Source organism: Staurois parvus, unplaced genomic scaffold (assembly GCF_062004578.1).
Source record: "Staurois parvus isolate SC_StPar_1 unplaced genomic scaffold, SC_StPar_1.0 ptg000548l, whole genome shotgun sequence".
NCBI lineage: Eukaryota > Metazoa > Chordata > Amphibia > Anura > Ranidae > Staurois > Staurois parvus.
This window is the reverse complement of record NW_028318344.1, coordinates 3210312-3354490: the sequence shown is the minus strand read 5'-3', so window position 1 is coordinate 3354490 and position 144179 is coordinate 3210312. Positions and strand designations below refer to the sequence as shown.

General features: G+C 43.8%; 1 protein-coding gene across 1 annotated transcript; it reads left to right on the top strand.

Annotated features, from left to right (window-relative positions):
- Nucleotides 1-53258: 53258 nt before the first annotated feature.
- SACK1E (scaffolding CK1 anchoring protein E) lies at nt 53259-143965 on the top strand. Its single transcript, XM_089690968.1, has 6 exons — nt 53259-53619; nt 73391-73974; nt 106806-106973; nt 117368-117492; nt 124542-125304; nt 143232-143965. Exons 2-6 carry the CDS (start codon nt 73525-73527, stop codon nt 143460-143462), a joined length of 1737 nt encoding a protein of 578 aa, XP_089547094.1. The 5' UTR covers nt 53259-53619; nt 73391-73524; the 3' UTR covers nt 143463-143965.
- The last annotated feature ends 214 nt before the right edge of the window (nt 143966-144179 follow it).

The window sequence follows — 144179 nt, the reverse complement described above, 5'->3', positions numbered from 1 at the left end:
TGAGGAGGCGGTACAGGGGCCCATGACAGATTACGTGCCTGGCAGCAGCATGAGGAGTCGGTACGGGGGCCCATGGCAGATTATGGGCCTGGCAGCAGCAATGGGAGGCCCGTAATCTGCCAGCACCCTATGACAAAATGGAACCCACCAGCAGTGTGAGGAGACCTGAAAGTGGCACATGGCAGAGTGTGGCGATGGAGACAGCAGCAATGGGAGGCCGTACAGGGACCCATGAGACACTCTGGACCTGGCAGCAGCATGAGGAGGCGGTACAGGGGCCCATGGCAGATTACGGGCCTGGCAGCAGCAATGGGAGGCCCGTAATCTGCCAGCACCCTATGACAAAATGGAACACACCAGCAGTGTGAGGAGACCTGAAAGTGGCACATGGCAGAGTGTGGCAATGGAGACAGCAGCAATGGGAGGCCGTACAGGGACCCATGAGACACTGTGGACCTGGCAGCAGCATGAGGAGGCGGTACAGGGGCCCATGGCAGATTACGGGCCTGGCAGCAGCAATGGGAGGCCCGTAATCTGCCAGCACCCTATGACAAAATGGAACACACCAGCAGTGTGAGGAGACCTGAAAGTGGCACATGGCAGAGTGTGGCGATGGAGACAGCAGCAATGGGAGGCCGTACAGGGACCCATGAGACACTCTGGACCTGGCAGCAGCATGAGGAGGCGGTACAGGGGCCCATGGCAGATTACAGGCCTGGCAGCAGCAATGGGAGGCCCGTAATCTGCCAGCACCCTATGACAAAATGGAACACACCAGCAGTGTGAGGAGTCCTGAAAGTGGCACATGTTTGGGGCATGATTCATGGCGGATTTAGTCAGTTGTGTCAGGAACTGGTGGTTTGAAATCCAGACTAATCCACGCCTGATTCATTTTCACAAACGTGAGTCTCTCCACACTTTGGGTGGACAGTCGTGTCCTCCGCGGAGTTACAATACCTCTTGCCGCACTAAACACGCGCTCCGATGCCACGCTACTGGCCGGGCATGACAGCCTTTCAAGGGCAAATTCAGCTAGTTGGGGCCAAAGGTCAAGTTTCGTTGCCCAGTAGTCAAGGGGATTGTCTACCTCGGTTGGCAGGGTGCTGTCCAAGTAGGCCCAAGCCTGTTGTTTGAGGTCCTGCTCCAGGTCCACCTGATGCTGCTGCGGCTGGTTAGTAGTTTCCTCACTGCGCTGGTGAAGAAAGCTACTCATCATCGACTGCAGACTGAGGCAGCCGCTGCTGGTGGAGCTGCCACTGCTCCTACCACCCCACCCCTCCCCTGCTGCCATGGCAGCGGAACGCGAGCGCACAGGGCCCACAGTGTCTGAGGATGGACGTTGGCGCAGAAAGGCAGAGACCAACTGACTACATAGGTGGTTTTTATAGTACGTTATTTTGGCCTCCCTCTCAGCAGGTGTGAAAAAGGCCACCATTTTTGAACGGTAGCGAGGGTCCAACAAGGTGGACAGCCAAAAGTCATCCCTCTGTCTGATGGTTATTATTCGGCTGTCGCTACGCAAGCAACCGAGCATGCTATGGGCCATTTGTGCCAAGGAATGCGAGGGACTCCCTGCCTCCATCTCCACAGCATACTGCCACGGTGCGTCTGGGTCCTCTGTCTCCTCCTCCTCCTCCTCTACCAGATGCTCCTGCTCCTCCACTCCTGTCCGCTGAGTGGAAAAACCACCCATTTCACTCAATAATTCCTGAGCACCAATGTCCTCCTCTACCTCCTCCTCTTCTTCCTGTCCTGCCCCCACAGGGGTCATGTGGCGTTGAGATCTGTGCGCCACGTCTACCGCATCCTGACCAGCCATTGTTAACAGCATTTGTTCCAGGACGTGCAACAGAGGAATGACGTCGTTCATCCCATAGTCCTGCCGACTCACGAATAGCGTGGCCTCCTCAAAGGGCCTGAGCAAGCGGCAGGTGTCACGCATGAGCTGCCAATGGCTGACATCTAAGTTACACAGGGGAGTACCTTTACCACATGTAACATCAGGAAATCAGTGATGGACTTTCGCTGTTCGTAAAGGCGGTCTAACATATGTAGGGTTGAATTCCACCTTGTTGCAACATCGCAGATCAGGCGATGCTGTGGAATTCCGTTCTGCCGCTGCAGCTCAAGGAGGGTGTGCTTTGCGGTGTAGGAATGGCTGAAATGCATGCAAAGTTTACGTGACATTTTAAGGATGTCTTGCAGTGGGATGGTGGATTTTAGGAACCACTTGACAACCAGATTGAACACGTGAGCCATGCATGGGGCATGGCACAACCTTCCTTGACGCAGAGCAGACACCATGTTCTTTCCGTTGTCGGTCAAGATGGTTCCGATTTTCAGTTTGCGCGGAGACAGCCATCTGTCGATTTCTCTGTTCATTACACTCAGAAGTTCCTCCCCTGTGTGACTACGTTCGCCAAGGCATACCAGGTGCAGCACAGCGTGACACCGTTGCGCCCTGCACATGTGATATGCTGGTCGGGTAATGGGACTTGGCACGGTGGTGGCGGCTGAGGACACGGCGGAAGAAGAGGTGGCAGAGGCGGACATCTTTGCTGGACCAAGGACGTGCAAACGTGGAGGCAAAAGCGGCGTGACCTGTCCAAGTTGCTGGTGCGGCTGTGCCGGCACCACGTTCACCCAGTGGGCCGTAAATGACATGTACTGTCCCTGACCGTAGTTACAGCTCCACACGTCGGCGCTGCCGTGCACTTTGGCAGAGACCGACATGCTCAAAGACTGGCCCACCATCTCTTCTACATGTGAATGCAGGGCTGGCACTGCCTTTTTGGCGAAGAAATGCCGGCTTGGCACTCTCCACCGCGGCGCGGCACAAGCCATCATTTCTCGGAAAGGTGCTGAGTCCACCACTTGGAAAGGGAGGGACTGCAGCACCAGCAACTTGGACAGGAGGACGTTCAGCTCCTGCACCGTCGGGTGCGTGCTCGCAAACTGTTGTCTCTTGGAAACGGATTCCAAGAAAGACTACTGACGGAATCCGTGAAGAGGAGTAGCAGGAGAAGGAGCATCTGAACGAGTGGAAGATTCCAACGAGCGACAACTCCCCTCAGCAGAGGTGTTGGAGCCTTGACTGGCTGATAGAGGGCGATTGACGTCGGGTGACGGAGCAAGTAACAGAGCGGGTGATGGAGCGGGGGCTGGGGCAGGCAGAACCGCCGTATCTTTATCACAGTTTTCCCAGGCCACCGAATGGCGACGCTGCATATGCTGACGCAACGCTGTAGTCCCAACATGGGCCCCCTGGCCACGCTTGACTTTCTGGCCACATAGTCGACATACGGCTACGTTTACTTTCTCGGGCGGCGTGACGAAAAATTGCCACACCGCCGAGTAGGAAACTTTGCCCCCGCTACTCCTCACTGGCTGACTGCTACTTCCTCCGTGCACACCGGCACCACTACTGGCCGTGGTGGTAGGCTGCAGTGGAGCTGGTGCTCTACTCCGTGGCCGTTTGCCTCTACTGACACTGCTGCGACCCTGCTGCCTCCTGGGCAACCCACCGACTGTTTTGCTCGCTGCCAAGCTGGCACCCTCTTCTCCTGATGATGCGGAAGCAATAGCCTGATGACGACGAGGCTGCCAAGTGCGATCAGCCTCATCATCATCAATTAGGGTCTCCGCCTCACTACTAGCCCCCTCGGCTGCGTGTGGGTCAGGAGACAGACCTGTCTCTAGACCGGCTACCGAGCCACTCTCCTCGCCAGTACTTCTTCGCCTGGCTGCTGAAGAGGCGGATGTCTCCCCCCGTTCCTGACCGCCCTCTGTTAGCTCTTCCTCACTGTACAGTGGGGCTGAGCCCACAGCATGCGATACTTCGCTTGGTGAGGGAACACCAAAGGACAGGGGCAGGTAGAGGACACGTGATTTCAGTGGGCTTGCTCCCGGGCCATGCCAACTAACGGTTGTGTCTGACGTACCCACCGACCGTTGGCTGTAGGTGTCAGAGGTGACCTGGGAAGAGGAAGACGACCGAGCCAACCAATCGATGACGGCAGGGTTGTCGGTGGAGACACGACCGCTGGATGACACCGGGAGCACTGGCCTCTGGCTGCGACTAGTGCTGCCTCGACCCCTTTCTCTGCTGCCACGTCTGCTCGCTCCTGAAACATTGCCTCCTCTGCCACTCCTCTGCGTGTTGTCTGACATACTCTTTAATTCTATAAGCACCCCAAAAATAACGTAACGATTCTGTGTCCCTCAGTAACAATTCTGTGTCTGTCCCTGAGTAACAATTCTGTGTCCCTGAGTAACAATTCTGTGTCCCTGAGTAACAATTCTGTGTCTGTCCCTGAGTAACAATTCTGTGTCCCTCAGTAACAATTCTGTGTCCCTGAGTAACAATTCTGTGTCTGTCCCTGAGTAACAATTCTGTGTCTGTCCCTGAGTAACAATTCTGTGTCCCTGAGTAACAATTCTGTGTCTGTCCCTGAGTAACAATTCTGTGTCCCTGAGTAACAATTCTGTGTCTGTCCCTGAGTAACAATTCTGTGTCTGTCCCTGAGTAACAATTCTGTGTCTGTCCCTGAGTAACAATTCTGTGTCCCTGAGTAACAATTCTGTGTCTGTCCCTGAGTAACAATTCTGTGTCTGTCCCTGAGTAACAATTCTGTGTCCCTGAGTAACAATTCTGTGTCTGTCCCTGAGTAACAATTCTGTGTCCCTGAGTAACAATTCTGTGTCTGTCCCTGAGTAACAATTCTGTGTCCCTGAGTAACAATTCTGTGTCCCTGAGTAACAATTCTGTGTCCCTGAGTAACAATTCTGTGTCTGTCCCTGAGTAACAATTCTGTGTCTGTCCCTGAGTAACAATTCTTTGTCTGTCCCTGAGTAACAATTCTGTGTCCCTCAGTAACAATTCTGTGTCCCTCAGTAACAATTCTGTGTCCCTCAGTAACAATTCTGTGTCTGTCCCTCAGTAACAATTCTGTGTCTGTCCCTGAGTAACAATTCTGTGTCCCTCAGTAACAATTCTGTGTCCCTGAGTAACAATTCTGTGTCTGTCCCTGAGTAACAATTATGTGTCCCTGAGTAACAATTATGTGTCCCTGAGTAACAATTCTGTGTCCCTGAGTAACAATTCTGTGTCTGTCCCTGAGTAACAATTCTGTGTCTGTCCCTGAGTAACAATTCTGTGTCCCTGAGTAACAATTCTGTGTCTGTCCCTGAGTAACAATTCTGTGTCCCTGAGTAACAATTCTGTGTCCCTGAGTAACAATTCTGTGTCTGTCCCTGAGTAACAATTCTGTGTCCCTGAGTAACAATTCTGTGACCCTGAGTAACAATTCTGTGTCTGTCCCTGAGTAACAATTCTGTGTCCCTGAGTAACAATTCTGTGTCCCTGAGTAACAATTCTGTGTCTGTCCCTGAGTAACAATTCTGTGTCCCTGAGTAACAATTCTGTGTCCCTGAGTAACAATTCTGTGACCCTGAGTAACAATTCTGTGTCTGTCCCTGAGTAACAATTCTGTGTCCCTGAGTAACAATTCTGTGTCCCTGAGTAACAATTCTGTGGCCCTAAAGTCTCTGTGGCCCTAACTCTGTCCCTAATACAGAGAGGTCTGTCTCTCTTGAATGACCGGAGGCTAATGGAGAATTCTAAGATGGCCGCAATTTATAGCTCCACCATTACACAGTGCTGGCTGGCTGGCTGCTGATTGGCTAATGCGATCACATGTCATGAATGAATGCATTATGGGTCAGCGCGCCTTGTCTGCGCGCCTTCCCAGAGATCCCCGCTCCGTCGCCACACATGTCGCCGCCATTTTTGGAAAAATTCGATTCGTGCATCCGAAGTCTGCTAATTTTCAGCTTCGGCGCGAATCGAATTTTTCCTAATCTTCGAAACGAATTCCACTTCGCCAAGTTCGATTCGCTCATCTCTACTAGTAATGGCAGTGATCAGCAACTTATAGCAGGACTGCGGCGGGCATTCTGACACTGGGTGGGAACTGACTAAATGCCACTGACATCCCAATGACACTAATACAGAGATCAGTGCTAATAAAAAGCACTGACACTGTACTAATGGCACTGGGCAGGAAGGGGTTAACATCTAGGGCGATCGATCAAAGGGTTAAGTGTGTGTTAGGGAGTGATTTTATTGTGTACTGTGTGCTGTTTTACTAAGCAGACCCGCTGCTTTCTATCTCTATATTGCGTTCAGTACCCGGTACAACAACAAAGTCTTTGCCATCAAGCGGATTATAGGCAAATATTTGAACATTTTATGTCCTTATTCCAATTTACAAAGTGCCATTCCTGAGCATCCCAACATCATTTTTCAGAAGCCCAAAGATTTGAGGGGATATATTGCCCCCAGTAGGGTCCGACCTTTGAAAGGCGTGACTAGAACCACCTAGAACAGCCTCTTTGTTTTTATATTACATTTTTATATCTAATTGTCCTTTTTACACATATTATCATTTTTACATTTATGCTGGTCTCATGTAGATTCAAGCCCCCGGTCATACCAATCAAACCTCCCTTTTTTTTTTCAATTATTCACTATCAGTGATACTATCACCTTTTTTTTATTAATTAACCAATTATTTTTCATTATGTTCCTTATTTTTCCTTATTTTTCTTTTTTTCTCTTTATTTTATTTTTAAATTTTTTTTTGTAAAATCTCATTTCTTTTTTTGATCACCATGACCATATACACTATACCATGGACCATATGGTCTCTGTTATGTTGGTCGGATGATACACACATCTTTGCAAAAATTATTTTCTTTGTTTTGTTTTTATATTAAATTTTTATATCTTGTCCTTTTTACACATATTATATATTATTGTTTTTACATTTATGCCGGCCTCATGTAGATTCAAGCTCTCGGTCATAGATACATCAACCAAACCTCTCTTTTTTTATTCACTATCAATGATATTATCATAATTTGTTATAAATTAACCAATTATTTTTCAATATTTTCCCATCTTACATTACAGTTCCCATCAGAGTCCCCCTTACATCAGAGCCCCTGTCACTCTTACATCAGAGCATCCTTACATCTTAGTCCCCCTTACATTAGAGTGCCCGTTAAAGTCTCTCCTTCTTCAGGGTCCCATTTAGAGTCCTCCCTTACATGAGAAACCCCATCATAGTCCTCCCTTACATAACCATTTCCATCAAAGTCCACTCTTATCTCACACATCTTACACAGAGTGGCTAGGAGCCTAGTAACAAGGTTGAAGCAGCAGGCAGAGGCGGAGTGGGTATGGGCAGAGGAAGTGCCATCCACATGTGAATGCTGTGGCAAGCACTGATTGGTTGCTAGGATGTCTGCGGCCCCAGCAACCAGAGATGGTACAATGACAACGCAGCTGGCGAATCCTGCAGTAGAGTGGGGTTATGGATGTTTGGGAGAAACAGAGTTTTGGCTCCATTTAAAACAATAAATGCTGATTATATATTTTGACAATGTGAGTGGTTTGGTATTTGGAAATGCTCCTGTCTGAGTTTTGCAGTATTACACTACAGTTGCAAGAAAAAGTATGTGAACCCCTTGGGATTACGTGGAGTTTTGCATGAATTGGGCATAAAATGTGCTCTGAATGTCATCTAAGTCACAACAATAGAAGAACACAGTCTGCTGAACATAATACTACACAAAAATTAGATGTTGCCATGGTTTAATTGCACATAACATGTAAACATTCACAGTGCAGGGAGGAAAAAGTATGTGAAGCCCTAGCTTAATGACTTCTCCCAGAGCTAATTGGAGCCAGGAGTGAGCCAACCTTGACTGCAATCAGTTTGATGATATTGGATGTGTTGCTGACAGCTGTCCTGCCCTTAAAAAACACACACCTGTTTTGGGTTTACTGGTTTCAAGAAGCACTGTCTGATGTGAACCATGCCTTGCAGAAAAGAGCTCTCAGAAGACCTACGATCAAGAATTGTTGACTTGCATGAAGCTGGAAAGGGTTACAAAAGTATCTCCAAAAGCCTTGATGTTCATGTGTCCACGGTAAGACAGACTGTCTACAAATGGAGAAAGTTTAGCAGTGTTGCTACTTTCCCTAGGCGTGGTCGTCCTGTAAAAATGACTGCAAGAGCACAGTGCAGAATGCTGCATGAGGTAAAGAAGAATCCCAGAGTGTCAGCTAAAGACCTACAGAAATCTCTGGCACATGCTAACATTTTTGTTGACACATCTACAATAAGGAAAACATTAAACAAGAATGGAGTACATGGGAGGACACCACGGAGGAAGCCATTGCTGTCCAAAAAGAATATTGCAGCACGTTTGAAGTTTGCAAAAGAGCACCTGGATGTTCCACAGCACTACTGGCAAAATGTACTGTGGACAGATGAAACCAAGATTGAGTTGTTTGGGAAGAACACACAACACTATGTGTGGAGAAAAAAAGGCACAGCACACCAACATCAAACCTCATCCCCACTGTAAAACATGGCGGAGGGAGCATCATGGTTTGGGGCTGCTTTGCTGCCTCAGGGCCTGGACGGATTGTTGTCATTGATGGGAAAATGAATTCCAGAGTTTATCAAGACATTTTGCAGGAAAACGTACGACCATCTGTCCGCCAACTGAAGCTCCGCAGAGGATGGGTGATGCAACAGGACAATGACCCAAAGCATACAAGTAATTCAACAAAACAATGGCTGCAACAGCAGAGAATACGCCTTCTGGAGTGGCCCAGTCAGAGTCCTGACCTCAACCCGATTGAAATGCTGTGGCATTACCTTAAGAGAGTGATTCACACCAGACATCCCAAGAATATTGCTACACTGAAACAGTTTTGTGAAGAGGAGTGGTCCAAAATGACTCCAGATCATTGTGCCGGTCTGATCTGCAACTACAGGAAACGTTTGGTTGAGGTTATTGCTGCCAAAGGAGGGTCAACCAGTTATTAAGTCCAAAGGTTCACATACTTTTTCCTCCCTGCACTGTGAATGTTTACATGTTATGTGCAATTAAACCATGGCAACATCTAATGTTTGTGTAGTATTATGTTCAGCAGACTGTGTTCTTCTATTGTTGTGACTTAGATGACGTTCAGAGCACATTTTATGCCCAATTCATGCAAAACTCCACGTAATCCCAAAGGGTTCACATACTTTTTCTTGCAACTGTATATATAGATTTTTTTCTCTGCATCAATCATATCCTTTTTTGCGAGTGATTTCTGTTGATCCTGGAGGTTGGTTTATATCACATTTTGGAGATCTAATGCTTATATCCTACCTGGAGTGGCGGAAGTCCATGTTAAACCCAGTGACTGGAGGCTGTATTGATTGGGTCTAGGATCCCACAAAAAAAAAAGCCCTAAAAAGGCGTTTTTTTCACCAATATCTGGTGAGTGCAGTATGTTATCTGAGCATTAACACAGTGTCAACGCAGGTCAAAGGCTTTTGGAGAAGGACTTTTCAATTATATTTTATTCATCTTATTCCTTTTAATAATTTGGACTATTCTATTTAATTTATATAATTTTTTTTTATTTTAAATTTTTATCCAATATAATTTTTTTATTTCTTTCATTTAATATTTATTGTATTTTATTTGCGCTGTTTGATGTTGTATATACATACTGAACATAGCACTCCTTGATGCCAGGGCTAGCAACTAAGCTCCTGAGACTTTCTGTAAAGTTATAAGTTGAGTAGTTGTACTAGAACTGTTAGAAGATCATTTTGTGGGATATTTTTTTTTTCTTTGCTAAGTGCAGGGAACAATTTCATTCATAGGAAAAAAGGAACTGTTAAATGAATGAATAAATAAATAAATAAATAAAGGAAGCAAATTCCTTACTACCAATAGCATAAATGGAATGCATTTGGGCGGTACCCATCTGGTGACTTGCAATGTGTGTGTCAGCATTTACCTGAGTTATTTGTACATGGTATAGGATAATATTTGCCTTTTTCTGTTGTATAACGCTAACTCCTCAGATAAACAGAGTCCTCCCATCCCATGAATGAGCACTTTGCTTTTTTCTATGTGAGACTAATCAGGGCAGGGCTAAGATTTGATATCTGTGTTGTACAGTTGGATACATATTTACACAGTGCACAGCCCATGTTAAACTTATAGCCTGAGCAGCTCAACAACATATTTAGAAATAACTTACTATTATTCTTTATAAGAAGCATATTCTATGGCTATGAACTTGTCTGACAATTGAGATGGTGTGTAAAGATACTCAGCAGTTCTCTCCATATCACCTGAAAACTGAAATGTATGCTTGGACGTCTACTCTACAGCAGATAAACCAAGTACAGCAGTAATCTCCAATTGTTAACACATGCCAAAGCCAAAAGCCATGCCAAAACCAGTGTGTGTGTATGACAGAGCTGGACCGGTGTACTCAGGTAACACATTAAGGAGATTCAGGCTACCTTTTCCTTCAGGGGGTCTTCTAGATGATGTAACTGATGAATGTGTGGTGTTGGTGAGACTTGTTGAGGTCTCAGGCTGCTGCCTCTCTAAAAGTGACCGATGCTCAGTGGGATGAACTAGAACAAGTGTAGAGGCATGCCTGATATAGAAGTACATCACACTTGTGGTTGAACTTTAAGGAGCTTATGACATGTAATATGCTTTGGCTTTTTGTATTGCCTATGAACTAAAATCTCCAATAAACTTCAGCCACAAGTGTGACATGCTACTATATTGGACACTCCTCTACACTTGTTCCAGTTCTTTACCCCTGTTACTATTATTGTGTGCAAAGCACCCAACAAGATACAGTGCCTTGAAAAAGTATTCATACCCCTTGAAATTTTCCACATTTTGTCATGTTACAACCAAAACCATAAATGTATTTTATTGGGATTTTAGGTGATAGACATAAAAATGATCAAAGGTTTTGAAAACCATTTATCACTTTCCTTCCACTTCACAATTATGTGCTATTTTGTGTTGGTCTATCACATAAAATTGCAATAAAATACATTTACGTTTTGGTTACAACATGACAAAATTTGGAAAATTTCAAGGGGTATGAATACTTTTCCAAGGTACTGTAAATGCAAGATAGTTTCCTGTGTTCTGAGCTACACCTGGTCCCTCAACAGACACCAAACTATTTTAATCTCTTACAGGTCTCCTGCTGGTGTTACCCAGAGTTGAAAAGGAAATAGGAAAATGTTTCATTTTTTTTTGCAACATAATGGAAATGTATGCAGACTAAGTTCTCATTTCCAGGGGAGCAGTGTTCCTCTACAAGCATGGCGGATGGAACATTTGCTGAACATGTTTCTGGAAAATTGTTATGTTTAATTAATGATGCTGTTTATGATAATTATTAGAGATGAGCGAAGTATTCAAAAATTCGATTCGGCTGATTCGGCGAATTCGAGGAAAAAATTTGATTCGATGCGAATATATTCGCTGCGAATTTAACTTATAAAAGGGTGTTTCTAGGCTTCAGAGAGCCTTTATATTAGTGCAGACTCTGGACCTGGCAGCAGCATGAGGAGGCGGTACAGGGGCCCATGGCAGATTACGGGCCTGGCAGCAGCAATGGGAGGCCCGTAATCTGCCAGCACCCTATGACAAAATGGAACCCACCAGCAGTGTGAGGAGACCTGAAAGTGGCACATGTTTGGGGCATGATTCATGGCGGATTTAGTCAGTTGTGTCAGGAACTGGTGGTTTGAAATCCAGACTAATCCACGCCTGATTCATTTTCACAAACGTGAGTCTCTCCACACTTTGGGTGGACAGTCGTGTCCTCCGCGGAGTTACAATACCTCCTGCCGCACTAAACACGCGCTCCGATGCCACGCTACTGGCTGGGCATGACAGCCTTTCAAGGGCAAATTCAGCTAGTTGGGGCCAAAGGTCAAGTTTCGTTGCCCAGTAGTCAAGGGGATTGTCTACCTCGGTTGGCAGGGTGCTGTCCAAGTAGGCCCAAGCCTGTTGTTTGAGGTCCTGCTCCAGGTCCACCTGATGCTGCTGCTGCTGTGGCTGGTTAGTAGTTTCCTCACTGCGCTGGTGAAGAAAGCTACTCATCATCGACTGCAGACTGAGGCAGCTGCTGCTGGTGGAGCTGCCACTGCTCCTACCACCCCACCCCTCCCCTGCTGCCATGGCAGTGGAACGCGAGCACACAGAGCCCACAGTGTCTGAGGATGGACGTTGGCGCAGAAAGGCAGAGACCAACTGACTACATAGGTGGTTTTTATAGTACGTTATTTTGGCCTCCCTCTCAGCAGGTGTGAAAAAGGCCACCATTTTTGAACGGTAGCGAGGGTCCAACAAGGTGGACAGCCAAAAGTCATCCCTCTGTCTGATGGTTATTATTCGGCTGTGCAAGCAACCGAGCATGCTATGGGCCATTTGTGCCAAGGAATGCGAGGGACTCCCTGCCTCCATCTCCACAGCATACTGCCACGGTGCGTCTGGGTCCTCTGTCTCCTCCTCCTCCTCCTCTACCAGATGCTCCTGCTCCTCCACTCCTGTCCGCTGAGTGGAAAAACCACCCATTTCACTCAATAATTCCTGAGCACCAATGTCCTCCTCTACCTCCTCCTCTTCTTCTGTCCTGCCCCCACAGGGGTCATGTGGCGTTGAGATCTGTGCGCCACGTCTACCGCACCCTGACCAGCCATTGTTAACAGCATTTCTTCCAGGACGTGCAACAGAGGAATGACGTCGTTCATCCCATAGTCCTGCCGACTCACGAATAGCGTGGCCTCCTCAAAAGGCCTCAGCAAACGGCAGGTGTCACGCATGAGCTGCCAATGGCTGACATCGAAGTTACACAGGGGAGTACCTTTATCCGCTTGTAACATCAGGAAATCTGTGATGGCCTTTCGCTGTTCGTAAAGGCGGTCTAACATATGTAGGGTTGAATTCCACCTTGTTGTAACGTCACAGCATGAGGAGTCGGTACGGGGGCCCATGGCAGATTACGGGCCTGGCAGCAGCAATGGGAGGCCCGTAATCTGCCAGCACCCTATGAAAAAATGGAACACACCAGCAGTGTGAGGAGACCTGAAAGTGGCACATGGCAGAGTGTGGCGATGGAGACAGCAGCAATGGGAGGCCGTACAGGGACCCATGAGAGACTCTGGACCTGGCAGCAGCATGAGGAGGCGGTACTGGGGCCCATGGCAGATTACGGGCCTGGCAGCAGTAATGGGAGGCCCGTAATCTGCCAGCACCCTATGACAAAATGGAACACACCAGCAGTGTGAGGAGACCTGAAAGTGGCACATGGCAGAGTGTGGCCATGGAGACAGCAGCAATGGGAGGCCGTACAGGGACCCATGAGAGACTCTGGACCTGGCAGCAGCATGAGGAGGCGGTACTGGGGCCCATGGCAGATTACGGGCCTGGCAGCAGCAATGGGAGGCCCGTAATCTGCCAGCACCCTATGACAAAATGGAACACACCAGCAGTGTGAGGAGACCTGAAAGTGGCACATAGCAGAGTGTGGCGATGGAGACAGCAGCAATGGGAGGCTGTACAGGGACCCATGAGACACTGTGGACCTGGCAGCAGCATGAGGAGGCGGTACAGGGGCCCATGGCAGATTACGGGCCTGGCAGCAGCAATGGGAGGCCCGTAATCTGCCAGCACCCTATGACAAAATGGAACCCACCAGCAGTGTGAGGAGACCTGAAAGTGGCACATGGCAGAGTGTGGCGATGGAGACAGCAGCAATGGGAGGCCGTACAGGGACCCATGAGACACTGTGGACCTGGCAGCAGCATGAGGAGGCGGTACAGGGGCCCATGGCTGATTACAGGCCTGGCAGCAGCAATGGGAGGCCCGTAATCTGCCAGCACCCTATGACAAAATGGAACACACCAGCAGTGTGAGGAGACCTGAAAGTGGCACATGGCAGAGTGTGGCGATGGAGACAGCAGCAATGGGAGGCCGTACAGGGACCCATGAGACACTGTGGACCTGGCAGCAGCATGAGGAGGCGGTACAGGGGCCCATGGCAGATTACGGGCCTGGCAGCAGCAATGGGAGGCCCGTAATCTGCCAGCACCCTGTGACAAAATGGAACACACCAGCAGTGTGAGGAGACCTGAAAGTGGCACATGGCAGAGTGTGGCGATGGAGACAGCAGCAATGGGAGGCCGTACAGGGACCCATGAGAGACTCTGGACCTGGCAGCAGCATGAGGAGGCGGTACTGGGGCCCATGGCAGATTACGGGCCTGTCAGCAGCAATGGGAGGCCCGTAATCTGCCAGCACCCTATGACAAAATGGAACACACCAGCAGTGTGAGGAGACCTGAAAGTGGCACATGGCAGAGTGTGGCGATGGAGACAGCAGCAATGGGAGGCCGTACAGGGACCCATGAGAGACTCTGGACCTGGCAGCAGCATGAGGAGGCAGTACAGGGGCCCATGGCAGATTACGGGCCTGGCAGCAGCAATGGGAGGCCCGTAATCTGCCACCACCCTATGACAAAATGGAACACACCAGCAGTGTGAGGAGACCTGAAAGTGGCACATGGCAGAGTGTGGCGATGGAGACAGCAGCAATGGGAGGCCGTACAGGGACCCATGAGAGACTCTGGACCTGGCAGCAGCATGAGGAGGCGGTACTGGGGCCCATGGCAGATTACGGGCCTGGCAGCAGCAATGGGAGGCCCGTAATCTGCCAGCACCCTGTGACAAAATGGAACACACCAGCAGTGTGAGGAGACCTGAAAGTGGCACATGGCAGAGTGTGGCGATGGAGACAGCAGCAATGGGAGGCCGTACAGGGACCCATGAGACACTGTGGACCTGGCAGCAGCATGAGGAGGCGGTACAGGGGCCCATGGCAGATTACGGGCCTGGCAGCAGCAATGGGAGGCCCGTAATCTGCCAGCACCCTATGACAAAATGGAACACACCAGCAGTGTGAGGAGACCTGAAAGTGGCACATGGCAGAGTGTGGCGATGGAGACAGCAGCAATGGGAGGCCGTACAGGGACCCATGAGACACTCTGGACCTGGCAGCAGCATGAGGAGGCGGTACAGGGGCCCATGGCAGATTACGGGCCTGGCAGCAGCAATGGGAGGCCCGTAATCTGCCAGCACCCTATGACAAAATGGAACCCACCAGCAGTGTGAGGAGACCTGAAAGTGGCACATGGCAGAGTGTGGCCATGGAGACAGCAGCAATGGGAGGCCGTACAGGGACCCATGAGACACTGTGGACCTGGCAGCAGCATGAGGAGGCGGTACAGGGGCCCATGGCAGATTACGGGCCTGGCAGCAGCAATGGGAGGCCCGTAATCTGCCAGCACCCTATGACAAAATGGAACCCACCAGCAGTGTGAGGAGACCTGAAAGTGGCACATGGCAGAGTGTGGCGATGGAGACAGCAGCAATGGGAGGCCGTACAGGGACCCATGAGACACTGTGGACCTGGCAGCAGCATGAGGAGGCGGTACAGGGGCCCATGGCAGATTACGGGCCTGGCAGCAGCAATGGGAGGCCCGTAATCTGCCAGCACCCTATGACAAAATGGAACACACCAGCAGTGTGAGGAGACCTGAAAGTGGCACATGGCAGAGTGTGGCGATGGAGACAGCAGCAATGGGAGGCCGTACAGGGACCCATGAGAGACTCTGGACCTGGCAGCAGCATGAGGAGGCGGTACTGGGGCCCATGGCAGATTACGGGCCTGTCAGCAGCAATGGGAGGCCCGTAATCTGCCAGCACCCTATGACAAAATGGAACACACCAGCAGTGTGAGGAGACCTGAAAGTGGCACATGGCAGAGTGTGGCGATGGAGACAGCAGCAATGGGAGGCCGTACAGGGACCCATGAGAGACTCTGGACCTGGCAGCAGCATGAGGAGGCGGTACAGGGGCCCATGGCAGATTACGGGCCTGGCAGCAGCAATGGGAGGCCCGTAATCTGCCACCACCCTGTGACAAAATGGAACACACCAGCAGTGTGAGGAGACCTGAAAGTGGCACATGGCAGAGTGTGGCGATGGAGACAGCAGCAATGGGAGGCCGTACAGGGACCCATGAGAGACTCTGGACCTGGCAGCAGCATGAGGAGGCGGTACTGGGGCCCATGGCAGATTACGGGCCTGGCAGCAGCAATGGGAGGCCCGTAATCTGCCAGCACCCTGTGACAAAATGGAACACACCAGCAGTGTGAGGAGACCTGAAAGTGGCACATGGCAGAGTGTGGCGATGGAGACAGCAGCAATGGGAGGCCGTACAGGGACCCATGAGACACTGTGGACCTGGCAGCAGCATGAGGAGGCGGTACAGGGGCCCATGGCAGATTACGGGCCTGGCAGCAGCAATGGGAGGCCCGTAATCTGCCAGCACCCTATGACAAAATGGAACACACCAGCAGTGTGAGGAGACCTGAAAGTGGCACATGGCAGAGTGTGGCGATGGAGACAGCAGCAATGGGAGGCCGTACAGGGACCCATGAGACACTCTGGACCTGGCAGCAGCATGAGGAGGCGGTACAGGGGCCCATGGCAGATTACGGGCCTGGCAGCAGCAATGGGAGGCCCGTAATCTGCCAGCACCCTATGACAAAATGGAACCCACCAGCAGTGTGAGGAGACCTGAAAGTGGCACATGGCAGAGTGTGGCGATGGAGACAGCAGCAATGGGAGGCCGTACAGGGACCCATGAGACACTCTGGACCTGGCAGCAGCATGAGGAGGCGGTACAGGGGCCCATGGCAGATTACGGGCCTGGCAGCAGCAATGGGAGGCCCGTAATCTGCCAGCACCCTATGACAAAATGGAACCCACCAGCAGTGTGAGGAGACCTGAAAGTGGCACATGGCAGAGTGTGGCGATGGAGACAGCAGCAATGGGAGGCCGTACAGGGACCCATGAGACACTCTGGACCTGGCAGCAGCATGAGGAGGCGGTACAGGGGCCCATGGCAGATTACGGGCCTGGCAGCAGCAATGGGAGGCCCGTAATCTGCCAGCACCCTATGACAAAATGGAACCCACCAGCAGTGTGAGGAGACCTGAAAGTGGCACATGGCAGAGTGTGGCGATGGAGACAGCAGCAATGGGAGGCCGTACAGGGACCCATGAGACACTGTGGACCTGGCAGCAGCATGAGGAGGCGGTACAGGGGCCCATGGCAGATTACGGGCCTGGCAGCAGCAATGGGAGGCCCGTAATCTGCCAGCACCCTATGACAAAATGGAACACACCAGCAGTGTGAGGAGACCTGAAAGTGGCACATGGCAGAGTGTGGCGATGGAGACAGCAGCAATGGGAGGCCGTACAGGGACCCATGAGACACTGTGGACCTGGCAGCAGCATGAGGAGGCGGTACAGGGGCCCATGGCAGATTACGGGCCTGGCAGCAGCAATGGGAGGCCCGTAATCTGCCAGCACCCTATGACAAAATGGAACACACCAGCAGTGTGAGGAGACCTGAAAGTGGCACATGGCAGAGTGTGGCGATGGAGACAGCAGCAATGGGAGGCCGTACAGGGACCCATGAGACACTCTGGACCTGGCAGCAGCATGAGGAGGCAGTACAGGGGCCCATGGCAGATTACAGGCCTGTCAGCAGCAATGGGAGGCCCGTAATCTGCCAGCACCCTATGACAAAATGGAACACACCAGCAGTGTGAGGAGACCTGAAAGTGGCACATGTTTGGGGCATGATTCATGGCGGATTTAGTCAGTTGTGTCAGGAACTGGTGGTTTGAAATCCAGACTAATCCACGCCTGATTCATTTTCACAAACGTGAGTCTCTCCACACTTTGGGTGGACAGTCGTGTCCTCCGCGGAGTTACAATACCTCCTGCCGCACTAAACACGCGCTCCGATGCCACGCTACTGGCCGGGCATGACAGCCTTTCAAGGGCAAATTCAGCTAGTTGGGGCCAAAGGTCAAGTTTCGTTGCCCAGTAGTCAAGGGGATTGTCTACCTCGGTTGGCAGGGTGCTGTCCAAGTAGGCCCAAGCCTGTTGTTTGAGGTCCTGCTCCAGGTCCACCTGATGCTGCTGCTGCGGCTGGTTAGTAGTTTCCTCACTGCGCTGGTGAAGAAAGCTACTCATCATCGACTGCAGACTGAGGCAGCCGCTGCTGGTGGAGCTGCCACTGCTCCTACCACCCCACCCCTCCCCTGCTGCCATGGCAGCGGAACGCGAGCACACAGGGCCCACAGTGTCTGAGGATGGACGTTGGCGCAGAAAGGCAGAGACCAACTGACTACATAGGTGGTTTTTATAGTACGTTATTTTGGCCTCCCTCTCAGCAGGTGTGAAAAAGGCCACCATTTTTGAACGGTAGCGAGGGTCCAACAAGGTGGACAGCCAAAAGTCATCCCTCTGTCTGATGGTTATTATTCGGCTGTCGCTACGCAAGCAACCGAGCATGCTATGGGCCATTTGTGCCAAGGAATGCGAGGGACTCCCTGCCTCCATCTCCACAGCATACTGCCACGGTGCGTCTGGGTCCTCTGTCTCCTCCTCCTCCTCTACCAGATGCTCCTGCTCCTCCACTCCTGTCCGCTGAGTGGAAAAACCACCCATTTCACTCAATAATTCCTGAGCACCAATGTCCTCCTCTACCTCCTCCTCTTCTTCTGTCCTGCCCCCACAGGGGTCATGTGGCGTTGAGATCTGTGCGCCACGTCTACCGCACCCTGACCAGCCATTGTTAACAGCATTTCTTCCAGGACGTGCAACAGAGGAATGACGTCGTTCATCCCATAGTCCTGCCGACTCACGAATAGCGCGGCCTCCTCAAAGGGCCTGAGCAAGCGGCAGGTGTCACGCATGAGCTGCCAATGGCTGACATCGAAGTTACACAGGGGAGTACCTTTATCCGCTTGTAACATCAGGAAATCGGTGATAGCCTTTCGCTGTTCGTAAAGGCGGTCTAACATGTGTAGGGTTGAATTCCACCTTGTTGCAACGTCGCAGATCAGGCGATGCTGTGGAATTCCGTTCTGCCGCTGCAGCTCAAGGAGGGTGTGCTTTGCGGTGTAGGAATGGCTGAAATGCATGCAAAGTTTACGTGACATTTTAAGGATGTCTTGCAGTGGGATGGTGGATTTTAGGAACCGCTTGACAACCAGATTGAACACGTGAGCCATGCATGGCGCATGGCACAACCTTCCTTGACGCAGAGCAGACACCATGTTCTTTCCGTTGTCGGTCAACATGGTTCCGATTTTCAGTTTGCGCGGAGACAGCCATCTGTCGATTTCTCTGTTCATTACACTCAGAAGTTCCTCCCCTGTGTGTCTACGTTCGCCAAGGCATACCAGGTGCAGCACAGCGTGACACCGTTGCGCCCTGCACATGTGATATGCCGGTCGGGTAATGGGACTTGGCACGGGGGTGGCGGCTGAGGACACGGCGGAAGAAGAGGTGGTAGAGGCGGACATCTTTTGTGGACCAAGGACGTGCAAACGTGGAGGCAAAAGCGGCGTGACCTGTCCAAGTTGCTGGTGCGGCTGTGCCGGCACCACGTTCACCCAGTGGGCCGTAAATGACATGTACTGTCCCTGACTGTAGTTACAGCTCCACACGTCGGCGCTGCCGTGCACTTTGGCAGAGACCGACATGCTCAAAGACTGGCCCACCATCTCTTCTACATGTGAATGCAGGGCTGGCACTGCCTTTTTGGCGAAGAAATGCCGGCTTGGCACTCTCCACCGCGGCTCTGCACAAGCCATCATTTCTCGAAAAGGTGCTGAGTCCACCACTTGGAAAGGGAGGGACTGCAGCACCAGCAACTTGGACAGGAGGACGTTCAGCTTTTGCACCGTCGGGTGCGTGCTCGCAAACTGTTGTCTCTTGGAAATGGATTCCAAGAAAGACTGCTGACGGAATCCGTGAAGAGGAGTAGCAGGAGAAGGAGCATCTGAACGAGCGAAAGATGCCAACGAGCGACAACTCCCCTCAGCAGAGGTGTTGGAGCCTTGACTGGCTGATAGAGGGCGATTGACGTCGGGTGACGGAGCAAGTAACAGAGCGGGTGATGGAGCGGGGGCTGGGGCAGGCAGAACCGCCGTATCTTTATCACGGTTTTCCCAGGCCACCAAATGGCGACGCTGCATATGCTAACGCAACGCTGTAGTCCCAACATGGGCCCCCTGGCCACGCTTGACTTTCTGGCCACATAGTCGACATACGGCTACGTTTACTTCCTCGGGCGGCTTGACGAAAAATTGCCACACCGCCGAGTAGGAAACTTTGCCCCCACTACTCCTCACTGGCTGACTGCTACTTCTTCCGTGCACACCGGCACCACTACTGGCCGTGGTGGTAGGCTGCAGTGGAGCTGGTGCTCTACTCCGTGGCCGTTTGCCTCCACTGACACTGCTGCGACCCTGCTGCCTCCTGGGCAACCCACCGACTGTTTTGCTCGCTGCCAAGCTGGCACCCTCTTCTCCTGATGATGCGGAAGCAATAGCCTGATGACGACGAGGCTGCCAAGTGCGATCAGCCTCATCATCATCAATTAGGGTCTCCGCCTCACTACTAGCCCCCTCGGCTGCGTGTGGGTCAGGAGACAGACCTGTCTCTAGACCGGCTACCGAGCCACTCTCCTCGCCAGTACTTCTTCGCCTGGCTGCTGAAGAGGCGGATGTCTCCCCCCGTTCCTGACCGCCCTCTGTTAGCTCTTCCTCACTGTACAGTGGGGCTGAGCCCACAGCATGCGATACTTCGCTTGGTGAGGGAACACCAAAGGACAGGGGCAGGTAGAGGACACGTGATTTCAGTGGGCTTGCTCCCGGGCCATGCCAACTAACGGTTGTGTCTGACGTACCCACCGACCGTTGGCTGTAGGTGTCAGAGGTGACCTGGGAAGAGGAAGACGACCGAGCCAACCAATCGATGACGGCAGGGTTGTCGGTGGAGACACGACCGCTGGATGACACCGGGAGCACTGGCCTCTGGCTGCGACTAGTACTGCCTCGACCCCTTCCTCTGCTGCCACGTCTGCTCGCTCCTAAAACATTGCCTCCTCTGCCACTCCTCTGCGTGTTGTCTGACATACTCTTTAATTAAACGATTCTGTGTCCCTGAGTAACAATTCTGTGTCCCTCAGTAACAATTCTGTGTCTGTCCCTGAGTAACAATTCTGTGTCCCTGAGTAACAATTCTGTGTCCCTGAGTAACAATTCTGTGTCCCTCAGTAACAATTCTGTGTCCCTCAGTAACAATTCTGTGTCTGTCCCTGTGTAACAATTCTGTGTCCCTCAGTAACAATTCTGTGTCCCTCAGTAACAATTCTGTGTCTGTCCCTGAGTAACAATTCTGTGTCCCTGAGTAACAATTCTGTGTCCCTGAGTAACAATTCTGTGTCCCTGAGTAACAATTCTGTGTCTGTCCCTGAGTAACAATTCTGTGTCCCTCAGTAACAATTCTGTGTCTGTCCCTCAGTAACAATTCTGTGTCTGTCCCTGAGTAACAATTCTGTGTCCCTGAGTAACAATTCTGTGTCTGTCCCTGAGTAACAATTCTGTGTCCCTGAGTAACAATTCTGTGTCCCTCAGTAACAATTCTGTGTCCCTGAGTAACAATTCTGTGTCCCTGAGTAACAATTCTGTGTCCCTGAGTAACAATTCTGTGTCTGTCCCTGTGTAACAATTCTGTGTCCCTCGGTAACAATTCTGTGTCCCTCAGTAACAATTCTGTGTCTGTCCCTCAGTAACAATTCTGTGTCCCTGAGTAACAATTCTGTGTCCCTGAGTAACAATTCTGTGTCCCTCAGTAACAATTCTGTGTCCCTCAGTAACAATTCTGTGTCCCTCAGTAACAATTCTGTGTCTGTCCCTGAGTAACAATTCTGTGTCTGTCCCTGAGTAACAATTCTGTGTCCCTCAGTAACAATTCTGTGTCCCTGAGTAACAGTTCTGTGTCCCTCAGTAACAATTCTGTGTCCCTGAGTAACAATTCTGTGTCCCTCCGTAACAATTCTGTGTCCCTCCGTAACAATTCTGTGTCCCTCAGTAACAATTCTGTGTCCCTCAGTAACAATTCTGTGTCTGTCCCTGAGTAACAATTCTGTGTCCCTGAGTAACAATTCTGTGTCCCTGAGTAACAATTCTGTGTCCCTCAGTAACAATTCTGTGTCCCTGAGTAACAATTCTGTGTCCCTCAGTAACAATTCTGTGTCCCTCAGTAACAATTCTGTGTCTGTCCCTGAGTAACAATTCTGTGTCCCTGAGTAACAATTCTGTGTCCCTCAGTAACAATTCTGTGTCTGTCCCTGAGTAACAATTCTGTGTCTGTCCCTGAGTAACAATTCTGTGTCTGTCCCTGAGTAACAATTCTGTGTCTGTCCCTGAGTAACAATTCTGTGTCTGTCCCTGAGTAACAATTCTGTGTCCCTCAGTAACAATTCTGTGTCTGTCCCTGAGTAACAATTCTGTGTCCCTGAGTAACAATTCTGTGTCCCTGAGTAACAATTCTGTGTCCCTCAGTAACAATTCTGTGTCTGTCCCTGAGTAACAATTCTGTGTCCCTCAGTAACAATTCTGTGTCCCTCAGTAACAATTCTGTGTCCCTCAGTAACAATTCTGTGTCCCTCAGTAACAATTCTGTGTCTGCCCCTGAGTAACAATTCTGTGTCTGTCCCTCAGTAACAATTCTGTGTCCCTCAGTAACAATTCTGTGTCCCTCAGTAACAATTCTGTGTCCCTGAGTAACAATTCTGTGTCCCTGAGTAACAATTCTGTGTCCCTGAGTAACAATTCTGTGTCCCTGAGTAACAATTCTGTGTCCCTCAGTAACAATTCTGTGTCCCTCAGTAACAATTCTGTGTCCCTCAATAACAATTCTGTGTCTGTCCCTGAGTAACAATTCTGTGTCCCAGAGTAACAATTCTGTGTCCCTCAGTAACAATTCTGTGTCCCTCAGTAACAATTCTGTGTCCCTCAGTAACAATTCTGTGTCTTTCCCTGAGTAACAATTCTGTGTCCCTAAGTAACAATTCTGTGTCCCTAAGTAACGGTTCTGTGGCCCTAAGTAACGGTTCTGTGTCCCTAAGTAACAATTCTGTGTCCCTGAGTAACGATTCTGTGTCCCTGAGTAACGGTTCTGTGGCCCTAAGTAACGGTTCTGTGGCCCTAAGTAACGGTTCTGTGTCCCTAAGTAACGATTCTGTGTCCCTGAGTAACGATTCTGTGTCCCTGAGTAACGGTTCTGTGGCCCTAAGTAACGGTTCTGTGGCCCTAAGTAACGGTTCTGTGGCCCTAAGTAACGGTTCTGTGGCCCTAAGTAACGGTTCTGTGTCCCTAACTCTCTCCCTCAATACAGACAGCTCTGCCTCTCTTGAATGACTGGAGGCTAATGCAGAATTCTAAAATGGCCGCAATTTATAGCTCGACCATTACACAGTGCTGGCTGGCTGGCTGCTGATTGGCTAATGCGATCACATGTCATGAATGAATGCATAATGGGTCAGCGCGCCTTGTCTGCGCGCCTTCCCAGAGATCCCCGCTCCGTCGCCGCACATGTCGCCGCCATTTTAGGAAAAATTTCGATTCGCGCATCCGAAGTCTGCTAATTTTCGGATTCGTCGCGAATCGAATTTTTCCTAATATTCGAAACGAATTCCACTTCACCAAGTTCGATTCGCTCATCTCTAATAATTATCTGTCAAAGAATTTATGAACTTATGTCAGGTGGTTGTGTATGAAAATTCTGTACTATTTTTATTTCCTCTGCAGTGGTGGTTACCAACAGAGCCCCGCCACACATAAAGTTTGAGCCCCCTATAATACCAATGAATGTATATCCAATTAATTTAGACCTTTCAGACAGATGGCCAGTATGACCCAAAGACTTTGGTAGGTGTCCATCAACTTTGTTTTAGTTCCTGCCATTATTACTCTTTGTCCATACAGTAAGTGAAAGGCACAGTTTTTCTGACATAATTTAAGCCAGCTGCATCACTTCTTGTGACATTATCAATGTGCTGTTAAAATGTGTCTATAAGATTTGGATTTCTGGTTTGTCCTGTATTGTCCTGGTAAATAGGAGTGAGGAAAAGGCCAGCATGGAAGCTTATATGATGTTATATCACAGGTAGCAGAATCAATATTTCCACCCCATATATTGTAGATGTGCACCCTAAACTGCTGTTCTTCTGAAAACCACAAATAGTTTAGTATACTTTTACAGTATTTGTATTATATACAATATTATTATATTATATTATATAAGGATCTAGAGCTTGCAATACACAGAGGAACTGATTATTTTTTATTTACTAGACACATGAATAGTTCCTTTTTCAACATGCTTTTCTACTACACATGGGGTAAGCTGAGTATATTTGTCTATGGACCAGTATAACACCATACTAGCATATCTGTGAGGTGAGGTCAAGGCAAGTGAGGCAACAGTTTGACCCAGTGGATATCATATCGATATACCTGTCTAACCTGCTTTGGTCCTTCTTAGCAATTTTGGGAAATAACCTAGATGTTGTAGGTAATTTTTTTAAAGCAGTGTTCCAGTTGAAAAAAAAAATAAAATAAAAGTCAGCAGCTACAAAACCTGTAGCTGCTGACTTTTAAAATACAAACACTCACTTGTCCCTTGGTCCAGCAGTGTCACCACCATGGCTGGTTTCTCCGGCCGTCTTCTCTCCCTGGCGCTGGCATCTTCAGTGTGGGCATCCGGCTGTGACAGCTTGTGGCTTCACAGTCGGGTGCCCACTGAGCATGCGGAAGTAGCACTGTGCTTTGTGAATAGCCTCGTAGTCTTCTGGGACCTGTCACGTGTCCCAGAAGACTACGGCAAGGGAGGACAACTTACACTTCTGATCGCCTTAGGCGATCACAATGGAAGTGGGAGCGGGTACCTGTGAAATTCAGGTACCTGCTCCCCAAAGGTGCCAATCCTTAACGGGGAACAGCAGAGGAAGCCTTAAAGTGGAACTTTCCCTTTTGTGTGGAGCTCCGCTTTAAGCTTCATTCTTTTGTACAATGCAAAAGCCTGGACAAGAACACTCCATATTTTTTATATAGGTCTATGTACTAATACAACAAACAGAACAGGGCTAATCACTATTTAACTACATATGTGAGCAAAATGTATTAACTATTAAAAACTAAGCATTGTTCTGTATCCCCCCCAAGTGATATTCCATGTAAGTCACAGGCAAGTGCACTAAAGATTACAACACACACAGCATATAACATCAAGCACCTAGGCATGCAGACTGCTTTTACAAACGTTTGTGAAAGAATGGGTAGCTCTTAAGAGCTCAGTGATTTCAAGCATGGAACCGGGATAGGTTGCCACCTGTGCAATAAGTCCATCCATGAAATTTCCTTGCTACTAAATATTCCACAGTCAAATGTTAGTGGTGTTATAACAAAGTGGAAGCAACTGGGAACAACAGTAACTCGTAAAATGACAGAGCGGGGTCAGTGCATGCTGAAGTGCCCAGTGCACAGAAGTAGCCAACTGTCTGCAGAGTCAATAGCTAGAGACCTCCAAACTTCGTGTCTGGCAATATGATGGACGTGTCTGGGTTTGGCAGTTGCCAGAATGGTACTTGCCTGACTGCTTTGTGTCAAGTGTAATGTTTGGTGGAGTGGGAATTATGGTGTGGGGTTGTCTTTCAGGGGTTGGCCCCTTAGTTCCAATGAAGGCAAATCTTAAGGCGTCAGCATACCAAGACATTTTGTGCAATTTCATGCTCCCTACTTTGTGGGAACAGTTTGGGGATGGCCACTTCCTGTTCCAACATGACTGTATACCAGTGCACAAAGCAAGGTCCATAAAGACATGGGGTGAGTGAGTTTGCGGTGGATGAACTTGACTGACCTGCACAGGGTCCTGATCTTAACCCTAAATAACACCTTTGGGATGAATTAGAGCAGAGACTGCGAGCCAGGCCTTCTCATCCGACATCAGTGCCTGACCTCACAAATGCGCTTCTGAAAGAATGGTCAAACGTTCCCGTAGACACACTCCTAAACCTTGTGGACAGCCTTCCCAGAAGAGTTCAAGCTGTTATAGCTGCAAAGGGTAGGCCAACTCAATATTGAACCCTACGGACTAAGAATGGGATTCCATTAAAGTTCATTTGCGTGTAAAGGCAGGCGTCCCAATACTTTTGGCAGTATAGTGTATATGTATATATACTGTATATATCCCTGTTTGCCTTTCAGCATCTATTTTGCAATTTGCAAATGCTGCTCCTAGTCTGAAATTGGTAATTGCCCTGTGTACCTGTGCTTGGCTTAGTCTCAGGGGTGTAAATTCAATGGTGAGGAGAGATGAAAAATGGTACTCACAGAGCAAAATACTACAGTATATAATCATGCAATAATTCACTTCTTCAATCATCCTGATGTTACTGTTACTTCCATTATATGGTACAAATAGTGATGCTTCACATCCCCTGAATGTTTTTTTTTATTAATGCCTTTTCATTGTATTTTCTTATTGAATTTTAGTACATAAGAAAGGAAGACATCAACGAGGTACATCTTGTACTGGTCACAGCTGATGTCTTAGTGAAAAACCTGAATTAAAAAAGGGCTTTTGGAGCATGATAGGAATCAACGTTACAACACAACATAAAGAACTGTTATACCTACAGATGGTCAAGTTCTTATTGACTGGGCCATGGATGCAATACTACATTCGAACCAAGTGTCTCAGGGACAGGGGGGGTGGGGGTGGGTGTGGAGAGGACGATGGTAGAATGGATGGTTGGGTAATGGTGAGTTTGCATCACTATGAGGAAGTCAAGAAATAATGAGATATGGTGTAAAGCAAGCACAGTGCCTCTGGTAATCCAGGGAAAGGGCAAAAGAGGACCGAGGAGGCCCAGGGGGAGAAAAACAGGAAGGGGTGGAGAAGAGGCACAGGCATGGGGGGGGGGAGATAAGGAAAGGAAGGGAAAGGAGAAATATGATGGGTTTGGAAAGGTGATGAATAGGTAGTAAAGGATGGGGGAATGGTGGAGGGAGGGGCAGGTCACAGTCATGTGAACACTAGAGATTTTGGAAGACCATGCATAGAAGGATTTTCAGACTTTTCACAAGTTCCAGTATAATCTCTTTTCTTCCATAGTGGCAAAATCTAGCCAGGAAAATCAGGTGGTACAAAACCTTTTGTCAGTGTCTTTAAGGGAATCAGTGAGCTCCCCATGTGTTTACTGCCATTTATTCTGCTAAACCATTGCTACATGATAAATTGGGTGGGCTGGTTTCATAGTGCAAGGATTCAGGCTCAGGTTGTGTTCACCAGTTGGAATCATAACCAAGTTCCATGATAAAATGGATTTTGACAGTTTTGTGGGTTTTTAGGGGGAAGGTATTGTGGTGTAATTAAAAGAAGACAGGTCCTTTAGGAAATGTGCAACCTATAGGGTTGATTCACTAAAACTGGAGAGTGCAGTATCTGGTGCAGCTCTGCATAGAAACCAGCTTCCAGGTTTTTCAGTCAACACTTAATGAACAAACTAAAGTTAAAAGCTGATAGACTACTATGTACAGCTGCACCATATTTTGCACTCTCCAGTTTTAGTAAATTAACTCAATTGTATTTCTGCATGTTTGGGACCTGGCCCCAAAAGTGTGTAAGCTTGGAGCATGGCCAAAAGGTGAGTAATATATCTGTGGGTGATGAGCTGAACCACCAACACAGGTCTGGGAAAACTGGGAAAATAGTGTAGAGGATGTGGGGGATCTTTTACCATAAATGAGTACATCTACCAAAAACCTCAAGGACCCTAAAAAATATTAGTATTTCAGGAGTCCCTAATCATAATAGGTGTCAGAGCTTTATAAATATATATATAAATGCTTTAATTATACATACAAAGATACTAGACATACATGTACACTAATATAAAACCAACTCAATGAACCTCAAGCAATTCACAAAAGGAGAATTTATGACAAGATGCCATGTATTCCATAAATGAATAAAAAATTGTGTAGTCATTAACCACTAGTGAGCCTATCCAAATTATATGTTTTTGGTGTATCAATAGAACAATGAAGCTTGTCTAAGTAGATCTGTTAGGAAAGTCTAATGCCCCTTGGAAAATACAACTTGATGCATAACAAAGGATATGGGTCTCCATATGGGATAGCAATGTGTAAGATATGCACTTCTGTGCTGAACCTCCCTCATACACTATATACAAATGTAGACAGTATCCCCATGGGAAATATATTCCTTGGGTGTCCCAAAAAGAAGGCACCAAAGCCTTTCCAAGTAGATGTGATCCAGAGGAGGAAACCAAAGATGACACAAGTGTCTTTTGACTCCCTTTGATGTCTAATATAAACATCATCCAGGGGAGGATTGAGGTAGTATATGAAAAACCTCCTTCACACATCACAATGCATCCAAGACTGTAATCCAGGTGAAACGTTTCCAAGTTATTCAAGGACTCAATAGTGAGGAAATACTCCATATACAGTAGCCACAGTCCCTCCACAGCAATGGGGATATAGGTCATGGTTAAATTAATACTTATCATCCCTTGGCATCCATACATGAAAGGCGATGCTGTGAGGTCAAAAAGAGATAGAAAGCCATCCTGACTGGTTTTGCTGGGAGACCCAGCTGACTCAGAGGTAGGCTTGTGTTTGTCTGGCATGCTCTGAGAAAGGACCCCTAAAGTGGCCACCTCCTGCCCATTGCATATGTGCGTGTGTCATGACATCACGCACAGTGCGTCATGATGTCATACGCATGCTAGACATCATCAGGCATGCGCAGTACATTAAGTATGCAGGGATCACACAGTAAGGGCATCAATTCATCTCAGAACCTAAACAGAAAGAGAAAAAGTGTGCAAAGGACTGTGTCAGGGCTATCCTGTGGACAAAGTCCATTATATACCAGAAAAAATCAGATGTCCAAAATAGGTAAAAATAAACTCAAAAACAGCCTTTCATATTTGATCAATGGTATTGTGCTACTACTTTATTTTTAATTATTTTCAAAGGTAAATTTACCAAACCCTGACTCATGCCAAGGGTAATCCACATGTAAAATTAAAAACAAAAGGGGGGGGGAGGGGAATGGAGATACCTTACATCATTTTTTTTTTCTGTAGGAATGGAACAAAGCTTAGGCTTTCATTGAGGCCTGGGGGTCTGGTAGCATCTAAGTCCCAGATCCATCTCGCTTCCCGTTGGAGTACCTGTCTATAAAAGTCCCCTCTCTACTAATATGGGGAACTACTTCCAGTACCCAACATTTCAGACATCTGGGGTCACTATTATGTTCTAAACAGACATGTCTGGCCAGTGGGAATTTCAAGTGATATGTGTAAATTTTATATAAATGATCATGAAATCTTTTTCAGACTGTTCGGATGGTTTTGCCGATGTAAAAGGACCCACAGGCACAGAGAATAATATACTCAACCCCTGTTGTGTTACAACTAGCCATTTGTATGCATCTGAGAGTCCTTCCCATCAGCAAGGTGAGTGTTTTCCCTTCTATTATAAAGAAACAGATGTCACAGGTAACACACCTGTGCATCCCAGGTCATGTATGTAATTTTGGGAGAATCCAGTTTATGTCACTGTGTACCAAACGGTCCCCTAGAGAGTTGGTCTTCCTATAAATCAAATTAGGGTAGTTCTTTACATATTTCTCCATTAGCATGTCTTCTTTTAATAAATTCCAATGCTTATCACAAATACTTCTTACATTTTCTGATAGTTCAGTATATTGGATACTTAGCCTAGTTACTTCTTGAGATTTTTTTCTATGTCCAAAGATCAATTCCTCATGATTGGAATCTCTTCCTCTCTCATAGGTTTTTGCAAGCCATTTCTTCTTATATCCCCTTTGTGAAAACCTTTCATGCAAAGAGGAGGCCTACTTTTCAAAGTTTGGCCATTCAGAACAATTTCTCTGTGCCCTCAGATACTGACCCACTGCAATACGCTGAACCAATGGGGAAGGATGGAAGCTTCCAGCGTCCAATAAACTATTGGTTGCTGTGGCCTTCCTAAAAAGTTCTGTTTTCACACCCCCTTCTCCATCTAACTCAATTGTAAGATCCAAAAAAGTCACCATTTTAGTACTGCATTCACTGGTAAATTTTAAGTTGTATGGATTGTAAGACCATTCACAAAATCCTGCGCCTGTTCAATTGTGCCTGTCCAGAGGATGAGGATGTCATCAAAGTACCTCTATCAGGACAAAATCCTGGACAGGCACAACAATGACGTCCCCGCCCCACCAAAGAACCACAATTCCCAATTCCCTAAGTATATATTGGCATATGCTGGGGCACACTGTGCACCCATCGCCATGCCTTGAGCCTGACAAAAAGTCTTGTTGCTAAATTGGAACTTGTTGTGTGTAAAAAACAATTTCGATAGGTCGACAATAAACTGATTATGTTTTTGTTTATCTATTGCTCTACTGCGCAGTGTCTTCTTAATGACCTGAAGGCCCTTGGAATGTAGGATAGAAGAATAGAGCGCCTCAAAGTCAAGGGTAAGAAGGATGGTGCCAGGAAGGATAGTCAAGATCTTATACCATTGTATTACTATCATGTAGCTAGATATGGAATTTAGCCCTATCTTCTGGGGAAAGGTATAGGTTAAGATCTTGTTTCCACTTCTCAAGAAAGGGGAATGGGGAGTAAAAATCTACATGGAGTTGTAGTTTGTAGCATGGGGAGAGAACGCTGTTGGCAGGGCCAGCTATTGTATACTCTTATTCAAAGGTAGATGCAAAATACGTGTGCAAAATGTGACAATGTATTAAAATGTTTTTTCACCAATGCCAGAAGTCTGCCAAGTAAAATAGGTGAGTTAGAAGGTTTGGTGCACAAAGAGAACTATGAATTAATTGGTATTGGTGAATCTTGGCTTCATTCCACACATGACTGGGTTATTAATATTCCTGGCTATGCTCTCTTTTGGAGAGACAGAGTAAAATAGAAAGGTGGTGGTATCTGTCTCCATGTGAGAAGTGATCTCAAAGCAAGTGTGAAAGAGGACCTAGTTGATGGAGAGTGTTATGAGGCAGAAGCATTATGGATGGAACTACACAGTGATGTGCATACTACAAAGTTAATCATTGGATTTTTTTTTAAAAGGCCATCCAGTTTTAACGTGGAGACTCAGCTGTTTGCACAGCTAGAAAGGGCTGCAAGGGCTGGGACAGTGATAATAATGGGGGATTTTAACTTCCCAGAAAGTGACTGGAGTAACAGCACTGTAGGAACAGTTAAAGTACAGTGCACAGAGGTTCTGACTAGGAATGATGCTCTGCTGGACCTGGTAATCCCAAACTATGCTGAGCTTATTACTAATGTTCAAATAAAAAACATCTGGGTAGCAGTGACTATAACATGATTTCATTTAACGTTAGATGTAAACAGAAGGCACATACTGGACAGATAAAAAAAACTTAACTTTAAGCACTAGCCCTCTGCAGAAGTACTGCTGCAGGGTGGCAAAAAATAACGTGTATATACGTGATTTGCATTTCCGAGTAGGGGGCCGCTATTGGCTGCTGGGGATGTCAATCATCGATTCCTGGCCAGGCTTGGTGATCATCAGCAGGGCCGGGAGGGGAGAGATCTGTGTGTAAACAACACAGATCTCACTCCTGTCAGCATGGTCATGCTGCTTTGTATCTCTCTCTGCACAGCAAAAATCACACGCACATAAAAATACCCTTCTTCCACCAATAAAAATACAATGTTGTAGTCAATATTTGACTTTTAAAAGGTATTTTGTATTTACTTAAAGTATAAGAAAAGGAAAAAAATTTTTTTTTATATTTTGGATAGGATAGAGAATTATTAGAACACCTATTTGTCCTGTTTACCATTATCATTAAACGTGAAATGAAAATGAAATCCCTTATTTTGGGTTTCCCCAGAAAAGTAATAGAGGGGGCATCTTCCAATGGGGACACAGATGGCAAAAAAATAAAAACTGACGGGTTAAAGCCTGTCATTTAGTTACACTTTTGCCTTTTAGTTACATTTTCAAGCAGCCTATTTTTCCAATTTCTGAGAACCCTGGCTAAAAATTACTATATCTTCAAGTATTAGAACACCTATTTGTCCTGTTTACCATTATCATTAAAAGTGAAATGAAAATTAAATCCCTTATTTTGAGTTTCCCCTAAAAAGTAATAGAGGGGGCATCTTCCAATGGGGACGCAGATGGCAAAAAAATAAAAACTGACAGGTTAAAGCCTGTCATTTAGTTACACTTTTGCCTTTAGTTACATTTTCAAGCAGCCTATTTTTCCAATCTCTGAGAACCCTGGCTACAAATTACTATATCTACAACTCATGATACATTAGTGTGAAAGATCGCTAAAAAGAGCAATGATGTCATTGGGAACTTGTCAGTAAACAGTTTCTAAAATAATTGTGAAAAAGTACAACAGACATATGTTCCAACAAGGGAATAGACCATTGTGATATGCATGTACATTGTAATATGTTTGGAGTGATTGGGAGATTGTATTGCAGCAAATGATGTATATGATTGTATATACACAAAAAACTGGTAAAATGACAGGAGAAAATAAATATGTTTTACATGTAATGGGGTGGATTTACTAAATGTAATGGGGTTGATTTACTAAAGGCACATAGACTGAGCACTTTGCAAGTGCAGTTACTCCAGAGCCATGTAAGTGAGGGAGAGCTCTGCTGACTTCCATCATCCAATCATGTGCAAGCAAAAAATGCTGTCTTTTTTTCCTTGCATGTGATTGGGTATGTTTTGTAATGTGAAGCTTTACGACATGTACTAATCTCTGGAGCAACTTGCAAATTGCATCATTTGCCCTGTCAGTTTTTCTTTTTTTCCATCTCTGTCCCCATTGGAAGATGTCTCCTTTATTACTTTTTATGGGGACAACCCAAAATTTTGGATTTCATTTTATTTTCACTTTCAATAATAATGGTAAACAGGACAAATAGAGAGGGTGAATCTAATGGGGGCAAGGACAATAATAAAAACCTATATGTGTAAAAAAGTGCAGCGATTAACAGCGTAAATAATAATTCCATCTGTGTAAATCAACAAACATAAAAAAACATATAAATGGTCATTTCAGGTGCAGAAAAGCATAGTGAACAGTCATTGAATGTGAAAAGAGATCTTCAATCACAAGGAATATTTTTGTATATCTAAGTGCAGCCTTATTCACCCCACTCAATGTGAATTGTCCTAGGGTAAAATCAGAGATGATCAAAAACATAAACATGACCAAACACAATCTAGTGCAGTGCGTGTCACCCCACTCAGTGCTCAAGGGAAGCTTACCGGAAAAATTTGACGATCATGTTATAGAATGGTCAAACAAGGCATGTAAATGATCAAATGGCAATCACTTCACTCAAACTTCCTCCACAGCCTCCAAGTAGGTATAAGAAGAGATTCCCAAACTCCACATAGATCATCGACATCAAAGGTATAATCGGCTTGTATGTGAGACAAAAAGGCTTCCGATAGTGTAAAATCCTTTAATCATTTATTAAAACCAAAGTAGTGCACTTACATATATAGAGATACAAGACAGCGTTGTTAGAATGGCAAAAAACTGCGTGTGCCCAATTCCAAGATGGCCACGAGCATGCGCGTATGCATGGTGACGCCCATCCTAGCTCCACCCAGGGGCGAACTGACAACTCATGGGGCCCCCTGGGCAATAGGGGATCATGGGGCCCCTGTGTCCTTGCTCAAACTCAAAAAAGCCTATGAAAAAGGTACCAGGGGCATCTCATGGGGCCACCTACTGACCGCGGGCCCTCGGGCAGTGCCCGAGTTTCCAAATGGTCAGTCCGCCCCCTGGCTTCACCCAAAACGTTTCGTCAGAAATGACGTTATCAATAATAAAAACCTGACAGGTGTTCTAATCCAACTCCACTCTATCCAAAACAAAAAAAAGGTTTTTCCTTTAGTAAATCAATCCAAATGATGTATTACTTATTTCCATATTTAGATTTCTATGCATTACTGTCGAGAGAACTGATCCAAAAAGGCAGAGGCTACTCAAAAATGACTATTGTACGAGGGGTGTATATAATAAAAGAAAAATTTTCAAGGAGTGGAAACTGCATTTATTTTTCAACGTACTCTCCTGCTACATTTCTACACTTATCCCAGCATTTAAGTAATGCCTGCAAAGCTTCAGCATATAAAAATTTGTCAGTACGCCCAAACCATCCTTGGACAGCCTACTTCATTTTGTCATCAGGGCTGAAATGCTGACCTCCGAGGAACTCTATTAGGGATCCAAACAGGTGGAAATCCCTTGGAGCAATGCCAGGGATGTGGCAATACCTCCCAGCCGAGTTTCAGTAATGTTCATATAATGCAGGTGAGCAGTGTGAGCTTGTGCGATCAAACCAGACTGTTTTTTCCAAAGACATATATGCACATGACTCAGAACACAACAGTAATATTCACTATTGATAGTGGCACGACGGGGAAGAGAATCCACATGAATAATGACACATTTGTCCAATAAAACACTTGCCATCACTTTACCTGCAGAGGCAATTCTTCAAAATTTTTTAGGTGGTGGTGAGTTTGCATGCTTCCATTACTTTGATGACGATTTTAAATCCGGAGTGTAATGATGTGCCTGGGTTTCGTAATGATGCGATCCAGAAAACCCTGGCCTTCCCTGTCAAAACACTCCAACACAGTTCAGAGTGCAACTCTTCTGTGCTGGTCAAAAGGGGAAAGCTGTCTTGGTACCCAGTGTGCACTAGATATCTGCAGGTTTTAAGCCTTCGTTCACAAGAAACTTCATCATCACACACTGTTCCATGCACGCATTATCACCGTTGTCTGCCATCTTGATTTACAGTTTCTGGACTGGCCCACAGCATGTTTGCCTCCTATCAGTAATAGGATACACTCACCACTTACTACTATGTGTAGTACCGCCATGCTAGCATCCCTTTTTATACCTGTAAAATTAAAAGTCCTGGTTTGACCTGAACGCCCCTCGTATTTCTACATTCCTTGAGTACCGCATACCTGGACCACTTCTTAATTATCACATGCATTTAATTTTTTATTTCTTTCTGTGAATTGAGTTTAACGCCTTTTCATGCGGTATCTACCAAGTGTTTTCAGCGTTTTGCGGTAGATACCGTGTTTGTACCATGCAATAGTACACGTGAGATGTGCTGCAGCATGCTACAATTTGCTGTGGGGAAAGGCCAAGCCCTCGTTACTTTGGGGTAATGTGGTGTATTTAAAAGGTAACTCCGCTTTTGTGGGGTGCTAGGCTGTTCTGAACCTGAACTCCAGTAGCACAGCTGATTACACATCTAAAATTCAAAAAGGGATCTGGCAAGGGTTGTGCATTTTTGTCTATCTAGTCCTAAAATTTATACAGCTCTGCCAAATAGCACAGCCCTGTCTATTAGTTCTTTTTTTTGCAGCAGCAGGTAAGTAACATTTAAAGGTCTTTTCCCTACCCCAGCATGTGACTTTACAGCACAAAAACAGCAGGCTGATTAGCTCATCTCTCTGTTCCTGAACTCCCTCCCCTTATCAACATGTTTCTGGAAAGCACATGTGCACTACAACACAGTTACCTGGTGCCTTGAGTCGCTTCTCCCTCTCTCTGTCTGAGTTCTGCTGTACAGTGGCATGTCAGAGGTTGTTAAGTATTTACACAGCTTGCATTAAAGAAACATTTAGGGATGTATTCATGAATACAGTGCCACATTAATGTGTGCCATTTATGTAGCACCACCCCCTTGAGAGCCGCTGGTTGTGGTTCCACTTTTGCTTTTTGCACTTCCAGGCAACACACATTTTCTACAGTCCATGGGCCTTTTTTTGTGTATTTATTAGGGAATGTCCAACTTGATTGCAGAATAACAATTGAGGACAATTTCCTTCTCTAAGATACTAAAAAAATGGCAGATGAATGACTGTGTTCCAGCCGGAACCATGACAATCTTTAGCAAAGCGGTAGCTTGCCGGAGCTCTGAGTCCCCTTGAGTGGATTTTTAACAAAGTCCCAATTTGTAGGAGCTCTTAGTCCCCTAAGTGAACAAAATACCAGTCTACCTGGCTACGGTATCTGATCCCAGGATAGGGGATTGGGTAAGCTATGAACTGTCAATACAAAAAGGATAACAGGCACATGGTGTGGCAGTCCATGGATATATTGATGAGTTCCAAGTGGGCAGGGGAGAAGGTAGTCCAGTAGGCACTAAGGGCAAGCTGTGAAAGAGCAAAGCATAACTCTGCAGAAGGGAAACAAAGAAACACAGCACTTCTAAGTGTGTAAGTAGTAACTCATATTTTAGAATTTAAAAGCAGGCTCATTGGTAAAAGAGTGAGACATCTATAGCCAGATGTTGTGTGACTGATCCAGAGAGGAGATCAATTGCGTCCGCCAGCAGATGGCGCTGTGCATGTGCAACCTGGATGGTGAAGCCTGGCAGAGTCTCCAAGATGTCCGGGGATTTACACGTTTGGCGTCTGACGTCATCAAAGTGCAACGCGTTTCTGAGCATGCGTGGGACGAGCGGAGTCCGGCGCACTCTTTCATCAGACGCCAAACGTGCCAGACTCTGCCAGGCTTCATCATCCATGCTGCACATGCACAGCACCATCTGCTGGTGGACACCAGACAGTCATTCATAAAGTAAATCATTTCATTTCATCATAATTGTTATGTTAGAATGATTCATTTTCGGAATGATCCGTTATTTCGGCAGAGTATACATTGTTCAGTTGTTCTGAGTTGAACTGTATTTTCACAAGTTTTTCTTTCTTTTGTTATTTCAGAAGATTGGCTACATTCGTTTTAACATAATTAAGTATTACATATTCATTTGTTATGTTATTAAGTTGAATTAATTTCCCCATTCCTACCTGACTTTGTTTGTTGGACCATGCACATACAAAATAAATGAATGATCACTCACAAGTTTAACCCCAATACAAAAAGAATCTTATTAGAATATTCACACTACGCTCACTATAATAAGAATGAATGGATCCCAATCAATTTGGATCATTCGTTATGCAGTTACGTTCTTTCGAAGCTTCAAACATTGGCAAAAGGCCCTAATTATTGCATCATGTCATCCAAAGGAAACAAATTAATGCAAATTAATACCTTGTTTTTGTTATAATTTATTTCGGATTTTGCAGGCCAGAACAGGCAGAGTAAAGTCAGAAGTCCTCATTTGCATACAATGGCTCTTGTTAAAGCAGGCCATAGACTTGGAGAAAACCGACCATTTTTTTTTAGAAAATCGTAAAATCGGTCGTTCAGTCGGCCGACATTACTACCATTGTAAAAAAAAGTCAGCTGGTTTTCGTCCCGTCTACGGCCGGCAATTAATATAATAGCGGTGTCCTTGCATAGAGCCCCGCTATTATATTTGACAGTAGAAATTGATTATGCATAAGAAGAAGAAGAAACAACATTGTATTTATTTGTACTTGAATAGAAACATCTGTATCCGAAATGCATACAAATAGATACAATAGATACAATGTTGCAACTTTTTCTTCTTCTGCTTCTTCTTCTGCAAAATCTATTTCTTCTTCTGCAAAATCTATTTCTTCTTCTCCTGCAAAATCTATTTCTTCTGCAAAATCTATTTTTCTTCTTCTTGATATTCTATTTCTTCATATTTAATTTATTTGAAAATCTGCAAAAAGAACGGCCGATTTAACCATAATTACCGCGCAAATCGGCCAAACGACCAAATCGTCCAACGATTTTCCAGCAGGGCCGATTTTCTAAATGTCTTAAAATTACGAAAAACGGCCGACCGATTTCCCCACTAACAATCCAAATATCGGCCGATTTTTTTTTTTATCGGTCGATAATTCGTCAACTTTATCGGAAGTCTATGGCCTGCTTAAGTAACTTAATGGGGTTGATTTACTAAAACTGGAGAGTGTAAAATCTGGTATAGCTCTGCATAAATACCAATCAGCTTCCAGGTTGTTTTGTCAAAGCATAATTGAACAAGTTGAAGTTAGAATCTGATTGGCTACCATGCACAACTGCACCAGATTTTAAACGATCCAGTTTTAATAAATTAACACCATTGCATTAAAGCCAGAGGGCCAGCATGCCAGCCAAACAACTAACATGAAATGACAGCCTCCATGTTTCATTTAGGAACCATTTCCATTAATTCCTTAGAACAATTATGTGGCCTCTTGGCAGCTGGGCCTTGGTGCCGAGGGGCCGCATATCTGCGTACCAACTGTAAACAAAAGGTGTGCCGAGAGCACTCACCCTGCGTGGTCCCGGCACATTTACTGCTGCCTCACAGAAAGGTCCCAATCACTACTTGCAGTCGGGAGCTTTCCAATCATGTGATCGTCGTGACAGCCAATCATGGCAGTCACATGACCCTAAACCCCGCCCCACCTCCCAGTATCACAAACCCCTAAAAGGGGTTAAAATGCATGTATGTACATCTAGTGTTGTCCCATACTGAAAATGCCTGGCTGTCATGCTGATGCTTTGGCTTCAATGATTTCTGACCTCAGTTCCATCTTTTCTTCTGCACTCAATTGATGATTGCTTCTTCCAGGTCAGTAGCATAGAAGCTGCACACAGCCAGGCAGGTAGCATTTTCAGAAGGAGGCTAGAAATGCCAACCTACATTATTTCTAATGATACATGTGCTTTAATTATTGGAAAGCTTAGGGACAGGTTACAGTGCTGGGTTGCTGAGCTAATACCAGAACTATTGAACTGAACTGACAGGTTTAACATCATTTTCTTTACCTCCTCACCTGAGTCACCTGAAATGCAGGTGGAAAGGGATTCATTTAAAGCATACAACATTTCTTTGGCATTTATGAGGAAAAGAAATGTATACTTAGACAAAGCTTGTACTGCAAAGGCATGACAGGTCCCTGCTCCAGGATACATTGCTCTGTTGCTTTTCGGCATTATAAAAAATGAAGCATAAAATACCAAAGATACCATCAGTTTTTTGCCTTGAGGTTCAGAAAAATGTATTAGAAATTGTTCTTTTAGTCATTTCCAGAGAACTTTGACATTAGCAAAATAACTTACTTTGAGGAAGACATGATCTGTGCAGAAAGCAATAACGACTTACCTTGCAAGTTACAATCTGATCATACAATCTCTGTACAATCAACTTTAAATCTGTCAAAACCCCTCTAGATAGTTAGGGGGAGCTAGAATTTAATTTTTAGTAAGGAGGGCTGAGTAGCAACTCGGGTGTAATAGTTAGTTGGGTTAAATTGAGGTCAGGACTGAGAGGCTCTGCAAGTCAGTTCCCTGATACTTCCCCCTACTCTAGAGATATTGGACAAGATTCTGGAAGCAATAGGCAGTGGTGAAGAGGGGCTGGCCTGCACACTTAGAGGACCTTTGCCAATCCCCAAGCAGGAGGCTTGGCAAAGGGCCAGGGAAGCTTTCAAATGTGAGAGAGCCTGCTCAGCAGCAGGAGAGTTCGGATGGAAGATGAGCCTGGGAGGAGGCCCAGATGGGAATGGGCTCACCTACAGGCAGAAGAGTTGGAAAGGAGGACAGCTCAGGACCTCATCAGCCCTCAGAGCGAGGACCATCTGTGCAGCAGGAAAGGAGCAGCTCAGCAGAAGGCCTATGAGCAGCCACCGACCCATCAGTTTGCAAACAGAGGACTGAGTGAGTAGACCTACACCCCCTGGGTCAGAAAGGGGAAAGAGCACTCTAGTGGGAAACTGGATTAGGTTGCTACTCGGGACTGTCTTATATTTAAAGTGACAGGCACTGGATCCCCTGCCCAGGGATTCCTTCAGACAGCTGGATAGAGGAATATCTGGGGCCTGGGGTGGTATACCAGGAGATGCTGGTTAGCTCTCCAAGAAGATAATTTTTGTTGTTAAAGAGACTTCCAGGAAGATTGTCCTCAGTTGCCATTCCCTTGGGCATCCCATACACGCCTTACACCATCCAAGTTCAATTCCCCTAATAAAATCCAAAAAATCAAGCTCAAGGGCTAGTTACTGTCTCCTGGATGCAAGTCAGTATGGAAAATGCGTGTTGCCTGGCTGTGCAGGACTACAGGGTAACCCAAAACTTCAGCGACTCATAAGGGGGTAATGTATACATGTCATATAAACATCCAATTAATTTCTACCCAACCAGGCATGACCTTCTGCTACATACTTGTAGATAGATCTAAAAACTGTGCAATTGTATTGTAGAGTGTGCTTTTGCAATAAAGCATGCCTGCAACGCACCTTATGTGAGTTGGTGCGATACAGAACCATTCACTCGGTTGGAACCACAACACACCTTGCAAACAGACATGTATTGGTGCATTTAACTTGGGTTGTGGTAAAGTGTGCACATATTACAACACAGGACTGTATGGGTCCCTACGTCTATTTAAGTCCAGCCACTCTAAAGCTGGGTACATACACACAAACAGTCGGTTCAGCAGGAACTAGCTGACTTTCAGCCCATGTGTACAGCTTTCTATCCAACAGAAGCTGGCCTCACAGCCTTCTATCAAAGGGGCATGATGGAAAAACAGCATCAAACTGGCATTCGAACAGTGCTCACAGCCATCAGTATGTTCTGGTGGGGTCAGAACACAATGGCTAAGTGGGGCAGATCGCCGCACTAACATTGCTTGTGATAGTACGACGATCTGTACGTTTTTTTGTTTAGCTTGCTGGGTTGAATGAAAAATAATGTATAGTGTGTACCCCGCATTACTCATACAACCTATAACATGTTAATGTCATCTCAAAAGTCATTTTCAATATTTGAAAATCTGTAGCTCTCACTTAGAGTGGTTCTAAAGCCTCAAACTTTTTTACCTTAATGCATTGTATACATGAAGGTGAAAAACCTGTGTCATAGACTCGCCCCCTCACCCCCCCTTATACTTACCTGAGCCCCATCACAATCCAGCACTCTGCATGAGAGCTGTGGCTCTCCTGGCTTTGTCCCTCCTCACTGGGCAGATCAATAGCAGCGGGACTCCTGCTTCCTGCCAATCAACTCCAGTAACAAAGGAGTGGGTGGCAGGGCCATGTCCCGTTGTCTGCGTCAGTGGACACATCAGCGGGACTCAGGAGTGAGCCCACATGAGTGCCTCAGTGAAAATTGGCATGGGGGCACCAGCAAGAGAGGAGGAGCCAGGAGTGCCGGGGGAGGAACTGAGAAGAGGAGGACTGGGGCTGCTCTGTGTAATTCTCTTGCACAGAACAGGTAAGTATAGACATGTCTATTTTTTAATTCCTTTACAACCACTTTGATTCAGATTTAAACCTAGTGTTCCTGTCTGGAAGATCCTTGTTCAGGGACTGACTGTTATAGCCTGACAAAACTCTGTCCCTGTCTCCCACTTCAGTTCATGTGTAGTCACTTTGTCACATAGGCTTTTACTGGAGACTACAATTGGACATATTAGTACACGTTATGCAGGTATAGTTCATTGTTTTAACATAATCGGAGAGATTCACTAAAACCAAAACATACAGAATCTGGAGCAGCTGTACATGGTAGCCTATCAGCTTCCACCTTCAGTTTGTTCAATTAAGCTTTGACAATAAAACCTGGAAGCTGATTGGTTTCTATGCAGAACTGCACCAGCTTTGCACGCTCCAGTTTTAGTAAATCCCCCCCCCCCAATGTGATCATTTGATAATCTGATCAGAGATAAAAAAAAATAAACCATTTAGATGAATCAATGTAAGAAAAAAAAATCACATACAGTACTTTCAATAATTTTCTTTGCAGACATAGAATGCATGTTTCAAATCAATGACTTAGAGAATAAAAATAATTACATGAAATTTATTAGAAATCGGTTGTAATTTTGAAACATTTTGGATGAAATTAGGGCAGAAGTCTAGTTCTCCCTATACTGAAGCTACCAGTTTTTTTTTTTTTAATGAAATCTGACCAAACCCCAGTTTAACTACACCCCCATGCTCCATTTGTAGTCACACCCAGGGGCGGACTGAAAACTCATGGGGCCCCCGGGCAATAGGGGATCATGGGGCTCCTGTGTCCTTGCCCAAAATCAAAAAGGTCTATGAAAAAGGTACCAGGGGCATCTCATGGGGCCCCCTACTGACCCCGGGCCCTCGGGCAGTGCCCGAGTTTCCAAATGGTCAGTCCGCCCCTGGCCCACAAAAACATGCCCAGGTATTACCCCGCCCTGAAACAACTGGGCACAGATTTTATTTTAATAAGAGGCAGACATTCAAAATATAAAAACAAACAGTGTGTAGCACCATTGGTAAGGAAACAATTCTGCATGCTTAGCATGCAGCAGTGAATTGTGGGTGTGGTGAAATTGCAATAACAGTGAGAGAGGCTTCAAGGGGTATAGATAAATAAAACCTGAGCCTACTCTGCTATAGGTCAAGATTATGTGATGCAGAGTGCAGCGGTGGTTAGGTGTCATGTACCTGGTCAGAGACCGGAGTGCTGAGAGTGCTCCCCTTGTGGCTGAATGCAGAATACTCCTGAGGGTAGGGACAGGAGGTGCTGGGCCCAAAGAAGCATGGGTTGCCAGCTGTAAGAGCCCGACTAGCATGTGATGACAGTCACCTGAAGATATAAGACTGGTAGGACATGGCAGGCGGGACTTGGCAGCAGGCAGATGACAGGGTCAGGAATCAGGCTGAAGGTCATGCACAAAGAATCAGGCTGAAGGTCATGCACAGAGAATCAGGCTGAAGGTCATGCACAGAGAATCAGGCTGAAGGTCATGCACAGAGAATCGGGCAGGAGCAAGAGGCAAGATCAGGAAGAGGCTGAGGTCAATCACGGGTGGTCAGGCAGAGGCAGGGTCAAAAGCAAGCTGAGGTCCTACACTGGTAATCGGGCAGCAGCGAAGTCAGTGAAGCCAGGAGATGAGACAAGACAGGTCAAAGGCAATTTGGAGTCAGCAACAGGAAATCCACTAATAATAAGACAGGGCCAGGGCGGACTGACAACTCATGGGGCCCCCGGGCAATAGGGGATAACGGGGCCCCTGTGTCCTTGCCCAAACTCAAAAAAGCCTATGAAAAAAGGTACCAGGGGCATCTCATGGGGCCCCCTACTGACCCCGGGCCCTCGGGCAGTGCCCAAGTTTCCAAATGGTCAGTCCACCCCTGGACAGGGTGCAGGAACACAGCGGGGTTGATGATCATCTGGCAACTAGTGGTCAGAGCTGCTGTCCATATAAAGGAGAATAGACGCCAGAATCTATCATGCTCTATCACCCGCTGATTCACGCACTTGCACACCCAGGTGCGCCATAGTGCCCTACATGCGCCAATGCAAATGGCACTGCGCAACCCACAGCCATGTTGAACATTGGTGATAATGTCAGTCTTACTTTGACTAGTCCCCTGACATTAGGAGTGCACTATGTACAGTGTGCAAGGGTCAGGAGTGTGTAACACATAAAATTCAGGGGTCAGGAGTGCATAATGCACATAGTACAGATGTCAGGAATGCATAATGCACAGGGTGCAAAGGTCAGAAGTAAGTATTGTATAGAGAGCAGAGGTCAGGATAAAATGACACAGGGAGATTAGAGGTCGGAGTAAATGACAAACGGAGATCTGAGGTTAGGAGTAAGTGATGCACAGTCAGCAGAGGTCAGAAGTAACTGATGCACAGAGTTTAGGAGTAAGTGGTGCACAGAGTGCAGGGGTCAGGAGTAAGTCATGCACAGAGAGCAGTGGTCAGGAGTAATTGATGCAATGGAGAGCAGAACTTGAGAGCAGGGAGTATGTGAAACACAGGCTGAAAAGGTCAGGAGTAGCTGATTTACAGAGTGCAGAGGTCAGGAGTAGGTGATGCAAAGAATGCAAACGTCAAGACTAAGTGATGCAGAGATTCTCAGCTCAGGAACTCATGAACTTTGGGCCCCAGCGATTGAAAGTATGCTGGCCAGTGGTAAAGGTTTTGAGAGACTGAAGGGCCTTTTAGATTTTAGTACCACCCCTTTAGTTAGGAACTCACTAGATCCAGGGTTCAAGTTCAAAGATACTTAAAGAGGTCCTCTCATTGTCTGAAGTGTTGTACAAAATTGTTATCTGTTGTTTCTTGTGGCTATTGCCATTTTGTGGGATGTATTTCCAAAATAAAACCTCTTTCTTTAGGTTTGTTGAGTCAGCAGGTGTCACCTTGCAAGAAGGAGTCATCCTGGAGGTCATTTTCATCCAGAATCAGGGGAACCATCCCTCAGCAGCTTCTTATGGGGTAAGCACTACACTGGTTTAATTTAACCCAATACAGTTTTCTCAACCTACTCTACTATTCTTACTGTTTTCACTAAATGCTCTCTGTCTCCAAGCCCTTGACTTTGGTACTTAAACAAAAGCCAACGTTGTTGTTTGTAATTTGATACAGAAATAGTATTGCAGAACGCAAATCTTAATTGCTATTATATAAGAATAGAACACAAATTCAATGAATATGTAATGTAATTACTAGACTACAGTAATACTTAACAACAAGTGTAAACACCAAACTGATATTCTAGTGATTAATGAAGTAAGGTATGAAGCCGTAATGGCACAGTTTCGCAGTAGTCCATGCTCTTCAGCTTTCTTCAGCTCTTCACCCAGGTAAAACCACTAGTGTGGATCTTTTACAATCTTACTAATGAATACAGCTATAAAAAATTGCAGTAGTTTGAAGTAATTTTCTTGCACACAATGTATTAGTGGTAAAGTAATGCTATGTACTGCCGACTCCAGAGCAGAATCATCCACTAGACAACTTAAGCAGCCCAGCTAGAACCTTCATGCTCCTGTGGTATAAAACCAGGAAGACAACACAACTGCTCAACCATGCACCTATCTGAAACATTCCAAGGTAAGATGCAACTGCGGGCAGTTGGTGTTTGAAGGGACCATTGAGCCACAGGCAATGCCGATGGGACCGTGTGCCTACTGCAGTCTTTATCAATGTCAATCAAAAACAGGAGAGCAAAACAGCTATCTTTCCTTGGACCCTATTATGACTTATTTTGGTACCACACTAATAGATTTTGTTTGTTCAGCTTGCAGGCTGAGCAAAAAAAAAAAATCTAACTGATTTCTTTATCTTTGCTAAACAGCATGGATGGATGAATCTCCTCTGCTGCTTTTGCTGTCAGAATATTTGAGCAGTTCCAAGGTTTATCTTCTCTGAAATGTTCAAACTCACAAGGTGCTGCTTCCTGTCATAGGACACTGAAAGATTGGACCACAGGTTCATGGGGATGTTCAAATAATGCAGAAAATATATATGTGCAATAAACACCCACAACTGCCAGAGGATTGTTAGCACCCCACAGGAAGGTTAGAAATAGTCCATCAGTGCATGCCATGCTCTGGTTAGACTGGGTGTTCTAAGGTTGGCCATAGACTGGTTGAGTTTGGGGTAGATTTTCTAAGCATAGTTTGAATGTTCAATGTCTATTTTCAAGTTGTTTGAAAGGTAGAAGATGTATTTTAGGCCACTTTCAAATGGGCGATCTGATCAAGCCCACTTGTCTAGTTTTTTTTTAGACAGACCTGATCGGATGGTCCATGCATCCCTATGGACTGGCGGATGTTAAAGGTCTTGTGTCCAGACCTGCCTACCTCCAGGTCTGATCTAGTCCACTAAAAAAAGATGGAGATCTATCTGTAGGGGTAGGGGGTAGTAGGTTTGTGGTAATTCCTCTATGTTCTCCTCCTCATTTGGCACCAAGTATGGATAACATAAGAGGCCTACCCCAGGGTGGGTTCTTCTAGGCCCTTGTTGGCGAACCTATGGCACATGTGTCGCAGTGGGCACGCAGAGCTCTCACTGCCGGCATGTGAGCCAAGTTGGCCCACTACTGCCCTGCAGCTAAGCATCCAGTCCCACGCATGCATGGTCATGGCGCCGGCCGATGATGTCACGAGCCGCAACTACCTCCCTAGCCACTCGTCGAGGCTTTCAGTGTGACTTCAGCCAACATGGTCAGCCAGCAGTGGATCAGCTACAGCAGCTAGCTGCTACAAACAAAAATGCAGATTTGCTGCACTGGATATGAGTTTTTATACATATTTAACTGAGACTGACATTCTTTTAATGTTGTGCTGTCCCCTTGGCATTTAAATCTGCAGCATTAGGAACATTGCCCTCTGTGCCCATGGTCCAGTGTAACATTGCCTGTCTGTTCTGGTGGTCAGTGTAACATTGCCCCTCTGTGCTGCTGGTCAGTGTAACATTGCCCCTCTGTGCTGGTGGTCAGTGTAACATTGCCCCTCTGTGCTGGTGATCAGTGTAACATTGCCCCTCTGTGTTGGTGGTCAGTGGAACTTTGCCCATCTGTGTTGGTGGTCAGTGAAACATTGCCCCTCTGTGCTGGTGGTCAGTGGAACATTGCCCCTCTGTGCTGCTGGTCAGTGGAACATTGCCCCTCTGTGTTGGTGGTTAGTGGAACATTGCCCCTCTGTGCTGCTGGTCAGTGGAACATTGCCCCTCTGTGCTGCTGGTCAGTGGAACATTGCCCCTCTGTGTTGGTGGTTAGTGGAACATTGCCCCTCTGAGCTGCTGGTCAGTGGAACATTGCCCCTCTGTGCTGGTGGTCAGTGGAACATTGCCCCTCTGTGCTGGTGGTCAGTGGAACATTGCCCCATTGTGCAGGTGGTCAGTGGAACATTGCACCTCTGTGCTGGTGGTCAGTGGAACATTGCCCCTCTGTGCTGGTGGTCAACATTGCCCCTCTGAGCTAGTGGTCAGTGTAACATTGCCCCTCTGTGCTAGTGGTCAGTGTAACATTGCCCCTCTGTGCTAGTGGTCAGTGTAACATTGCCCCTCTGTGCTGGTGGTTAGTGGAACATTGCCCCTCTGTGCTAGTGGTCAGTGGAACTTTTCCCCTCTGTGTTGGTGGTTAGTGGAACATTGCCCCTCTGAGCTGGTGGTCAGTGGAACATTGCCCCTCTGTGCTGGTGGTCACTGGAACATTGCCCCTCTGTGCTGGTGGTCAGTGGAACATTGCCCCATTGTGCAGGTGGTCAGTGTAACATTGCCCCTCTGTGCTGGTGGTCAGTGGAACATTGCCCCTCTGTGCTGGTGGTCAACATTGCCCCTCTGAGCTAGTGGTCAGTGTAACATTGCCCCTCTGTGCTAGTGGTCAGTGTAACATTGCCCCTCTGTGCTAGTGGTCAGTGTAACATTGCCCCTCTGTGCTAGTGGTCAGTGTAACATTGCCCCTCTGTGCTAGTGGTCAGTGTAACATTTCCCCTCTGTGCTAGTGGTCAGTGTAACATTGCCCCTCTGTGCTGGTGGTTAGTGGAACATTGCCCCTCTGTGCTGGTGGTCAGTGGAACATTGCCCCTCTGTGCTGGTGGTCAGTGTAACATTGCCCCTCTGTGTTGGTGGTCAGTGGAACTTTGCCCATCTGTGTTGGTGGTCAGTGAAACATTGCCCCTCTGTGCTGGTGGTCAGTGGAACATTGCCCCTCTGTGCTGCTGGTCAGTGGAACATTGCCCCTCTGTGTTGGTGGTTAGTGGAACATTGCCCCTCTGTGCTGCTGGTCAGTGGAACATTGCCCCTCTGTGCTGCTGGTCAGTGGAACATTGTCCCTCTGTGTTGGTGGTTAGTGGAACATTGCCCCTCTGAGCTGCTGGTCAGTGGAACATTGCCCCTCTGTGCTGGTGGTCAGTGGAACATTGCCCCTCTGTGCTGGTGGTCAGTGGAACATTGCCCCATTGTGCAGGTGGTCAGTGTAACATTGCCCCTCTGTGCTGGTGGTCAGTGGAACATTGCCCTTCTGTGCTGGTGGTCAACATTGCCCCTCTGAGCTAGTGGTCAGTGTAACATTGCCCCTCTGTGCTAGTGGTCAGTGTAACATTGCCCCTCTGTGCTAGTGGTCAGTGTAACATTGCCCCTCTGTGCTGGTGGTTAGTGGAACATTGCCCCTCTGTGCTGGTGGTCAGTGGAACTTTTCCCCTCTGTGTTGGTGGTTAGTGGAACATTGCCCCTCTGAGCTGGTGGTCAGTGGAACATTGCCCCTCTGTGCTGGTGGTCAGTGGAACATTGCCCCATTGTGCAGGTGGTCAGTGGAACATTGCCCCTCTGTGCTGGTGGTCAACATTGCCCCTCTGTGCTAGTGGTCAGTGTAACATTGCCCCTCTGTGCTAGTGGTCAGTGTAACATTGCCCCTCTGTGCTAGTGGTCAGTGTAACATTGCCCCTCTGTGCTAGTGGTCAGTGTAACATTGCCCCTCTGTGCTAGTGGTCAGTGTAACATTGCCCCTCTGTGCTAGTGGTCAGTGTAACATTGCCCCTCTGTGCTAGTGGTCAGTGTAACATTGCCCCTCTGTGCTAGTGGTCAGTGTAACATTGCCCCTCTGTGCTGGTGGTTAGTGGAACATTGCCCCTCTGTGCTGGTGGTCAGTGTAACATTGCCCCTCTGTGCTGGTGTTCAGTGTAACATTGCCCCTCTGTGTTAGTGGTCAGTGTAACATTGCCCCTCTGTGCTGGTGGTCAGTGGAACATTGCCCCTCTGTGCTGGTGGTCAGTGGAACATTGCCCCTCTGTGCTGGTGGTCAACATTGCCCCTCTGTGCTGGTGGTCAGTGTAACATTGCCCCTCTGTGTTGGTGGTCAGTGTAACATTGCCCCTCTGTGTTGGTGGTCAGTGGAACATTGCCCCTCTGTGTTGGTGGTCAGTGGAACATTGCCCCTCTGTGCTGGTGGTCAGTGGAACATTGCCCCTCTGTGCTGCTGGTCAACATTGCCCCTCTGTGCTAGTGGTCAGTGTAACATTGCCCCTCTGTGCTAGTGGTCAGTGGAACATTGCCCCTCTGTGCTGCTGGTCAGTGGAACATTGCCCCTCTGTGCTAATGGTCAGTGTAACATTGCCCCTCTGTGCTAGTAGTCAGTGTAACATTGCCCCTCTGTGCTAGTAGTCAGTGTAACATTGCCCCTCTGTGCTAGTAGTCAGTGTAACATTGCCCCTCTGTGCTGGTGGTCAGTGTAAGATTGCCCCTCTGTGCTGGTGGTCAGTGTAACATTGCCCATCTGTGCTGGTGGTCAACATTGCCCCTCTGTGCTGGTGGTCATTGTGACATTCCCCCTCTGTGCTGGTGGTCATTGTGACATTGCCCCTCTGTCCTGGTGGTCAGTGGAACATTGCCCCTCTGTGCTGGTGGTCAGTGGAACATTGCCCTTCTGTGCTGGTGGTCAACATTGCCCCTCTGTGCTGGTGGTCAACATTGCCCCACTGTGCTGGTGGTCGGTGGAACATTGCCCCTCTATGCTGGTGGTCAACATTGCCCCTCTGTGTTGGTGGTCAGTGGAACATTGCCCGTCTGTACTGGTGGTCAGTGGAACATTGCCCGTCTGTGCTGGTGGTCAGTGGAACAGTGCCCGTCTGTGCTGGTGGTCATTGTAACATTGCCCCTCTGTGCTTGTGGTCAGTTGGACATTGTCCCTCTGTGCTGGTGATCAGTTGTTAGCAGGGATGGACTGACCATTTGGAAACTCGGGCACTGCCCAAGGGCCCGGGGTCAGTAGGGAGCCCCATGAGATGCCCCTGGTACCTGTTTCACAGGCTTTTTTGAGTTTGGGCAAGGACACAGGGGCCCCATGATCCCCTATTGCCCGGGGGCCCCATGAGTTGTCAGTCCGCCCCTGGTTGTTAGTTCTGAAAATGAAATCCTTAAAGTGTGGAATTCTCTGCCAAATAATTTTAGGTCAATGAAAGCAATTGGGATTGCTTTTCTTACTTTGTTTGGATCATCTTATGCTTGTGAGCAGCTGTTTTCAGCTTTGAATGATATCAAATCTGATACAAGAAATAGACTAACAGATGACCTGAGTGCTGCATGTGTTGCTCTTAAAATAATGAAGTATGAGCCACAATTTGACAAATTATCAGCATGCATACAACAGCAAAGATCACGTTAATTGTACAGAAGTACACCAAATGCAAACTTTTACTTTTCAATAAAAAGCTGTTTGTACCTTTGAAAGTTCTGTTATTGTGTTTTTCTTTTAAAACAAAAGCTGTTAATGTACGAGTTTTTCTTTCTAAACTAAAACCTCAATATTTAGGTTTAATTGCAGTTTTGGCACTTTGCGATAAATAAGTGGCTTTTGGGTCGCAGTTTGGACACTCGGGCTCCAAAAGGTTCGCCATCACTGTTCTAGGCTATGCTGGGCACCTAGGATGGATCACTGCCTTACACATAGGGCACCTTTACTAGTGCCATGCTCATCAATACCCTGGAACAGGGCAAAGGTCGCTTTCAGGGATAAATCAACCTTAAGGCGGACCTCTAACTCAAAGTTGGCCGTGCACTGTATACACTTGGACAGATGACTGAACTTTCTTGAGCCTCATGTCAATGTTCACCACTACTGTCATTTGTTGCATTTAGGAGGGACACACTGAGCTGATGCCCACTCCACCTGTCCAGCTTATCTCCACTACCTCCACTTACGTTAACATAAAGGATCCCCGCCATGCACCTGGCACTGATTCTATGCATGCCCTCACTTAACTCTTTCCCTTCTATACCTGTGCCCAGGCCGGGGACCTCTGAGCGCTGATCTGCTCCCATAGCTATGGGAGACAGACAGCTAGGGAAGATAATGTCGATAACTCCCTTGCTGTGAGAGGTTGTGCCATCTTTCACAGATACACAAATCATGACATGGTACATGCTAGACCTTCATTACCCTGGGTAACCACTTGCTGTACTCCACACTGCATTACCTCTTTGTCAGGGAGCGAGGAGCCAGACACACAAGGAGGTGCAATTAAAGGTAGGTTTATTATACAAAAACAAGACAGAGTCTATGCAAGTCCAACAGCAACAGCGGGTGACTTGGTAGAACAGTAGCCAGGAAGGATGGTCGCCAGAGACGGGGTCAGAAGCCAGGAAGGATGATTGCCAGAGCCGGGGTCAGAAGCCAGGAAGGATGGTCGCCAGAGCTGGGGTCAGAAGCCAGGAAGGATGGTCACCAGAGCCGGGGTCAGAAGCCAGGAAGGAGTCTTGCCAAAGCCGAGTCGGTATCCAGGAGAGCAATGAGAAACTAAACAGGAGCTTGCTGCTGTGCAACAGACAGGACATGAATGCAATGGACAGCTACAACCAGCAGACTTATATGTGATAAGCCGCCACCTCCTGGGGGAGGAGCCGCAGTGGGCTGAAAGCATAAAGGATTCCACAATGCTTTGCAGACACCTAAGATGGATGCCAGCATATGGAGCAGCACAAGCCCTGAGGAAAGGTATGACCTTGACACTCTTGCAGAGCTGTCTTCATACTCCAATGTGCTTACTGACCAAGCCTGGAAACCACATGTGTGCCAATTACTTACATACACATCTTTTGAATAACTTAAGACCAGGCAAAGGCAAATTTTGGACACTTTATTGAAGAACTTAATTATGGCAGATGAAAATGATAACAGTCTTTCCCTATACTAATTCCTAACTTGTTTGCTGCCCCAGCACACCTGCTCAGGTGAAGTCCATAGCCCGTGATGGCACTTGCCAAGCTGCTGGCAAGTAGCTGGACACAGGCACAGGACTGTACAGTTACCCAACAGGCTCTCTGACGGCTCCATCTCACACGTGCCCATGTCCTTTTTATAGCCACACAGGACCAGTGGATCGGGCCAAGAAAAACCTGCAAAAGCCAGCCTGGGAAATGACAACACAGTATTAACTCCATCAGGGTCGAGCTGGGGCAACAGGCAAGTTGCCTACATGTCCTCTTCCATTTAGGCAGATCAGATTGGAGGATAGTCAAGTGTAAACGGACAGCCGAGCCCAATTACACCCGGGCCCCCCTAGAGCAGAGCTGGTTCTGTCTATGTCTGCTCTGCAGGACCTGAGTGGACATGGATTTGTCATCTGCCCACTCTGCTCAGCTCAGCTCAGCTCAGCTCAGCAGGGGATCTGTGAGAGGATCCTCTGCTAATTGGAACAGAAACCACCCCATGTGAAAAGGGTCAAAGACTGTATTTATCCAGTATGCTACAGGGTTGTTTAAATGAAACCATTTCTCGAAATGATCACCTTCAGAGTTCCAAAAAGTTGGAAAACCACTTTCATAGATATCCCCTATTTTAAGTGTCATCAGTATTTTTGTTTGCATGTATGATGCTCCTATGCTGTTCGTTTTCATTGAATTTGCTTTGAATAATTAAAAAATATTTGTCAAAATTAGCCAAATTATCTATTTATGGCCAACTTAACTATAGGCTGTGATACATTTACAGTTAGAGAAATTGCCCCAAATCACTGGTGTAACCAAACCTGCACTGCTTTATCTCAGATGTGTTCAGCTGCGAACACTATTAATACCACTTTTATATAATCTGCACGTTCCTAACCCCAGAAACCACTAAACAGCTCATTCACTCCCTCATCATATCACGACTCGATTACTGCAACTCCCTCCTCACTGGCCTGCCTCACCGCTGGCTATCCCCGCTTCAGTCGATCCTGAATACAGCAGCCAGACTCATTCACCTTTCCAACCGCTCCATCTCCGCCACCCCCCTCTGCCAATCGCTCCACTGGCTTCCGATTGCGCAACGGATCAAATTCAAAATCCTAACACTGACATACAAAGCTGTCCACCACACTGCCCCGAACTACATCACTGACCTAATATCCAAGTACCGCCCAGCATGCACACTCTGCTCCTCACAAGACCTCCTTCTCTCTAGGCCCTGGTCTCCTCCTCCCATGCCCGCCTCCAGGACTTCTCCAGGGTGTCACCCATCCTCTGGAACTCCCTGCCCCAACCCATCAGATTATCACCTACTCTCCTCTCCTTGATGCTCACCCTGAAACCCATCTCTTAAGGGAAGCCTACCCCACCCCCTGCTAACTTGCCGACCTCCTCCACTCTTCCTACCACTCCATCCCCCACAGCTATGTCCTCCTGTGCCACCATCCCCTCCCTCCTAGATTGTAAACTCCAAAGAGCAGGTCCCTCAATCCCCTCATGTTTTGCATTGTATTGTTATTGTTCTGTCACATGTTCTGTCCCCCTTTGTAATGTACAGCGCTGAGCGAACTATCGGCGCTTTATAAATACTGTATAATAATAATAAGCTAGCTCATATTTTGGTGTTATGGGTCCTGTAAATTCTGTAGACGAGAAAAAGCACCAAGTAAATTCTCTCCAAAAATAAACTGAAAAAGAATTTTAAAATCAAGAGTTTCGGCTAGCTTCTTTTCCAGTTAAGGTCCATCTCGTCTAGTTCCGGCTGCGTTATCATCTTTATCTTGCAAATAAGTCAACTGATCTGTTTAAGGTGAGAATGCTTCCTGGTTGCTACAGGTACGCCGCATGACCTGCTGGTGAGTCTTATGTGTCTGGCATTATGACAGGAAGAACAAAGGCAGGGAGAGAGCAGGTGGAGAGCGACAAAGGGAAAGCCTGTTACTGGGAACTATGCTTCTACCTTTCTCACAGACTCTCCCAGAAAAATCATTAGAGGAGCCATCCAAAACATTTCATGTACCTGGATTCAGTCACACAATCTAGGTCTGAAAAAGACTCTTCTTTGCTTGTGAATTTCTGTTGCTTAAGAATCTTCAGAAGACAGCAGCAGACAGTAACTTGTATTGTACTATGATGAAAGCCATGGCAAAAGATCAACATGAAAAGGAAAAAGCCTTGAAGATTTATGGCCAAGAACTGAGCATGAAAGTGCTTCTAAACTGTTAGCGAAATAATGACGAGGACTCCATACAGGTACATTGTTTGATAGTGCACTGGTAATGTAACCGATGTGTTTTATTTGCCTTATGTAATCCCTTATTAATTGTTACAGTATGTATAGAAGGATATATCAACTTTAAGTGGTTACCTTTTGGTTCCTTTTTTGGGGAATGCAGACAAGCAGCTTTTTACATCTTTCAGGGACTCCAAGCTTGGTGCACCTGAAAGCCTAGATTGCCCCTTCTGCCTGGCCATTATAAGAAGGTCTTTATGAATAGATCTTACTCTTGCTGCTTTTCATTTATTTTACAAAGCTGATAATACCGCAGGAGGAATATATAAGGCATCCTCATATGGCCTTTAATAGCCATGGCAGGGCTGGGGGAACAGAGCTGGATGCTCTGAAGAGCAGATCCCACTGCTGAAGACCCCAAGAGATGTAAGAGGTCAGTGAAGATTTCAATCCAACTATAAGAGAAATATAGGTTTTGGGTGGACTTGGAAAGTTAAGGATTTTGCTACTTATGTCTCCTGATTGTGACAAAAATGTTTTTTGGCATATGACATTTGTGTGTATAAAGTGCAGCGCTAAAGAAATATGGTGAATAATATAGATATCAAAGGAATCATACTAAAACACCAAGTGTAAAATAAACACACTAGTACAAAATGAATTACATATAGCCCAGTGAAACAATGAACAAATGAAGTCCATCCAGTGTATATCAGTGTTAATGTGCAGCACAATAACAACGTGACAAAGTACAGTCCAAATGGTGAACAAATATGTGTCAGTGACACTGCAAGACACAGCAGCAGTGTCCAATTCCAAACGGTGCTAGAGGATCCAGTGAACATTCTGCCACCACTATGCACTCACCAGAATGCTACTGGTATAGTAGCAGTAATTGATGATCACTCAGATACAATGCTCAGAATCTTTGGCCAAAAAGATTTGTCCTAGGACAAAAGCTCATCATACGGAGCCCAGAAAGAGATATATAGTGCAGTAGTTTTATTAAAATGGATAAAAAACAAGTGGAGACGTAAACAAGCATGGGTGAATTCACATACCAAGATGGCCGCTGCTCCGAGTCATGGACACGGTGGCGTGACGTCAGCATGTTGCTGACGTCACGCCGCCGTGTCCATGACTCGGAGCGGCGTCCATCTTGGTATGTGAATTCCCAAGGGTGGAGGCTCCCAAGGGTGGAGCCTATGTACTGACATCAGACCGCCATGTTCCTTTTGATATCTATATTATTCATCATATTTTTTTAGCACTGCACTTTATACACATATGGTACTGTGAGATTGGCTGTCACTATCTCTTGTGCTAGCTGCTTTGTTGCTTCTTACAGCGCTCGCCCTATATTGTTTAGGCATATGACATTTGTGGACAAGCATGGGTGGACAAGCATGGGTGAATTCACATACCAAGATGGCCGCCGCTCCGAGTCACAGACACGGTGGTGTGACATCAGCATGTAGGCTCCACCCAAGGGTGGAGCCTATGTGCTGATGTCACGCTGCCATGTCTGTGACTCGGAGCGGCGGCCATCTTGGTATGTGAATTCCCAAGGGTGGAGCTTCCCAAGGGTGGAGCCTACGTACTGACCTCACACCACCATGTCCGTGACTCGGAGTGATGGCCATCTTGGTATGTGAATTCACCCATGCTTGTTTATTTTTCCACGTGGATTGTTTTTTATCCATTTTAATAAAACTACTACACTATATATCGCTTTCTGGGCTCCGTGTGGTGAGCTTTTCTCCTAGGACAAGTCTTTTTGGCCAAAGATTCTGAGCATTGTATCTGAATGCTCAACAATTACTGCTACTATACCAGTAGCATTCTGGTGAGTGCATAGTGGTGGTGGAATGTCCGCTGGATCCTTTAGCACCGTTTGGAATTGGACACTTTGCTGCTGTCTCTTTCAGTGTCACTGACACATATTTGTTCACCATTTGGACTGAACTTTGTCACGTTGTTATTGTGCTGCACATTAGCACTAATATACACTGGATGGACTTCATTTGTTTATTGTTTCACTGGGCTATATGTAATTCATTTTGTACTAGTGTGTTTATTTTACACTAGGCGTTTTAGTATGATTCCTTCGATATCTATATTATTCATCATATTTTTTTAGCGCTGCACTTTATATACAGTACATGTGGTACTGTGACATTGGCAGTCACTATCTCTTGTGCAAGCTGCTTTGTTGCTTCTTACAGCCCTTGCCCTATACTATTTTGGCATATGACATTTGTGGACTGCCATGAAAACATGTGAATGGCATACCAACGACTACAGCAGGCCATATTGGAAGATCTTTGCAGAGATAAAAGATATTCACCCAAGCACAAAAGTTTTTAACCGATGTGTGCTATTCACATAGCTGTGTATATGCTACCAGCATGCATGTTTTATGTGCAAACCAGCTGGTTAAATTATCTTCCAATAATCAGATCATCTTTCAGTAGTCAGGTAATCATCTGATATCTATTTTCTATCTCGTGTTTATGGACTGTTTTAGTGCTTTGGCACTGTCAGTTATTTCAGGTCTTGCAATGGGCTTCTGAGCTGATGTTTAGTGTAAACTTCCCCTGCTTGAACACACAAGTGAGATAAGATGACGCAAAATAAAGTTCCTTATATACAGAACAGCCATTCATGATAAACGAGAAGTAGAACCCTACTCTAGATCCCTCCATATAACAGCAAAGAATGGTTTACAGCTTTCATACAAGAGCCATTGTTCTGGGTAATAAAAAAGGTGTTGTTTTTCAGGTTTTAGCAGTTCAAATAATGTTTATTTTAAACGTTATTTACTAAAACGTGGCAAAGAGCTTTACTGGTGAGAAAAGGAACCAATCAGATTACTATTTACTGCAGACAGCTGAGTAAAGATGATTTGGATTCGTCACTCAAAAACATGTTGTCTTTACATTGCAATTAAAGTGCACACATGTAAACCCTTACTGAATGACATCTAGTTTGCTAAAGCATTATATATTATAAACCATTGCCAAGCTTTTAAAAAATACAATACTGTTTTTACCTTTTTTAAAGTTATTCAGCATATACTGTAAACAATGCTGATCTCACGGAGCCTTTGCAGTTGCGTGAATACCAGCATGCACCATAGCAATGACTGCATAGCCTTTCTCTGGGTGGGTTGCCTGATGGTAACAACAGTGGGACATGCCTACGCAATGTGCCTCAGAATGGACAAGTGTAATCTCCCTTGGGAAAGCATGTAATTGGGAGACTGAGGCAGAGTGTTGTCACCCTATGACAGGAAGTAAAGGACGTGCTTGAATGAGGACATTTATGGCAGGATCACCATGTATTATTTTAAATAAAGCTGAAAATGGAAAAAGATTGAAATAGCCTTTGAAATGATATTAAAGTGGTTCTAAAGTCAAATATTTTTACCTTAATGCATTCCCTGCATTAAAGTAAAAAAGCTCCACTAATTGTCCTCCACCATCCCTAAACCCTTACCTGATTCCTCTCACCGATCCAGCGCTGTCCCAGCTGCAGCACCGCTCCCCGGTCTTCCTGGTTTAACAGGAGGCAGCGGGACCCATAACTTCCCCCTGCGGTCAGTCAAACACTTGTGAAGAGGGAGCAGGGGAGTGGCTTACTGGTGCTGTATGCATCTATGGATGTACACAGCCAGTCTTGGCAGCACACTAGCATGTGGTGCCCCTTAGCACGTAGCTTGCTAAGGGGGCACTTGGAGGAAGGATCGAACAGCGCCGGAGGGAAACTCCAGAGGAGGAGAAAAGGGACCGTGCTCTTTAAAATCTTTGCATAGAGCAGGTAAGTATAGCATCATTTTTATTTTAATTTAAAAATAATTATCCTTTAATATCAATTTAACACAGTAAGGTTAATAAGAGATTTAAGTGAATGGGGTTATGTATAATTTTAATAAGCCTGTATAGTACTCTATGAGCACCATTATGTTCCAACAATGTTCCACTATTACGTTCCATTATGTTTCCGTGCAGGTGCATGCACCTTTTCCTTGCGTAAAATGCGGGCACAGCAGCCCATTCAAATGAATAGGCAGCCATGCCCACGCAAAAGCAGGCCGCACAGCCCCCGCTAGTGTGAAGTAGGCCTAATAAATTGTGGCTGGACCTATGAGTTTGAGTTGCCATTAGCTATAAGTATGAGAGCAAACACTGAAAACAAACTATACAACTACAGTACAGCACACTGTTCACTGGTTGTTCACTGCTTGTAAGTTGACACTCAATGTGGAAAAAGTTTCTTAACCCCTGGTCTATCCAGTCATTGAGCCTTAAAGAGGAGTTCCGCTCCCCCCTCCCAAAAATTAAAAGTCAGCATCTACAAATACTGTAGCTGCTGACTTTTAATATTAGGGCATTTACCTGTCCAGGAATCCAGCAGTGTCCTCACCTTGAGCCGATTCTTCAGTCGGCTGTCGAGTGCTGGCGCCGCCATCTTGACTAAGGGAAACCAACAGTGAAGCCTTGAGGCTTCACAGCCGGTTTCATACGCAAAATGCGCTGCTATTTGTGAATGAACTGCAGTCCTCTGGGACATGTCCTAGAGGGTTGTGGGGGAAGGAGGGTCAAAACCAGGTACCAGCTCCCCCCAAAAGGTGCCAAATGTGGCAGCGGAAGAGGCAGATAAACCGAGCTTTCACTTCTGGATGGAACTCAGCTTTAACTGGATTATACAGCATCTATTCAGTGTCTGCCAGTAACTGCTTACACTGCTTTTTCAAGTCTTGTTTTTCTTGACAAAGCTTGGATATCAACCAAACTGGACACACAGATGTGCACAGGTACAGTATGCACTACAAAACTAAACACGGTGGCCCCATCTATGACAGCTACTGAAGTAAGAATTGCCTGCTGCCCACAGCATCAAGTCAGGACAAGCTTGCACCGGATTCATTGCTGTGGGGCAACATGGTTCCTATTTCAGACACTAAATAGGCCCTATGGAAGCCATGAACAGGCCAGGCAGGTAATTATCTTACTATTATTTTGAACTCAATTATTTAATTTACATTTAAGCATCTTAATTGAGCACATTTTTTTAATGTTCTACATATGACCAATACATATCATTAAGGTATGACCTGATTCATGCACATTCAAATGACCACGCTGAAAGCCTTTTAAAAAATATATAAAGTCCAAACCTTTTCTAGTTTTGAATAGAGTAGCAAATTAGTATTTTAGGACAAGAAAGAGGAAAACAGTGTTGTGAAGACTGTTCACTGCTGTGAGAACTTTCTGTCCCACCGACACAACATCAGGTGAAAAGAAACCTCTCTAAAATGAGGGCAAATCCCCTCATAGTAGTTGGCATTGGCAGAAATGTCCCCACAATTTGTTCCCTCTCTTTCTATTCTGTTGACAACCGGAAAATAGCTTGGGATTTCTTGGATTTCTCATTACATTCTGAGTGAAAATGGTCTCCAGTACAGGCAGAAAAGGTCAATTCCCTAAGGGGGTCAGGTTCCTTAGTAAACTGAAAACCTAACAGAGGTTCTAACCCTTCTCACTCAACCCAAATTAAAATAAAAATATAAATTAATATAGTTTAAAGAGTAATTTTACCCAAAATAGATGATTTGGAATACATTCTGGTGAGATGACTCAGGCCCAGCTATGAAACCTTTTTAGAGTCATTATAAAATGTAATAGAAAGAGTGGAATCCTATTGGAATGAGTGAATCACATCTCAATGACACAGTTCACAAAGGTGACATGCATTTAAAAGTAAGTTAACACACAAAGCTACCTAGTGCCAATTTTTTAATTACGGTTCATTTTTATATATGAGTAGATAGGAAAGTCCATCAGTTGTTATGCTCATTGTATGTAGAGTATTTAATTGTTTTTATATTGTCATTTATGAGAGTGCTCATAGTAAGTAATAATAACTATTAACTATCAATGATATGCTAGACGTCTAACTGCTCTCCACCCTTCAATTGTTCCTGTTAATGATTAAACACAAAGCTCACATCTCTGTGCATAGTGCTAGTAACAATCGAAAGCTGGTTATCTTTAGGTTTGTCACTGTACCTTCACTAAACATTTATTGTTCTCAATAAAGCTATATGTTTCCCTTTTCAAACCCCTCCCTTGTAATAAGCCAATAAAATTTGTGAAACTAGGGGCAAAGGTAAAAATGGCATATACAGTATAACTTTTTTTTTTTCTGAATTGCCTTTGTAACATTATTATCTGCTGATGAGCCAGTGGATGCTCTTTTTATTATTATTATACAGGATTTATATAGCGCCAATACTTTGCTCAGCGCTTTGCAATATAAAGGAGACAATGCAGCAACAATACAGTTCAATACAAGAGGGATAGGAATGCCCTGCTCCTTGGAGCTTACAATCTAGGAGATTGTACCCTCATTAATACCCTCTCCTCCAGTCCTCGCCAGCTCTTCTCTACTTTTAACTCTCTACTTTCTCCGCCCCCACCTCCACCCAGTACCTCACTCACCGCCCACGAGATTGCTAACCACTTCAAAAACAAGATCGATGCAATTCGTAGGGACATCGCCACTGCTCAGACTTCCACCCCACCTAGCATCCCTCACATGAAAACCCCCTCAACACTCCTCTCTTTTGATCTTGCCACTGCCCAGACTTCCACCCCACCTAACATTCCTCACACTAAAACTCCCTCAACACTCCACTCCTTCGACCTTGCTACCACTGAAGAGGTCACTAAGGTCTCTGAAGCCCGCCTCACCACCTGCCCCCTTGACCCTGTCCCCTCACAACTCCTACGATAACCCTCCTCCTCCATCCTACGCTCGCTCACTCACATTTTTAATCTCTCCCTCTCTACTGGCGCATTCCCCTCCCCTCTGAAGCACGCGCACATCACTCCCATACTTAAAAAACCCTCCCCGGATCCCACCGACCTGAACAACCTTAGACCCATCTCCCTGCTGCCATTTACATCCAAACTCCTAGAGCGCTTAGTCTATAATAGCCTGAGTTCCCACCTCAACGACAACAACCTCCTTGATCCCCTACAGTCTGGCTTCCGCCTCCTACACTCCACCGAAACTGCCCTACTCAAACTCACCAACGACCTGCTAACCGCCAAAGCTAATGGCCACTATTCAGTGCTCCTACTCCTCAACCTCTCTGCAGCTTTCGACACGGTTGACCACCCCCTCCTCCTCAAAAAACTACACTCCCTTGGCCTCATAGACTCCGTTCTCTCCTGGCTCTCTTTCTATCTATCACAGAGCTCCTTCAGTGTTACCTATAACGCTGCCACCTCCCCTTCACTCCCTCTTTCTGTTGGGGTCCCTCAAGGTTCTGTCCTCAGGCCCCCCCTCTTCTCCACACCTCCTCCCTTGGCCAACTGATACACTCTCATGGCTTCAACTACCATCTCTATGCCGACGACACGCAAATCTATCTCTCTACCCCTCACCTCACCCCCTCAGTCTCCACCCATATCACAAGCCTACTGAACGACATATCGGATTGGATGTCACTCCACTTCCTCAAACTATATCTTTCCAAAACCGAGCTCCTAGTTTTCCCCCCAGCCCGCGCCCCCCCTCCCGACTTTTCCATCATGACCAACAACGCCACCATCAGTCCCACCCCGCAAGCCAGAGTACTAGGTGTCATCCTAGACTCCAATCTGTCTTTCCAACCCCAGGTCCAATCGCTGACAAACTCATGTAGACTTCACCTCCGCAACATCTCCAAAATACGTCTGTTCCTAACCCCGGAAACTACTAAGCAACTCATTCACGCCCTTATTATATCACGACTTGACTACTGTAACTCCCTCCTCACCGGCTTACCTCACCGCAGGCTATCCCCGCTTCAGTCTATCCTGAATACTGCGGCCAGACTCATCCACCTTACTAACCGCTCCGTATCCGCCACCCCCCTCTGCCAATCCCTCCACTGGCTTCCGATTTCCCAACGGATAAAATTCAAAATGCTAACATTGACGTACAAAGCTGTTCATAATACTGCCCCAAACTACATCACCAATCTGGTATCCAAATACCACCCAAAACGTACTCTCCGCTCCTCACAAGACCTCCTACTCTCTAGTTCCCTGGTCTCCTCCTCCCTTGCCCGTCTCCAGGACTTCTTCAGGGCTTCCCCCATCCTCTGGAACTCCCTACCCCAATCCATTAGACTATCACCTACTCTCCTCACCTTTAGGCGCATCCTGAAAACCCATCTCTTCAGGGAAGCCTACCCCGCCCTCAGCTAATTGCCGATCTCCTCCACTCTTCCTACTACTCCATCCCCCACAGCTATTTCCTCCTGTACCACTATCCCCTCCCTCCTAGATTGTAAGCTCCAAGGAGCAGGGCCCTCGAACCCCTCGTATTTTGAATTGTATTGTTACTGTACTGTCTCGCGTACTGTCTCCCATTATAATGTACTGCGCTGAGCAAACTGTTGGCGCTATATAAATACTGTATAATAATAATAATAATAATAGGAGATTTTTACACTTTCTTTAAAAAGGTGACACTGTTCAGGTTGTACTAAAACACCCTGTAAAAGGATAGCCTTAACCACTTGCCCTCCTGAGGATTTACCCCCCTTTCTGACCAGGCCACTTCTTGACATCAAGAGAAAAATGATGATGAGGGAGGTATCTCCAGCTGATTGACAGCCTCAGCTCTGTTTCTGTGGACTGTCTGAATGTCCAATCACCTCTCAAAGTGCTCCTTACTGGTGGTAACTTCAGCTCCCCCTTTTCAGAGCTGAAAGATCCTGTGTAATTTCTACATTTTGAATGGATGCAAGCGAAGACAGCTGCAGATAAACAGGTACAACTTTTGTAGGAGGATTTGTTTCATCTCTGTGTATCACCTGTGGCCAGTCACTTCACTCGGTAATGGTTTACATCCACTTTAAAGTCTATCTGCTTACTTGTACCTACAGGTAAGCCTAAATAAGGCTTACCTGTAGGTACAGTAAATATCTCTGGCTGGGACCCAGTGATTGACAGCCGTGGCCAGCGAATGGCGGCGCAGGTAGGGCGTGCGCGTGTCTCGCGTGCATCACCTACCTGGAAATGCAAAATCACGTATATATACGTGATTTTGTGCACCCGTGCTGCCCTGTAGCAGTATATCTGTTATAGTTCAGTTGGGAAGCAGTTAAGCTGGCCATACACCAGTACATGTTTGTTTAAATAAACTTGTTTGCAGAACGTTCATTACATTTCCAATAGTAAGTGAGGTCAAATCAACAATCAATTTTGACTGTAATGACAAGGAAAAATCAATATTTCTAAAAAAAGTCTCAATGTGAATGTGTTTTTCCTTCGGAAAAAAAACGTACTTGTAATGCATATGTGCATTCTGAATCGAATGCAGAATTGTAAGCATTGGCATGGCAATTGAATGACATTTTACAGGGTTTTCATTCCATTTTTTTTTAGTTCATAATGGTACTATGGAATGCTCTCATGAAAGATTTTTCAGCTTTTCAACATTTCCATACAAACATTCAACTGAAATTCTGTTGGTGTATGAACAACTTTAGACAGACATGTCAACAAACAAATGAAAGCCTACTGCAGGCTAACAATTTTTAAAATGAAACTTAATTTAAGAGTGAAAGTTCTGCTTATTCTCCCCCTACCATTATTGGTGAGTTGTTTTTCTGGGAGCAGGCCAAATTATCAGCTTTTCTTTTTAGGTAAGTAAAACCTTTACACCAAAAAGAAAAAAAATGTTATCTGTAACTGATTATTTAGTATTAGCCTGATGTTCAGCTTCAATGTGTTAGTGTATGTAAATCTGCTAGTCCATCTAACACTCTACTCCCCGAGGCTGACAATGCTGCTTCATCCAAATCACCAAATCACATGGAGAACACAGAGGGGAAAAGCCTAAAAAATAAACATGCAGTCACTACATTTAATGATTGGTAAATTGCAATATTTTACTTTTTGCTTTTGGGTTTAATACAGCTTTAATTCTTTTTTTCCCATTGCTTTGTAATCACTTTAACGTGAATAAATGTGCAGCAAGTTAACTACGTGGACCACATGTGATATTGTGCATTTTATTTTTATGCACTATGACTGCTGTATAGTAAAACATTACGATGCATTACATTGTACTTTGGAACTATCACTAGTCAGTCTGTCAACTGCATTAAGGTAAAAAACCTTCAATGCTCACCCCCCCCATACTTACCTGAGCCTGGTCTTGATCCAAAAATGTGCACAAGAACAGCAGCGGCTCTCTCCCTCCTCATTGGCTTAAAGACAGCAGCAGGAGCCACTGGTGTGAAGCCACACTCTGTGTGTTTATGGACACATAAAGCCTTCATAGCAAGTGGCTTGCTATGAGGGCACTCAGCGATGGGAAGGAGCCAGGAGTGCCGGTGTGGGAGCCGAGAAGAAGAGGATCAGGGCTACTCTGTGCAAAACCATTACACACAGGTAAGTATAACATATTTGTTATTTTAAAGACAAAATAATTGCATGTTTACAATCACTTATTGACCTAACACGCATAATCTGCATTTAGCTCACTACATATAACCACCAAGAGCATCATGGCATTATATTCATATTAGTTTGGTAAGCTGGCAGTCCAGGTACTGCTTTGCTTTTTCCTGGGTACAATTTATTATATTTACATCTTACCTTTGTTTACCAATTTCTGCAAAATGTGGTAAAGACTGAAGATAAGGATTTGACATTGACATTTTATTATCAGCATTAACTAATAGGTTTAATTTACTAAGCCCCACAAATGTTATTAAAAATTTATGTAACGCCAATTGCTTTGTTTTTAGATAGAGTTGGGAGGGATTAAACCCCTGATCAGGTTATTTTTCGTGCAATTTGTCCCATTGGGGTGTGTGACAGAACACCTGTCACCCTGATTGGGTGATTCCGTCAGAGAACTGTTTCCTCACCGCTGGGACACCAAACCAAGGTATTATAGTTGAGCATCGCACCCAAGAACTCGACGGCACTAGCTCAGGTGCAACTGGAACTACTTTATTGAACAGAATTAGCGATTTTTATACACTTCAGGAATAGGGGCAGTCCCCATATGAACAATATAAACAACTATTATACATTAGTATAAACATCCCACAATGGTGTGGTAACAAGGTAAATAGGACATAATACTAATCACATCATCAGGAGGACTAGCAGACAGACAGAAACAATAGGTGACTCAATTAACTCAATTAACAATGGGATTGCTCACCTAGGAGGCACACAATGGTAGAAAGACAGTAAACACATAACACCTTAATAAACAGATTAGAGCAAGAGTCCTCAGCATCAGGTTATTTTGAGATGATAATATCAACATCTTCTTAGAGCATCTGAATCTAGGAAGGGGGGGGGATTGAAGCAGTCAATGCTGGTTTGGGCACAGAGACCCCAAATATGCATCCTGGTCCTCCAGTTCTCAGAGTCTGTGTGTTTTGGGGAGACATGGATTTGAATCCAAAGTAAACTACTCCAAAGGTCCCCCCAGGCACACACCTCCCAAAGAGTAGAACCCCCTCAGCTGCCAGGGCCATGGCCAGTAGGCAAGAGGTTAGCCTGCAGTCCCCTCCAAAAGCCCCTGTCCCAGTTGGGTCTGTAGACCAAACACGATTTCTTCTGCGCTCTAGGACCCAGGCGGATGGCAAATAGATGGAACCAGAACTGGAAAAAAGCGACCACCAGTGCATCAAAGGTTGTGCAGCTCCAAACAAGGCTGGGGAAGCCCGACCAACACTACAAAGCAAAACAAAAACGAGAAGCGCACAAACCTTGTGCATTACCTCAGTAAACAAAAATTTATTAATAAGAAAGGTACTCACAAACAGCGAATAAAATCAGGCATGTAAGTCCTCACAGGGACTTCAGAGATAGGGAGCCAGTGCGAGTCCCATCGTGGGGGTAGACACTCAGTTCAGCTGACGCGTTTCTAACCTTCTTCATCGGTTGGGTCTGTCACAGGGAGAATTTCCTTCCTTTCCCAGATACACAACAGGGAATGAGTGGAAATCTCTCAAAAGAGAGGGGATAACCCCTCTTAGACAGCTGATATAAGAGTGGATGTCTCTAATGGATGATTGCCATTCAATTCCCCAGCAGGAACATGGACAGCATTAACCTTTGCACAGTTTTCCAAAATTAAGAAAAATGTTTAGATAGGCTTTAGGTACACTTTAAAGTATAACAAACGGCAAAAATTTTTCCATTAGTTTTGATACAGTGGTGACGTGTTAGAACACCTGTCAGGTTTGTATTGCTGTCTGTGTCCTCATTAGGGAGATTCACCCTCTCTATTTGTCCTGTTTACCATTATCATTGTGAGTGAAAATAATAGAAAATCCCAAATGTTGGGTTGCCCCCAAAAATGTAATGGGGAGGATTTCCAATGGGGACACTAGTTCTGATGACCCTTCCTTTCATTTGCAGGGCTTTCCTCTCACTTCCTGTTTGGAAATCTCCCCATCTAGGACACAAATGGTGAACAAAAAAATCTTACAGGGGTTATAACCACCCCTTGCTCTATCCAAAATCTAAAAAAAAATTTTTTGCCTATAGTTCTACTTTAACCACTTCGAGTCCGGACACTTTCACCCCCTTCCTGTCCAGGCCAATTTTCAGCTTTCAGTGCTATCACACTCTGAATGACAATTGCGCTGCCATGCAACACTGTACCCATATGAATTTTTTAGCATTTTGTTTGAGACAGATAAAGCTTTATTTTGGTGCTATTTATTCACCACTGGGATTTTTATTTTTTTTGCTATGTAAATGAAAACGTCCAAAAATTCCTATAAAATTTTGCAAATAAATAATATTTTATCATAAACCTTGGCCAAAATGTATTGTTATCTTTTTAGTAAAAAAAAAAAAAAACAAATTAGTTTATAACCAAAAATTATAATTTTTAAACTTTTGTTTTACATTTTTATTTTATTTTTTTATATTATTATTCATGTATTTGTTTTTTTTTATATATATACTGTCACCCTAGCTGTAAAAGCAATCATTTCTCCTTCTCTCTGGCTGCATTCTTGCAGCCATTGAGAACTACTGTGTGAGCTGTGATTGGTCACAGCTTGTCACATGGTACAAGACTGTTGTGAATATCCTTGTACCATGTGACCTCTGTGATCATTCACAGATTTCACACGTAGTAAGCAATGATGTCAGAAGTGACATCTTGCTTACTACTCTGCATGTGATCACTGATTGACCAATCAGTGATCACATGATCGGGACCTCGCACAGAGGTCCCGTACAACGATCGGCATTCCACTGTGTCCAGAGGACACAGTGGGCACCGGATTGCAGTGCTGCGATCTCCCAGAGAGCAAGCACAAGCAGGAGGCAGGGAGCCCGTTTATAAACGGCCACCCAACCCTGCACTACCACCGCCCGACCGTTTAAATACAACAGCCGGACGGGAGGTGGTTAACAGAAATCCGTAATGTGGGAAACATGGAGGCTTCCATTGCTTTTTGAAAGTGCTAGTTATCTGGCTGTCACATTGATTCTTTTGCTTCAATTCACTGATCAAAACAATTACCGTATATACTTGAGTATAAGCCGACCCGAATATAAGCCGAGGTACCTAATTTTACCACAAAAAACTGGGAAAAACTATTGACTCGAGTATAAGCCGAGGGGGAGGAATAGTGCCCCATCGTTGGTGTCAGTGGGAGGAGGAATAGTGCCCCATCGTTGGTGTCAGTGGGGGGAGGAATAGTGCCCCATCGTTGGTGTCAGTGGGGGGAGGAATAGTGCCCCATCATTGGTGTCAGTGTGCGAGGAATAGTGCCCCATTGTTGGTGTCAGTGGGGGGAGGAATAGTGCCCCATGGTTGGTGTCAGTGGGGGGAGGAATAGTGCCCCATCGTTGGTGACCCCTGCTCCAGCCTGGGCTCGCTCGCTCCCTCCCTCTTCCATGGTACACACTTACCGGTCAGATGTCTTCCTTCTCCGGCCGCTCTCCTCCTCTTCACTCGCTCGATCTTCGCGGTGCCGCTCGGCTCCTCCTCTCCAAGCTCTACCTCCTCACCGGTGATTGGGCACCTGTGTGCCTCTCCTGAGCTACAGTTCCGGCGGCCAATCACCGGCGAGGATTGATCCCGGGGGTGTGTCCAGATGACAGGGACGGCATGTCATCTGCAGACGTTGACTCGAGTATAAGCCGAGGGGGCCGTTTTTCAGCACAAAAAATGTGCTGAAAAACTCGGCTTATACTCGAGTATATACGGTATGTAGATCAGGACTTCTGAAGTTTCTCTAGATTTTCTGATCTAGTTGTCCTAGGTCAGTGTAAGTATTTAAATCTTTCACTGATAAAGCAATTTTCTCATTTTTTGCACACATGTGAAATGCACATTTTAAGCCAGAAAATTACTTAGAGTATATGTAAATCTTCACCATGTAAAACAACCCATTCAGTTTAAAATAGCAATGAAAGACAAAACATTTGTGTATAAATAGAAATAAACACATTATAAATATTTTTTTAAATTTTTGTATAAGTGATCACATTCCCTCTGTTCTCAGCTGCATAAGGGATGGGGGGAGGAGAAACAGCAGCACACGTATCTTCCCAGTCAATGGCTGTGCGGGGGGGGAGGGGGTTCAGCACAAGTCTGATTATTGGAGAAGAGCAGACTGAGTTCCCAGTCTGGCTAGATAACTGACCACACTGTGCCCTCATGCCTAGTGTGGTTAGTTTTTAATAGGGAATCAGAGGGTCTGGCAGGAACACCAGTGAATTCACACAAAGAAAACAATACAAAGAGAACAGGATGTATTTTTATACAAGTGTAGAACTACCCCCATAGGAGTCGCTGAAGTTTTGGGTCCCCCTATAGTCTTGCACAGCCAGGCAATACACATTTCCTTAATTCAGATTTGCATCCAGGAGACAGTGACCAGTCCTTGGACTATGTTTTGAAGTTTTATTGGGGGAATTGGAACTTGCATGGGGTAAGGGGTGTATGAGATGGAAGTCTTTACATCATAAAGTAATTTGTGAAGAGCTAGCCAGCCTCTCCTGTAGTACCAATGCAGACCCTAGATGAATCCTCTCCTTATCCAGCTGTACTGGGTGAATCCCTGGGCAGGGGATCCAGTGCCTGCCACTGCAGTGTGAAAAGTCTTGGGTAAAAAGCTAATACAGTTTCCCTCCAGAGTGCCTCTTTCCCTTTACTGGCCCAGGGGGTGCAGGTTTACTCACTAAGTCCTTCTCTTGTGCTGCTGGTGGGCTGGTGGCTGCTACCAGACCTTCTAGCAGGGCCAAGCCTTCCCTGCTGCGTAGGTGGTCCACATTCTGGGGGGCCAGTGAAGTCCTGAATTTTTCTCCCTCCAAGGTCTTCTGCCTGTAAGTGAGCCCCTCTCCATCTGGGCCCCCTCCCAGTCTCCTGCTCTCCAGCCTCACTTCCTCATCTTTCACCTGAACTCTCCTGCTGCTGATCAGGTTTTCTCATTTTTCAGAAAGAGAAGCACACGGGGCGAAAAAATTTTCACTCCCTGTGTGCTTCTATTTTTAGTTATTGGTTGATCCACCAGTCAGAGGAGGGCTGCACCATCAAGACCCTGTTCCTAGGCCATCAGCATATTTGATTCCTTGGTTTGTTTCCTGGCATTTACCCCTTTGAAGCACTGGAGAAGTTGTTCTTTCAGTCCAGATTTGTCGGTTGTTTCTCATTTTTCAGGGCTGTCCTGGCTCCATGCCAAGCCTCCTGTTGGAGATTGGCCAGGATCTCTCATAAGTGCAGATCAGCCTCTCCTTACCTCTGCCCACTGCTTCTAGAACTTTCTCCAAAATTCTAGAGCAGGGGGAAGAATCAGAGAGCTGGTCTGCAAAGCCTCTCAGCCCCTGACTGAAATTTGAACCCTCTGACTGTTGAACCAGGCTGCTAATCAGCCTCTGACTAACAATTAGAACTAGAACTCCCCCTAGCTGCCCCTGTGCTTCATTGGTACGTGATACAGCAGGCACATATCAGGAATATGAACGTTATATATTTTCTGAAAGCAGAGGTCCTGTGGAATAAAATTATGGCAGTAGCAATGTTTTATGTCACATAATAGTATGATAATAGTGCAATTGTTCATCAAACCTAATTTTTGGAAAAAATATATTCAAATTAATTTTAGTGTAAACACAATATAATACTATTTTTTGTAAAATATATAAGTTGCCTTGAGTAAATTTATACCCTCACTTTGGCATGACGATACCTAATATTTGTGGCACAATCGTTTTTGTACATAAGTGCACCCAACTTGTACATATGGGTATGCTTGTGGGGGCAGGGGGATTTTTTAATATTTTTTGCTTTTTTATTTGATTAAACTTTAATTCCAAAAAAATGTTTTCTTTTTTAACTTAATCTTATTGCTGTCACAAGGAGGCTGACAGGTCTTGCTATGGAGGGAAAAAACTGAATAAATAAGTGGACCATGCTTTGTAGTGTGAGATCTGCTTTAATTATATGTAATACAATGTCCCAGTGAAAGGGATTCCTTCATCCCCTTGTTTGTGTAGACCACCAGCCTAAAGGAAAAAAAACGAATAGTGTACGGCCAGCTTTAGTCACCTTAACCACTTCCTGTCCGGCCCATGTACATAAACGGCCGGACGGGAGCAGTGCAGGAGTGGGCTGCCATTCATAAACTGCGCCCGCATTTTCAGCCTATGCGCGCTCCCTGGGAGCACACGGCACACCGATCGCTGTACAGGACCTCTGTGTGAGGTCCCAATCGTGTGATCACTGATTGGCCAATCAGTGACCACACGAACAGCAGTAAACAAGATGTCACTTGCTGACATCATTGCTTACTAATTGTGAAATCTGTGAATGATCACAGAGGTCACATGGTACAAGGCTATTCACAACAGCCTTATACCATGTGACAAGCTGTGACCAATCACAACTCTCACAGTATTTCTCAATAGCTGCAAGAATGCAGTCAGAGAGAAAGAGAAATGATTGCTTTTACAGCCTTTATGGGTGTAAAAGCAATCAGTGTAAAAAAAAAATCTTCATCACCCCCCACAAGTAGTACAATGTCACTATGGTGACACTGTACTGCTAGGGTGACCGTATGTTAAAAAAAAACATAAATAATAATATAAAAAAAAATGGTTATTTTTTTTTACTAAAAAGATAGCTGAATACATTTTGGCCAAGATTTATGAAGAAAGATTATTTATTTGCAAAATGTTATAAGAAAAACACTTTTTTTCAAAGTTTTTGGACTTTTTCATTTATATAGTAAAAAAAAATAAAAATCCCAGTGGTGAATAAATACCACCAAAATAAAGTTTTATGTTTCTCAAAAAAAATGCTAAATTCATATGGATTCCATAACTGCGCAATTGTCATTCAAAATGTGACAGCGCTGAAACCTGAACATTGGCCTGGACAGGAAGGAGGTAAAAGTGTCCAGACTTGAAGTGGTTAAACTGTTTAAAAATGAGTTAGAAACCCAATAATCTTGGGTACATTCTTAACAGAACATGTTTTCCCGGAAAGCAGATCAGATAAACAGTCATTATAATTGCCCCAGAGCATATCTAAGTGTGACAGTAAAGACATTTTGTAACTGCAAAGAGTCAGAAATGGAACACAATCAAGTATGGAAGTACTACTATATGGTAGTAATAGCCTTGAAATGTGTAGATCACTAATTATGTGTATGATGTAATTTGTTCTATAAAAATGTGTAATAATTGGTATTTTCTGCAGCAATTACTGTCACATTGGGTTTTATTTTTTAGGGTAGTTCAAACTGAAGTGGACATGTGAAACCAGATCAGCAACCAAATTGACTTTCACCTATTAGTTAAGTTAGATCAGTTAGAACAATAACATATAAGGTAATGCTATGGGCCTCTGCATTTTTAATTATTTGTTCTAAATGTCTTAAAGGTACCCATAGATAAAGACTGGAGTATGTTGGTCCATGCTTTATGTCTTGCCTTCTTCTGGATCAACTGTGGGTATAGGATTCTGTATATTATTTTTTTATTATTTTTATTTATTTTTTCCCATTGGTTGAACTAGATGGAATTGTGCCTTTTTCCAACCTGACTAACTAGATATATAGAAATGCATTGATAGTCAACCAGTCTGTACAGATTCAACTGGAGCAGGTGACAAACTTGTGTCTGTGGTCAACATCAAAGGCTCCTTCGTTCAAAAAAAAAAAAATAATTAGTAATAATCAGTAATTTTGATAAGTGGATTCTGGAGGTGTCTGGTGACAGACTCCCAGTTGCCTTCATATAATAAAAATTCAAACTCAATCATATGTATGTGACAGCCGATGAACAAGCCTGAATGCAATGTGACCAGTCCTACATGTCAGACCACTCTGTAATGTCTATGACTAGCCTGTGTTACCTTGTATTATAATGCTATCCATATACCTGCATCCAGACATTTTACCTGACAATACCAATCCTCCATATTTCCTATGATTTCTTTTCTTTTCAGATCTCTATATTATACCATTAGTTTTTTCAGTTGATAATTATTGGCATATTACATCTAAAATAGCGTAATTGTTTTTTGACATGAAAGGAATCTGCTACCTTCAATTACAAAGAGAAGTAACCAACCTATGGAGGGCCTAAGCTAGTGAGCATGGGTTGGCTCATCCAAAGACCTCTGATCAACTATTTCTGGCCCTATGAGAGCAGCTCTGAACATAAGTACTTGGCAGTGTTCTAAGTGACACTAAACTCTGGTTTTAAAAAAAGGAAATTTTACTCAAGCATGTATTTTAATACAAAAAAGTACTTTCTCTTGCTCTGAGCCTCCTCCAAATCTTCAAATACCATTTTTTTTCCTGCTGTGACCTAACTTCCTGTTAGATGGTGGCTAAGTTCATTATCTATGGCCCCACTCTTGTTCATATCCGAGATGAACTATGGACTATATTAGGACTGTGGGATTTGTAGTGTGCATAGAGTAGTGCACACCAGTGGCCTAACTTGGTTAACAACACTGGGTCAAAACGCAAGCTTGCCTCATGATTTGTCAATAAGGGATTAAAAGCACACTGATGAAGATGACTGTGTATGCAGCACATCTGTTTGGTACCTGGTGCTCCTCCCTCTCTCAGCCTGAGTTTAATGTTGATCTCCAGGGAAATGTCAAAATTACCTCTGCAGTGGGGCTGCCCCACCTCCCAGTGCAAAGGCTTGTTTTGCCTAGGGTACCATTAAAAAGCAGTTTTACTTACTTTATCTCAAACTCCATTCCTTTTTGCACTCTACTTTTCCCTTTGGCACTCCAGGTTGTGGGTGGACTTTAGCATTTTTGCTTACAACACGGGAGTCCTTCACTGTGTGTGTTGATAACAGAGTGTGATCCCTGGATGGAGCACCAAAGGAGGACTGGTAGCACAAAGAGTAGGAAGCCTATGGAAGTTAGGGACAAGGTAAGTCAAAGGCATTCTAATGGTACCCTAGGAAAAATTAGCATTTAACCTATGCAATGTGGGGTAAGCCCTACTGCAAAGGTAGATTTGACATTTCCCTCGGAGTTCAGCTTTTACTGTATAGGGTAGTGCAAGTGGCTGCTAGCAAGCCAGTCTGTTACATACTAGTTGCATTTAGAAAGCAAAATAAAATTCTGAATGCATATCTGCAGTAAAGTATTTTTTTATTTCTGGTAAAGCATTAATCAATTATAATGTGTCCATTGAAAAAGTATTGTATATAGACGGCAATGTGCTCTACTATCAGTATTCTAATACTGTTTATCCATTTGCAGCTGCCCCATTGCAATCAATGTAGAGGATATATTTGTTACAACTTCAAGGTTGTCGCAGTCCTAGGAAATAGACAAGCCAACCTTTATTCTTAAATAGTTTGTTGATAAGGATTGGGGAAAACATTTTTTTGAAGATGGCAAGCTCTCAGCTCAAGTGCCTTGAGGATGACCTGGAATTTGTGGACATTACTGAGTCAAGTCCCCAATTTTATTACTCTGAAAAGCAAAGGGCTGCCCTGGAAAAACTATTAAGCTCTGGAGAAAATGACTTTCAAAGCTACCTAAAAAAAGAAGTAATGCGGAACTTTCTGTCCAGAGAGGAAATCATTTCCATAACAAATTCTGCAGTGGATTCACAGCTAGGAAAAATGGAGTGTGAGGATGACACGGAGCTGGATGATGATCTGAGTATCAGTTACTGGCCTGGAAAAACTGATGTCCCTACCCCAATGTTGGATCTGGGGTGGCCAGAAGGAGATACCTGGAAAGGGATTACCCGGGCTGATGTCTACACTCACCCTCCTTCAAATAATGCTCCACACATAAAGGTGGTCATCAGAAAAGCCATACAAGGAGCTACAAAGGTACTCTTCCAGCCTTATTTCCCTTTGTTATTTTGCAAATCATTAAAGCCTGCTGAATAATTATTATTTAAAGGTTCATACATCTATAGCTGATATTTTAGGTTTTGGTGAACCTGGAGATGTAAATGTAAATGTGTGTGAGCTCACATAAGATCCACCGTATTCACAAAGTTTGGCCAGGATTGTATAAGATAATAACTGAATACACTGGAGCATTTTAAATTGTTATCTAAAGTAGATAGATGGTTACAATCTCACTGTACATCTGTGATGGTTTTGGTGTCCTTTATAAGGTATAGGAACACAACTACTAAACATCTATGGGTACATGCTTTCCATATCTGCTTAGCTATTAAATACACAGGGACTACTGGATCAATGTAAGGAACACATCTGCATATATATTCAAAAATACTCTCTAGATAGTTCAATTATACATTCTTTGTGAGTCATATTGCTTTGACCTGCACTGGCAAAGCTCGGGTTTCTAATAAAGTCCAACCTTGGGCTCTGGAGATAACCTCCCATCTGACCCCTTTTTCATCCCTTAGGGTCACCCAGGCTGTATCTTGTGCTGTAGTTTTTGTATACTTACCTTTATAGAAATCTTCAGTATGGTCACATGACATTCATGGTCCTTTTCCTCTTTGCCTCTTGTCCAAATTGTGTTTTCCTCCATGATGTAATTTGCAGCCATTTTGATGCCCTCTTCAGGAGGCAGGTCCATGACCCCATACACTCACAGAATGGCTTCAGTTTTCTGGGTTGAAGGCTAAGGATATTTTGTTGTGAAAAAAAGATTACCATGGGGGGCAGCTCCAGATTAAAGATGTGTATTGCAGCTTAAGTTGATAGGTAAGGGTAGTTAATGCTTGGAATAGACTTCCTGCAGAGGTAGTGAGTCAGTCAACAGTAAGTGACTTCAAGCATGCTTGGGACAAACATAGATCTATACTCAGACAAAAAAAGTTTACAAAAAAAATAAATAAATAAATGTATAAATAATAAATAATGGGAAGACTTGATGGGCCACTTGGTCTTTTTTTCTGCAGTTACTTTTCTCTGTTTCTATTTTTTACCACACCTTGAGGATATTTTTTAATTAAAAAAAATGAGGCAGAGTTTGACCTTTCAGCCCACCTATATACCTCATCCTTTCCACACATTGCTGTTCAAACCAATAACTTCCCTTGCAAGGCAAATTTCAGTTTTTATTTTAAGGCCATATACACACTCTGTTCTCTATGATGCCTTTTCTCCTACAGGAGTGTAGAACCTTCCTAGTTAGCTATGGGGAGCTCTAGCTTCAATTGGTAAATAGGGGCTGAGTAGCAGCCCAGGTGCAATAGTGCAACGGAGGTTAAATTTGTGTCAAAGCTGAGAGGCAATGCGAACCAGCCCTCTGGAATTTTCCCCTACTCTAGAACTTTGGAGAAAGATCTAGAACCAGTGGGTGGATCTGAGGAGTAGCTGATTTGCACATTTGAGGGTTCCTGGCCAATCCCCTACAAGAGGCTTGACAAGGGCCAGGACAACCCTTAAAAGTGACAGAGCCTGGTAAGCAGGAGGAGATTTGGAGGAGAGCTGGAGAGGAGTTTGAGTGGAAGAGGAGGATGTGAGGCTGAGGAGCAGGAGCCTGGGAGGTAGCCCAGATGGGAGTTCACCTCCATGCAGGAGCCTGGGAAGGAGGAAAACTCAGGACTTCACCAGCTCCCAGAGAAAGGACCACCTGTGTGGCAGGGAAGAAGTGGCCCAACTAGAAGGCCTAGCAGCAGCCATCGACCCACCAGCAACACAGGAGATGGACTAAGTGAATAGACCTGCACCCCCTGAGCCAGATAGGAGGCACCCTAGTGGGAAACTGGTTTAGCCTGCCACCCAGGACTGTTTCACCATTTTATGTGGCAGACACTGGATACCCTGTCCAGGGATTCCTCCAGGCAAAAAGATAGAGGATCTGGGGTCTGGGGTGGTAATGCAGGAGAAGCTGGCTAGCTCTCCAAAAGAGACTGTTTGCTGTAACCACTTGTACATAGCTCAGGAAGTTGTCCTCAGTTTCTCATTTCCATTAGGTATCCTGTACACCCCTTACCCCATCCAAGTTCTACATTCCCTAAAAAAAACTTCAGAACAAGCTTAAGGACCGGTTACTGACTCCTGGATGCAAGTGGATGTGAAAATGTGCATTGCCTAACTGTGTAGGACCAAAAACTATTGCAACTCCTTAGGGGGTAGTGCTACAGGGGTATAGCAGCAGAAAAATGCAGTAAACACCGCACATTCACATGTGTCTGATGTTAATGCATTCTACTGGCCATAATGTTAATTTATTCTGGCCATTAGAATCTATCAATGTGCACACAGCTTGCTTGAGCAACGTGTGCTTGAGCTCAAAAGCTTCTTACCTGATTGCGACTTTGGTGTTTTGTTTTCTGCCTCTAAATGCCCCTGCCTCTAAACTCCTGTAAACTCCTATAGTGTTCATGGACACATAATCTAACGTGGAGGAGCATTTTGAAACAGAGAAAAAAAAAAGCTCAAACACCTGTAAAAGCAGCCATCTTCAGTGACATGTTCATGAGCCCTAAAAGAAGGGGTGTGCTTAGGGTGGTCATGACTAGTGTTGTGTAATTTAAAGGAGATTGGGAAGTGCTCAGGACTGAAGGATCTGAAAGTTAATGTCGCTTTTCTCATGCCATGAAAACATATTGTACAGGAAGGTTCAGTTGGACTAATGGGATTATTCTACAAACCATTCATCAGGAAAAAACATTATAGACATGTGTTTCAACTGCCCAGCCCCTTAATTGAAATTATCCTTCCTTTGATGATTGTTTAAAGTCCAACTGAACATTCAGTTTATATTTAGCTAAATACATTCCAGGCACATGAAAACTAAGGCTGCATTCACATCTGCGCAAAGCAATTTTTAGGCTTTAGGTTTTCAATTAACCTTTTCTGAGCATTGTTATGTGCATATAGAAGCGTTTTTATGAAGCACATTTCAAGTGTCACATGTGTGTTCAAGCGCTTTTGTTTTAGAAAATGGAAAACACTGGTGGAAGCTAAAGACTCAATAATTCTTGAAATATGTCTGGAAAAAAAGGTCTGCAAAAACACTTGAAAATGCTTGATTCAAACTTTTTCAGGCATTCCCATTGAAGTCTAGGGGGCCAAAAACACCCAAATCTGCCTCAAAAGTATCTCATATAGGTTTTGGAGCTTCAGGCTTCAAGCCACACGCATCTTAGCACTCATACTATATGTGAATAGTCACCCACCAGTCTAATACAATTGTGGATGTTAAGCATTTTGGAGCTTCGAGCCACAAAAAAAGGCTCAGGTGGGGCCTAAAGGTATGCAAAGACTTATTAATATAAGTGACTCAATGCCACGCAGTGCCAAATCCTCCTAGTGATAAATTCCCATGTGTCGTGCAATATCACATAAAATCATATAATAAAGTGAATTCACTTCTACTTATTGTTTGTTTTTTGTGGGAACACAAAAAGTGTGAGCAGCAGTACTAACATTAGTTATATATAGCTTTTAGATATTTTCTGCTTTCATTAGTTTGCACTGTTTTAGGGTGATTGCGCTAAGGTTTTTTCACTATTGTATACGCAAAGACTTATAGTTTATATAGTGTATTGTATATTGATTAGGTGATTGTGCTGAGTCTCTGGTTTCAAAGCCTTACAGTTTGCTTTCTTTGGAAAACATCCACAGCCTGAGAAAATTCCTACCCCATGCCACAATTCTGGAGAACCCCTTGCTCTCTGTGTTGAAGCAGTGGACTCTCTGCAGAGGTTTCACATCCCACCTATGGAGTCAGAGCAGAGTTGTCAAACCAGAACGGAGCAAGAGAATTGCTGATTGTACAGCTTTAGGTGTGACTTCACAAGAGGTTTGTTGGATCTCTGCAGAGAGACCATTGCCTCCACACAGAGATCAAGGGTGCATGCTTGCACGGGACAGGCTCTTCTACTCAGGAGGCATCTCTTTTCTAACGAATGTAAGGTTTCAGACACCTTTTTGGTGACCCTGAAATGTATTTAGATGATTTAAATTGAGAGTTCAGCAGGACTTATTTCTGTGTTATTTTATTTATTTATTTATTTATCTAGTTTATATAGCGCCAAAGGGTTTGCTCAGCGCTGTACAATAGAGGGGGGGACAATACATGAAACAGTACAGTAACATCAAACAGCACACGAGGGGTAAGAGGGCCCTACTCTTTCGAGCTTACAATCTAGGAGGGAGGGGGTAGTGGTACAGGAGGAAATGGCTGTGGGGGATGGAGTGGTAGGAGGAGGGAAGGGCAGCGGCTGTTAGGTGAGGGTGGGGTAGGCTTCCCTGAAGAGGTGGGTTTTCAGGGAGCGCCTGAAGGTGAGGAGGGAAGGTGACAGTCTGGTGGATTGGGGTAGTGAGTTCCAGAGGATGGGGGAGGACCTGGAGAAGTCTTGCAGTCGTGTGTGGGAGGAGGAGACCAGGGAGCAAGATAGAAGGAGGTCCTGTGAAGAGCGAAGGGTACGGGTAGGGTGGTACCTGGGAATCAGGTCGGTGAGGTAGTTAGGGGCAGTCTTGTGAATGGCCTTATAGGTCAGGGTGAGCAATTTGAATTTAATGCGTTGGGCAATGGGGAGCCAGTGGAGGGAGAGGCAGAGGGGGGTGGCAGAGGTGGAGCGGCTGGTGAGGTGGATGAGTCTGGCAGCTGAGTTCAGGATGGTCTGAAGCGGGGAGAGTTTGCACTGGGGTAGGCCGGTGAGGAGGGAGTTGCAGTAGTCAAGGCGTGAGATAATCAGGGAGTGTACGAGTAGTTTAGTGGTGTCTGGGGTAAGGAAGGAGCGTATCTTGGCGATGTTCCGGAGGTGGAGCCTGCATGTGTTTGTGAGAGATTTGATATGAGGTTGAAAGGAAAGGTTTGAGTCCAGAATGACGCCAAGGACCTTGGCTTCCTGGGCGGGATTGATGGTGGTGGTGTTGGTAGTGATGGAAAGGATGGGGGGGGGGGGCGCGGGCTGGGGGGAAGACGAGAAGCTTGGTTTTGGAGAGGTTGAGCTTCAGGAAATGGAGCGACATCCAGTCAGAGATGTCGTTTAGGAGGTGAGTGATGCGGGCGGAGAATGTGGGGGTGAGGTGAGGGGTGGATAGGTAGATTTGAGTATCATCAGCGTAGAGGTGGTAATTGAAGCCGTGGGAGTGTATGAGTTTGCCAAGGGAGGAGGTGTAGATGGAGAAGAGAAGGGGTCCAAGGACAGAGCCCTGGGGGACCCCAACAGCGAGGGGGAGGGAAGAGGAGGTGGCATCGTTGTAGGAAACGCTGAAGGAGCGTTGGGATAGATAGGACGAGAACCAAGAGAGAGCGGTGTCTCTGATGCCAAGGGAGAGTAGCTGATTAAGGAGGAGGGGGTGGTCAACTGTGTCAAAGGCCGCGGAGAGGTCTAGAAGGAGGACAGAGTAGTCGCCTTTGGCTTTGGCGGTTAGTAGATCGTTGGTGATTTTGAGGAGGGCAGTTTCGGTGGAGTGTAGGGGACGGAAGTCGGACTGTAGTGGGTCAAGGAGGTTGCTGTCAGTTAGGTGGGCGCTTAGGCAATCGAAGACCAAGCGCTCAAGGAGCTTGGAAGTGAGTGGCAGCAGGGAAATTGGTCTGAGGTTGTTGAGGTCAGTGGGGTCCAGGGAGGGCTTTTTGAGTATGGGGGTGATGTGCGCATGTTTTAGGGGGGAGGGGAAGACGCCAGTAGAGAGGGAGAGATTGAAGATGTGGGTAAGGGAGCGGATGAGGGAAGAGGGGGGTGACCGGAGGAGTTGAGAGGGGATAGGGTCCAGGGGGCAGGTAGTGAGGCGGGCTTCTGAGAAGACTCTGGTGACTTCCTCCGTGGTAGTAGGGCTGAAGGAGTGCAGTGATGGGGGGGTTACGGTAGGCAGGGCCTTGGGTGTGGTGGGGGCAGTGCCGTTGCGAGGTCAGAGGAGGGGAGAGATGAGGGGGTGATGGAAGGGGGGAGACTAGATGGGGAGGTAGATTGCAAGTTGACTATGTCCTTGCGGATTGCGTCAATTTTGTTGTGGAGATGAGTGGCAATCTCGTGGGCGGTAAGTGAGGTACTGAGTGGAGGAGGGGGGGGAGAGAGCAGGGAGTTGAAGGTGGAGAAGAGTCGGCGAGGGCAGGTGGAGAGGGTGTTGATCAGGTCAACGAAGTAGGCCTGCTTGGCGGCGTGGAGGGAGGAGGTGTAGGTGAGGAAGGCAGATTTGTAGAGGGAGAATGCATGAGGGGACCTGGTTTTGCGCCATAGTCTCTCCAGCGCACGACTGCGACGTTTGAGGCATTTAGTATGGTCGTTCTGCCATGGTTGGAGCGGTCTGGGTTTGATGTTGCGTGTGGTTAGGGGTGCCAGAGAGTCTAGGGTAGCTGATAGTGAGTCGTTGTACGCGGTGGTGGCTAGGTCAGGACATGACAGTGGAAGGATGCTGTCGTGTAAGCGGTCGGCAGCCGAGTGGAGGGGGGCCGGGTGCAGGTTGCGGAGGTTGCGGCTGGTGATGGTTTGGCGCACTGGGGGGGGGGGTTAGGGGAAGGAGAGATGGAGAACGTGAGGAGGTGGTGGTCGGAGAGAGGGAAGGGGGTGTTAGAGAACTGGTTGAGGGTACAGAGGTGGGAGAAGACGAGGTCCAGGGTGTTCCCATTGATGTGGGTGGAGGATTGAGTGTATTGTGTGAGCGCGAAGGAGGAGGTTAGGTGGAGGAGTTGGGAGGTAGCTGGGGTGTTGTCGTTGATGGGGATGTTGAAGTCCCCGAGGATGATGGTCGGTAGCTCAGAGGAGAGGAAGAAGGGAAGCCAGGCGGCGAAGTCATCCAGGAAGCGGGCTATGGATCCGGGGGGCCTGTAGATCACTGCTATCCTTAGGGGGGTGGGTGAGAAGAGCCGGATGCAGTGAGCTTCGAAGGAGGAGAAGGTTAGGGAGGGGGGGTTAGGGAGGACCTGGAAGGTGCTCAGCGGTGATAGGAGCAGGCCGACACCACCACCTTTGTGACCTACTCAGTCTTGGTGAATGGGACCAGACGAGACCTCCATGGGAGAGTGCCGCAGGGGAGGTAGTCTCAGTGGCCTGTACCCAGGTTTCGGTGATGGCTAGGAGGTTGAGGGAGCGGGAGATAAAGAGGTCATGGATGGCAGTTAGTTTGTTGCAAACCGAACGGGCGTTCAGAAGTGCAACCGAGAGAGGGGGGATGGATGCGGGGAGGAGGTGCACAGGTATGAGGTTGAGGGGGTTGCGGCGGCTGGCGGGGGCAGGGGGGTCCCTGGAGGGGGGGTTCCTGGAGGGGGGGAGAGGTGGTGAGGGGCCAGGGTTCGGGGAGATGTCCCCAGCGGATAGGAGAAGGAGAAGGGTGAGGAGGGTGGCATGAGAATGGGAGGTGTAGGAGCGTGTGGGTCTGGTAGTGGTGGCACGTGGGTCGACCGGGAGTGGAGTACCAGGAGGAGGTGGTGAGTGCCGTAGTGGGGAGAGGGCAGAAGTGAAGGGGCAATGTAGAGCTGTTTTGGGGGGGTGGGCGGGTAGAGGGAGGCGATTTTTGGGATGGAGGAGAGGAAAACGAGGAGGAGAAGTGCAGGTGGCATGCTGGGGTGAGTGCAGTGCTGTTTGGGTCAGGGGAGGTGAAGGGATACGGGTCAGGGCGAGGTGATGTGGAGAGTCTGTATCACCGTGGAGGAGTCCACTAGAGTCCTTCTGTAGCTGCAATCTGTGGGTGCAGTATGCTGGCATCCGAGGGGTCTTCAGTGGTTCCGGTGGATCGGCGAGTGGAGGGGTCGTAGGGTGCGATGTCTGGGGGTGTTGGTAGGCACGGCGTCTGGGGATGCTGGCGGCTCGGTGACTGGAGATTCGCTGGGTGGTCCGAGAGATTCGCTGGGCGACGTCTTGATTCGCTGGGTGGTCCGGGTGTTGGTGACCAGAGGTGGTAGCCGGGTGCCCGGTAGCTGGGTGCTGGGTGTCCAGGGGTGGTAGCTGGGTGCCCGGTAGCTGGGTGTCCAGGGGTGGTAGCTGGGTGCCCGGTAGCTGGGTGTCCAGGGGTGGTAGCTGGGTGCCCGGTTGCTGGGTGTCCAGAGGTGGTAGCTGGGTGCCCACATCAATGGGAACACATGTTAGAGGATTTGATACCCATGAAGTCCTTTAGTGAGGGCTGTATTTTGTTAAATGCTCCAAAACATGTCATCCATTTACCAGAGATGAAAAATGATAAAAGAAAAAAACAGCCAAATAAAGGTAGGAAACTAATATAACAGGTTTTCAACAATGGATGCTACCTCTGGCTATTTCACAGTCTCCTGTTGTTCCTTCCTCACATATGTTGGAGTCATATGATATAGATAATAAGTACACATATAGATAAATCAGTCCACAGATATGAGTTTGTGAAGTTTGTTTCCTCCAGAATCATTCAGTATATGAGTTTTGTGTAGTTTCATATATCTTGGATCTCATTCTGTAGGCTCTGGGCTACACAGGGTCCAACATGTCCATCCAAAGTAAGTTCAGCTTAGGTTTCCTCAAGGAAGTGCTTTTGTTGTCATTTTCTATATTAGCCATTCATTATAAATGGAATGTGTGTATTTTTGGCTCTACCAATTGTCATATACTGACATGTAGAAAATACATTTGGGTTCATTTTGGGGAGATAGAATTACTAATGACAACAGACTGCTCTTGTTTCATTAAAGAATATGTAAATCCAACATTTCCTATTCCTCATGTGCTTGCTGTACCATGTGCTTGTATGAAAACGTATCCTGCTTCCTTTGTGTGAAATACATGGTGTTCCTGTTAGTCCCTCTGCTTTTCTATTTAAAACTGACCACACTAAGCAGGAGAGCACACTGTGGTCAATTCTCTGTGCTGGAATCTCAGCCTGCTCTTCTCCAATGATCAAAATTGTCCTGCCACATGCACGCTGGGAAAACCAGTGTACTGCTGTTTCTCCTCCCTCAGCTCTTATGTGGCTGAGAGCAGAGGGTATGTGATCACCTATAAAAAAGGGAAAAAAGGTATTTATAATGTTTTTTTAATCTATACACAAATGTCTGCCTTTCATCTCTATTTTACCCACTTCTTGATCGCGCTATAGCCAAATGAAGGCTAAAGCATGGTCATCCAGTTCTGGGAGGACGTAAAATGACATCCTCTCAAAACACCCCCTCCCTTCCCCTGCACGTACACTCCAACGGCATGCACCCGGTGCGCTCTGTGATCGCTGTGTCCTTTGACACGGTAAAACGCCAATCACAGCGGCCTTTTACCACAAGATCAGCTGGGTCCAATCATAGCTGGTCACCATGTAAATACACTTGCCGGTTATCAGCAGTACTTTCCTCATACTGTCACAGCATGGGGAAGGTACTGCCCATAACCTGCAACTGTCAAAGGAGACATCTACAGTGAAAATCAGTGCCCTGATTATCAGTGCAGCCCCAAAAGTGCCAATCAGTGCCCAACAATGCCCATCAGTGCTGCCCAACAGTGCTTCCCATCAGTTCCCAACAGTTCTGCCCATCAGTGTCCAGCAGTGCTGCCAATCTGTGCTCATCAGTGCCCTTCAGTACTGCATATCAGAGCCCATCAGTGCCACATAACAGTGCAGCCTCCTCATCAATGCCTCCTCATTAATCAGTGCCTCCTCATCAATGCCCACCAGTGTTGCCTCACCAGTGTCACCTTATCAGTGGTGCCTATCAGTGCTGCCTCATCAATGCCCATCAGTGCTGCCTATCAGTGCAGCCTCATCAACGCACATCAGTGAAGGAGAAAAATTACCTGTTTGCAAAATGTTATAATAGAAACAAACAAAATTTTAGTCTCTTTTCATTTATAGTGCAAAAAATAAAACATCCAGTGGTGATTAAATACCACCAAAAGAAAGCTCTATTTGTTTGAAAAAAAAATGACAAAAATGTCATATGGTTACAGTGTTGCATGACCGCGTAATCGTCATTCAAAGTGCGACATCACCGAAAGCTGAAAATTTACAAGATGAGGGTTTACATACACTTTAAGTCATCACATTTCTTTGTACAAGAATGCATTGTATTTTTAAAAATGTTTAGGTAAAGTTAAAATAAATCAGTGTGATCATTTAAACACTACAATTGTCTGAAGCAGCTGAATCGAGAAAAACATTTTCTAATTCCTTTGACAGATGTCAATCAAACGATCTACTTCTGTTGAGCAGGAACTGCCACACAGTGATCAAAACTCAGCCAGTCCATGCTGTACCAGTCCAATCAAGATCAGTGTATGGTCAGCTTTACCATTAGAACTTCTGCCTTGCAGCCCTGCTGTCCTTGGTTTGAATCCCAGTCAGGACACTGCCGGCGTGCAGTTTGCATGTTCTCCCAGTGCTTGGTTGAGTTTCTTCCCAGATTCCAGTCATGCTGGCAGGTTATTTAGCTCCTATCCAAAACTGGTCCTCCTGTATGTATGTATGAAATAGGGATCTTAGATTATAAGGCCTTTGAGGACAGTTAGCAATGTGAACGTTGCTGCTGCTAGAAACCACAGATTCATACAGCCAACCTGACAGGCCCCCCCCCCCCCAAAAAAAAAACTAAGTTTACTATGCTTCAGTTATGAATCAGTGATTGGTACTGATCACAATTTGTGTTCATTTAGGAAAGGAAGGGGATGGTAAATGTGACATATTTACCAGACCCACCGTTAAATCTCAATCCTGAAGGATCCTGTTGTGTGCTTGCTGCTGCCAATGGGGAGGAGAGGAGGAAAGTTGGCAGCACTGCAGGGGTGGGGGCACTCAGGGGGGCCTGGGCAGCAGGGGAAACATGGTGCAAAGGGAAGGTGATGGGGGAGCAATTACTGGAACCAATCCCCTATATGGCTTTCTCTGCAGCCGCTGAAAACCAGTGGGAGGAAGAGGAGAAGAAGCCAGCTTTCAGCTGCTGCAGAGAAAGCCATACAGGGGATCAGTTCCAGTAATTGCCCCCTCATTGCCTGGGCCCCCATGCTGGCCTGGGCTCCGTACAGGAGGACTGGTGGTATCCCCTTATCCACAGCCCTGAATGTGAATGTTCAGTATGCAAATCACTGTATAAATTGTCAGTGCTATCTAAATGCTTGTAATAATGATTTAATATTGCATAGAGGCAGAAATACTGCATTTGTTCATTATATATCCAGGTCCTCCCTCCTGCAGATTGTGGTGCTTTACTACCCTTTCTCATAGTGCAGGTCCCTATGTAGTGTACCTCAAGAGTTGTTAAAGCCTAAGGCCTCATACACACGATGAGAATATCGGTTGAATGATTGTCTGGATTTTTTTGCATGCTACTCCCATATCAAAAACAAATAGGATACTAAAATTACGAAAACTTCGGAAGTGATGTAATATATTGTATTGTATTGTAATGAATTCTTTCATTTCCAAGTATGCACAATTTTTTTCACACAAATACTATACTAATTACATGAAAATCATTGGTTCTGTTATCTTCCGGAAATATTTTTATGCTTGTCCCTTCCGATATTTTCTCATGAACTGTCATCACTTCCAGTGCAGTTTTTTGTCATCAGATTTTCTTACCGTGTGTACTAGGCATATCTGCAAGAACTTTTTGCTTAATTTTTTGCATTTTGGACAGAGTGGTAGTCAAAATTATTTTTTGGCTCTTATTTCTGTCTTTTGATAGATACAGGTTTCATTTATTAAAGCTGTAGTACAGCTTCTATGAATGGCAGAGCTGGGACAAAAGGATGGGCATAGTCAGACTCTCTTGATAAGAGTCCCTTAGTTCCATTAACCCCTGCCACATCGGAAGATTACAGCGGCGGTGGTGTTTGGGGTCATGGATAGAGAAGGATCTCAACTAAAAGCACAAAAGCCATCAGCATAAGGGACACATCCTTGTTATCTCCATTGTGCTGATTTTTCAGTTTTTTATTTTATTTACACTTAGGCTATAAGCAGTGGTACAGAATAAATCCAATGGAATATAGCACTTACTTTAGTAGCTAATCTACAGACCTCTATGTTTTAGGCTAGGTTCACACTTGTGGGGGTTTGGAATGCTTCTAAAATCATGCACGTTTCTGACCCTCAGGCAATGGCACAGCTGCTCTTTAGCAGAAACGCAGAGGTGCCGTTAGGAAATAATGCAATTCCATGCAGTGTAATTTAAAAAAAGGGGTTGGAACTTGTTTACCCATGTTTCTGTGGGTAGGGCAGCCCATTGAAATGAATGGGCTGCTCAATCCACAGAAAATGGGGTCACAATGATGTGAATGGAGCCTAAAGCGGAATTGAAGTCTTGCAACTTTTTTTTTAGTTAACCAGTTCCATGCCGCCCTATAGCAGAAATACCGCTACAGGGTGACACGGGTGTGCAAAATCACATATATATGTGCATAGCAGAGCCATACAAAGCAGTGTGCTTACTTTGGAAAGCACTCACACAGCATAGTGTGAAACAGCACACAGTTAACCCTTTGATTGCCCCACATGTTAACCCCTTCCTGCCCAATGTCATTAGTACAGTGTCAGTGCTTTTTATTAGCACTGATCACTGTATGGTATCACTGGGCATGTCAGTGACACCTAGTCAGTACCCCCAGTGTCAGAATGCTTGCCGCAGTCCTGCAGTCCTGCTATAAGTCCCTGATCGCTGCCATTACTAGTAAAAAAAAAAAATTAAATTCCAGTATCTATACGGCCATTTATAAATGCTATAACTTTCATGTAAACCAATTAATTTAAACGTCTTGGGATTTTTTTTAGCAAAGACATGTAACAGAATACATTGTGGCCTAAATTTATGACGAAATTAGATTTTTTAAATGTTCTTACTGGACATGTTTAATACCAAAAAGTCAAAAATATTGTTTTTTTTCTCAAAATTGTCAGTCTTTTTTTGTTTATAGCACAAAAAATAAAAACCGGACAGGTGGTCAAATACCATAGAAAGAAAGCTTTATTTGTGAGGGAAAAGGAACATAAATGTCATTTGGGTGCAGCGTTGCATGACCGCGCAATTGTCAGTTAAAGTTATGCATCGCCGTATTGCAAAAAATGGCCTGTTCAAGAAGGGGGGTAAATCCTCTGGAGGGCAAGTGGTTAATATCTTCATTGTTCTGTATCTATAAATATTATGGTTTGTGATGATTTTTGTTTGGAAATGTTATAAAATACGTTTATCTCTCAGTGATAATGCTGCTTCCAGTCCTCACACTTCAATGCTCTGTGCTTACATAGCTGAGTAGCAGCCACACCTCTCAGCAGAAGTATCATCACAAAGACTTGTATTGCAGAGAAGGTGTGTCTCATAGGGTCTATGTGAATCACCGAAAGCACTGGGTCAAACACTGGCAGTCTCCTATTAGACTGCACAGTCATATTTACACACCCTACACAAACGCTCTAACAGGGACAGTAGGACTTTGAAACTGGAAGTCGTTAGTTCAGTGTCGACTCAGACTGCAGGTCTATTTCTGTGACTTAAATTGGGCTTTAATATGAAAATAATAAGGTTCAAACATGCTGAAAGTCACACCAACAATTATTTTTTGTACTCGCAGAAAATACTCCTTTTAAAGCAGGAAGGCCATAGCCAGGTAGAGCTACGTTACATTGTGGTACTTGCTAAACAGATTCTGGAAACCTTGGGGCAGTCATGGCACAGTGCTCAGGCTGGAGGTTTCCAGGTTTTCTGAAGACAAGACCAAAGTCCCTCACCGGTATTTGGTATTTTTAAGTGTCAAGTCAGGCTGAGACTGAGGACACTTTGGTCAGAATGTATTAAATTACAAAACAGCATATACAGTGCAGGGATCAAGAGCATACAGTTCAATGCACAGTGTGCACTGTTATGGAGTCTTTCATATAAAACCAAGTGTGGAGTGGTCAGAAGTGTGTAAAGTACAAATCAATTTCCATAACATGCAACAGTAAGGGGTCTGAACCATATGCACTGGTTGACCTCCCTACACATGTGGCGCCATTGCAACTTCCATGCAGAGAGAGTGGAGGACAGTAGGAATACCCATTCTTATTAGGCCTCCGTACATGAGCTGCTATCTGATTGGACACTGCTGCCCTGGATGACCCCCACTGCCATCTTTAGTGAGGGCAGTGCTTAAAAAAGCACTGGTTCACTGCCGTTGGCATGAATTTTGCGTGTGGCTAAGTCAGGGACAAGAGCCAGCTGGACAGGGAGAGTGTGCCTTGTGGAAGGGAAAGGTTCCAGAGGAGGAGGCACAGCAGAGGGAATGGTTGTTAATGCTGTTGTGGAGGACCTTTCCACTATTAGTTCCTTACTGCCTACCAGCTGCCTCCTACGGCAGATACTGTCAGTCTCTGAGCATCACTCCCAGCAAGTACCGCCAAATCTAAGCCTTTGCATAGGCTCTGTTATGTTGTGTTAGAACGTTCTTGGCAATAAATTTCCTGCAACTTCAGACTTTCCTATGTGTTGACCTTCCTTCTGAGGGCCCTACTATGTGTCGACCTTCCTTCTGAGGGCCCTACTACTTGTCCTCCCTCTCACCTACAAGCAAACAGAGAACAGAGGTCAGAATCAGGGGCAGGCTGACAACTCATGGGGCCCCCGGGCAATAGGGATCATGGGGCCCCTGTATCCTTGCTCACACTCAAAAAACGCCTATAAGAAAGGTAACAGGGGCATTTAATGGGGCCCCCTACTGCCCCCGGGCCCTCGGGCAGTGCCCGAGTGCTTGAATGGTCAGTCCGCCCCTGGTCAGGATTATCTAATACACAGATGAAATGACATAATCCTGGCTACATCACTCTGTATGCTGTGCTGTACTTTGCACATGCCTGATTGCTGCACTCCCAGCATATAAAGTGCAGGAGTATTTAAAGGGACACTATCACCTTGCCCATAGAGGGCCAGTGTCTCTACAAGAGCCCTCCTGACCCCTTTATACTTACTGTACCAGCAATCCCTTAGCTGCTACTTCCTCCTTTGTAGCCAGCACATCTGGGTATGAAAGAGGATGAGACCTTTATTCCATTGACAGTGCTGGGGTCTAGCAGCCAATTTCTAGGCCCAAGCAATGTCAAATGAGCAGGGGAACAACATCACTGATACCTTCAGACACTGACACCAGTCATTTCAGTGCCAGCTTCAGAGGGAGAAGGAGCAGTAAAAGATTGCAGGTTAGATGAGTATAGGGGGGTGCACTTTGTCATTTTTCTCAGGTTATAAATGTGAGCATGTGCAGCTCATTGTACATTGCCAAAAAGATTGAGAACAGACAAGTAAAAATACTTAAAGTGTTACTAAACCCAGGACCCTGCATTCACTAAAGCTGATCTCCCACAGTATAAAGAACATGGAAGTGCAATTATTTTAGTAAATATAAACTGCTAAACACTTTTTTTCTCATCAGCAGTTAGTCTTGTGACTTCTATCAGTGTCCAGCTGAGCACTGGTTAAAGCTTGTAGGAGGAGTTTTCTTTCTGCTCTAGGAGGATGCAGAACCCCTGACCTCTGTCTAGAGAGTGCTGATTGGCACTGCGCTGATCACATGCTCTCTCCCAAGAAAAAAAAACCTCTCTAGTATTACATACCAAACTGAGTGACTCCACACGATATGTCTTATCAGGAGATAAGAGGGGGGCACTGGAAGAAGGGGAAGATCAGAGAAGTCAGGATCAAACAGCCTTTTTACACAATGCAAAGGATTAACCCCTTAGGTTCCACAGTGAGTATAACAAGCATGCTTTACTGCATATACAGACTTATTTTACTGTTGTGGGTTTAGTAGCACTTCAAGTACAGGAGAGACATATAGGGGTTGATTTACTAAAGCCAAATAGGATGTTCACTTTGCAAGGAAAGTTGCACTTTGCGAGGGATTTATTCCCGGAGCTTAATGAATGTGGTGAAGATTCACTTTGTAAAGACTACTCAATCTTGTGCAAGGAATATACAAAACAGCATTTTGGCTAACAAATGATTGGATGATGGAAGTCAGCAGATCTTCTCCCCATTTACTAAGCTCTGGGGAAAATTATGCGGCAAAGTGTAACTTTACTTATAAAATGAACAGCATGTTTGCTTTTAGTAAATCAACCCCATAGTATTTCCCCTTTAAAAAAGCCTTTTTGTTTAGATGTTTTTATGTAAAGTTCCACAGTAAAGAAAGATCGGTTCTGCCCTGCCAGACAGGGTGGTGGTGTGTGGCACAGCTGTGTAGATCTTAGGACAGGATGTATAGAAATAGTTGTGGACAAAAGAGTTAAAAACTCTGTCTTAACAAGGGGAATATGAGCACGCCTGACAATTGTGAATCCAACAGAATATATTGTAAATTTGCTAGGAGTAGGTTCATGTGGATTTGTTATGGACATGTTCATACAATGATTTATAGTAACAGGTATGGAGCAGCGCACAGCACTCTCCTTGTGCAGTTATTTTTGGTGAAAATATTTCTCTTATGAAGAACTTCAAAGGAATTCCAATACAGACAGGCAAGATTACCATACTGTTTATACTAAAATATTTCCTTAGCGTTCCTAATTACAGGCACTGCAGGTATTATGTGTAAGGTTGGCCATAGATCTCTCTTCTGTTTTGACAAGAGACGAAAGATCTGCTTTTACCCCCAAAATATATAGGTGGCAATTGCATTTAATATTCTGTGGGGCACACAGATTTTCCAGGATTGCAAACAATCTCTAGTAATGATGCTATGTAGGGACGAATTTAAAGGGTATTTAAATCTTAACAATGAACAGTTCTTTTTTTAGTCTCTTTGGTCTGTTGTATGTACCATTGAAATCATTTGTTATATCTGTTTCATAAGTTTAAAGAAATATTTGTTGATCCTGCCATGAATCATGTTATCTGTAACCTCCTGTGATGTTTGTCTGTGCCACACTCTTACCCATTGCATTGTTCCCAGCTCTCTTTGAGGAGTACAAACCCATCCTCTCTATGCTATAGGGAAGCAAAGGGGAAAAACAGGAGAATAGTCTAGGGTGTCAGCACTGAGTACAATGATTGAGCATTGTCACTCTAAGATGAAATGCTTGTTACTGGCAGGATCACCAGGTAAAAATGAAGGGGGAAATCCAAAAAAAGATGACCAGTGCAGTCCCAACATCTAAATATTGGTGTGCTGCAACATATACCGGGTACTCCGGTTTCCTCCCACACTCCAAAGACATGCTGGTAGGTTAATTGGATCCTGTCTAAATTGTCCATAGTATGTGTATGTATGAATGTGAGTTAGGGACCTTAGATTGTACGCCCCTTGAGGGTTAGGGACTGATGTGAATGTACAATGTATATGTGTGTGTGTATATATATGTATGTATATATATATATATATATATATATATATGTGTGTGTGTAAAGCGCTGAGTAAATTGACGGCGCTATATAAGTACCTGAAATAATAATATAATATTTTAATTCTTAGGTTTAGATACACTTTGAAGCAGGGCTCTCTGTGAATTTTGCACAGGGTGCAGGGTTCAGGAGAGTGTTAAGCACAGGATGCAGGGTTCAAGAGTATGCTAAATACAGGGTGCAGGGTTCAGGAGTGTGTTAAGCACAGGGTGCAGGGTTCAAGAGTATGCTAAATACAGGGTGCAGGGTTCAGGAGCGTGTTAAGCACAGGGTGCAGGGTTCAGGAGAGTGTTAAGCACAGGGTGCAGGGTTCAAGAGTATGCTAAATATAGGGTGCAGGGTTCAGGAGCATGTTAAGCACAGGGTGCAGGGTTCAGAAGTGCTTTACGCAATGCATGAAGGGTTCAGGAATGCATTGCGAATGGGGTGCAGGGTTCAGGAGTGAGTTACACACAGGATGTAGGGCTCAGATATGTATAACTGCAATGTATCACTATGGGAGGCCAGATGTAAGATGATGAGCATCTGCTTACATCTGGGTCCATTCAGGTTCATTGGCCCGAATGCAATAGGTTTATGTCCCCGCTCTCTTTGGCAGACCTGACCAGATGATGTCAGATATAGTAGGACACACATCTGCATACATCTGGCCATTTATAGGGATTACAAGATGGAGTTAAATCTGTATCAGACACATACTGTAAATCTGACATCCAATCTGTTCCAATATCACTCAGCAGGCAATCAGTCAAGGAAAACCTGCTGAGATGGAACAGAGGGTACCCATGTGAAAAGAGCCTTACAGTACTGTTTTGCCAGCTTAGGTTGCACATTTTTAGCAAATAAGATTTAAGCAGCCAATGGGGCAGATTATGCTTGACCATGCTTGATGGAGCAGACTGTGTACATGATTGGGCAATGAAAAAGTTCACGTTAATGTCCCAGGACCCATCTCACTGCGCTGCATGATCTCAAGCATGAGCATTGCGAAGCTGACTGTGACTCATCAGGAAGTGACAGTCAGCTCCCGATTCCAAAGTGGCAGTGCCAAGGACCCTCAGCGATGAGAAGAATCGGCTGCGGGAAGACAGCACTGGACTGGTAAGTACCTGACTTTTAAAAGTTAGCAGCTGCAGTATTTGTAGCTGCTGACTTAATTTTTAATAATAAGAGTGAAGTTCCTATTTAATCTGTCTCTGATTATTATCATAAATAATGAAAACTAAAATAATGCATTTTTATGAAGATCTACCTTAATTATATATTTCTAGAAGTGGCTAGACAAGGCAAAAAAAAGTTAAAATATACATTGTGAACATTACATTTTGTTCTGCTGTCCTACTTGTTAGTAAAGATGGCCGTACCATCAGCTTGCCTCTTGATTCATACAGTATGTTGTGATGTCTTGAGAAAGCTTAAAACAAGCATTGGATAACCATAAAAACAGCAACACGTGAATAATGGCATGACTCCCAGATCTCCCTATTATTAAACAAGTCCGGCATGGATTATTAGAACATATCTTTAATTATATCTGCATTGTGCTTTCTGTGACTGATATCATCAAAAACAAAACAAAAGCACACATTATGATTTCATTATGAATCCCATTCCAAAAAAAACTGCAGTGTAAACAGAAGAGTGCTGAGAGTGAATTCAGATCATGTGACTACCTTTATGATGATGTACAATATGCATAACGTCAATGCATAATAGAGTTGAGTAACGCAAACCACAGAGGTGAGATTGTTGTGAAAAGGCCCAACCACCAAAGATCTTTCAAGCTAATGCAGTTTTGGGACTATAGGCTTATTTATGCAATAATCTGACACCCATGGCACAGGCCTTATCTCATGGAAACAAAATTGATTGTTCAAGAAGATCAGTTTTAATGCTAAACTCCAGGATAAGCAAATAATGTTTAAATACACAAGCCATATGTTCTCTTACTTAAATATCCAGATCTATGCAGTAATTCCTCCATCAACACTGACTATGTCCATCAAAACTGACACAGTGCCAGTGTTGATGGGGGAATCCCTTGCGCTATGTTGTGTTCTGCAAAACTGATGTGTTCAGCAGCAAAACAAGATGATTACTGCTGGCAGCTATAGCCGCAGTAATCACATGCAAAAAATCCAACAGGCTGGTTGTACTGAAGTCAACTGATGGCCCAGCTTCAGTACAACCAGTCTGTCCATAGTTGGACCGAATCTTGGCCATCTATGGCCGGCTTAATGCTGCCCGTAGTATCTTAGCGCAGGAAATATTTCTATCTAATATTAAACATTTAGTAATGAGCAAGTTAGAAGTGATAAACAGTATAAAAAGCAAATGATTATATTTTCCTGTACATAGCAGAGGGCTGAAACATAAGATGTTAACATACATGTGAGATTTTTAAGGTTCTTTGAGGTATATTATTTAATATAGTTTAGTTTAGTTGTATAGTTTAGATTTACCAAAACTGGAGCACTCAGAATCTGGTGCAGCTGTGCATGGTAGCCAATCAGCTTCTAACTTCAGCTTGTCCAATTAAACTTTGACAATAAAACCTGGAAGCTGATTGGTTTCCATGCAGAGCTGCACCAGATTTTGCACGTGCCAGTTTTAGTAAATCCCCCCCTTTATGTTGTCAAAATTTATATTTTGGTAATCTATATTCTGGTAAATATATAAACCCCCGCTGTCTCCTCCTCAGTCTTGGGTATTACATGTTCCGGCTTAAGGAGCCTGTCACTGCGCCATGTAGCGCCACTGAGTCAAACAGACAAGGCGCACTTTGATGATGTCACTCTTCATGAAAAACTTTATTCAGCAAACACCCGCATGCAGAGAGTTCACTTCTAAGGTCTGTCCCTTCAGACACTTTCATCATCACCAGCTTGGTTGTCTATGAAATATGACATGATCAGAGTGTAGCCTGTCTGTTTAACTCAGTATTTATAATTTAGTTTTGAGGTCTGGTACAGACTATGCTTTTTGTCTGTTAATAAGACAGTGACCGGTGTTACACGTAGTATAACTTCTATACAGTGACCAAAGAACATCTTACCAGATCTCTAGAAATCAAGAGGATTGCTGTTATAATAATATTCAAAATCAATAAGGCCAAAACCCTCACGCTCTCTAGCATTTTACATTGGTTTTTAGGAAACAAGTTCATGAAAAGAAGTAGATTACCAAAAAAATGTTAACTTATTGTAAACTATTTAAATACTTGAGCATCTTGCAAGTGTGGACCAGTTAGAAGCCAAATGTAGGCAATCACAGCCTTTGGCCAGTAAACTAAATGATTAGGAAACAACAGCACACTGCATGAGAAGCTACATTCAGCACTGAATGACATTATAATAGACATCCAGCAATGGTGGGGATGAGATGCCAAGTTAGAGAAAGATTTTTGAACAATTGAGTACATTAGTCAGGATAGGTTCAGAAAAGTGGGCCTTTTCTCATAGAGGTTAAGTACCAACAAGCACCCCTACAGCTGTCCCTAAGAGGTCTCCACTTCTTGGGCTTAAAGGGTTACTCCACCTTTACAAAAAAAAGGTGCAGGTAAGGGATATCTGTATTTTTGTTTTGTTTATTTTTTGGCAAAGGTGAACTAACCCTTTAATCATTGCTGGGTCTTTTCGGAATTCCAGAAAAACAGGTTGAACACAGCAGCAATATAACATTGCACCATGATCTTTTGCAGGAGAAGAAGGTATGGTTTGTTTGGTTATCACATGTGCATAGATGACTTGTAGTAAAGAAAACAGCAAATACTGGACCTGTTCATGTGTTTGAAGTATATTTGTACAAAAACCATTGTTGACTCTCCTTTACACAGTGAGAAAATTCAAATAGCCTCACCTTCTGAGTTTCCTATCAGTACGTTCAGTGACAACTATTTTTGTGTGTTTTCTGTATTAGATAAATGTACACAAATATGATCTACCAGCATTCCAAATAATTAATCCAGAATGGGTGGAACAATTTGACATTATAATGTTGTGACAACGGGGTGTATGATAGGACACGAGAAATCTTGCGAAAGTTGACTGCAGCCCACTACTGTCAGTCATCATCAATGGCAGAGTAAATGTATTTTAACTGAACTTTTGCCTTAAAGCCCAACATCCAGGATAATTAAAAATCTTGCAGTGGGGCCCCCAGTACTACAAGGATTAAATGCTATTTTATAGTCTAGGGGTAAGAGGATTAAGCAGTAAATACTTACCTTACGCCTCATTCCAGTAGGGTCCCTTCAGCGCTGAGATCGATCTCCCACCTACACTGTAAGTGGACATTATCCAGTATGACTAGTTTTGCCACTTTGCATCTGGAAGTTGAATGGAGCAGTCAGAAGCAAAAGGAAGATAATAATACAGTGTCCATGGGGGGTCTGCATTAAAAGGAACCTGTTGCATTGGCATGCATATTTTTGTTACTGCATTAACTATAGATTAAGTTGTAGATTAACCAGTAGAGGGAGCTCCAGTGACTCAGTGCAATTACTCTATCTTTAACAATTGTTTAGATAAGATGTCAGTACACTGTTTTCCACAAGCTGGCTGACTCGCACATTTACACTGCGAGGAGAAGTAAAGTAGGACTATTTTGTGGCATTTCAAAGGAGGAAGTAGAGCCTGTATATTGAATGAGAAAATATAGCTGCCCCAATATAATTATAAACTATACATAGAAACATTTTCTTTTAAAAAGTGCTCCGATCCATTATGCTCCCAATCCGCAGATCCGATCCATCTTGCAGGGATCATCAGCTTGCAACCTATATGGAGTTAACGAGGGTTGCGACGGGGACACAGGGAGGGGAAGAGCCAGGCTGTGTGTGCACGACAGGGACTGCCCACCTCTGGAGGGGTGACACCACATGTTACCCCAGATCTGATCCATCTTGCGGGGATCATCGGCTTGCTGTAAAACATTTTGGTGTCACCCCATGAGATAGGTGTCACCCGGTGCGGCACGCACCCCCCGCACCCACCTAGGGACGCCACTGATACAAGGTAAACAAGGTTTTATATAACCTTCTTATGCTGCGACCTTAGAAGAAGGAAGTATATGCCGGAAGCATGTCCTAAAAATGAACTGTTAGTGCAAATAAAAAAAAGTATCAAGATCAGAACTCAATTGAGTTGTTGCAAATGCACTAATAAGGCAACAATCACCTTTAAGACTTAATGCAAATTAATTATTTAAATGCTCCTGACTTTACTGTGTATCAACACTTCGTAGTGTAACACTTGCCACCAAAGGAGCAGCTAGATGCATTGGGTTCCACTTTACCAAGCCAGTTCGGTCTGTCAGAACTATACCTCCCACAATCCTTGCAGTCCATATCCTCTGTGCCTTCCTATTAGGTAGAGGGAAGACTTGATACTGGCTGTACACAGCTCTACAATAGGAGTCCCATCCTCTAGCTGTGCCTGTGTAAAAGTCTCCTGTGCTGCAAGACACAGAATTCTGTTCCTGTCAGTGCTGCACACCAGGCTCTAATAATTAATAAAAGTCTAATGCATGTGATAATGTTAGTTATTGCACCGAATTGCTATGGAAATGGCAGATAATTATATAATTTAAGTGGACCTATCAGTAACTTTACAAGCCTGCCTGAATAAATTGCTGACATCACATTGTACAACAACATCATTGTACCTTTTATTAATAAAAAGCCATCCTTGCACTCTGCACCAGTGACTGTGCCTAGGCTGTGATGATGTCATAAGTCTGCTACAGGCAGACTTAGTCTGCTCCCCCATTGACCAGTCTGCAGCATTGTAGTAAATCATGGAAAGAGGCTGTCTGTTTACATCAAATGGAGCAGACATGGACCTGTCATCCGCCTGTTTAGCAGGCCGAGCAGCTGCATCCAAGCCTTACATCACCAAATGCAATGCAAAGTGTCAAATGCAGTGGTGTAAAGCACGCCGCCACTAGACTCTAGAGCAGTGGAGGCGTGTCCTCTGAAGTGATGAATCACGGTTCTTTGTCTGGCAATCTGATGGATGTGCCTGGGTTTGGTGGTTGCCAGGAGTATTGCCTGCATTGTGCCAAGTGTAGTTTGGTGGAGTGAGGTTTATGATGTTGGGTTGTTTTTCAGGGTTTGGGCTTGGCCCCTTAGTTCCAGTGAAGTGAACACTTAAGGTGTCAGCATAACAAGACATTTTAGACAATTTCATGCTCCCAGTTTTGTGGGAACAGTTTGGGGATGGGCCCTTCCTGTTCCAACATCAGTGCACAAAGCAAAGTCCATAAAGACATGGATGAGTGGGTTTGGGGTGGAGGAACCTGACTCACCTGCACAGAGTCCACAGAGTCCTGACTTCAACCCAATAGAACACCTTTGGGGAGAATTAGAGTGGAGACTGCAAGCCGGGCCTTCTAGTCCAATAGCAGTGCCTGACCTCACAAATGCACTTCTGTGAGAATGAGCAAACCTTCCCATAGACACACTCCTAAACCTTGTGGACAGCCTTTCCAGAAGAGTTGAAGATGTTATAGCTGCCAAGGGTGGGCCAACTCAATATTGAACCCTACGGACTAAGACTGAGATGCCATTAAAATTCATGTTCGTGTAAAGGCAGGCTCCCCAATAATGAGTTTTTTTAACACACAAAAGTACTGTAAATATGGATGGAACTAGAATGAATACTTGCAGACACAGGAAATGACTATGAGCTAATCAGGGTTTGGCATAATAGCAGATATAATGGACAAACACAAAGCTCAGGGTGGCTATCTAGCTTCCAGGTTCTGTTAGTCATCATATTGAAGCTTACAGTTTAAGTCGTTATTCATGACCACATCTGATTTTATACATTATAGGAGACATTAGCAAGGATACAGCTACTGGTTGAAATCCCTGGTTGAAATGTTCCCTGTCTGTGCACTCGAGTCTTAGTTCCATGCTAATTGTCACTATTTGGATTTTGATGCTCTTGCCTAGTTTATAGCTCTTGTGAGCAAATCTAACCCATGGGCCAAAGCCTAAACTGTTTAATTCTACATTCACTGCTTGAAGCTCTAATGGACACCAGGCATCCTAAATTCTGCACCTTCTACTGACCACTGGTAACACAAGTTCTTGCTTTCATCTGTCGATTCTTCACAGTGTTGGTTCATATCTTATATGTTGTCTGTTTCTGAATGGCAAAGATTCTGACCCCTGATTTAGTTGACTACCACCTCTGGCTAACAACCCTCAGTATTCCAAAAGGTGAGCCAGAATGGTTAACCAAAGACCAGATTGGTTAATTAAAGTACTTTGGTTAACCTCTAGTTATTGACCACATTTTTCCAGGATCACAGTATCCCTTGTATACTTTCCAGGAGTTCCCGACTTCCCTAACCTGCAGTCAGCTGCTTGTCTTGACACTCGGTTGTGTAATTCGCTTTGCATATAAACTGCCCAGACTTGTCCCTACCTTTTGCCAGTGCCAGTGTTTGGGGCAAAATAAATAAAATGGCTCCAGTCCACTACATATGAAATAAAAGTGCCTGTGCTCAAATGCTTACAGCACATATACAGTCTAAAAGTAGAGGATCTAGAGGGAAATTATCATATATAACAAATTATCATCTAAACCTCTTCGCACTGCGACACAATATAATACATCAATACTAGTACCTTATAAAATAGTTAAATATTATCTTGCAATGTATGATATACTGAATAACACCAGAATAGTCCTTTTTCAGTCTGTCTGACAGTAGCTACAAATTGATTGTGATATGAAACTTACAGTACTTTAAGTCCACATTTGGGTGGATTAGGGTGTAACATTAAACATGGGGGTTGATTTACTAAAGGCAAATAGACTGAGCTCTTTGCAAGTGCAGTTGCTCCAGAGCTAAGTAAATGAGGGGAAGCTCTGCTGATTTTTTTATCCATGCACAAGCAAAAATGCTATTTTTAATTTTCCTTGCATGTGATTGGGTATTCTTTGCAAATTGAAACTTGAGCTCATTTACTTGCAAAGTGCACAGTCTATTTGCCTTTATAAAATCAGCCTTTGGGTCTCATTTCCCATCCCCCTCTCTTAACCCCCTGCTTCCAACTTACCTGAATCATTGGGATACTTCCCCTTGCAAACACGTGTTGTTATTTGAATTTAGCATATTAAAATCCCACTATGAATCCTATGACAAAATATTACAATGTACAATGTGGAGATACTCCAATGTCAAACCATACACAAGATACAGAAGAAAATAAAAAAACAAGGGTATCAGGGATGGATAGCAAAAGATGTACTTTATTGAAACACAAGAAACTCATTTTTTATTATCTAAGTGTTTATTCTATTAATGCAGTAACAATTATTAGATTTTTGTAAAAGGTAGTTTATACCTTTTTTTTTTTTTTAAATCAGAAGTATTATTTATTAGTGTTTAAGGCATACAAAGAACAGTACATAGAACAGTTTATACCTTTTAAAGCGGTTGTAAACCCTTACATATACCCAGTGAAGTGACTGACCTCAGGTGATACACAGAGTTGAAACAAATCCTCCAACGTAAGTTGTACTTGTCTATCTGCAGTCTTTTCTTCTCTATATCCAGTCAAAGTCCAGTTTTATAAAGCTTGTCTGAGAGCTCAAGAAAAGGGGGTAGAGAGCTGAAATTACACATCGCAGAGCACAGTGAGGGGAGCGCTAAGAGCTGATTGGAGGGACGAGATACACCCCCCTTCACTGAGCTCACAGGAACAGACATAGAACTGTCACTCTGCTGAAGGTCCCTCCCTGTCACCATTTTCCTCTTGGTGTCAGGAAAACTTGTCACAAGTGATTCATGCTGATAGCTGAGGAATAAGGCAGCAGACAGAAATGACACTTTTAACTGAGACAAGTACACACTATAGAGAGATATGCTTTATCCATATTTCATGTCTGAGGGTTACAACCACTTAAAAGCTGAACTTTAGACAAACAGCTGGGGAACTGCAGGTGGGGCGTACAGACAGTCATAGAAGTAAATGGCTGTATGTCCCTGCACCCATGTAAACATGATGCTTCTATGCATAGGAGTTTACCCCTCCGTGTGTGTACAACATACTGTACCTGTCACTTCTGTGATTGGTGACCCCAGGCACAGGAAAAAGGCGTGTTTTAATGCCAGTCATATTTTATGGCTGATTACGTCATTGTATATGTAGCCTAAGTTTGTATTACATATGGTCTCCTCCCCTACTGCTATCTATGTGCTGTATGGATTTGAGCACAACATGTTACATTTCATATTTTACAGATCAGTGTCCATTGCTCTCCTTTTATGTCTTTGTTGAAGCAACCTGATGCTCACTAAGTGTTTTTTTTTCAAGTTGGAATCTGAATGGTTGTTTGAGACCACAAAGGCAGACCTTTTGAAGAGCAACTTGACAGTTGTTTCCCTTCTTATAAAACAACTGAACGTCTTCACACAATATTCCTAGTATGCTAGGTGTGGGTGCTGACTGTCGGTGCTGATGTTTTCAGTGTAACTGCAGCTCTCCTAACTAGCACTATATCGCAAGGTATTTCTGACAGTAATACACAACTCTTAACCTTGAACCGTAAGCATTAACCTATGCCTTTAGCAGGGCTGGATCTAGTCTGATCTGGGGGTGCAGTAAAGAAAAGTCAGGGGGCATAACACTGTGTGTGATTCACTGACAGTCTGTTCCAGTGTCACAACCTGAGAAACACTAGTATGAATTAGGCTATCATTAGATTAGGATGATTAAACAGAACCTGTGCCTCTTTATATCAGGTGCCCCTATCAGAGTCCCCCTTTACATCAGGAGTCCTCATCAGAGTCTCTCTTTACATCATGAGTACCCATCAGTGTCCCCCTTTACATCAGGGTCCCCATTAGAGTGCCACCTTACATCAGGGTCCCCATCTTAAATTAGGTTCCCCATCAGTTCCCCCTATTGCATCATGGTCACCATTAAAGTTCCCCCTTTACATCGGGGTCCTCACCAGAGTTTCCCCCTATGTCAGGATTCCCATTAGAGTGCCCCTTTCCATCATGACCACCACCACAGTTCCCCTTACATCAGGGTCCCTGTCAGAATGCTCCCTTACATCAGGTGTCCCCATGAGAGTGCCCTCTTACATGAGGTGTCTCCATAAAACCCCCCCTAACATTAGGTGTCCCCATCAGAGTCCCCCTTACATCATGTCTCCATCAGAATCCTCACATCAACTGTCCCCATGAGAGTGCTCCTTTACATCTGGTGTACCCAAGAGAGTGCCCTCTTACATCAGGTGTCCCCATCAATGTTCCCTTTACATCAACTGCTCCCATCAGAGTGCCCCCTTACATATAATCACTTACCCCATCAGAGTGCCCCCTTACATCAGGTGTCTGATTCAGAGTGCCCCTTAACATCAGGTATCCCCATCACAGTGCTCTCTTACACCAATTGCCCCCATAGGACTGGCTCATGGATCAGTGGATGTACTCTCAGAGACCTGTGAGGATCAACTAAAATGAGGGGGGACACAGCCCACCCCAACACCCCCCTAGATCCAGCCCTGGCTGTAAAACTAAGAAACTTAACCTAACCCAGTGTCGGATTACCAAATAGGCAGAGTAGGCATCGGCATATAGGCCCCATAACGTTTAAAGGCCCCACGACAACAGCTCAAAATGATTAATTTGATCTTAAAAGAAAATTACAATGAAACTTTCTTAAATTGTTTACAAAAGATAGAAAAAAGTAATCAACTCAAAGAAACAAAAAGGTTACATTAAAGGCTCTATAGAGGAAATACTGTATAAAAGCGGTACTATGCACCACATACTGGCATATTATGACAAACTTTCTAGAAAAACAGATCCCTCCAGCAGTGCCTTGTCTCTGCTGACAGGGAATCCATCTTCACCCTGTCTGCCTTCTGGATTTGCAGGCTCTGGCAGTTCAAATGGCCGGGCCGCAATGATGTCACTCCCACACATGCACATGGGAGTCATGGCTGTGACACAGCTCTCTCAATGGACAGCATGCCATCCATGGAAAGCGCAGTGCTCATGCATTGGTGTTGTCACTGCCTGAACGGTGGACATTTAGGAGATATTTACTGTACAAAGGGAGTTTACTACCACATTAAAGAATATGTAAACCCAACATTTCATATTGCTGATAAGTGCCTGATGTACCATGCCCTTGTACGAAAAAGAAACCTGTTCTTTTGGCATTGCTTCCTTCGTGTGAAATCCCTGGTGTTCCTTTCCTCTGCTTTTCTATTAAAAACTGACTACACTAGGCATGGGAGCACAGTGTGGTCAGTAATTCTCTAGCTGTGCTGGGTATTCAACCTGCTCTTATCCAATGATCAGAGTTGTCCTGACCGCCCCCCCCCCCCAACACACACACACACTCGCACAACCATTCACTGGGAAGATCAGCGTGCTGCTGTTTCTCCTCCACCACTCCACAAGCTCCTATGCAGTTGAGAACAGAAGGAATGTGATCACTTATGAAAAAGGGAAAAAAAAGTATGTATTATGTTTATTTATATCTATACACAAATGTTTTGCCTTTTCTTTCTATTCCTCACTCTTTTGCTGAGATACAGATAACAACCTCTCAACTCCCAAACCTCGTGATCTTCAGTGTTTATGTGTTTAAAACTTGTGTGAAGCCTTTCCATGTAATCATATGATAATGTTAGAAATGCTCCAGGCTTGCAATGATGTCTGTTTGCGTATAAAACTGTATATTGGAGAAAGTGGGGAGCTCTGGACTGCTTGATGTCTTGTGGTTTGTGATCAGAGGCACATGGAGATTGTTAGGCAGCTTGTTTAGTCCCAGGGAACCTTTAAAGTGGTTGTAAAGGCTGAAGGTTTTTTATCTTCATGCATTTTATGCATTAAAGTAAAAAACCTTCTGTGTGCAGCAATGCCCCCAGCCCCCCGTAAAACTTACCTGAGCCCCATCCCAATCCAATGTTGTGCACAAAAGCCTCCACTCTCCCGGGTATCTCCCTCCTCATTGGATGAGACAGCAGAGGGAAACATTGGCTCCCACTACTGTCAATCACAGCCAGGGAGCCAATGAGCAGAGCGTGGGGACCTGGTCAAGCTGTGCTCTGTGTGTGAGTAGACACATGGAGCAATGGCTTGGGAGCAAGCTTGCTTGGGTATCCCGTAGAAAGCTGCTTGCTATGGGGCCACTAAGCAGGAGGGAGAGGCCTGGAGTGCCAGCTGCGGACCTGAGAAGAGGAGGATCAGGGCTGCTTTGTGCAAAACCATTGCACAGAGCAGGTAACTATAATATGTTTGTTATAAAAAAAAAAAAAACAAGACAAAAAAATCCCAAACCTTTAATATCACGTTAAGCTGGTGGTCCCTGAGACTTCGTTGAGGCATTGGAAAATGACAGTTGAAATCCAATGCATGAACCCAACTGAATGGCATTGGTTATACTTAATAATTGATCTTTTTAGATGAAACATAGTATCTTCCTTTGTAAAGACATGTATAGTGTTATTCTTGTCAATTGCTTCTGAACTCTGAACATTATCCACAACAGCAATTGCTTTGTGAATGTATGTCTAATTTTTATGTACATTTTCAATAAAAGGTGTTAAAGAAAACGAAACATTGTTGCTAATTTGGCCTTAGCATGTGTATAAATGTGAGATAGAGACCTTAGATTGTAAGCTCCTTGAGGGCAGGGACTAATGTGAATGTACTCTATATATGTAAAGCGCTGTGTAAGATGATGGCGCTATATACAGTAAGTACCTGTAATAAATAAGGTGATGTATTTTTCTAAGTATCTTCTCTTTAGAACATTTATCATTCAGTAAGACCCGGACTGTGTACACTGTAACTTTGTCAGTTTTTAGCCAAGGTTGAATACATACACTGCTCAAAAAAAAATTAAAGGAACACTTTTTAAGCAGAGTATAGCATCAAGTCAATTAACCTCCTGGGATATTGATCTGGTCAGTTAAGAGGGGGTTGTTAACAACAATGAGACGACCCCCAAAACAAGAATGGTTTTACAGGTGGAGGCCACTGACATTTGTTTCCCTACTTATCTTTTCTGACTGTTTTTCACTAAATTTGCATTTGGCTAGGGTCAGTGTCACTACTGGTAGCATGAGGCAATACCCGGACCCTACAGAGGTTGCACAGGCAGTCCAAATCCTTCAGGATGGCACATTAATACGTGCCATTGCCAGAAGGTTTACTGTGTCTCCCTGCACAGTCTCAAGAGTATGAAGGAGATTGTAAGAGACAGGCAGTTACTCTAGGAGAGCTGGATGGTCATAGAAGGTCTTTAACACATCAGCAGGACCGGTATCTGCTCCTTTGTGCAAGGAGGAAAAGGATGAGCACTGCCAGAGCCCTACAAAATGACCTCCAGCAGGCCACTGGTGTGAATGTCTCTGACCAAACAATCAGAAACAGACTTCATGAGGGTGGCCTGAGGGCCCGATGTCCTCTAGTGGGCCCTATGCTCACTGCCATAGAGCTCGAATGGCATTTTCCATTGAACACCAGAATTGGCAGGTATGGCACTGGCTCCCTGTGATTTTTACAGATGAGAGCAGGTTCACCCTGAGCACATGTGACAGACATGAAAGGGTCTGGAGAAGCCATGGAGAACGTTATGCTGCCTGTAACATCGTTCAGCATGACCGTTTTGGTGGTGGGTCAGTGATGATCTGGGGAGCCATCCATGGAAGGATGCACAGACCTCTACAGGCTAGACAATGGCACCCTGACTGCCATTAGGTATCAGGATGAAATCCTTGGACCTGTTTTTAGACCCTATGCTGGTGCAGGGGGTCCTGGGTTCCTCCTGGTGCACAATAATGCCCAGCCTCATGTGGACAGAGTATGCAGGCAATTCTTGGAGGATGAAGGAATGATACCATTGAATGGCCCCCATGCTCACCTGACCTAAATCCAATAGAACACCTCTGGGATATCATGTTTCGGTCATCCGACACTGCCAGATTGCACCTCAGACTTTCCAGGAACTTAGTGATGCCCTGGTCCAGATCTGGGAGGAAATACCCCAGGACACCATCTGTCATCTCATTAGGAGCATGCCCCAATGTTGTCAGACATGCATACAAGTACGTGGGGGCCATACAAACTACTGAGTTACATTCTGAGTTGCTGCAGTGAAATCTCAGCAAAATGGACTAGCTGCTGCATCATTTTTTCACTTTGATTTTCGGGGTGTTTTAGAATTCAGTCTAAAAATTATCAACCTTTGTAGGTTGATAATTTTCATTTCCATCAAACGATGGGGCATCCTCACGTTCCTAACACATTACCCAGACCATATCAGTATAGATATCCAACATGATATTTTTCCCATTGAGATATGATGTGTTTTCAAAGTGTTCCTTTAATTTTGTTTAGCAGTGTACTTTATATGGTAACTTTGATTTTGATTTTCACATAAGATAAAACAGATAAATATTGAAATTGCTACTTTGACTGAGGTGCTGGCAATCAACGTACATGTGTCAAGAAGTACTTGGAATTTGTATTGCAAAGCAAAAATGACAGTTTCTCTATAGCTAACCTTGGAAACAATCAGGACCGGGGCTGCAAAGTTTTATAACATGGGAGTAAATTAGCTCCTCATTGAGCTGCTTATAAACATTAGATCTTATTAGTTAAAGTGGTATTAAACCCAAAACCAAAAATGTAGTATGTTTAAGCTAACCAATCATTAGATGTGGTGGTTGTGATGGTTTTGTTTTAGTTTCTTTGGCTTTTTCCCTCTGTTTTCACCTGGTGATCTGGCCAGCAACATGCCTTCTGTATTAGTGAGACACCACTATGGATTAATGAGCACAGGAGGCACAGCAGACATCTTACTTGGCTCCATGTCACCTCTCCAGATGGGTCCCTGAATCCAGCATCACTCCCCTCACTTACTGCTTTCACAGGAGGAATCAAGGGCAATGAAGTCATAGACTCCTGCTGCTCTCAATCTAACTCCTGTGAGGAGGGAATTGGGGTCTGGTTTACTGGTGTTGTGTGTGTCTATGATCACACACAGCTCAGCACAGGACCTGACAGGAGTGCACATGCACAGGTGCCTCCACAGCATTCAGTTTGCTACAGAAGTCACCCAAAGGAGGGAGGAGCCTACAGAACTGGTGGGGACTGTGAGAAGGAGGAAAGCGACCATTCTGTGCAATATAGTTGCACAGAGCAGGTCAGTATTACTAATTTTTTATTTTTTTAAATTTGCCATTAATATCACTAAAAGGTTAGTACTGGAAAAAATTATTAATGCATGGAAATTTGTATCAGGCAGGTATCATTATAGGTGTCAGCCTTGGCTAGGGAATGACTGTCAGAGTCAAAGAGGGGCCTGCAAATAAGACTGTGCAATTGTTTTCTTATGTCTTTAGACACTTTAAGAAAAAATGTACCAGCTATGTACTGCTTGTATGATTTTGTCACAGCAAATATTTGTTTTATCCAGGTTATTGCAATAGTCATGGACGTTTTCACAGATCCAGATATTTTCCTGGACTTGCATGAAGCAGCCACACGAAGAATGGTTCCCGTGTACATAATTCTAAGTTCTCATCATCTGTCCCCTTTCCTTCACATGGTGGAAACCACAGGAGTTAACGTCCGATTCACAGAGGTACATTTACATTTTACTTTATTTGATTTACAGTACAGCCCCTATGTTTGCAAAAACATTCAGGAGTTTGTCTTAGCTACTATAAAAGCATTTCTTTCCTAAGTAAAATAAATCTGTTATTGGTGCTCATCCATGAAAACAAAATAACAAAAGTTGATTTGCTGCCAACCAATCAAGTTTGCCCTTTCTATTTCTAAGGACAATTTAAGCTAGAATTTCAATTTGTTACTGTTACTAGTTTTATTTTATTTTGTTTTATCTAGTTTTATAAAGTTAGCCCCATAGCATTTTCTAGCTTTTACCATTTGAGTTTTACAGAACTGTAGTTTGTGTAATGTTACTCTAATGGGAAATAAGGCAACAGTTCTTTGATCAGACCTTAATTCCCTCCCTCAACCTCTGTATTCAAAATGTAAATAGAAGCATGTACCTCTGGAACATGAAATGAGATGGAGAACCTTGGCCAGTCAGCCTGGATTGCTCCTTCAGTTTAGAAAATAGATAGATTCAAATGAGACTTATCAGTGTCTGAGTTGGTAAATAGTGCGGTTCATTTACTAAAACTGGAGAGGGCAAAATCTAGTGCAGCTGTTCATGGTAGCCAAACAGCTTCCAATCTCAGCTTGTTCAATTAAGCTTTGACAAAAGCACCTGGAAGCTGATTGGTTTTTATACAGAGCTGCACCAGATTTTGCACGCTCCAGTTTTACCAAATCAGCGGCACTGTGACAGCCACAGGAAGGTTAGGCGCTGGAAACCCAATAATTCCCAACTGAGGAGGTACTTGCTTAAATTTATTTTTGACTGTAGAGGATGGATAAGGAGGGTAGGGTATTACTTGCATGTAAATTAATTCCTCGCAGTGGGGCCATGCCCAAAGGGTTAATTTACTTAAAAAAAGAAAAGTATAGTCTTAAAAAAAAACACACATTATACTCACCTAGGTGAATGCAGCATCGATCAGTGCTGCATTTGTCCCCCGCCGGCTCTCCACTGAGAACTAAGCGAACAAACACTGCTGATCACTCAGTTCTCCCCCTCTGCTCTGAGCAGAGAGCCCTAACTGTCAACCATCGGCTCTCTGCTCTGCCCTTCCAGTGCTGTGGAGGAGGTGAGAGTGGCTGGCTCAGGCTCTCAGCAAATCACTAAGAGGCTGAGTCCAGGCCTCTGGGTGGATCCCGACCATATGTTTGGGATTTTTTCAGAGCTTTGACCATCTTTGTGACATCAGCTGACAGCAGGCTTTACCCTGTTTTGGGCTGAAAAGGGGTCACAGGAGTGTAGAACAAACTGCACTCCAGTGATCCAAAGGAGAAGTATAAACAGTTTTGGTTATACTTCTCCTTTAACTGATTGTCTGCTCCCCCAGCAGATGGTGCTCCCCCACACTCCTGCAGTGGACTGTTTCTCCTCATCAGCACATTTAATGCAGGATTATGGACCCTGCTTTGGTCTTGATAACATCAGGACCCTAGACCACTGGAGCATAGGGGAGAAGGCGGTATGGGGACCACTCTAGCAGTGGGTGGAGCCAAGGATCAGGTAGGTAAATCTTCTTTTATTGTTCCCCTAGACTTAAACAACCATATAACCCTTGCAGTGCGGATGCAGCCCCATTGCAAGGGATATTTTTTTAGTGGCTTGGTGTTGGACTTTAAATCTTTTTCAGCATCTTGTAATGGACTAGTGTTAGATCTATTGGCAGATATAAGTGGATGTGCATTTGTTTATATCTCTTTATATCTCCAATCTGCCATGATTAGGCCAAAAAAATGGAAAAGGGAACAATACTATTTGGGGGGGTTTCAAACCTAGATGGACACATCTGTTTACATTCATCTGCCCATAGTCCAACACTGAGCTTCTGTTCACATCCTTGTGAAAAGCTGACAGGCAGATCTGATCAGAATGCTTGCCTGAAAGGACCGTTAAACAGACTATTTTGTGCTATTTGAGCTTTAGAGAATCTTATGATCGCCCATGCACTACTTTAATTCAGTTATGACGGACATATTCACAGTGTACAGAAAATGGGAACAAAAAGAGGATTGGAAAAACTGAAACATATTTTTTAGTATATTTTCAGAATATATTTTGCAGTGTGTTTGCATACAGCCTTTTTAAAGAATTACCATTTCTGTTCTGTGTTCAGCAATGCCAATATTCCCTCCCAGTCTAAGTCATGGAGAGCAGCCCTCAGCCTTGGAATATTTGCTCTCTTAAACTTGAGTGGTTTCATCTGTCCAGTATGTGCCTTTTTGTTTACAGCTAACATTAAATGAGATCATGTTATAAGCAATGCTACCCAGATGTTCCTTTATATGAACATTAGTAATAAGCTCAGCATGGTTTGCAATTACCAGGTCCAGCAGAGCATCATTCCTAGTCGGGGCCTCTATGAACTGTACCATAAAATTGGCCTCTAATAGGTTTACAAATGTATTCCCTTTAACTGTCAATTTCTAGTTAAAATCCTCCATTATTATCAGCTTTCTATTTGTGCAAGGATCTGACTCTCCACCTTTCACTCCCCATTAACAATGGGTGGCCTATAACAAACCCCAATGATTACCTTTGTAGTATGCACACTGCTGTGCAGTTCCACCCATAATTAGTCAGGAACAGGGGCGGACTGACCATTCGGGCACTTGGGCAGTGCCTGAGGGTCCATGGTCAGTAGGGGGCCCCATGAGATGCCCCTAGTATCTTTCATAGGCTTTTTTTGGTGTGGTTTTAGTGTGGGCGATGACACAGGGGCTCCATGATCCTCTATTGCCCGGGGCCCCATGAGTTCTCAGTCCGCCCCTGGTCAGGAATATTAATGGTCCAGTCATGTTAGGAATGAAGCCAGGATTCAGCAATATCAATTACATCATAGTTTTCTTTGTGCACCAAAGCTTCCAACTCGCCTCTTTTGCTTAGCACACCTCTGGCATTTGTTAACAAACACTTTAATTCATTGTCACATTTTGGACATGTATTTTGCATATTTTTATTTTAGTACAAATAGTACCATTTCCAATGGTTGTTTGTAACATGGGCACCTTCTTATTACTTGCCATAACCCTTCCTCCATCTTTCCCCATTCCATCCACCAATAGGGACTGACCCCTGCCTGATCTGTATGCCCCATTATAATCTAATTCACCCTCACCCCTCAATCATAGTTTAAATACTCCTCTAGCCTCCATAAACCTCTCAAACAGCACAGCAGACCCCCTTCCATTTAGGTGCTAACTATCTTAGCATATAGGTTGTACTCCAGTGAAACGTCTACCCAGTGCGCTAGAAACCCAAATCCTTCCCTCTTACACCAGGTCTTTAGCTATGCACTCAGTTATCTAATCTCCCTGACTTTCCTGTGTTGTGGCAAAGGCAATCTAATATCAGAGAATATCTCCTTGGGAGTCCTTCCTTTCAACTTGCAGCCTAGTTCTTTAAATGAACTCTTAAAGCAGAGTTCCACCTAAAGGTGGAAGCTCCACTTATCTGGCTCCTCCCTCCCTTTGCTGCCACATTTGGCACCTTTTGGGGAGGAGCGGGTACCTGGTTTTGACAGGTACCCCACCCACTTCTAGCTCAATTTGCCACAGTGAACTGAGCCAGAGGTTTGCCCCCCCCCCCCCCCCCCACAGCCCTCTGGGACATTTCACATGTCCCAGAGGACTGCGGCCCATTCACAAAGTGCAGAGCACTTTGCGCATGCGCAGTAGGAAACCAGTTGTGAAGCCACAAGGGTTCACTGCTGGTTTCCCTTAGTCAAGATGCCGGCGCCAGCACCCGACAACCGATTGAAGAATAGGCTCGGGATGAGGACACCACTGGATCCCTGGACAGGTAAGTTTCCTAATATTAAAAGTCAGAAGCTACAGTATTTGTAGCTGCTGACTTCTAATTTTCATTGGTGGGGGGGGGGGGGGCTGGACTCTGCTTTAGGGAGCCTTCACCTGCTTCCATGTATTTTGTCACTGGGTCCAACGTGGTCTAATACAGCTGGGTCATGCCATAATGTAGCGACATAATGCAGCGCCATAATCCATTCAAACTTACTCTAGTGAGTGTAACGTGAATATTCTAATATGTTTTTTTTGCATTGAGATTAAATTTGAGAGATTATCCACTTAATTTGGATGCATGTGGCCCCACAAACAAAGTTAGTTGGAATGGCGAAATAAATTCAACTTAATAACATAACAAATGAATACAGTATGTATAAATTAATTGCATTAAAATGAATATAGCCAATCTTCTGAAATAACAAATGAATAACAGAACTTTCAAAAATATCAATTCGGAACAGTGAATATATACTCTCCCAAAATAAAAAATTATTCCAAAAACAAATCATTCTAATATAACAAATATGACAAAACAAAATTATTTACTTAACGAATGAAACTGAAACTAAGCAAAACAAATGGTTTCATCATGCACAGCTCTAATTGCTGATACTTATGTACAAGTTTTTTTTATATAGTATAATGAGACATATTCACTACTATCAACACAAAATAACATAAAATAGTGTTTTCAATATTTAACTGTAAATTCTATGAATTGTACAATCATATTTTAATGATTAATTTAAGAAGAGATTTTAGGGTGTTTGTATGTTACATTAGAATTTTGTGGCGTAGGTCTCCACTTGAGGTATGTATAAAGTCCCTTGCATGTGCGTAATAGCACCTTTTACCTGAATTGCCTTTAGGAGTCTTTGGTTAGTATGTGAAATTTATTCTTCTTTGTTACTTCTTTTTGTGTGGTCTGTCAGTAGAAGTCCAGTCATGTCAGACTCATTAACACTTGTTGCAATATTCTAAGCAGAGTTAGAAAATGTTCTGTGTAAATGAGGAGATCCTATCAAAGGGTTTTTGCTTTGAGTACCAAAAGCTGTGGGCCTTCTGGCAGCAGGGGGGCAGCGATAAGAAACCCAATAATTTAACATCTGACTTTTTACACAGTATACTGTTTTCATTTATTATATAAGAAGGAAGGTGAGGAGAGAAAATGCAGGTAGCAATAAAGTCTTATCTCAAATTACAGAATCAGAAACCTAAAACGTCATTCACTGTTCCAGTTCTTCCTTCTTATAACTCACTGGGGTTGATTTACTAAAGGCAAATAGACTTGTTTTCCTACATATTTTATGTTTTTAGCAAGAATAACTGGACTGGAGTATATCAGAGAGAGGGAACATGATACTGCCAGTGACAAGATTAGGCAATGCCAAATTATTTCATATATAAAATGAAAGTATAATATTTATATATATATATTTTATTTATATAGAGGGAGTAGAACTCCTGTAAGATGTTATTGCTGTCTGCATCCCCGTATTAAGTATTTACCCTTTCTATATGTCCCCTGTATTGTTATCACTGAGAGTCAACGTGAAATAAAATTCCACATTTTGGGTTGTCACCAGAAAGGGAAAGAGGGGAAATCTTCCAATGGGAACACCAGTTCTGGTGACCCTGGTGATAACCAGGGAATTCCTTTCTCTGAGACAGGAAGTGAAGAAAAATCTCCCCAATGGGACGTAGATGGCAAAAAAAAAACCACTGACAGGGGTTCAAACCCTAACATACACTATCCAAAATAAAACAAACTGTTTCACGTTTAGTTCTACTTTAAGCCTGCAAAATTCTTCCAGCACAGGGGTGAGGAGTTCAGAAGGCATTTATGGACGCAAATGGATATTTAGGGGGAGATTTACTAAGCCTAGTGCACTCAGAATCTGGGGCAGCTGTGCGTGGTAGCCAATCAGCTTCTAACTTCCGCTTTTTCAATTACGCTTTGACAATAAAACCTGGAAGCTGATTGGTTTCCTTGCAGAGCTGTACCAGATTTTGTACTCTCCAAATTTAGTAAATAACCCCCATATTACCTTCTAAATAAGATTTTTAGATTGTCCTCTTTTGTCTGTACAAATATTGATGATTTTGTATATGTTTTCCATTCTGTGGATGAAGTGATGAACTAACAGCAGGTACAATTTTGTGCCAGGAGTTGCTCGAAACGTTTTCCCGGTTATGTACTATCAGCAAGTAAAATCTTGTGTCAAGTAATACATCTACAACGTATAATAAAGCGTCCATTGTTGTCATTATCAAAACTTGCTTTTATTGTTGCCACTTAAATGAAAGTATTAGTACAAAGAAGGTGACCAGTCAAGAGGCAGAATTGAATTGACAGTGTCTTTTTCATAGCGGGATCTAGTACAACCTTTCTCAACCAGGGTTCCCCAAGAGGTAGCTAGGGGTTTCCTTGAGTATTGTGCATAACCACTGGCAAGAATGATCATTTTAGTTATCTGTAAACTGGGGGGGATTCCCCCATGTGCATTCTTCCCAATGATCACCCACTAATGGACTGGGAGCTGTAGATATAGTGATTATTGGCAGAGGTTCCCTGAGATCAAAAAGATAAAGGGTTCCTCAGTGTCAAAAAAGCAGTTGAGAAAGACTGACGTAGTACATGGCTGTATGAACTCAGTACTACATATAATTGAGTAGATGGAATGTGCTTGTACTGAGAAGTCCTGGCCGCCTATCTCCTTCTTGTAACATCCTGAGAAAGGAAGTTACAAATGTAGCAATCTAAGTACTGGAATGCCATCAGTACTGAAAATAAACAGGTGTCACACAAATGTATCTGTTTTACAAAGATACAACCTTGAAAGTAATAAAGTAATAAAAAAAATGAGATAAGAAGCTTATTTTATCAGACATGATAAATACATTCTTTATATCAATCAACAACTTGCAGTTACCAAAACTAGTATGTACATAATAAATATCCTTTAAAGTGATATTAAAGAGGTTTTTTGTTTTTTTTTAAATGACAAACATGTCATACTTACCTGCTGTGTGCAGTGCTTTTGCACAGAGCAATCTCGATCTTACTCTGCTTGTGTCCCCCGCCGCCACTCCTGGCTCCTCCCCCTTGACCAGTGCCTCCAATAGTAAGCCGCTTGCTATGGGGGGCACTGATGCGTGCTTGCACCTTGAACCCATTCTCTCATAAATGGCTCCCACTGCTGTGCCCCAGCCAATGAGGAGAGAGAGGTCCAGGACAGCCGAAGCTCCTGTGCACATCACTGGAGTGAGAAAGGGCTCACGTAGGTATACAGGGGGACTGGGAGTAGAACACAGAAGATTTTTTACCTTCGTGTATAGTTCAGCCTTTACAACCACTTTAAAGGCCCGCTATGGCAATAAAAATCTTGAATTCTGGTGACCGTATGTGGTTATCACCTGCAATCATAGTATTCAGTCTATAAATGTCTAATTTTAACTTCATAATTGTACTAAGTTATGTCTTCAAGCGGTATAAAACCAAAAACGTAATATATTGCAGCTTACTAATCATTAGATGTGGTGGCTACATTTGTTTTCTTTTTTAGGCTTTCTTTCCATTATTGTCACCTGGTGATCTATTCTAGCCAATAAATCTGTCAATTTTCAACAGAACAAGCTCTCCTGCAAAAGTAGTAGTTATAGTCTTGAGACAAACCATTTGTCACTGACAAGGGGTGCTTACAATGATCAGGTTTCCCCCTCTGTTTTCACCTGGTGATCTGGCCAGTAACCTAACTCCTGTATTAGGGCATCTCCACTTTGGATGAAAGAGCACAGGGGCACCTTTGTACTGAAACTCAGTCTGGGGGAAGGGGAGTGTTAGATTTACTAGCAGATTTTGATACACTAACAAACTGAAGTCAAACTAGAGCTAGTACTTTATAAGCAATTACAGCAGTTTTTTTCTTTTGAGATAAAGGTTTTACATAAATAAATAAGCACTTCTGTCAGTGGTAAATGGTTTCTCTCAACCCTCTATCTGCGCTACATCTGCAGGGCAGCTTATTCTGTTGAACAACAGACTTATTTGCCAGAACAGCTGGTGAATATAGAAGAAAGAAAGCCAAAAAAGAAAACTAATGGATGCATCATATCTACAAATTGTTACGCTGAAATATAATAAATATTTGCTTTTGGATTTAATATCACTATAAAGTGTTGGAGGGTATGGTGTTGAAATGTTGTATCTGCTAGGTAAATATCATCATTATCTCATTTGTATCAATGTACAGTACATGAGAATATATAAAACATAATATCAATTAGTTCATAAAACCTAAAAATAGTCATTTATCTGTGTCTGCATTTTGCTTTCAAAGTGTCTGGCAGAAAACCTAAACATCCATATAACATTTTGATCTACTGTACCCCCAAAGGCCTAATGGCAAAACTAGGATTTTGGATTATGCTCAGGGATCTTGCTAACCATTGCAGACTATGTGATCTGAACCAGAGGCGGACTGACCATTTGGAAACCCAGGCACTGCCCGAGGGTCCGGGGTCAGTAGGGGGCCCCATGAGATGCCCCTGGTACCTTTTTCATAGGCCTTTTTGAGTTTGGGCAAGGACACAGGGGCCCATGATCCCCTAGTGCCCGAGGGCCCCATGAGTTGTCAGTCCGCCCCTGAGCTGAACCAAATGCAGACCCACCTTAGTCAATGATACTAACCAGTACAGGAGCCTGGAACTGGAGATATTGATGTTATAAATATCAGTACCAGGACTCTGACTCTTATTGTTCACAGTTAAAGCTTCATTAACCACTTAACGACCCACCACAGTAAGTATACTGTGGCAGGGTGGCACGTGCAGGCACAATAACGCACATGTACGTCATCGTGTCTGCTCCAAGTTAGGAGTGCACAGCACGCCCCTCCTGTGACCACTGTGTCCACCCAACACAATGGATTACTGTTACCGATAACCAGGTACCATGATTGATCATAACGATCACATAATAACAATGTAAACAACCTGTCATGATTGGCTTTCCATTCATGAACACCTTGCTTGCTGTTGTGATCTGTGATTGACCCACAGCAAATACATAGTTAACCCATTCATGACAGCTAAAGCTATTGCTTACCCATATGGAAGAAAATGTCCCATATGTCTAAATTGGTCCTAGTATGTGTATGTATGAATGTAAGTTAGGGACCTTAGATTGTACACCCCTTGAGGGTTAGGGACTGATGTGAATATATAATATATATGTAAAGCGCTGCGTAAATTGACGGCGCTATGTAAGTACCTGAAATAAATAAATAAACTTCAAAAAACTCGCCATGCCTCTTACTAAATACCTCAGACATTCTATTTTCCAAAAAGGGGTCATTTGAGGGGGCCTTTATACTATGTTGAAATGTACACTACATCAGGTTTGAGCAATTTTATATATATATATATATATATATATATATATATATATATACCATAATTTGTAGACATAACTTTCACTCAAACCAATTAATATACACTTATTGCGATTTTCTTTTACCAAAGACAGGTAGCAGAATAAATTTTGGTCTAAATGTATGAAGAAATTATATTTTTTGCTTTTTTTATTTGATATGTTTTATAACTGAAAGCAGAAAATATCAATTAAAAAAAAATTGGGTATAGTGTTGCATGACCGCACAATTGCCAGTTAAAGTAGCGCAGTGCTGAATAGCAAAAATTACCCTAGTCATGAAGGGGGCTAAAACCTTTCAGAGCTCAAGTGGTTAAACCCAAACCTAAAAATGTATTATATTGCAGCATACCAATCATTAGATGTGGTGTCTGCGTTATTTTTCATTTCTTTGGCTTTTTCCCTCTGTTTTCACCTGGTTATCTGGCCAGTAACTCAGCTCCTGTGTTACTGAGACACCACTTTGGAGGAATGAGCCAGGACGCAGCAGACAGACAGCAGCATTGTCAGTCTGGGATGAGGGAAGTGTTAAATGTATTAGCAGATTTGGGTACAAATAACAAACTGAAGCCAAACTCCAGCTCACACTTTATAATTAGTTACAGCAAACATTTGTTTTCCCTTTTGGGATCAAATTTTACATTAATAACTAAAAGCTGAGCATTTTACTCACCCATGCCAGTGGTAAATGGATGGTCTCATCCATGTAAGCTGATATATTCTTCTGGAGAGCTGGAACTTTCTGCTGGCTGGATCACCAGAATAGATGAAAGAAAGCCAAAAAGAGGAAACTAATACAGCCATCACATCTCAGAACCGGTAAGCTGCAAGATAATAAATATTTGCTTTTGGGTTTAATACTGCTCAAAACAAAAAACTACTGAGTTGGCCTTCCCTATTATATAGGTATAACATTTTTGTATTTAGCAAAGTTCTCCTATATGCATAATACAGAATTAGATACACCACATGTACAGTTAGTTAACTATTAACGTGTAAACCCAGATGAAAATATATGTGTTTTATACTAAGAATACTATATATATATATATATATATATATATATGTGTGTGTTTTTGGGGGTGTTTTTTACTATAACTTTTTCTGTTTCTCCATTTTACCAGAACATGCGAGTAAGAGTTATAACGGGATGTACCTTTAGTACAAGACAGCTGAAACAAGTAACAGGAAATCTGAAAGAGAAGTTTCTTCTAATTGATGGTAACTCTGTCATCACAGGATCCTACAGGTATGCACAGTATATAACCAAGCTTCCAGATTCACCTCTACTGCTTTTTTTTTTTATTTTAATGGAACACTAAACTAATCTAAAAGTAAATCCAATATTCTGAAGTGCAAGAGGAGGCCCAGTACCGTAAGGATCACAGTAAATGGTGAATTAAAAGAAACATACACCTAGGATTTGAGCTTTTATAATTGCCCGATTTTCCCAGTTCTGTTTGGCTGTTTGATAATGGAAAAGTATATTAAAGACTCTCTGAGTTTTGTTACCTAAACAAAGTAGGTGTCTATTCCATCCCCTGGGAGTGGATGCTAACTGATAGGAGATGCATTATTCTATTTTGTGTGTCCCATAATACACAGAGAAAAGCTAGGAATGTTTGCACACCAAGCACAAGTGATATGATGAGAAACTGTGGCCTAGATAAGGAAAAATGAAAGTGTTACTAAACCCACAACAGTAAAATAGGTCTGTATATGCAGTAAAGCATGCTTGTTGTATTCACTGTGGAACTTAAGGGGTTAATCCTCTGTATTGTGTAAAAAGGATGTTTAATCTTGACTTCTCTGATCCTTGCCTTCTTGCACTGTCCCTGAGTCATCAACTGATAGAACAGAGCCTTGGGGGCAAGATGCACATGCTCAGTTTGGTGTGTATCACTAGTTGTTTTTTTTTTCTTGGGAGGGTGCATGTGATCAGCATAGGGCCAATCAGCACTGTCCAGACAGAGTGGCGGGGTCCTGCAATCTCATAGGACAGTGAGAGGAGAAAGAAAACTTCTACAAGCTTTAACCAGTGCTCTGCTGGTCACATGACTGCTCTAACCACTGAAGAAAGGTATTTAGCAGTTTATATTTTCTAAAATAATTTAATTTCCATGTTCTGTGTACTGTGGGAGACCAGATATAGTGAATGCAGGGTCCTGGGTTTAGTAACACTTTAAGGCTGGCTATAAGGGTCATTCAATGAAAGGAGGCTGGGGTGCCCTCTGGTGAGGGTCACTCCCAATATGTACACTAGTGTCAGGTCCTAATTTATGCTAGTCAAAAGAAACAGGGATAATACAAATGGACTTTATAGGCACAAAGACTACATACACATGTTAATAAAATCAGTATTGCTTTATTTTACATTACGTCACATATAAACCATAGTGTTAAAAGACTTGTTAAGTGATATTATTATTATACAGTATTTATATAGTGCCAACAGTTCGCTCAGCGCTGTACATTACAATGGGAGACAATACATGAGACAGTACAATAACAATACAGTTTGATACACGAGGGGTTTGAGGGCCCTGCTCCTTGGAGCTTACAATCTAGGAGGGAGGGGATAGTGGTACAGGAGGAAAAGCTGTGGGGGATGGAGTGGTAGGAAGAGTGGAGGAGATCGGCAGTTAGCAGAGAGTGGGGTAGGCTTCCCTGAAGAGGTGGGTTTTTAGGGTGCGCCTAAAGGAAAGGAGAGTGGGTGATAGTCTGATGGATTGGGGTAGGGAGTTCCAGAGGATGAGTGATGCCCTGGAGAAGTCCTGGAGGCGGGCATGGGAGAAGGAGATCAGGGAACTAGAGAGAACTAGGTCTTGTGAAGAGCGGAGAGTGCATTTTGGGTGGTATTTGGATACCAGATCGGTGATGTAGTTTGGGGCAGTATTATGAACAGCTTTGTAAATCAGTGTTAGCATTTTGGATCCGTTGGGCAGTCGGAAGCCAGTGGAGGGATTGGCAGAGGGGGGTGGCGGAAACAGAGCGATTGGTAAGGTGGATGAATCTGGCCGTCGTATGCAGGATCAACTGAAGTGGGGATAGCGTGTGGCGAGGCAGGCCAGTGAGGAGGGAGGGAGGGAGTTGCAGTAATCGAGTCGTAATTTGAGGGAGTAGATGAGCTGCCTAATAGTTTCTGGGGTTAGGAATGGGCGTATTTTGGTGATGTTGCGGAGGTGGAGTCTGCATGAGTTTGCTAGCAATTGGACTTAGGGCTGGAAGGATAGATTGGAGTCTAGTATGACACCAAGTACTCTGGCTTGCGGGGTGGGCTTGATGGTGGCATGGTTGGACGTGATGGAGAAGTCGGGGGGGGGGGTGCGCGGGCTGGGGGGAAGACTAGGAGCTCGGTTTTGGAGAGGTTTAGTTTAAGGAAGTGGAGCGACATCCAATCTGATATGTCGTTCAGTAGGCTGGTGATTCGGGCGGAGACTGAAGGGGTGAGGTGAGGGGTTGAGAGATAGATTTGCGTGTCGTTGGCATAGAGGTTGTAGTTGAAGCCGTGTATCAGTTGGCCAAGGAAGGAGGTGAAGATGGAGAAGAGAAGGGGCCTGAGGACAGAGCCTTGAGGGACCCCAACAGAGAGAGGGAGTGAGGGGGAGGTGACAGTGTTATAGTTAACGCTGAAGGAGCGTTGTGATAGGTAGCATGAGAGCCAGGAGAGCGCGGAGTCTCCGAGGCCAAGGAAGTGTAGTTTCTTGAGGAGGAGGGGGAAGGGGAATGCGCCAGAAGAGAGGAAGAGATTAAAGATGTGGGTTAGGGAGCGTAGGATGGAGGAGGAGGGAGATTTGCATACTTTAATTCATTTAGCACCCACAATCACCAATGCCTTATTATCGTATGATAATGACAGTTACCAGACACTGCAATCCAGATTGTATTTTTAATTGCTTTATCTGGCTGACATTTATGTGAGTCCATGATTGGAAGGTATCACTAATATTCTGTTCAATTCTTTTGCAGTAATTTTACTGATGTATTATCTGTAAAGGTTTGTACATTCTTTTTCAATCTGCCACTCTGCATGGGTGATTAAGTACCTGCTTTTAGCAGTCTGCCCTTCACAGCTGTTGTACTTTTCTGTTTAGACCTCTTTGATGACTTGGAGTGTTCATTTTTTGCCTGCAGTGTTCCCCCTTACAAGTATGCAGGTTCAACAGGTGTGAACTTGAACTAGTTGTACAACATTCATTAGTAATAGTGTCTAATGTCTGGAGGCACTGCCTATGGGGGGGGGGGGGGGGGTCAGCAAATAAGAATTGGCCTTTCACCATTGAGCCAATTTGAGGATATGCTGGAAATATATCTTTTTGGTACAATACTAATCAATAAACTACAAATATTCTTAGTAGGGTGAAGCTGAAATTACATTTCATGAGCTTGAATTCTGCCAATTTCATTGGCTTAGATTTCTTTAAACCTTTTTCAATTAATAATATAAGCATTTTTCAGTACATAGGGACTCTTGACGGGCCTCTCCTATACTCACTCCCATTCCCACCCTTCTTCCCTTGTTTCTATCTGTCCTTTACTAGAGTCAATCAAGTAGGGTTCTGTCATGAGTCACAGCGGTCTTATAAAATCATTGCAGAATCGCACTGTTACTCTTTTTGGGCAGAACACTTGTTTCAGTGCTACCATCATTCACAGCCATAGTGCATAAAGCGCATAAAGGCATCCCATAGATAAGTCAGTTTTTTTTTTTTTCATTCAACCAGTCTTTGCAGAGGACACCAAGCTGTACAGTGGAATAACGTCCTTACAGGATGTCTTCAACTTACAAGCCAACCTCAATGCACTGTTTAATTGGGCAACTATGTGGCAAATGAGGTTTAATGTTGATAAATGTAAGGTTATGCACTTGGGAGCTAAGAATATGCATGGTTCATACATACTAGGGGGAGTACAACTGGGGGAATCAATGGTGGAGAAGGATCTGGGGGTTCTGGTAGATCACAAGCTTAAAAATGGCATGCAATGCCAAGCTGCGGTTTCTAAAGCGAGCAAAATCCACTCTTGTAATAAAAGAGGTATAGACTTCAGAGCGAGAGATATCATATTACCCTGGTACAAATCATTAGTAAGACCTCATCTGGAATATGCAGTTCAGTTTTGGGCACCAATTCACAAAAAGAACATTGGGGAACTGGAGAAAGTACAGAGAAGGGCAACCAAACTGATAAGAGGCATGGAGGAGCTCAGCTATGAGGAAAGATTAGAGGAACTGAATTTATTCTCTCTTGAGAAGAGGAGATTAAGGAGTTTCTCCCTGTTTGCAGGGAGCAGTTGTGGCCCGCTGTCAGGAAGGCTTCAGTCAGGAACCACAGTGTGTGCTGGGCTGTGCAGGGTGGGTGAGACCAGGGGATGCCAGTGGAGGGTATCATGGAGGAGGAGTAAGAAGAGGAGGAGGTCAGGACGGAGGAGCCGCCCCTCACTCTTTGGTTCAGCTTCTGCTGCAGATCCTGGTAGAGATGGGACACAGGCTCAGCTACCCCTACTGGCACCAGAACCTTTCCACTGACACCATCTGGTGGAGCCACTGCTGGACAGGTGAGAGCTGGTAAGACTGGTGCTTCTCAAGGTGTGTGTGACATTGCCCCCACCTTTTCCTCTGCCCTCCAACTGTCCTGATGCCCCCCACTTGTTCCACTGCCTTCCCCCAGTGATATTGCCCCCCACTTGTCCTGCTGCCCCCTCCCATGACACTTCCTCCTCCTGTCCCACTGCCCCCCACCTGTCCCACTGCCCCCTTCTTGTGACACTGCCTCCCTCCTGTGACACTGCCCCCCACGTGCCCAGCTGCCCCCCTCCCATGACACTTTCCACCTTCTGTCCTGCTGTCCTCACCTGTCCTACTGCCCCCCTCCCATGACACTTCTCCCTCCTGTCCCCCTACCCCCACCTGTTTTGACTGCCCCACTCTTGTCCTGCTGTCCCCCCAGCTGTCACGCTGCCCACCTGACTCCTAACTTTTTTAGCTGGCTCCTAGATTCAAAGGAAATTTATCAAGCCCCGCTTCAGACTATAGCCCGCAGTGCTAATTGAGGGGCTAAAGTCAGACAAGGCAGTTGAACAGAAGTCGAATGGCAAATCGACTTCTGCTCAACCATAGTGGCCATACGTGGATTGAAATTCATCCAGTCCTACCTGAACAGGCCACATTTCAATCCATGTATGGTCAGCTTTAGTAAAGGAGAGCATTTTTTATCCAGTTAAGATTTTTTCAAGCATTCACTTTAACTGATCTTATAATTAAATTTCAGGATGATTTTGATGTGGTCATTTCACTGAGAAATCAAGTTCAGTGAAATCCTCTGTTGATCCCTATCCAGGAACTGCAAGCAATAGTTCTAACCACTGGAGACATGGAGGGTAGTAAGCAGCCAGTATGTACCTAGACCCTGATATTTAAGTACTTAAAACAGTTAAAACCTGTTGTTCAATAACCTTCTGTTAATATGATACGAACTAAAGCTGGTAAATTGATCTATACTTTAGGCAAGCCTGGCAGGCAAAGGTGCTCTGTACATGCAATGTTAAATATTTGAAACATGTTAAAGGATTTGCACCATTCTATTAACCTTTTGCTTCAGGCCATGTGCACATAGTAATCTGCAAAGTGAATTGTTTGACCCATAGCTAAAGCTGACGTGAATAACAGCTGAGGGGAGGCAGTGAAGCAACTCCAGTCAGGTGGAACTGGAATACTGTCCGTATGATATGGAGCATGGAGCTGTTGAATTTTGGGTCCCCCTATAGTCTATAGTCCTGCACAACCAGTCAGTTAACATGTTCCACAAAGCTTTCATCCACAGACAGAAATCAAAGCTTGAGCATTGGGTATGTTATTTTATTGAGGGGATTAAACTTGGATTGCATAGAGGGGTGTATAGGATGCCCAACGGAACCAAACTCTAAGGACAAATTTTCTGAACTATTCACAATTTCTCTTTCTGATGCAGTCTCTGTTGGAGTGCTAGCCAGCAGCTCCAGTTGTACTAATCCAGACTCTAGAAGAACTCCTTTTCACCCAGCATTCAAAGGTTTTCTTCCTGAGCAGGGGATCTGGCTCCTGTTCCCTTAAATAAGGTGCACAGTCACTAGCAGAGGACTAATCTGGTTTCTCACCAGTGTCCTCCTTCCCCTATCCTCCCAGGGGGTGTATGTGTACTCACTCAGATCCTCTCCTGTACCGCTTGAGGAATGGCTGCTGCTACCAGGCCTATCAGCTGGGCTGCCCCTTTCCTGCCATACAGGTGGTCTCTCTCAGGGGGCCAATGAGCCCTGAGTTTTCCTCCTTTCCAGCTCCAGGCTCCCAGGCAGGCCCCATACCAATAGGCCTCCTGTCAGCCTTCCTCCTCGAGCCTCACATCTTCCTGCTCCACATTCCTCTCCCATAACCACACTTCTACTGATCAGGCTATAACACTTTTAAGGGAGTCCAGCCCCTTGCCAAGACTTCTGTTGGGGATTGGCTAAGGTCCATCAAAAGTGCAGCTAACCACTCTTCAGATCCACCCACTGCCTCTAATGACCTCCTCCGAAAGCCTCAGAGCAGAGGGAAATTTCAGAAGGGCTGGCCTGTAGAGTTTCTCATTCCTGACCAGAATTTGACCCCTCTGACTATCTCACCTGCTAATCACCTCCTTTCTAGCCATCAGGATCTAACTCTCCCTTGCTAAACTAGGAGGGTGCTACAATCATAAAAGGATAAATATCTGTTATTATATAACATGATCTACAAACTAGAGGGTAACACTTAGAAAATGCATTATTCTGGGTTATTAGTCAAAAGTGTGAGAAGAAATAAATTTAATTTCACATTTTCAGGTTTTTTTTGCTTTTTTATTTTTTCAAATCACCATTTCATTGGGTGTGTTACATAAATATTTTTCCTTAGAGAAGCTGTTTTAGACTTTCAATAAGTATTAACACTATTAGTTGAATATACTGAATACTTGAAAATGTATTTTATTTTTTAAGGATAACCTTTTTACATGTTTAGTTGTGTCATATTTTCCCCAAAGTATGTTATATGATTATTCATAGTACCTTTTAGCATACTACTGGTATATCAGATGTCACAGGTCACAGATTTCCATGTTCTGTAAGTGGAAGGAGCAAAGAAAAATACCACTTTCAGTTTTATTATAAATATGTATATATAAATGTTTGTCCAAAAATTACTTTTTAACTTTAGGTGGACTTAAACTAGTGTACTTTACATTGCAAAGTTTAGCAACATAACAGAATTGTATCCCGATCTTACACATAAATTAATTTCTTTTGCAGTTTCACATGGAGTGATTCACGCCTGGACAGAAATCTTATCACACATTTAACAGGTGAAATTACGGACTTGTTTGACAATGAATTTCGAACATTGTTTGCATCTTCCCGTCCCCTGCAGAGATATGATTTTGCCAAAGACTCTAACAAAGAGAGTTGCAATAAACTTCCAGTACCCTCTTCACCAATATTGGTGTCTAAAGAGACAGAAAATGTAAATTCCAATGCCCAGGTTGTACCTGTTGTACCGGAGCCTTACACAAATGGATTTTCCTCTCCACAGAGGTTTAGCACCAATGGAGCATTGCAGCCAACGGATGTCCTCCTATCGCCTTATATGATTCCAGCAGGACCCACACAGTTTACTAAAAGTATTAATAACATAGCAGAACGCAGGACAGTAATGCCAGGAACTGGAAAGCACCTGGGTATGGATAGTGGATATAACAGAAATTCATTGGCATTGCAGGACCCTTTAGTTATAAAAGACCAAGTGAGTGTGCCTGATTATTCAATTCGCCATCGACTTTCAGCCTGTCGCAACTTTGAAGGACCTACTTTATCTTTTCGAAATGCACAAGAGTCTCACAGTGCCTTAAGTGATATTTTAAAGAATGTACAGCGGAATAGACTGTCTGTTGCGAAGACAACAGGGGGTAGACCCAGCAAGTCCCTCTGGGATCTCAGTCAGCTGTCCCAGTTGTCGGGCTGCAGTGGTGAACCAGGATTGAGACAGAACCCATTAGATCTTGGAGAAGATTCAAAGGTGAGTTTTTAATGTTCACAGTAAAATAACTTAGATAAGTTAGCAGGGAGATTTTTGTGTTAAGTACCAACACTTTAAATAAGAACATCAGACAAAGATGGCCACACAACTGCTTTAGCAAAGTTGGTGATTTTCATGTGTCATTTCGTGGTATTTATTGCACCTTCTTGGGCAGGGAGTAAATCCTATTTTTCAAACCAATTGCTATTGTTTTTCCTCTGTGTCAAAAGAGCACTTCTTTCTCCATGGGAACAACGGGGCAAGTTTGACTGTTGCTAATGTACATGTTAGTGCAGTTATTGGCACATTATTTATCCAGTTACTGGGCTCAGCACATTTTGTGATCCTGGCACCCTTGCTAGGCAAAACAACCAAATTTTTGCAAATTTAGGGTAATTTTTTGAAGAATACATCTGAGCAAGCTGAATGGACACTGATAGAGCATCAGCGCAGTAATAAGGTAGATTCTCTGCTCTCTCCTCCTATTAATATATCAGTGTCAGTTCTTGTATATTGCAATAAACGCAGATTACCTACTAGTACTTTTCCCTTCTTTCCTAGTCTTAGTTTTGCAGTGCAGACACTTACAGGAGGCTGACACCAAGACCTACTTATACCTATATAAGTTGGGTTTAAAAATATGTTACCTGTATTGCTTCTTTTTTGTATATCTGCCTGTAGGCATGACGAAAATGCAGGTAGTGGGGATTCAGCTATGTTTAAACCTGGAGAGGTCAAAAGTCTGAATCCCTTTAAAAACAAGAATGTAACATGATATTTTACAGTAAAACCTGGTACCAGGTCTGACCGGGAACATATTCCTTTTTCCAGAGTAGCAGCTCACTTTGCATGGTGTTTTATGCTATGTGGTTTCCTCCCTTGTCTAATATTCCCTCCACCTTATTTCAATATTTACTCTTCAGGTCCAGTAGATTTGTGGCTATATAACTTTCGAATGCTTATCATGCTTTCAGTATCGTGCAATAAAATATAAAACTCAGCTGATCAACTAAAGTTGTTTCATAAGCTAACCTTCTCCGTAATGCTAGATTAGACTCCTAAAGATGACTTATGTCATGAATCTTTTACTGATCATTAATGTAGGTCAAGATACTTTGTAGATTAGCATATTCTAAATATTGCATCAAAGCAAATTTCAAATGAAGATCTGAGAAGAGCTGAAAACAAGTAATTAGACTTTAATAACTTAGATGTCCTACAATGTTTTAAAGTTACCAATGCATAGTTTCTATCATTATGACTCTGATTATTGCAGTAAGAGACAATGCGGTTGCTATACTAAAGGCAAGTAGACTGTTCACTTTGCAAGGAAATGATCCCTTAGCTTCCCCAAAAAACCTTCTTGATGAGGCTCTAGTATGTGGGACCCCACATAAAAACCAAACAAATCTAAATTGAATTTAAGTGGAATCCCATGCAAAAAAAAAACAAGAAAAAAATGTGCACCCCTTTTCAAAAATTCAAACACAAGACCTTTTTCTGAGCATGCAGCCTTGCAGGCCAGAAAAGAGGAAAAAATGGGTGTGTTCCACCAAACCATAACAGGCCACATGCCCTCAACATGGGGAGGGTACCTTGCCAGGTGAGACCCCCTGGAACAACATCTTTTTGTTGATGAGGATAAGGACCCCTACACCTACTCAGTCACAATAAACTGAGCAGTAAACAAACACAAAACTTTTTGACTAGTCCTATGAGCAGTGAATAAACACACAAACCTTTTGTCTAGTCCTATATACACACACAACGCCTGCCAATACAAAAACATGCCGAGACCCACGTAACCCTTCCATTTCTCATCACTATACTCGCTAAATGACAGTGCTCCTGCTTCAGCAGAAATGTCATCAAGGGGGTAAAGAAAGCTACTGATGTCATTGACCAAATGTATACATGACCATATCTGGTCAATATCAGCTGAATGGGTTAGGAAGGATAAATCATAGCTGTTAGGAACCTTTTGTCTGCAGCACCTTTATAACCAGGCGCCATGCAGACACTGTCATATTTAGTAGTGATAGTAATATGATAAATATGATTTTCCAATCCAGCTGGAAGTTTGGGGTTTGGTGAACAGCTGACCACCTTGTTAGTCTGGCTGTTAAGCTGAACTCTGAACAGCCACAATTCAGACAAAGCATATAGAGGGCAGTAAAATTCATACCTGTTTCTGCAGAACTACCCACCTTTTCTCTATTGGTTTAGACTAGACATAGTCCTAGCAGTCTCTAATTCACAGTACAATGCCCAGTAGCTACCTATCAGCTAGTACCTTACTGTCATGTTGGGTGAAAACTAGTGCTTATGCAAAAAGAAATGTCAGGGTCATTGTATGTATAGCTAAGTGAAGAAGTTCTAGTATTTATAATTTACATAGTACCCACATATAATACAGACTCATTCACATCAGCCACTGTCTCCAAAAGTAGCTTCCAATCTTCTATTCCTATGCTTGGGTGTATGGCGATAAACTACCATTATTTTTTTTGGATTGCAGAAAGAATTTCACACAATATATAAAAATATAAATAAATAAAAGTCTATCAGAGATTATACTTGATGAGAGTTGAAGAGAGCGTTTGATGCATCAAAACAAGGGGGCTGACACCAAATAGAAAGAAAGCTGCCTCAGTACACAACCTATGCTGTCAGATATTAGCTAGTGCTGTTAACCTTTTTTTTGGTTTGAAGCCCTGTTGACGTTTTAGGAAAATTATCCATTTAAATTGAAGCTGCAGAAAAAACAATACTTTTAAATGTCTTATGGCTGTCTTCTATATAATTCAGCCCCCAGTGCCAGGACTAAATTTTGACCCTTGCAGTCTTTCTAACAGTTCTGCAACCCTTTGCTAGATATTTTACAACAGCCATTCTTAACATTTTTACCCATGAGGAACCCTTCAAGTACCTTGCAGATCTTGGGGAACCCCTACTAAAATCATCTTGTTGGGGGTTAGTGGGAAAAATGCCTTTCACATTGGTTGGCAGTAAGAAGAATGCACCCTTATAGTAGCGGCCAGAACCAACTCTTACAGTTAGGTAAAAGGATCATAGGATGTCAACTGGCTGACTGCCAAGTGTTGTTGGCCCAAAACTATACAGGCACCATCAATTGGGAGGTCAATCACCCACATCTCAAAGAACCCCTAGCAATGTCTGGAGGACTTTGCTTGATAATGGCCGCTTTAGAGTATGTCATTGGAAGCAATCATAAAGAAAACCCAAAGTTAAATAAAACAGTGATAGGCAACAAGTGAATGGACATGTTACTGTGATACCTTAAGGCTTACAGAGAAAGGTGGACCTTATAGTTCCACCTGGTTCCATGTCACCAGGTACAAACTTATTCAAGGGAGTATCCGTTATAGCATCATGCATTCTGAATGTATGTAAGACCTGGTTCATACTAGTGTGAGCCAAAACGGTCCGCATTTGCGTGGGCACGGCAGCCCATTCATTTGAATGGGCTGCTGTGAACGCATTTCACACAAGGAAAAGGTGCATGTACCTTTTTCAAAACATATCCTCATGCATGCGGTTTCCATGCAGTTCCCGCACCACGATTTCCTTGCAGGATGACGTGGGGGTGCCATTCGGAATGCATCAATTCCTACACCTGCAACCAGCCTGCATCATGCGGGCTAGTGTGAAGCTAGCCTTAAATATTGCTTTATAGTCTTTGGATATGAGGGTTCCTATGAACAAGCTGACATAGGAAAGCACGTTTACTATTAAGAACTGTATTGATGGCCTTTGTGTCAGTGGCATCAGCATGACATCAGTTTGAGATGCTTGTACAATCATTCAGAATTCATTGATCAGTGCATGTTAACAGGACGTTGTCCTCCTGCTGACCTGCATTGTACCTACTTCAAGCAGGTTTTGATTTCCATATACTATTTTAGGAATGCAAAACCTGTCTGAGGCTTGTCAACGCAGGCACTGAAACTACTGACCTCACCTGGCAGGTGCTTCTGCATAATCCATTGCTCCACTGTTGACCAGATTTAAAAAAAATACATTCCCAATATTATGTTGTAGCACAACCATGTAAAGTTTTACCTGGGCCTAAAACCCAACTCCAGAAAAGAATCAAAATTTTACAGCGTTTTGCCTAAATTGTATCCTTTCTCGCTTGTGCCGGCCTTGGCGGCTTAGGAATACATCAGAAAAGAAATAGAGACAGTTTAAAAGAAGAGGAACTATCATTTAATGTTAGTGTGGACTTCCTGAAAAATAGGGTTGAATGTCACTTTAAAGAATACTCTGTACAGAGATATAAGAATAATTACACTCCACCAACCTACTTGGTATTGTTAACTATAAACCTTAAAGGGAATGTGTGATTTGCCCATACAGGGCAAAGCAACAGATTAATTTTAATTTAATTTTATACATTGGTTTATACCTACATACAGTTTACATAGGTCATTATGTGACAATGCTGGGCAATGGGTATTTCCTATGGTTCCTGGTGGAATGGTGGAGGAGTGAAGGAAAGGTAAGTATAGGTGGGGGAGGTGGGGGTGATTGTAAAGGGAAACACACTGATTTACTTTCAGCTTTTCCATTCAGGTAGCATGAAAGGCAAAGTTACAAAAGTTCCTCGACAGATGCATACTGATTTACTGTTGGTGTGTTAGAAATAACATCTTGACCAGTGAATTATCTGCTCACTAAAATGTAGCAATAATTTTAATAAGAAGTGTGGACAGGAAGTAGAGTGAATTATACTCTAAAATGACAGGGGGTTAATCCTTTCCTATTTTATCCCAAAAAACTGTCTAAACATAGAATTTAAGTTGCCCGTGTATGACTCAAGACATTTGTCACAACTCTTGCATTTTGATGGGCAAGCTGGACTTTTGTATGTAGAATTCAAAATACATAGTGTAGAGTACATGAATGATATAAATTTTTTTAAAGATATACATTTCGCTAAAAAGGAAATGTGATTGTATTAAGGTCCATATATTCATGACATAGTGACCGGTAGCTCTTTGTATTGTCAGCTTTAGACTAATGGTCACTCCTGCTTTACTACACAGCTTTATTAAGCCATAGTATAAAATGTGATCTACAGCAAACCGTTCTGCTCAAAAGTTAGCATACCCTGGCAGAAATCGTAAAATTTTGGCATTGATATTGAAGCCATTTATTATCACATACTTGACAAGAAAGTGCAGCGCTGCACTTTCTTGTCTATTATCTGTGTTTTAGGGTGCTATTGGTTACCTTTTTGTGCACAGCAGCTTTTTTAGTGTGTTTTATTTAAGGCGCTCGCACCTCCTTTATTTTATATTATCACATACTTCTTTGGCTCCTTTTTAAATCGTAATGATAGCAGAAATCATCCAAATGGCCCTACTAAAAAGTTTACATACCCTAGATGTACACACAAACAGGCTGAAAAGACCTGCATAACAAGGTGATGGCACTTTATAAAGATGGAAAAATATATAAAAAGATATCCAAAACCTTGAAAATACCAGTCAGTTCTGTTCGATCACTTATTAAGAAGTGTAAATTCTGGGATCTCTTGATACCAAGCCAAGGTCAGGTAGACCAAGATAGACTGCAGCCACAACTGCCAGAAGATAAAAAAAACCCCACAGATAACCTTAGGATAAAAACAGGCTGCTCTGGAAAAAGATGGTGTGGTTGTTTCAAGGAGCACAATATGGCAATAATTGAACAAAAAGGAGCTGCATGGTCGAGTTGCCAGGAAGAAGCCTTTACTGCGCCAATGCCACAAAAAGCCGGTTACAATATGCTCGACAACACCTTGATACACCTCACAGCTTCTTGGCACACTGTAATCTGGAGCAATGAGACCAAAATAGAGTTTTATGGTCACAACCATAAACGCTATGTTTGGAGTGGGTTCAACGAGACCCGAACAACAAGAATGACATCCCCACTGTGAAGCGTGATGTTGGATTACTAATCTTTTGGGGGGGTGTGAGTTCAAAAAGCATGGAGAATCTTGTGAAAATTGATGGCAAGATGAATGCAGCATGTTAACAGAAAATATTGCACACAAATGCATTCTTCTGCACGAAAACTGTGCATGGTATGCTTGGACTTTCCAGCAAGACAATGACCCTAACCACATGGCTCCAGTGGTTACTGCAGAAAAAAGTGAAGGTCCTGGAATGGCCATCATGGTCTCCTGCCCTTACTATCATCGAGCCACTTTGCAGAGATCTCCAATGTGCGGTTCATGTAAGATGACCCAAGACTTGGTGGCACTTTGCCAAGACGAATAAACAGCTATACCACCTGCAAGAATTTGCAAAGCAGTGTGCAGGAGCGGACAAGTAGGAGAACTGTTTTGTTTACTAACAGCTTCCCCCCGTTGGAGATCCTCGACAATCACCAGGCGCTGGCGAGTAATCACTGGCTGCGGCCCGGTGATTGACAGCCACGGCTGCGAACGACGGCACGAGTAGGGCGCATGCACACCTCATGCGCGTCCCCCTACATATATGTGTGATTTTGCACACAGCTGCCTCCCTGTAGCACTATTTCTGCTATGGGGCAGAGCTGAATCAGTTAATTTGTTTACTTGTTGCCATGTTTTGTTTTTGTGATTGTGCCAGAACAGAACAGAAATGTGTTTTGCCTGCTCACTCATGTTTTCTTTAAAAATAGTACTGTATATTACCAATTCTCCAAGAGTATGCAAACTTTTGAGCATAGCTGTATATAACAAACATCAATGAATGTAGCTATGCAGTATATTCAATAAAACATTAAATGCAACCATTTTAAGTAACTAAATTTATCTTTCTAGCAGCCCCTTTTAATCCTCCCCTACAAAACCACTGGGAAAACTGAACCCCCCCCCCAACAAAAAAAAACACTCTGCTTTAACAGTACACATGTGCTGGCAGGAGGAGAGAACAGAGCGAGTATCAGCATGCCAATCACACACTGAGGGCAGCTACGTTTTGACAAAATGTTTAAGCCATGCTATACTGTTTGGCCGGGTTAGCCCATATCATAAAATTGGTTGCTCAAACTATAAATCACATGGCAGGTGAGATAGTTACTCTGTATGTGGTTACTCTGTGTATTTAGCTTCAAATGAAGACCTTTTAAGTCTGGTGATGCTTTCAGTCCATAACAATGGGTTTTCTGAGCTATTGATTTTTAACAGGCTTGGGAAATGCTAGTAGACTAACATTAAAAATAAAAGCATACCCTTCTATTTGTGAACAGTTGTTCAGGGTGTGGTAGAGTTTAGGTCCTTTCTTTCAAATACTGCCACCATCTTGTACCTTATGCCAGCCTATACAGCTGATCGTAAAAGGATTTCCATTGGCCTGTTGGTTACACCCTTATCTCTGTGGCCATTGTTTGACAAATAACAGAATCCTGGTTGGCCATAAGCGTTTGTACACAATTGCATTCTTTACTGCAATGATAAGGCCTACTACTGTTGTTATGCTGAATAGAGAATCTAGGCTATGTGCCAGGTATGGCACCACATCCATCTGACCCACATTCCAGCTACGCCCTAATGATTATTTTGTTACCATGTTGCTTTGTTTTCCTTATTCAAAATCACCTATCGGTATTTGGCTGAGGTTTGAAATAATGTTCCGTAGCAAGCAGGGAAAAGTATTTATGTTAAATAATAAACTCGCATTAAAATAATTGTCTAGTCTGCTCAACTTCCAATCATTTTTTTCAGCCCAATTTTTACTCAGTTTTAAGAGCAGGTAAAAGTAGCAACAAGTCATAGAAATTGATTTGCAGTCATTGGCAGGCATTGGGCCAGATAAACTAATACTTTTACCTGAATGTGCCAAATAACTGTTCAGTTTGAAGGATTTGGAAAAAAAAGATGTGGCAACTGTAAAAAGAAAAATCCCATGAGGCTTTTTGTATAAGCTTGGGATGTTACAAGACTTTAAAGAAGTAAAAAGTGTGAAACTATAACTGTACTTCAACTATACCAATATTATGGTATGTATAATGATGTTGACCATAGGATCACGCTGTGTTGTTCATATTCTGAAGGATATGTCATACTCTGACAGTCTTCATCTTTTAACAGTTCTCCACTTAGAGCTTCATAAGGTTGTTTGGTTTGTATTGGATTTAAACAATTTAGACTGGTATTACATTTTTAAAAGATATGCGGTGTATATCTATAAAGTTTAAATAATACCTATATCAGAAGTAAAGAAAAGTAAAGAAATGAGGCAATGAAGATAGAAAAACAGGAGAGGACAAGAGAGGAGAAGCAAGAGCAACCAAAGATAGAGGGACATGGGCAGGGGGCTGTCTGAACAGTCTACTGTAAGCTGGGTACAAAGTAGAATTTTGTTTGAATGTTCCTATAGAATTTGGTTCTCAGAACATTCTTGCCATCATTGAGTCATCAACTAATTTCATTTGAAGACCCTTAAAATTTTGCCCAACTCCATGTAATCCTAGATGTATTATACACATTTCATTACAATAGGTCTGATTTTTCCTGAATACAAACCATATTTACAGCTAGAATTCCATTTGAGAAATTGTTCCATTCTGTTCCTAAAAAAATTTCTTATAGTTACAGTTAATAATTAATTTTGATTTGACCTAACTAATCATTAGAAAGTCGAACAAATGTTCTAAAAAGATAATTTTCAAACAAAATTCTGCTTATGTGTACCCACCATTAGCTTTTATAATCTTAGAGGAAGGGTAAGCCAGATACCCTTATGGTAGGATAAGAATACAGAACGCAGGGGTCCCATACTACTAAAAACTTGCTATGTGTATCTAATAAAATGCTAGACACTTTTTTTTTACTAATCATATCATAAAGCCAGCTATTCTGGATTTTACATGAACAGTTAGTTTTTTTTAGCTTCTAGTCATGTGTTGAGCAGCTAATAAAATATTAAATCTAGTTTTTAAGTGCTAAATTATCAAGCTTAAGAAAATACAATTTAATTATACAACATGCTGCAACCCATCAGATGACTGAACATTTTGAACACTGGATGTTTGCTTTCTTTTCAAATCATCCTCCATAAATTAATTGAAAGTAATCTTGAAAAAAGTAATAATAAATTAAACTCCAGTGAGTTATTTGGAACATGTTTTTTTTTTTTTTTACCCAAGCCTTTTTTGGTCACATACTGTTTTAACATATTTTTGTAAGGAGTCTTTTCACTTTAACCACTTGACATCCAGAAGGTTCTACTCCCTTCATGACCAGGACATTTTTTTTTTGCTAGTCAGCACTATGCTACTTTGACTGGCAATTGCTCAGTCATGCAACACTACCCAAATTAAATTTCTATCATTTTTTCACGCAAATAGAGCTTTCCTTTGGTGGTATTTGATCACCACTGGACTTTTTATTTTTAATTAAACAAAAAAATACAAAAATCTTGAAATAATTTATTTTTTCTACTTTCTGTTATAAAACATATCCAATCAAATCACATTTCTTCATAAATTTTTAGGCCAAAATGTATTCTGCTACATGTCTTTGGTAAACAAAAAAGTTACAATAAGTCTATGTTATTTGGTTTGTGTGAAATTTATGGAGGTTAATTTACTAAAACTGGGTAGTGCAAAATCTGGTGCAGCTGTACATGGTAGCCAATCAGCTCTTAACTTCAGCTTGCTCAGTGAAGCTTTGACGAAAAAACCTGGAAGCTAATTGGCTTCTATGCAGAGCTGCAACAGATTTTGCACTCTCCAGTTTTAGTAGATCATCTCCATAGTGTCTACAAACATGGCATATGTACTGGAATTTACACAGCTTTTAAGCAGCTATGACTTTCTGACTACCTATCACATTTCTTGAGGCCGTAAAATGCCATAAACACCCCACAAATCACCCCTTTTTGGAAAGTAGACGCCACAAGGTATTTACTGAGAGGCTTGTTGATTCTTTGGAAGATGCTATTTTTTCTTCACGTTTTTGAGAAATGAAAAATGTGTTTTTTCTACAAAACGTTGTCACTTTACTGAGAGATTTCTCACACATGTCATGGCTCTACCAGGCATTACACCCCAAAACACATTCTGCTACTTCTCCACGTGTTAATACCACATGTTGGGGATACCACATGTGTTAAACTTTTTGGGAGTCTAGCTGTGTACAGGGGTCCAAAATTCAGTGAGCACCTTCAAAGGGCATAAGGTGCGCATTTGATTTCCTGACTACCTATCACAGTTCTGGAGGCCCTAAAATGCTAGGGTAGTACAAACAACCCCCAAATGACCCCTATTTGAAAAGTAGACCTTCTAAGGTATTTGATAAGAGACATGGTGAGTATTTTGTAGATTTAATTTTTTGTCACAAGGTTTTGAAAAATGAAAAAAGAAAATATACATTTTAATTTTTTTCATCATTTTGCAAAAATTGGTTGTGGCAACAAATGAGATATGCAAAATACTTGTGCCTGTGGGCTGAACAACAAAAAGAATCTAACAGATTGCTCTATTCACATCGCTCGATGTGGATGAAGTAATCTGTGCCAGAAAAAAATGTTTCGAGCATAGGAGCTACCACCACTTGACCACCCTATGCTCCTAATGCTGGACATACAGTTTCTTTTTTTTTTAACTGCAAATAGAGAAATCTACCCCTGCAACAGAGTACACAGATCACTGCTGCAGCTGACTGGCATTCCTGCAAAGCAAACAACAGTTGACAATAATACACAGTAACAATATAGCTCAATAAAACAACAACTTTTTTTTGTAAATAACTTTTCAGAATGAAAACCTTTCCAGCCTTTGATTGTAGATTCTCTCAAAATTTGATAGATGGGTTTCTTACTACCTAACATCTTTAGAGATGCTTTTTGTGCAAAATTGTGTGGACTCCAATACTGTGCCATGCTGTACCCTAGAATAATAGTTTACTACGGTGTGGTAGAGATGGAAGCAGTCCTTGATTAAATACATTTTTGTATCACTGTCTACCTCTGTGGTAGGATAAATACTGCTTCATCATTTGGTCGTTGATGTCTACAATTCCCATATTTAGATTATAGTTGTAGATGCAGAGAGGCTTTTCAACTACACTAGATATTGTCTGAATTTGGACCGTCGTGTCTGGGTGAATGTAAGACAGGATGAATATATTACATTTGTCTTTCCATTTTACCGTTAGTAGGCCTTCATTCTGAAGGCAGGCTTACTTCCCCTTTCTAAGTGGAGTATTAACAAGCCATTGGGGGAAGCCCCCGAGATTAGGTAGCATAGTGACACAGCAAGGAACACATTTCTAAAAAGTGGCAAACTTGCATAAAAGTTTTCCACATACAAATGGTACCCCATATTGAACAAGGGTGACAACAAGTCCCACGCTATCTTACCACTGCTCCCCATTTAGTCTGGGCATCCAGGGGGCTCCACTTGATTGTCTTTTTCCTCATAAATTCAAAATCAGTACGTATAGCCTGTGTCCCTCTCACAGATCTTATACATTTTGACTTCATATCTGGCATTCATGCTGGGGAGATATTGCTTGATTACAAGCCTGCCAGTAAAATATACAAAGGACTTGTCTATGCTGATGTTTTGTTGGGAAGTATACATATCTGCAATTTTCAGGGGCAGGCAATTTATGAGGGGCCAAATTTTGTGGAGCTGATAATAGTCACGGGTACCCCGGGGACAACAGAGTTTATTGTCACTGAAATGCATACAACTCATTATTACCGTTATTTTCTTTTCCTGGCCATTGCAGCAGAGAACTTGGGCATATGATGAATGGGGTCTGTGGACCAATATGATTGCAATTCATTCTTTTTTTTTTTTAATACCCATGTTAAAGGTTAGGCCCAAAAAAGTTTTAAATTCGGAAACCTTGATAGGGTTCCACTCGAATGGCCTGGCAAGGTATGAATTTGGTTTGGTGGTGATGTACTGTTAAGCATAAATATAACTTTGGTCCACAATCAAATTATAAAGGTCTTCAGTAAAAAACAGCTCAAAAAAGTCAAGGGGCATTGTTAAGTTGGCTGTTTCCACCTGAACCCTGGGCTGGGCTGTTAATGGGGGGATAACGTGTGTTGCTGAATTTGGGGACAGCCAATTAGGGTTTGTAAGCACCTCTGGAAAGCTTCCATGGGCTCTACGGGCCCATGTGCGATTTCTTGTAGTTTCATTAAAGTGGTTGTACAGGCTGAAGGTTTTTTACCTTCATGCATTCTTTGAATGAAGGTAAAAAACCTTCTGTGTGTAGCATCCCCCCACCCCCTCTAATAAGTCCCCTCTTGATCCAGCGATGTGTACTGGCTATCCCGGGACTCTCTCTTCTCATTGGCTGAGACATCAGTGGGAGCCACTGGCTCCCGCTGCTGTCAATCACAGCAAGTGAGCCAATGAGAAGAGAGAAAAGACGGGGCCAAGCCTCAGCACTATGTGTGAATAGACACACAGAGCAGAGGGTAACCCCATAGCAAGCTGCTTGCTGTGGGGGCACCCAACAGGGGGGGGGGCCAGGAGCGCCAGCGAGGGACCCAAAAATAGGAGTATCCAGGCTGCTCTGTGCAAAACCACTGCCCACAGCAGGTAAGCATAGACATGTTTGTTATTTTAAGAAAAAAATTATGCCTTTAGAATGACTTTAAACTGATAGTGCTGGCCGCTTCACCATGACATACTATAGTGCTAGTGTCTAAAAGGCCAGGATGTACTACACTACTGGAGTTTGCAAGATCACATAAAGTAGTACTTGCACCCAGCTGCATCTGAGCATGATTATGTGTTTCTAGCACTGCAGCAACATAGGGGTGGGTATGCCTTGTTTTAGTAGGGACCTCTTCACCATCATCTTAGCTAGCTGTCAGAGTGTTTCTGCTTTGTACAGGTTCATATTCTGAGCCCAATTCTGATAGCAAGGCCTCAACTTCATTCTCATCTGTCATGCTCAGAATCTTGTACACCTCCTCACTAATGTATCATTTTTTGGACATTTTGGGCACTAACTTTTCAAACACCTAGTGGCGACTATGTGAAATATAGCTCCTGGCTAGTTATCAGGAACTGCTTGTGCACTGGAAATGAGATTTACTGCTAGAGCTAGCCAAGATCAGGCCTGATCTTGCTAACACTGGTTTTGTGGATAATGGGGGAGATTTACTAAAACTGGAGTATGCAAAATCTGGTGCATCTCTGCCTTGAAACCAATCCGCATCCAGGTTTTATTGTCAAAGCTTAATTGAACAAGTTAAAGTTAGAAGCTGATTGGCTACCATGCACAACTGCCCCAGATTCCGAGTGCTGGCCATGATTGGGGCATATCCTGCTAACACTGCATTTTGGGGGAAACTATACTTTAAGGGACACTAGTATAGTTCTGACCGTAACCAGGACACGGACCTGGAAAGACAGTATACAGGTAATGGTAGCGATCAGTGACTTATAGTGAGACTATTATAGTGTGGTGGGCAATCAGGGACTGGGGATAACGGACTCTGATACTATCTGACATCACTACTGACATTAATACAGCGATCAGTGATAACACTGTACTCATGACACTGGCTGGATGACAGGGGTGATCAGAAGGGCAATCAAGAGGTTAGCTGTGTGCCTAAGAAGTGTATGTGTGCTGATTTTACAAACACATCAGGCTGAGATCTTCTCCCCCCAGCTAGCTGTCACTGTTTTAAAAAAAAATGCGGCCATACAGGGCTCCACCTGCCAAGTCACGTCATTTATTCACAAAGTTCTGTGAATGGGAAACTACAAGTACCGAAAGTCTTTGCGGCTGTTGGCTTGTAGTTCTCAATGAACTACCATGGCATTGTTGAGCACTGTGGTAGTTCACTGTGTCTTCTTCTCTGTGTGTATCTGCATGCCCGTACAGGTACAGACAACACTGACAGGTCTGCAGGAGTCCTGCATGGCACCCGCAATCTGATGATCATGAGAGCAATGCTTTCTAGGCTCCAAGTGAAAAAAAAAATTTTTACCTGCAAAAAAGATGTGAATTTATTTATTTTTTTTAAGGTGAACTTATACTTTAAGTTTACTTCTGCTTTAATGCAGAAACCAAATGCCTCCCATTACTAGAGCTTTACTGAACCAGAGACTGCTTCTGAGCAGTGCAATGGTGTCACCTGCTGGTTAGTTACCATAAAGCAATACAATTGATTTAGGTAATGCTGTTTCCACTGTACAGTAATTCTTAGAGCAGTGTCTTCTGCAAGCATAATCAGTGCAAGTAGAATATAAGAGCATTTATAATGACTCAGAGACATAAGTAAGACCCTTCTGTGCCCTGGTGATTGATATGTCAATCATTTACTGATGTGTGCTAATTCTTGGCGGCTTTTCAACAAAATTTCATCTGGGCTTAAATTCCTACAGAGGGCATTTCTCATCGAATTCTCTTCTAACACCTGTAGCTTGGACTGAGATTCTGGAAAAACTACACAACAGAATTAAAATCCTGAAAAAGGTTCTTGTTCACTTTACTAGAAATCTTTTTTAGTTGCCTGTGTCCCCATTGGAGAGATTTTCCAGCATATCCTGTTCTAACTGTACTAAATAACAACCATAAAATATATAGGCAGTGAAGAGAAATCTACCAAATACAGAAGTTACAAGCAGCAGTAAACAATTTAGCAAAATGTATAATCATTCCCTGCTATATCCAAAACTAAAAAAAAGAAGTTTAGTCTGGAGTCTGGCTTTAAGTATATCAGTCCAGGGATGTAATAGTTAGGTGTGGTCAATATCTTTTTAGAAAAGGGTCTTTATTTGCAGTATCAATAGCATATCGAAGGGTACATGTATCCAAGTATTGTGTCTGAGTGGCTGCATGTATTAAAGTTAGTGTACACTATGAGTGGTAAGAATCTAGGTGCAACCACTCTATCAAGGCTAGCCATAAATGCTTAGATTTCTCTTGTTATAAACAAAAAAAAAAACCCAGCAGAGCAATGTCAGTATAAAATTCTACTCCAATGAGGATAAAACACCATCCACTTACATGTCACATTAGGAACATCCAGCCTGGTTGCAGAGCATTACACCAGCTCATGGGATAACACCAGTGGGGTAAAGACAAAAGAGCTAGGATCCACACATTGCCCAATGGTATGTAAACAGCTTGGACCGGAAGATGACAAGCAGCCAGTAGATCAGTGAGTGCTAGTCAGAGCAGCTGCACAGGAGAGGTACAGGCAGGCAACGCTGTAAGAGACCAGGGGGCGGACTGACCATTTGGAAACTCTGGCACTGCCCGAGGGCCCGGGGTCAGTAGGGGGCCCCATGAGATGCCCCTGGTACCTTTTTCATAGGCTTTTTTGAGTTTGGGCAAGGACACAGGGGCCCCATGATTGCCTATTGCCTGGGGGCCCCATGAGTTGTCAGTCCACCCCTGTAACAGACACAGCCAGCACACTCACCACTGATGCAGTGGAACACTGGAGGGGCAGGCAATGTGTTTTTGGGCTACTAAGCCCTGCAAGATGAACGAAAAAAAATCAATTGAATCCTTCATCCACGCTAGATTTGGTGGACAAAGGAATCTATATTGCTGGCCACTGTTGTCAGAGCTGCCTGAATACTCAAACAGCGACTGCTTCTGATTGGATGCAGACACTGTTCAGCCCAAAATATTCCACTTAGTCTCTTTGATTTTGAAACTGACTTTTTTTATTGAGCTTTGTGGTGCCAGCAAGGCCACCCATGGCTAGAATGTCAACCCATTTCAGCAGCCATGTATGGCTAGTTTAGGTTTTACAGTTGCTACCACTTTTTGTCAAAGATTTTTCTGTTTATAATTATACAATAGTTACCTGGCTCCCAACTGTCTCGCATTTGGAGGCACTGTCCCCTTTTTTAAAACTAAATCCCCCTTTTTGGTCAGATTTGTCTATTTCTATACAAAATGTGATATTTGATATTATATACTACCTAAACTGCACTAAAATGTATATTCAACCTCTATATTTACTTTTCAAAATGCCAAATGCAGTAATATAAAGTAGAAACTGAGGTTAAAAAAAGCAGATATGTGGTTTAACTAATCATCTTCTGCATATTGGACCTTAGTGGTTTATGTAACTGAAGCCTTGGTAGGGAGGTGTCCTTTGTCTACATACTGTGTACTAAAAGGTTTTGCTCTTTATCATTTTAGAAAGTTGGAAGGTATGTAATTGTTCTTTTAAACCACCTAGCTCTTTCAATATATCCAGTGGTATAAATCAATTTTTCAAACATTATATATGACCTGCACCTTTAAGCATTGTAATGGGCAGGGTCAATGTAAACATGGTTCTTCAGACAAGGAGTGAACATAGGCAAGGAATTTTCTTCATAATGCTATATGATTTAATATCTTCACTTTCAGGAGCCATATTTCTATGCTAAGATGCATGTATGCAATCACTGAGGATAAGGCAGCCACTGCATAACTGTAGCTAATCTATGTCCATCCACTGTGCAATTCTAGACAGCCAATTGTGGAAAGCAAATAGCTCATTTAATAGGCTTTGTGATGCTTTATTTGCTTTCAGTTCCTGCCTGGAGACATGTAGTATACACTGTAGTTAAACTTAATTAGCTGTTGCCTGCTTTTAACAGTTTCTGATCCCCAATATTTACATAAGTGCACTGTAGCATAGAAATCAACTATGATTCCCAACGGTGAAAACCTTCAATTTAGCAGGTGCATAGAGCATAAATGTTCTTTGTTCTCACTTGCAATGTTTATACTGGTTTGGACCTGCGATGACATCTCTCAAAGCACAGAAAACGAAAAGGCAGACATAAATGGGATATACTGTATTTGTGTAGGTGTCTGTTATCCCTGAATATGATATAAAAGCAAATGCTTTAAAAAGTGTGCTCTATCCAGAATGGAAACAGTAGAGTGAAAACTAGGTGCAGTATATAGGAAAATACTTTATTAAAAATCTCAAGTGGCAACTCACAAGATGCATAAGGATAAGAGCATGGAATCCACCCAGTGGGGTTTGCTGTTGGGCTTCAGTGTATTTGCTTCCGGGCTCCTGAAGACACACTGAGGCTCAACAGCAAACCACACTACATGAATTAAATGCTGTTATCCTTATGCATCTTGTGAGTTTCCACTTTTGATTTTTAATTCTTTTTCTATACACTGCAATTAGTTGGCGCCCTCTGCTGTTTCCTTTATGTATTGCAGAGATGACTTTAGTCTCATTGAGAAGCTGCCATTGATATCTTTGGACCTACACCCCCACAGCACACTCACGTATATGATTATGCTGTAGTTTAGTTGTTTCCTTACCTGTGCCATTCTTGATAATTCCCAATCCAGAATGGGAATGCTTGTGGATAATAGTATGTTCTTACACATGCGTTAATTTATGAAAGAAAAGCAAATCATACTTACAAATACAGGTTGGCAAGTGGGGATAGTGAATGCAGATTGTTAGAAAAGATGCACTGTGAGTAGGTGGAGGGTAAATGCAGGTTGTTGGGAAGGGGGTGTTGGTAAGCTGTTGTTAGGAGGGTGAAGTAGTCGAGTATGGAATGTGCTGTAACTGTGCAGTAGTGGTAGAGATGACTGAGAGGATGGTAGGTCAATAATTTAGCAGGATTGCTAGAGGGAGAGCAATAGTATCAATGTGTGCAGTAAGGTTGTTGATTTGGCGGTATGGATCACTGAGCTTGGGTGGGTATAGGAGGAATGAGTATAGTAGGGCCTAATGCTCATTCATGGGGACAACCTTTCCTTTAGGGGTAGGTGCATTTATGCGTGAAAGGTAAAGATTTTGAGTAAGGCCAGTGTGTGAGTGGATAAAAATCTTAACCGAAAACAATGCAGCAGCATTGTCAGCCACATTCCTGAAGATTATTGCGCTATAGAATAACTACCTTTTAAAATATAAATTCATCAACAAGTTGGGTAATATGTGAATTTTGTCTTTTTCCAACAGGGCAAACGATGGACAACAAAGGATACTCCAGCAATGTTACTGATGAGGCAAAGGGCTTTTCCTGGTGAGGAGAACAGAAACAGAGAGTCTTCAAATCTTACCCCTTTTCAGGGTCCAACAACTGTAACACCTATAAGGCTACAAGGACAGTTAGTTCATGGAGTGTCAACGACTTCTTTGCCCAGACCATGGACTAATTCGGCAAGACATGGAAGGCTACAATACTATTGACCCACATTTATACCAAGTGGACATCTTCCTCTCACTCTGGTATCACTATAATGTGTTGGTTTAACCTAAATGCAGACTGCAACTTGTCTTTAATAACATTCTCTATACTTTAAACTGAGACCATTATGCATATCTATAACTGGAAAGTTAAGTGGGTGACTGGTAAACTTGGTGCTAAGCACAAATGAGAGCGGTTCTGGTGGAGTGAATACTATGTTGATATTCTTCTTGCATCTCAAGTCGAAAGGACACGCTTAGCTAATACAAGACACTTCCGTAAGCTGGAAATGCCATAGTAATCCTGGATAACAGTGGATTTGTACTGATTTAAGAAACTATACAAAATATTTTCTTGCTCTAGTTATAACATACTTCTGATAACATGCTGAAGAGACAATGTGAATGTGTCTTAAAACACCAAAGGCAGCTCATATAATTATCATATAATGTTCAAATTAGATAATTGTACACCTTAAATTTGTTAATAAAAATATGAACCACAACTTGTTGTTTAATAAGAATTTTACCAGCCTTTCAAATTGATGATGTCAGAATAATTACATGAAGCCAAGTCATATTTTTCTGTCTGATTAAATGAATGATTTGAAAGTGAACCAATTGGCAAATGTTATAACAGGAGCACCTGTAAAAGAAAATTATGACTCTTTATCTGTCCAGTGGGTGGCAAGTCTAATCTTTGTTGTTTTGTAGAGCTAC

Bases quoted from the DNA above. Each gene is read 5' to 3' on its own strand.
- SACK1E (XM_089690968.1), top strand. From the start codon at position 73,525: ATGGCAAGCTCTCAGCTCAAGTGCCTTGAGGATGACCTGGAATTTGTG. The intron at 73,975-106,805 runs GTACTCTTCCAG...TGTTTTATCCAG, and splicing joins CCATACAAGGAGCTACAAAG to GTTATTGCAATAGTCATGGA. The intron at 106,974-117,367 runs GTACATTTACAT...CCATTTTACCAG, and splicing joins TTAACGTCCGATTCACAGAG to AACATGCGAGTAAGAGTTAT.